The following is a 144,179-nucleotide window of genomic DNA, read 5'->3' as shown; positions in this document are numbered from 1 at the left end:
CTAAAATTTGCAAAACATTGTGAGTCTAATATACACTGAATTTTATCAGTACGTTCATATTTATTTTTGTAAAACTGGGGATAAAATTGAAAAATTAATAAATACTACATTATATTTGTAACGATTCACCTCCTTATGCCGAAAATTTGTAAATAGAGTACCGTTATCATTAGCATTACAATGCACCTATCTAAATCGATATAAATCTTTTTGCTAAAATTTAGTAATGGAATCGTATCATTATTTTTAACTCATAGGGTCTATCATTAAAAAAATTTTAATTCGCAAAATTAAATTTTATCATTTTTCGAAGAATCTCAATTCGTTCACCTATACTTTAGACATGGGGGGAACTCTGTTTTATATAACTTTAGACAAGTTTTTGCTTTAAGGTAGGTTTACTGCATCATGAATCCTCGGTAACATTTTAAACCGCACTGGAAATAACCTACATTTCACATACCCGCATTTATGTCTTTCACTTTAATTTGATTGTCATTTAGCTATTCATTAATAATTAATATTTATCTTTTTTAAAAATTGATCTTATAATTTAACCTTCTTTAAATATTAAATTCCCAGACATTGATGATTGTAGAGCCAACTTTACTTAAATAATCCATCAATATAAATTATCCTGCAGTCTACTACCGTGTTAAATATTTATAGAACAATATCCATCTACTCTTTCCTTTACAGAAACTTTCTTTTAAATAAATGTGAATATCGTATTATGTTTTCCACAAATTTCTTACAAAACCAGTGTTTCTACGGAAGTTAGAATTTTTATATTTTTACTTTTCTTACGTGATGTTCATTAATGATTTTTTTTTCGTGAAAATAAATGTACTTTGGGTAAAAAAAAAATGCAATACGAATTTTGTTTAAATCAAAAATGTTAATGTAAGAGAAATAGCTATGTAAAAGCATTTTTAAGGCGAAAATCAGTGCATTTCACTTTTTTTTTATGTAGACAGTAAAAATGGATTTTAATGTGCACGTTAACTATCCCGAGTAAACAAATTGAAGCTCCACGTCCAATATTTGATCGGTATTCCTCCATTCCTCCAACCGTGCTCAGAATTCGTACGTTTTTGGAAGTTTACGTATAATTTTTTAGTCTATAAAATGAGTCGAAGAATGTTTTTATGTTTTAAAATAACGCGGTTTTGTATATTAAATCTGATTTTCCATAATGTTATTTTTATTATAATCGACTTTATCTCAGACCAAACATTTTTCCGATCTTTGAAACGTTTACCAAAAAATCAATCGACAAATCTAATAAATCTAATAGAACAGTTTTCCGGTGACAACGGGATGGGCTTCGGTGTTGAGAAATGTAAGACTCAAGCAATCAGAAAATGTCTTCAACAACAAATACCATATATAACCTAGAAAATAACGAAATAATCGTAGCTCAAGAACGAAACAGAATTTAATGAAAGCAGTAAATACATTCTGTGTTTCACTACTAACATCATTAAATGGCCAAAAACTGATTTGGAAAATTTAAACATCTCAACAAGAAACTCATTCACACAATATAGAAGACATCATCTACAGTCATCAATTCAGAGATTTTCATTACCAACACAAAACGGAGGAAGGGGATCACAAAACTTATACAAGATACAAGTTTCAGAATTGAAGAAATTTTTCTGAGATTCCGCGCCATAGCAAAGGCAGACTTGAAACACACACCCTTAAAACTGTCCAATATCGAATAAATCCTCACACCCTACAAAATAGACAACATAATAAGTGGGCTGAAACTAAAACAACTGTATAGAAAATTCTTCAAAGTGCTAGACGAAACCCACATCAATAAGAAAATGCCATTGATTTGGCTGAAAAAATCAATATGCCGAAACAAGGGTTTTTGTTGGTTATTCAAGACCAAGTAATTAATACGAAGAGTTACAGTTATAATTTACAATCAATGATTCAAATGTAAGAAACGATTGTTGTCGACTTTGTAAAGAAAAACTCGAAACGATTCAGCACATAACGTCATGCTGTAGCATCCAGGCACAAACTGACTATAAAGTTAGATACGACAACGCAGCCAAAATCTTTCACAAAGACTTAGCAACAAATCTAAACTTAATCCAAATCAGGACACCCTATTACATATTTACATTCCATCCCCATTCCTTGAAAACAGCGAATACAAGCTATTTTATACTGAGATCGCACAAACTTACAGATAGAAATATTACAGCCAACGGACCAGATATTATACATATAAAGAAACACACCAATGAAGCCATTCTCATTGACATTGCTGTTTCTAACACGCACAACATAATACAAATAAACCACACCAAAATTTCAAAATATCTACGATTATCAATAGAAACGAAGGCAGTGCTAAATCTTGAGAAAATTTCAATTCTACCTTTAGTTATCTCCAATGTAGGTGTAGTACCAAATAGTTTAGTTGAGAATATGAAATACCCACACTTGAATGATTCAATGATTTTCAAAATGCAAAAAGCTGTTTTGTTAGGAGCATATCATATTGTTCGTAAGTTTCTCGAACAGTCTGATCACGTCAATCAGAATAGGTTAGCACCAGTAGGTCAGAGTAATGTAGATGATTTTTCAAGTTCTACGCGGATTGGTAGTTACGCTAGGCTTTTGGAAATGGGGTGAGGTTAAAGAATGATGGCAGACGAATTTGTACGCTAAAATTCTAGGATCTCAAAAGTTTTTTATTAATCTAATCCATGCATAGCATTACCTGATCTTAATACCCGGAATGATATCAATTTTGCCTGACTGACGGTCAGTGGTAGGTCTTAAATTAATAATAATAATAATCATAATTATTGCATTTTAGAAAATCTTTAATGAATACATTTTGTTATAAAAGGTTTGCTTCGAGATCGAAAGATAATAAAAGTATTTCACCTTTGTTTTATATTTGGCAGGACTTGGAGTACAAAAACGCATATTTCCCGTTACCGTTATTTTTTCTGCTTCTTAGCAGTTGCATTGGACACATAACTGAAACTATGAAAGTGCTGAAATGATTACTATAAAATTTTAGGAATGTCTGTATAATTGCTCACATAATTGCCTAAAATTGTTACAAAACTCAGTGCTACATCCAGCAATACCTGTGTCTTAGTAATTGAAGCTTCTTTTTAATCTATGCGATTGTTGTAAAAATGAACTTTATCCATCAAATTTTGATTGCATTAGTGTTTATAATTATTTCCATGAGTTACACTTACCTTTATATATTTACTTTTTTATTTAAAACGTCAAAGAATGTATAACTGGTTTATCCCAAATTTTACTAACATCCCTTTATCAGGTTAACTTGGGCGAAACAAAAAATTACTGCGCCTTCAACGTAGAACTGACAAAATTAAGAGTTGCATCCTAAGATACTCGTACTTCATTTGTTGACCATCTGAAGTCGGTCCTAACATTACGTATTAATTTAACATTGATGAATAACTGATAACATGATAACTCTTCTTAAAATTTAATAAGATCTTTGTTCAACACTTAATTCGTTCTTAATTGGCGGTTGAAAAAAAGATTGGAGGAGTTTTTCTCATTTTTAGTACTCCATATTTTTCCCAAAGTTGCAAGTATGTAATTTATAATAATTATTTTTTAAAAACACTTCTTGTAATAGATATTTTATATACATAATTTGATGGTTGTCGCCGAGAACTTCGTGCAGCGGGTCTATATTTTCGATGACGTTTCATAATATTACCTGTCAGTTCGGCACTGGGGTAAAATTACAAAGAAGTTGGAACGTGTTTCAGTCTATATTTAATAGATAAACCTGCTATCAATCTCAACGTCTTGACACCTTTCTGCCTCACCGGAAACGAATCTTTATAATTTGTCAATAAAGTTGTCGCATCATCATATTTATTTAACCGACATATTATGTTAGAAAAATCAATGAAATAATTTTATAAAATGTGTTTTGTTTAGGAAGTACTCGGAGAGGTAGATTGTGAAATTAGCGTAAGGATAATATACCCAGTTGTTTTGTTTAGGAAGTACTCGGAGAGGTAGATTGTGAAATTAGCGTAAGGATAATATACCCACTGCAAGTAAATTTACTTAGGCTAATTTAGTTATACAGATCACAGTGATAATTGTATATCATCGAGTAATCAGACGAACCGGTGCACGTCAGCTGTATTGTCAAACAGGATCATCTCTAATTTGTTATTGTAAATTTAACCACAAAAACAAACACATTTTTTGATAATTTAGCACCTCGCACAAAACTATTGTCTACGCATACATCTTGTAGATCGCATTGAAAACAAGATAAAAAAATTTGTCGACTTTTATTTCGACAGAACTTCCCTCACCGCTGAAGTACCGAGTATTCAGAAATTAGTGAGTTTAGTGGCAATCCTGGAATTTTGATTGAAAATGATTTCTTGATATTTTCTATAAGTTTCGTTTGTCACCTGTTTAGACTGACAGATTGTTGTTGTTGTAAATTAGTCGTATGTCGCCAATGACATATCCGAATTACTTCCTCCATACCAACATCAACGCAAGAAAAATTCACTTCTTTTATTTAAAAAGTACTACCAACACAATGGGTCATTTCTGATTACACGGTAAAATAAAACATGTAGCTTTCTCAAATAATTATAAAATTTAATTTTGAGAATTTTATTTATTTATTTTGGGAACCACCACATAAGTTAAAATACAGCCACCTGTGTTATGTTTAAGTAAATATAAAGAAGCGTGCTACGCGTATGTTTCAAATGATAATATAACGTCATTTCCAACTGTTACAACAGTAAGTGTTATTTAAATTTTATAAAATAACTTTTTCATCCACTTGTAATTTATGAATCCGTGTTGAGTTTCTACCTAGGCATTCAGATTTTTGCAAAAACATCAAGATTGTACGTATAACAACTTTTTATCAGAAACATTGTAAATCGTTAATTAAAATTGATCCGTTTACGTTACGTTGATTTATCATTCCATTATTGATCAAATTAGAAACTGCAAAACCGAATGAAATTTTGAAATTTCGCACACGTTTTAAAGTTACCGTAATCATGGTAAACCGGTGATCAAAATTCATTGATTGATATTTTTTATAATTACTTACAGAAGCTGACTAAAAAAAAGTAATAAATGGAAGAAAGGCACACACCAATTCTAAAAACTTTTGTGAACACAGTATAGTTATTATTGCACTGTACAACTGTACCTATTCAAATTAATATACATGTCCTTGCTAAAACGTTGATAATATCACAAAATTCTGTAATAAAACTTACTTGAAACAAACGCATAGTAGGTATGCTTTTAAAGCTACAACGTGTTTTAGAAAAGAAATCATTCAATGATTGTGTTGTTTTACTGCTTTCTGTATTATTAGTTTTAGCAGGTATATTTCAAACTTTTTAGAAACCTTTACAAAAATTTTCCGTTATGGAACAATGTCTTTATTATTGATTGCTGACACGTTTCTAAACAAGGTTCCTGTACAAATTTTGGACGAATGAAGTCTTTAGACGTTTGTAATCAAGTCCTTACCTGTATGCATGACATTGATGATGACGTTTTTATTATTCATCAATGTTGGTTCATTTTTAAATTCGCATTTTAAAAATCTGTTAAATAATTAACAACAAATTCTTAAATTACTTGAAACGCCCAGAAAAACAGCATTATGAACACATTACAGATATTTCCTCTCATCAAACATGTGTTTCAGAACGTAATTGTTGAAAATAGTCTGTTGTTTGAAACTCCACCACCTTCGACCACTAAAAAAAAATCGTTTCTACACAGGTGTTGTTTCGCAACTACATTCATGGGTACACTGCATCTACTTCACTGATTCTGATCATCTTGTATTATTAATTAATTTTTACAATATTTACACATTGTTCTTTTAATGAAAACAGCTGTTCCGGAATAAATAAGTAGGAGTATAAAATATCATTGGACCATCAAATCATTTGCGTCACTTGTCCATTTTTTAACCCATGGTTTTATTATGTTTAATTTATTACTCCTATTTAATTAATTGCATTTTAAAATTCATAATTCAGGTTTCCTATTATCTAGAAAAACATTGCGAATCCGGTAGCGAAAAAATAAGTGATTGCTATTGAACTGGTAATGGTTCTTCTTAAAATATTGGTCACCCAGCTGGAAACCGGTTCTCAACATCCTTCATATTAACACCAAATTTTTAGAGAACAGTTTACGCCTACCTCCGTTTCACATTTTTTTTTTTTTAGTGTCAATTTTATAATGTGACATAAATAACGCTCTTTAAAATGCGACATTTATGAGAGGTAAATATAATTAATGTGGGTGTTTGAGAACCTCTCATACAATGCTGCGTTATCTAAATTGTACAGTTAATAGCAAAAAGGATAGAAAACTTTTTGACAAAACTATGTTCAGTTAAAAAAAACTTATAGTACAAGAAGTAACAAAAAGCATATGTGACCAACTGCAAAGATAAAAATTATTGAATTTATTAGGGTTTAAATTCAAAGTTAAAATTCGTAACTATCAAGTATTCTTCTAAGCGTACGTTTCTCTTGTTTGGTAGAATTGGATGTCTATTGATTAATACAAAAAAAAAGATTTTTTTATCCACTATTACATGCTTTAACTTAGCGCAGATGACTGATAAGTAGACAGCGGATTTCTGTCGGGCTACGTCACGATATAGGTGGGGACGCGCTGCATCGCCGGGACTCAGTAGCGGGTGATGGGTAATCACTGAATTTAATTGTCACTTGATTCCATAAATACAATTAACGATTTATTAATCAAACGGCTAAGTAAATGAGAACTGGAATTAACAGCAGAGTGCAACGAAGCAGCGTTATTCTAATCTCAAATAAACGAAGTGCAGCCGGTAACTGCAATAAATTCCCATCCCGTACGAGTCGTACCGAGTTTGGCCTTGTCTAGCCCGACAGAAATCCGCTCTCTACTGATAAACCAACTTGAGCAACTATAGTCACATCAAAACTCTTATTGATCATACTTATGCACATCCGAGTTTTGTTAATGATGTTTTGGTCAAGTTAAATACAATTTCCGACCACAAAACTACAGTTCTTCGTGTTACTGCCGATTTTCATAAAGACCCTGTGCAATGTTTTTCTTATTTTAGACATTTTCCTAATACTTCAATTGTCACTTTTGCTGAAAGGTTATAATCTAAATCATGGGAGCTTATACATATATATATATATATAAATGAACAGATGTTAAACTGTTTGAATTTTTCCTTAATGTGTTTATGCACCACCTTCACACATTGTTCCCAATCCAGAAAGTTTGGAGAGATGATTGTCTTAATAAATCATGGATAACAAAAGAAGTTCGTGTGTCCAGTGATAGATTAAAATTACTTTGTGAATTGTGTCTACAAAATCCCGAATGGAAACTTATATACAACATGGAAAAAAGTAACCATTACAATCTCATTAATGTCACTAAAAAACCAAATTAATTAATGTAATTAATAATTATAGTATGGATTCATCAAAAATGGTATGGAAAATTATTGGGCAAATCACAAAAACCACTAAAACTAAAGACAAATCTATCTAAATTTTTAGCAATAACGAGTTTTTGAAGAATCCATCTCTGATAGCAAATCGTTTTAATGATTTTTTTATTGATAGAGTTACAACCTCCATAAATAATATTCAGAAACCAAAAAATTTTAAGCCTACAATTAGAAATATATGCTCCAATATGGTGTTCATACCAATAACTAAAGAGGAGATGCTTATCATTATTATTAATACAAAATCAAAAAATAAAACTAGCTGTGGTCTTGATCATGTTCCACTATCTGTCTTTAAAAGTGTAGCATCATCGATTAATACCCGTCTATAAAAAGGGAGAAAAAAATGTACACAATTGCAGACTTATTGCTTTAACATCTGTTTTCTCAAAAATTATGGAATATTGGATATTAGATAGATTAAATAAATATTTCAATACCGTCGACATATTTAAGTACTTCTCAACTTTTCAACAAGTGCTGCATTAAATGTATACTACTTACAGTAAAATAGCTTCATACCTTAATAATGTCAAATGCGCTACTGGGATCTTTTGCGATTTTAGCAGACCAGTTGATTGCGTAAATCGTACCATTCGATTGTCTAAATTAGAATCATACGGAATTCATGGAAATGTACTTACGTAGTTTGATTCGTATCTTACCAATAGTTATCAATCCGTGGAAATCTCGAAATGTATTAATAAGGGAAATCATAAATACGTTTCATCCAAAAAGCCAGTGGTTCGTGAGTACCTCAAGGGTCAATCCTGGGGCCGATGTTATTCAGTCTTTTCATCAACGACCTTTAGTGGCCGATAATACTGGCTGCACTTTATTTTTATATGCGGATGACACTTCCATTTTAATGCCCAATGATAACATGTAGAATAACAGCTTTTTAGAAAATGTATGAAAATGGTTTGCCTTTAATGATTTTTTATTAAATGATAAAACTAAATGTATGTATTTCAACACAGCTCAAAAAAGAAAGCTCTTAGCATAGGTATCCAGCACTTAGAACCTATTGAATAATAGCGCAACAATTTTAGAAATATAGTATATTGAAGAAGCTTTGAAATGACATATGCAATGTACACAAGTTATCAAATAAGAACGTTAAAATCCATTGCCGAATTACACGTATTACTACAATTTTATTATGCGCATGTATACTCGTGCCTTTGTTGTGGAATTTTACTATGAGGTTCTTCACCAGCGGCTAATGGAGTTTTCAAAGCGCAAACACGTATTATAAAAACGTTCATGAACACAGTACTGGAAACACTCGAATTTATGTACTTAAACTTAATTTAAAAATATACAAAAACACTCTTCCAACTATCTTGGTCCTAAGCTTTTTAACGCTTTACCGGAGGATGTTAAGTCTGCACATAATGTGAAGAAGTTTTGTAGGATTGTAAAAACTTTATTACTTGAAAAAGCATCTTACAACGTACATGATTTTCTAATGTAAATATTATTGTAACTGCCATGATGATGTCCATGTATGTATATATTTATACAGACTGTTTTTGAAAAGTATGTCAAAAAAGAAACGGGAAATTGGGCTTGAGAAGCACATGTCATAAACTCAAAATCACCTTAATAAAAGTTTTTTCGTTTTTGAAATAAAATTCACAAAAATTGATTGAAATTTGTTGTACGTTACTGATTTTCAGCTATGTTTTTGGTCGTTAAGTAACATTTGTGGTGTGCTAATATTACTTTGGAGGTTTATGACAATCGTTGCTCAGCAATAGAAAGTTTCACGTGAAAATTTTTTGATGTTTTTCTACAAAGTGTTTTCAAAGAGGTTTTCCTAAAAAACGCGAGGTTATACAAATGCTGAAATGGTGTTAGTATACGGCAGAGCCTTTGGAAATGATCTTGAAGCTCGGCGTCTCTACGATGATGCTTTCCCCGATCGGAATTTACCAAGTCATAGAACTTTCAATGGCTTTGTTCAGCATCTCCGAGAAAATGGAGGATTTCGTCCACGCACATTGGACTGGGGTCGCCAAAAAACCAACCAAACACTAAATGGGTAACCCGGAATTTTAAATGCCGTAGAAGAAAATCCAAGCACAAGCGTGCGAAGATTGACGTACATACCGAGTAGGGGTTTCTCCATTTACAGTTTGGGGGACCTTAAATGGACAAGGTCTGCACCCGTATCATGTGCAACGCGTACAATACTTAAAGCCCGAAGATTTGCCAAAAAGGATTGGGTTCTGTCAATAATTGCCCCAAACAAAAAAATGGCGCAGAAAAAGTGTGGACGGGGGTACATTTTTATTGTGAGATTTATACAATGAAAAATGTTTTATATGGTTTTCCGAGATGGTCAGATTTATTAGCTTTTTTTTGCATACCTTTTAAAAACACGGTGTATAGTAGAGTGCAACCCTTACCTCACAGAGATTACGATTTAGTTACTCTCAAATTTTGGAAACATTAGTTGAAGATATCCAAGAAATCCGAACTCAGTAAATGAGAACATATTGACTAGAATAAATGAGAACTGCCAAAAAAGAGCACAAGTTTGCTTACATGCATAAAGCAAGAACATCTTCTCCAGTGGTTATGTTTTCATAGAATTTTATTTTTCGTGTTTTTCTTTTGTGTTTTATGATTATCTTATCAACTATTTTATTTTTATTTATTTTTTAATGAAATAACAGTTTGTTTTGTTAATAATAATAATTAATGACTACTGGTTTTTATGAATGTTATGATTATTGTCCTAACAAAAATAAAAAACATGGATTTCAGTTACAATCGTTATAAGAAAGTAGAACGTAAGCCGAAAATATTCATGCATTAGGTACTTGCAATGTTGCAAAATTTACTATTAAAAAAGTACGTTTTTTTTTCGTAATCTAGATCATAGAGAATTTGTTTATAATTAGTTGAATCTTCCGAAACCCCTGTATATAACGTACTTAAGAGTTAATCCAGACACCCACTGTGTATTACGAAGTTGATGAAGTGATAGGGATGTGGGAACAGCAGCTAGAAGAATTTTACTATAAATTTTGGGCACCTCGATATGGAAAAACGTGTTGTGCAACTTGTCCGAGAGTAATCATTTGAATAATTCACTTTTGTGCTTAAAAGAACAAATAACACAGGCCTGCGATTATCAAATTGTCTGGAACCTATCTAGTGGTTTTAATAGAGTTATGGTGTTCAAAAAGGAAGAAATATTTTTAAAAAATCCACGTAAGGTTTTTTTAAAATTTGTATTTTTTTATTCTATTGTATGTGTTAGCCATTGATCCCTTATAGTAGTAAAGAATATTTGTTTTTTCAACTGTTATTTCAATTAACAACCATATTTTTTTTTGTTATGATGATGCAAGAAGTTGATGCAATCGATTCTGAACAAACTATTTACTTCTTTACAACTGCGGTGTGAGTTTGAGCAATTAATTTTGTGACAATTTCATTCATTCAATTTAGTCATTTTAGTATTTTACTGTGTGTTTTCATTAGATTTAATCATATGTTAGAGTAATTTAGTTTTTCAGTCACCTGTAAATAATGTATTTATTGATTGAAGCAAAAATCTCAAGCCTTTTTGTGAAAAATCCTTATGTGAAGAAGAAAAATGAATTGGATTCAACACTTAAAAATAAACAAGAATCAGCTAAGTATCAAACAATTTTTCAGAATTTAAAAAATGCAGGCCTGTGTTATTAATTACTAGATTCTATTGTATTGTCTTGTGTTTATAAAAAAAAAAAACAATTACTTGTGCTGTAAACAACTTCATGGAAATTTTACCCCAAAAATGGGAGGCAATTGACTCTCTTTATGTGGTAATTTTATTTCAAAGCTATTTTTAGAAAGTAATGTAAAATTACATTTTACCATTCCGGTGTAAATTTACTTATTAACAAGGTAAAATTACAGATTTCCTTTTACCTTATGGGGTAAACTTATGACCTGTGCATGATGTAGCATTACTTTACTGATGGGAAATTTAATTTTGGTTGGGTAATTTTAGTAATTCAGGAAAAATTAGGTAAAATATAATTCTTTATGTTTAAAAATAAAATACTACATAGTAGAGGTGAATACATTTGTTTTTAGCATAAAAAAACAAAGCTTACATAAGATAAAGTAGGATCACTTTTAATTTTGGTCTGCAGTAAAAATATGACAGTTCAAAATTTTTGATAAGAGACAAAACTTCATTTTACAAATTACACAATAGTTACAATTACACACAATTATAGATTTTTTAAAGGAGAGTCGAATATTATTGCCCAAAAACATAAGTATTATTTTCCTTTATTCTTTCTTACCTTCATATTAACTTAACTGCAAATTTCCATCTATGATTTTCAAACATCAGTTTATTTATTCCTCTAACTCATAATAAATTTTTGGTATTTAAACAGATACCTACCTGCCTCTTGTTTAAAAAGAACCTTTAAAATGTGTTACATAATGGAACACGGAGAGTAAGTACTTCACATGAGTATAAAAAATTGATATACGTGAGAAATGAATACTCCATGTACTGAGTTGTTTACTATACTTTTCTTAGAATTCTTTACGAAGTTTTGCTGTAGCTGTGTACCTATTTCGGTACAGTCGCACCTATTTAAATAAAATGTGGGCAACATAACGTAAAACAAACACAATATCCCCAAACGCATGAAGTAACAAATGCAATGTGACATCCTACAATTACCAACATAAATAATGCCATGAACATTCAGGCAAATATGTAGACATTTCTGCAATTTGAAGACTTACCTCCAAATAATCCGTCACACCATCGTTAACACCATTAACAAAACTTTTACGCAGCGTCTCTGTAGCGCGTGGAATGGCTATCTAATCTTGGTACTCTTGGTCACGTATACATGGAATAACACCAAAATATAAGGTATATTTATCCAGATTTGAGTAATTTTGAAACACATAGTAGTAAATTTCCAAGAAATCAGATTCAATATGGCGTTAAAGTGTAAGATATCTCTAAACATAAGTTATAAATACATAGAGGTTGAAAAATACAAAAAGTAAATTTACACATAATAAAGGAGTGAAATTTGTTTTACTTCAAAATTAAAGTAAAATCACTTCTTTAATATGGGTAATTATTACATTTAAGTACGGTAAAATTATATTTATTTACAGTATGTGTGTTTGTCTAACTCGAACGAAGAATACAGGCGTACATACATTTTTATTTAAAACTTGGAAGCCGCATCCGTTCACCCAACGAACAAAATTCGTTCCGGCCGTTAGTCTCTATAAAACTGGCAGTTTTCAGGTAATATCAATAATTCGAGTGCGGTTCAGGAGTAGTGCATGACGCCCGGGCCTCAGTCTGCAAATCGATAGAAGGGACACGGATCTCTCTCTATGCTCTGCTACGTGCTAATTGGAAACACGAGGAACCACAAAATAACCATTGTCTGGTTCCATTCGTTCTTATTTATAGCTAAAATCCAATTTTTTTTTTATATTTTCAATAAAAAAGGGCGCCATACGTTGTAGTTGAATACAAAATAAATATTTAATCTCAGCCCATGGTTATATTAAGTGCACCGCACCGCAAATTGATAGTACGTTGTGTTTACCAAATTATTTTTTTCTAACAATAAGCAAAATTTTAGGAAATTTAATGTTCAGTATCTACTCCGAGTGATCGGTATAATATCTGGTAGTATACAAGAAATATACCTAATAAAATTAAAACTAATATTTAAGCATAAACTTAAAATAAAAATAAAATAAACAAAACAAATTATAGGAGCATATTTGAAACATTTTTCAAGAAATACGTTGAGTAAATATTTAACATTTCTTATGTGAACAGTGTACGAGATTTCTAGGATTTGTTGGCCAGAAAGCCGAAGATTTAAAAGAAGCAGCTATGTTTTCATTGTCACTACATAACTATTACACAAAAGCAGAGCAGCGTTTACGCAAAATATTAAGATTTTGAAACTTTTGGTACAATGATTAATAGCATAATAACGTATGTAATTGTGATGAATTTTAAAACGTTATAGTAAGCTGCTATCGTCAGTGGAAAAAAATGGTCAAAGGTTATTTCTAGAGAACTTCCCTCGTTCCTGAAATAACAGGTTTATATTTGAAAAATCACTCGGAATAGGCGTTGGAATTTCATTTGCCACAAGAGGCATGTATAGGCCTTTTCAGGAAAAATGTTTAGTGGCGCATGCGCGATTTTTGACAGCTACAGGCTCCAAACACAACAAACAAGTATGACAGCGGTCACTTTGTCTGATGTTATTTAACTCGACCCAGTGTTTTCACCTATTTCAATAAACATTATAAAATGACAGAAGGAACAATAGGAGTGAATTTATTACCAAAGGTGCAACAAAAACGTGTTTTTGGTGACTATAGAACGAACAGTCCTTACTGAAAATTGGTGTTATCAACGACATAACTTTTTAATCCAAAGCCTGCCTAGATTAGAAATTTAGAGAATCGCACGATAACAATTGTGATTGATAAACACTAGGCGGAAAAATTTCTTACGGATGCAATTCCCCAGTTGAAGCAAGGTGTGTTTTACGGCGAGTAGCGGGGACGCTTTGATCTGGTCCACAAGGTCGTAGCCAGTGCGTCGCTAGGAGTGTTTACAGCTTGTTAAAAAACTACTTCTATATTACTATTGTTACGAAATACACCCTTACGCCGCCCCAGTACGACGCCTATGGCGGTCGAGAGCCTTCTGGACGTACGCACGGCGCTGATGGGTGAATCATCGCTGTTGACGGCCGAGAGGCGGGCGCATAAAGACAGGTCTGGAGCGTCTCGAAGCGGCGTCCAGGGGAGTCTCGAAGCGGAGTCGCGATGGATGTTCGTGAAGGATCTCGATCAGAGACTATGGGTTTAAATGGAGGCGACCGTAGGTAATGGATTCATTCATCCAGTGAAGACAGTCGAGAGCGCCGGAATAATTTCTGTACATATTCGTCGCAATAGATAGTGTTGTAATTCGACCTGAAGAAATAAATTTTTTTTTGAGTTTTACCAACACCCGATTTATTATTCGTCCGTCAATCGTAACACTGGTGTCAGAAGTGGGATTAATTGTGAAATAAATCGGGATTCGAATTTGGTTGGTGCTACTAGGGGAGACCGGAACAAAGTGAACTTTCGAGAAAATTCTCTCCCGCGGTAAGAGTGGAATAACGGAATTAGACTTTCATCACCTGACATTGGCTTCGAGAATTGACATCTGTCAAGGCTCTAGAAGTTTCTAGAAGAAAATTTTATGCCGACTACCACAAGAGCGCAAACAGCCAACATGGAGGAACAACTGACAAAAATGATGAAAATGTTGAGCGAAAATCAAAGAATAATGGAAGAAAGTAGAAAAGAAGATCGAAGAATAATGGAAGAAAATAGAAAAGAAGATCGCAGAATAATGGAAGAAAATCAAAGAATAATGGAAGAAAATTTAAAAGCTATGCAAACTACACTTTTGAACAGCCGAAGCGAAATCCTCCAAGTCGTGCGAAATGAAGTGGACGAGGTGAGAAATGAAATGGAAAACAAGATCAAGGAGCTCGAAGAAAGGTTGCAAACACCACGACCTACAATTGCGACCCCTGCAGAATTCAGTCCGGTGAGAGTTCAACCCCCTATTTTCGATGGGCAGACGTCGTGGACTACTTATAAGAAGCAATTTGAAGCTGCGGCCTTGTCGAATAGCTGGAATGACCAACAGAAAGCGACCGTTTTGGTAGTAGCACTACGAGGTGCGGCCCTGGAGATTCTACAGACATTATCAGAAGAGAACCAGAAGGACTATACCGCTTTGACGACCGCCCTCGAACTCAGATTTGGAGATGAACACCTCCGGCAAGTTTTCGTAGCGCAGCTTAAATCTAGGATTCAGAAGAGTAGTGAATCTCTTCAGGAGTTTGCGGCTGATGTTAAACGTTTGGTACACCTCGCCTATCCTGAAGCTCCGCAAGACTTCCAAGACAGACTGGCAGCAGAAACCTTCGTAAACGGCGTAAGAGATAGTGAGGTAAGAAGAGTCCTGCAAATCTCCGGGTTCAAGAAACCATCCGAGGCGCTGATTCGAGCGTTAGAAGTGGACGCCGCATACAACAGCTCACCTCGTTCCAACGTTAAGATACGAGGCATTGGGGTTGAGGGCGAAGTAAACCCTATTCAAGAGAGTCTCGACAAAATGAGCGAGAACTTTGAGAAACTCGCCCGCGAAATAATTGCCGAAATCAAGACGGGCAGTTCTAGACAACATGGAGGGCGCCTAGAATGTTACAGGTGTGGGCGTCAAGGGCATGTTAGGAGGGATTGCCGTGTTAGATCGCCAGGGCCGATGAGGAGATCGCAGCCGCGACCTCGTCTATATCAGGAGCAGGAAAACTAAAGGCAGTCGGTATCTCGGGGCGCGTACTGGCTGCTAAAAGAGAAGCCCCAACAACTGTAATGGTTAGAAGTATCGCGGGGAGCGTCGACAGTCCGACAATCAGCGGAAAAATCAATGGACGGGAATCGAAGATCATCATCGACACAGGAGCCGAAGTGTCCCTTGCACGCAGATCCAGGTTACAAAATTGCCAAATTAAATCAGTACGTACCGCCACGAATGTGAAGACGGTCACTGGAGAAACAACACCGGTTCTGGGTACAGCGGTGGTGAATGTAGGGCTCGGTCGACTCCGAATAAAGCATGAAATTCTGGTGGCGGAAATCGCTGACGATTTCATTCTGGGTATGGACCTAATCAGCCGGTATGGTTTAATGATCGACCCAGAACAGAAAATTCTGCGTTTCGGAGCCGAAGAATTTGTGTTGGGACGTCCGAATGTGGAAGCTGCAACAGTCAGACTAGTGGTCTGTCAGACAACGAAGGTAGATGGTAATGCAGAAGTCATCGTCCCCGCCAGAGTAGAGACGAACCCCGGATACAGTTTGGGGATGGTGCAGCCGGCACATGACTCGACCCACAAGCTCCTGATCGCGAGCACCCTAGTCAAAACCGATCGTGACATACCCTTACGTGTGGCAAACGTGTTTCCCAATGCAGTCAATATTAGAAAAGGGGAGATTATCGGAATGTGTGAGCCAGTCGCCCGAGTATTGAACTGCGAGGAAGAAGACGTTGAGAATGAGTCTAAGGAAGGGGATACCAAAGGCTTGGAGGTCAACTGGGACCAGCTGTCTGCTCGTGAGAGAAAACTGGCCAAAGGACTCATTCGTAGGCACCGTAATGTCTTCGCCTCAGAGGAGGAACCATTCGGGAAGACCAACATCGTAGAACACCGAATAAACACTGGTGACACGCAACCGATCCGTCAGGCTCCTCGAAGACTACCCCTAGCCAAACAAGAAGAAGCTACAAGACTCGTGGACAACATGTTGAGAGATGGGGTAATTGAAGAATCCAACAGCGCGTGGTCATCTCCAGTAGTCTTGGTTACCAAGAAGGACGGGACTACCCGATTTTGCGTCGATTACAGGAAACTGAACGACGTCACGAAGAAAGACAGTTACCCCCTTCCTCGAATAGACGATACCTTGACGACCTTATCCGGCTCGGCGTGGTTTTCGACCTTGGACTTGAAGAGTGGCTACTGGCAAGTAGGCTTGCACCCGGACGACAAAGAAAAGACTGCGTTCTCCACCGGAAGTGGCCTCTATCACTTCACCGTTATGCCCTTCGGGTTATGTAATGCGCCAGCAACATTCGAGCGGCTGATGGAGATGGTGCTAAAAGGACTGACATGGAAGACCTGTCTGGTATACCTCGACGACGTCATGATTATGGGCAAAACGTTTGACGACCATCTGAAGAATCTCGAGGAGGTGCTAGAACGAATGGAAAAGGCTCGTTTGAAACTAAATCCCAAGAAATGCTCGCTCTTCCAGAAAAGAGTCGAATTCCTGGGCCATATCGTGTCGGAGAAAGGAATAGAAACCAACCCGACGAAAGTTCTTGCTATCCGGGATTGGCCCATACCAAGAGACAAGCATGAACTACGAAGCTTCTTGGGACTCTGCACATATTACCGACGATTTGTAGAAGGGTATGCCGACATCGCAGCACCGTTACACCAACTGACGGAGCAGAAGGCGACTTTCAAGTGGAGCAGTACATGTGAGATGGCCTTTAAGAGACTGAAGACGGCTTTGTGCACCAGCCCCATTTTGGCTTACCCCAGGGACAAAGGAAGGTTCGTCCTCGATACCGATGCGAGTAACTCGGGAGTTGGGGCCGTATTGTCGCAGATACAAGATGGGGAGGAAAGGGTTATCGAATATTTTAGTAAATTACATTCCAAACCAGAGAGAAATTACTGTGCCACAAGGAAGGAACTGCTAGCCATTGTCAAAGCCGTCAACCACTTCCACAAGTATCTATACGGACAGGAGTTTCTGATCAGGACCGACCACGCTGCCCTCTCGTGGCTACTACGGATAAAGAATCCCGAGGGCCAAGTAGCGCGTTGGCTGGAAAGACTACAGCAGTACCACTTTAGGATCAAACACCGAGCGGGTCGACTTCACAACAACGCTGACGCTTTGTCAAGACGTCCGTGTGGAGAGTGCAAGCACTGCGACAGGATCGACGCGGAAGAAGGGAACCTGCCCGTTCGTCGGACGATTTTTGAGCAAGATGAAGAATGGACAACGGCGCGGTTAAAGCGTGAGCAAGAAGCAGACGACATAATCGGACCAATACTAAAGTGGAAGGAGGAAGGAGTCAAACGACCCGGCTGGGCAGAATTGTCCGACCAATCCCCCAGTTTGAAGGCGTTATGGGCCCAATGGGATTCCCTGGTCATGGAAAATGGGCTCTTGAAGCGAAAGTGGGAGAGTCCTGATGGGCGTACCTCTAAGACGATGCTGGTACTCCCCAAGGTAAAGGTTTCCAAGGTCTTAGAGGAAGTTCATGCCGGAACATCTGGAGCCCACTTCGGAGTGAACAAAACTTTGTCGAAAATCCGGGAGAGGTTTTATTGGGTAGGTTATCGTGACGATGTCGAAAGTTGGTGTCGCAAGTGTACGACGTGTGCGGCCAGCCAAGGTCCTCATACCAGGGCGAGGGGAAAGATGAAGAAATATAATGTTGGGGCACCTTTCGAAAGAATCGCCATCGATGTGGCCGGTCCGTTCCCTGTAACAAACGACGGCAACAAGTTTATCCTGGTGGCTAGCGACTACTTCAGCAAGTGGCCAGATGCCTATGCCATTCCAAATCAGGAAGCCGTCACGGTCGCGAAAGTACTGGTTGACAATTGGATCAGTAGGTTTGGCGTCCCCTTGGAACTTCACTCAGACCAGGGACGCAATTTCGAATCCAACGTCTTCCAAAGAGTGATGCAGCTACTGGGAATACGTAAGACAAGGACAACGCCACTACACCCACAGTCCGACGGCATGGTGGAAAGGTTCAATCGGACTATGGAGCAACACCTTTCGAAAGTGGTAGAAGAGCACCAAAGGGATTGGGACCAGCACCTTCCACTATTCCTGCTGGCCTACCGCGCAGCTATCCACGACACCACGGGCCAAACACCTGCTCACGTTGTATTTGGGAAGGAACTGCGGCTGCCCTGTGACCTAGTCTTTGGATTGCCATCCGAAGAACCAATGGAAGTACGTGACTACGTGGACGAACTGAAAGAGAAGTTGGTCAACGTGCATGAACTAGTGAGGGGCCGGATCAAGATTGCCAGTGACCGAATGAAGACCCGTTATGATGTGAAGGCCAACTGTGGCGGATTCCAGGAAGATGACTTAGTGTGGCTGTATAACCCCCGACGGAAGAAGGGACGTTGCCCAAAACTGGCTCCTGACTGGGAAGGTCCATACACTATCGTCACTAGAATAAATGACGTAGTTTATCGGATCCAACGTGGACCAAAGACGAAGATGAAGATCGTTCATCTCGATCGACTAAAACGGTACGAAGGAAACAACGAAGACGCTTCCGATCGGGACGATCGGATTTGAAGAGGGGGGCAGTGTTACGAAATACACCCTTACGCCGCCCCAGTACGACGCCTATGGCGGTCGAGAGCCTTCTGGACGTACGCACGGCGCTGATGGGTGAATCATCGCTGTTGACGGCCGAGAGGCGGGCGCATAAAGACAGGTCTGGAGCGTCTCGAAGCGGCGTCCAGGGGAGTCTCGAAGCGGAGTCGCGATGGATGTTCGTGAAGGATCTCGATCAGAGACTATGGGTTTAAATGGAGGCGACCGTAGGTAATGGATTCATTCATCCAGTGAAGACAGTCGAGAGCGCCGGAATAATTTCTGTACATATTCGTCGCAATAGATAGTGTTGTAATTCGACCTGAAGAAATAAATTTTTTTTTTGAGTTTTACCAACACCCGATTTATTATTCGTCCGTCAATCGTAACACTATATTACTTCAAATAAAAATACTCGATGCCCTTTTTAATTTTTCAAACACATGACCACAGATTTCTGATCCTGAAATGTTATATTATGTTGATATAGTCCAAAAGAAAAATATATTTGTAATCAAACTATCGCCGCGACAGCACTGAATCGAGCGTATGAAACACAATTCCGCGCGTTGTTGATAAAGAATCGTTTAGCTTAATTTGTACAACACAAGTACCCACCATTCAGTCAATTCTACTTTTTTCCCTTTAACTGGGAGGCCCAGACATGCAAGCACCTTTTCAATTGTGTAACACTATAGGCCTGAATTACTTTATTTTTTTACAAACTGCTCTCCGGGAACATCAATTTCAATTAAAACAATTCACATGCGTTTCCCTGAAGACGCCATCTCCGTTCTGTTATGGACTGTAGTCATGTCAACAAATGGTCTGCGCAAGCGTACAATGTTCGTGAGAAGGTCTTGGCAGAAACATAACCTTACATTTTTTAAAGCAGTGAGTGCCACATATCCGACCATAGGTATGGTCGACGGAAACTGCGTGTATAACTTTTAGATTTTAAAACAAAGTACTGCATTGGTTGGATATGTGACAGAAACTGTTTGTTTAAAATGAAAGGTTATGTTTCTGCCATGGATGGTAAAAGAATAAACATGCCGTTTGTGCCAAATGAAATACCTACTCTGAGTGATTTTTCATATGAAGAATACCCGTACAATAAAAAACATAACCAACTTTTTCGAAAAATTATAAAATTTGATTTTGCGAATTTTATTAATTTTTTTTTTTGAGAGCCCCTACAAGTTAATATAAAATATGTATGTAATGATAAAAGTAAATGTTCGAATGAGTTTTCCTTTTACACAATTTTGTAATGACGTCATCAACATTTTTTTCAAGGACACGTATATCAAGTTGGATAAGTGCAGTGTAACACTAATGATAAGAGTATTATGAGTCACCTGTATGTACCTACCTATAAACAATTCAAAAACTTTCAATGCAGTGATAAATCATTATATTTTGCACATTTTAGATAGGATTTATTTGTCAAAATTTTGAGATGACGTCATCAATTTTTCTTGGGGGAGGGGACATATATATTTTCATTAAAAATTTACCATGCTTACGATAACTTTAAAACATCTGCAATATTTCAAAGAATTTGGATTTGCAATTTCAATTGCAAAAAATTAAATTGCAAAATGTTGTTAAACAATTTTCACGGACTCATAAACTATACGTGTAAGGAGTACATTATTTTATAAAATTTAAAATCCATTTACTATGTATAATTTTGAGGTGACATCATCACATTGTTGGTGGGATGACTTATGACTAGACAAAGTTTGGTTAGCGTTGGAGGGAAGGACGGACATGAACAGTTAAGTTTTCATTAATTATTTACTATGCTTTTGATAAGCTTAAGTTAGGTTAAATTATAAAATGTTATCAAAAATTTTATTTTTTTTCCAAAAATTTGCATGTCTAATTGTCTATGGTAAAAATTCAACACGGATTCATAAACCTCAAGTGCAGGAGGATACTGTTTTTTGTAAAATTTGTAGATGACGTTATCCCATTATTATCGCATTGTTAGTGGAGATGACTAGACACATTTTGACACATTTTGGTTAGTTCATCTAAGGATATCTCTCTATATATAAAATTTGACACGACAGTAGACAAGTAGTTTCAAAGATTATCTATCTATTAAACATCAACACAAACGACAAACGACAAAATATATAGCTTGTTCCATTAAAAAAAAAGGGGTTGCATGATGCGCCTGAAAAACAGAATACTCGATATGGTTGAAAAAATAATTTTAATTCATGCTGTTCAAAGAGGCGATAACTTGTAGCTTTGGTTATCTTTCTGTCCGTATAATTAATGAGATATGCAGGAAGGTCCGCTTAGTGGCTCACCCTGTATATTTTCTTCATGTGTATAGTACATTGTAAGGACAATATGTAAGTAAAATTAGTAATTACACAGATATTCTCTTATAAGAGCGTTATTCAGAAGTGTTTATAATTTATTTAATATTTAAGCTCTATATGTAAGTATATAGTTTTCAAATCCGACACAATGCGACGATCCCACGTTTGCGCCACTACTGTTTGTAAGTCTACATTTAAAGCTAAGGCTGAATTTGCATCAAACCGACAAAATGGAAACAAACTAGCAGTTTAAGTCTACGCTGTCAGAAAACAGAAATTCGCACATGTGTGTTTCGGTTTAAATCTTATTCGCAATTTACAAGGAAAACAATTTTTTAGAAGCAATTTCAACGTGCATTTTTCTCCTTGTAAAAAAATAGTTCTGCAAGTCAAACGTGTTTAATGTGTCTTAGTTTTGGTTAATTGTTTGTCATTTTTTGAGATTCTAGTAGGTATTAAGATCAATAAATACCATTATTCATCTTTTCCTGCCATTATAGGTACTATTGTTAACTACAAGTTTAATTGATCGAAGTGAATAGTAAATAAATTATCACAATAGATTTTATTTAGTATTATGAAAAAACCGGAAATATTAAAACCGATACACTTACCTTACAATAAGAGGAGTCGCATTAAATCAATCTAATCTATTTATAACTTATAGTTTATCGACTTACTCCTTGAACGACTAAACTGTGTGAACACTAGGTATCACTAAAATGTGAATATAAACAAACATGTTTGTTAAGCTAAACTAATCGTACCTAGTTACACGAAACTAAATTATTAAAATCTTACTTTATGACAAAAGTAGCGAATTAGGCACAGCATTTATAGATTTATTTTATAAAATAAACCACTAAAAGTTTTTGCTAAATTTTTTATTCGTTAAGGTTGATTTATAAAATATATTACACAAGTTATCTACACTGTACAGGAAATTTTATCTTACTAAAAAATCAATAAATAAGTCGACACACAAAGGAATAAAAACTATATAGCACCAGTCGGGACTACGAATGTACACAAGGTATTTTAATTTACATATAAATACAAACGTAACCCTAATATCGAGGGTTTCGAGAGAGAGTGAAACTAGTGAAACTAACAACAACAGCAAATTAAAACATCGTATTAATGAAGAGAAAAGAAACATCAAAAATGCTTATTACTACTTTCATCACAGACCTGTCGCGGCGTAATTCAATTGTCCCATTCGGCATTCACTGCCGCTACGTTATATTTCCAGCAAAGCGATTTTCCAAGATCGGAAAACTATTGCATTTGAAACATGTCGCTTTACTAATATTACATCAATAGAAAAACAGAGAAATCACCCACAAAACGATGATATTTATGACCTGGCCGAACGGACTAGCAAACACATGACTCAATTGTCAATAAATTAATGTCAATAAATAACTACAACAGTCGTTGCTATCACCACGTATCTTCTTAGGAAATGTAAAAAAAGAGTCAGTCGATTGGTCACTAATTTAAATTACTAAGTCAGTGGTAGAACCAAATCAGCGAAGCACAAATCACTAACACAGTTTGCAATGTATTGTAACTACCGGAGTTCACTCTACTTAATCCTAGAGACTCTTCAGCGCTTGGGCTGCTGCTACTACGTGACACTTTGCTACGAACAATCCCTTCAATATGGTTACCTTCTAATTCCATGATTGGTGTTCCCCCTGGCCACCCCTCCGTACTATATCTTTTGTAATTGTTACACTGGTCTACGTTGCTTCGAATGTACGCTGCTGTTACGTTTGGATAATGCAGCTCCTTGTCAGTGCCCTGGAAAAGATTAGAGATGTTTAAGAAAAATGTGCTATGTTACTAACTACGTTTACAGTACTAAGGTTGTAATGAATTGATCTAAGGCATTGTTCTTCTTGGTTTGTGTCTATTTAACGGTGTGATTAACAAAAACAGTATTAACATCATAAGTATAAAAAAGTGCTAATAGCCTGGGTCTCTTTTTTCATTCTTGTATTGTACAAGCCAAAAATTGATAATGAACATGAATAGTTTGTATATAGAGGTATAGCTTGCCCAGAGGTATTTCGTTTTTATGATTCTGACGTTCGCATGGGTAGCCGTAAATATAAATAAGATTAAATAGTAAAATAGGTTTAGATAATAAAATAACGAGGACGGTCCTGTACTATTGACGGTAGGTAAACAGATTTTAAGTAACGGGGGGTTGTTTGGGATGGGATAACCTAAATACTAATAAAGCAATAAACACAAAATATAGTTGGTTGTTTTCACTACCTATGTACCCATTTTAAACCAAACGGCATTGCCTCTGATCCTTCGTTGTGGACCGACCGTTCCCGATGCAGTACGGAAAGGCCTCTTGCGTGGAGCTCTTTTACGGACGTTTCTTTATCATTGGTTCAACGAGGCATGCTCCCTCCTTTCATTCTACTTCCATGGTTTGTACATGTATGTGTGATAGAAACAAATGAGCATTGTGCTCCCTTTCCATATACATATATACTGAGTGACAAAAGTAAAAGAACACCATGAATGAATGATAATTTTGTAATGAAATTTTATATATAGGCTAAAGGTAATTAAAATAAGATTAGAATTTGAATGGCATCGGTTCAACAGTTTAATTTTCTTTTTTCTTGTGTGCTGAAGACAAACTTATCATGGTAGTTATGTATGGCTTATTTGATCATTTCCGGCACATCATTGTGTTTGACGTGTTTGTCACAAGGCCTAGAGTGAGTCGCCGTCTAAATTTTAACCAAGTCTGAGACACTGAGAGAGTTCGAATAGTGGGTCTTTGTGAAGAGGAACTATCGTTTCGCTAAATTGTAGTCCGATTAAATAGAACCTTATCTTCTGTGGCAAAGTGTTACCAGGTTTGATTCCAAGAACGCGCAGTACAACGAGCAAGACATCCAGGGCGTCTCCCATAAGCAAGAGCACGTCAGGAGTGTCATCTAAGACTAGTAACTGTGGGGGGCCATTTTTCGACTACATGTTCGATTATAGACAAATGGTTTGCAGAAGAAGGAATACTGGTAACAACCACGACCATCAACATCCATATAAAGTCTTTCGGACCCATGCCGTACCTGCTACAATTTGGTGTGACCACTCACCGCTACTCACAAACGCCAACACTGAGCGATGTCGGGAAAGGTTAAGCTGTAATGAAGACTGGCTCAGGTCGTCTTTACTGACACATACTGATTTAGTTTGAGCATGAGCGATGGTCGGATAAGAGTAAGGCGAAGGCGTGGAAAACGACGACATCCACAGTTTTTCATGGAGCAGCATGTGCAACGAAATGTTAGGGTTATGGTGCGGAGGACGATTGGATAAGGCAGTCAAGCTAGGAATGTACTCGCGCTGCCTTACTTAGTAATCACTGAACGACTCAAATTGAATTATTTTATCTAATATGACGATTATTGTACGTCAATTTAAACGGAACAAATGCACAAACTTCACAAAATATTTTATTAGGTTATGTTGCTGGTGCTGGTCGAGTCTTTATTACTCAATTATCATTAAAATGCCTGTTCTACTGCGATTAGATGAAAAAGCGAGGGCCCGCTTTTCTTATAAGATTTACCATCAAAACAGCAGGCGCTTTTGAAGAAACCTTTTAATTTAACCATTACAAATAACAAAACTGAACAATTGTTGATGAATGAAGTAATGAAATATTGTACAAATCTGGAGAAGTATTATACTATTTTCAAGAATTGCTCAAAAAGACTGTTCTCAGCAGCTGTACAGTAAGTAAGCCGATCTTCAAAACTCCTACGCGTGTTGATTAGCATTTGAGTTGAAGTCTGAAGACAATATTGCTGGATTGCTTGTTTCAGCGCGTCTCGGTTTGTATAGCTGGTATTGTTCGAATACAGATGGTCGTGAAGAAATCTCAAGAGAAAAAATTCCCAGGGGTTTAGATCCGGCGAATGCACAGGCCAGTACAGGAGCGGTGCAAACTTTCCATTACAACATTGCGGGAAAATACTGATTCAAATACACAACATTTATGCGAGCTGTATGGCTAGAGATTTGGTCCTGCATGTAAAAGACCTGCTGCAGATGCCGCACCCTTCGAGTCCCAGGAAGTATTTGCTGAGCTAGCATATTGTCCTACTTCTGAGCATTCAATCCAGATTCGATGAAAAAGGTGCAATGACATGATGTCCTAGAAGCCCCAGTCACACACTGACAGTTGCACGCCATTGATAACGATGGTCATGGACCACGTGAGGGTTATGTATTGCCCAAATTTGATCCTTCTGACGATTATAACTTCCCTTAAGACCAAATGTACATTCGTCAGTAAAACAAATGTTCCTCAAAAACTCTCCATCAGCCTAGATTCTCTCAAGCGTTCCTTCGTAAAACTCCATACGTGTGAAGTAGTCCTCAGGTTTAAATTTTTTGTCAAGTTGCTTTTTGAAACTCTTCTATCCCATCTGTTTAAGATCCCTAGAAAACGTCGTGCCCACCTGATTTTATTTATTTTTTATCATCTTTGAAAATAAATGTAACTTTGTATTGTGAAATATTATTTTTATTTTTGCTGTTGTTAACACAATAAACAAATAAAGCAGTAATACAAAAGTTTCTGAATCTCAAAACACATTCGTAATAGAGAAAAATATTTTAAAATGTTGATGAGTTCGACATTTCTCTCTCAAAAATTTCTTGTAACGAACATGCTTCCAGGCGGCAAAAATTCCATCCTTGCTTAACGCATGTAAAATCAATTGACTTCCAATCTTTAGTGATTCGCTTTTTCATCTAATCGCAGTTGAACATAGTATAACCTAATAAAATATTTTGTGCAGTTTGTGCATTTATTCAGTATAAATTGACCTACAATTATTGTCATATTGGATAAAATAATTCAATATGAGTCGTTCAGGGATTACTGAGTGAGGCAGCGCGAGTACATTCCTAGCTTGATGGGCTCCCAGGACATGTCACAATGCTGCCGATGGGGTTTTGAGGAAGACCAGCTGCTCAAAGTCTTCATCTCGGGTCGCGCACTATGACGAATGAATGGATCAATTTGTGCATATATTCCGTTTAATTTGTCCTACAGTAATCATCACACTGGACAAAATAATTCAGTTTGAGCTGTTCGTTGATTTCTGAGAATAATTTCTAATTTCACTTTCAAAGACGCGATCGCCGAACTTCGACAGTGCGACGGAACATTTCGCGACAAATCGGATCGGGCGCGAATTTCAAAATACGATTTTTAAAACCTTTTTACAGTAAATGAGCGCGATACAACGATTTGAAAATAATACTGGCCGATAGCCCTCTTCAACCTCCACAAAGGTAGCACTAAATAATAGCTTTAAAGTGATCTGGGGAGATATTATAAAATAAAAACCAATTTGCCATGTTAATTCCCTATGTCCAGACTTGGATGCGGCACCCTGTATGCGTAATTCTTTTTAGAAATCTATTTTTATTAAATGTACACACATAGTTACCTAGTAATTATTGTTGACTTTTGTAATAATTCTATTGTCAATTTTGAGCTTGGAGAAACTTCTAGTCTTTGCGATACGATTTTCACTAATGATGAAAAAGGTTGATATGATCTTAATTTTTGGAAATGCGGAAAAAATGTTGCAGCAGCAAAACGCTGCAAGATATCCCGCTAGGCAACATCCATCCGGCCGAATCTGCAGATGTTTAAAGAAAATTTTAAGACAAAATTGCCTTAAAGAAACAAGAAATAAGATGACGCACCGCTACTGGTGTAGAAAATAAAATTCGCGTAATTGAAACCGTAGAGAATGACCCGCATGAAAGCCAAAGATTTGTCGCACAAGTAGAAATATGCTAATAATTTGCACCCTTACTACGTGACATTAGTTCAAAATCTGAAAGAAGATTTTCACAGAAAAATACAATTTTGTAATTTTATACAACATCAGCTACAGTTGGACAACAATTTTTTATTCAAAGTTTTGTTCAGCGATGGAGCAAGATTTGGCAGTAACAGAGTTAATTGTCATAACTGTCACTATTACTCGCAAAATAACCCCCATTGGATAAATACAGCTCATTTTCAATAGTAATACCATGAGTAGGATGAATATCTGTGATAATTCAGACGATTTATTAGCTAAACGAATTTTGTGTTGCGATGGAAATATCACGAGTTGCGCAGCAACGAGTGGTATTTCCTGAGCGCACCACAAAATGAGTTTGCTAATAAAAGTCTGAATTATAAAAATATTCATCCTACGAATTGTATTTTACAAGACTATTCCATGCAGCTAGTACTAAAGCACAATAATTATAAACAATTTTCTTCTGTATTTTTAATTCACTTTCTACGAAAGAATTATTGGCAAATGAAGCCATTTTTTAATAATGTCAAAAAATTAATTTGTTTACATCATCGTAACTATGGTTTGCTAGGTTGAAAACACCGTTTTTTGACCCAATGGGGATGCCGAGCTACGGTGGGTTGCCGCGAAAAGCCCACGCTACATACCAATCAGATTGGTTCTTAACCGATATGCATGGAATAGTCATGTTTATTCTGTAAACGTGTGGGCTGATAATATTGGAGAATACGTAATTTTTTGAAGAGAACTGAACACATGTATCAACATTTTTTGGAAAATAATAATTTGCCGGGTTATTAGAAAATGTTCCTTTCAATGTCCGATAACAGCTGTGGTTTCAGTGAGACGGAGCACCACCTCACTATCACAGATTCGTTAAAGACTATTTAAAAGCTCGTTTACACTATTCGATTTTCTTATTCGACTTGCAATTCGACCTCATTCGACTCCAAATTTGTCTGTTTACACTTCTCGATTCTGCATTCGACTAGATTCGACACAGCGACGTTCGATCTTTCGTTCGATTTCGCATTCGATATTTCGCAGATAGAACGGTGTCTATTTTCGTTCGATTTTCCTTTCGAGATTTTTGGAGCGGATGCGCAAGTAATGCTCAATCCATCACCGATCAGCTGACCAAACGTCATGAATTATTATATCTAGGCATGCTTATTTATTAATGTCTCCACATGCACAAACCCACTAACCAGAAAAATGCAACAAATTGAGGCAACAATCTAATAATATATACCTACATAACCTCAATGTAAGCAGAATGACAACATTTTGACAGATTTCTAATTTTTGACAGAACCATCGAACTTAAAAATCTAATGCTATGTAAAGACAGAACGATTTTGAATTCGAGATCTCATTCGATGGTCTAGAATGAAAAAATCGACTCAAAAAGTCGAATACGAAAATCGAATAGTGTAAACCAGCTTTTAGTGAGACACGCTTGCAGATAAATGGATTGGCAGTGGCAGTGTGAATGCATGGCCTCCGCGTAGTCCCGATTTAACACCTTTAGATTTCTTCTTGTGTGGGGTAGTAAAAGAACAAGTTTACAAAAGTCCGATCCGTAATTGTGAAGATTTAAAAACTGGAATTAGAAATGCATGTACTGCAATAACTCCTGAGATACTTGCCCGCGTCCGGTTGTCTTGCTTAAATCGCATCGAAATGTGTATTGTGCAAGAAGGAAACCATTTTGAACAGTACTTCCATTAGTTAATTTTACTTAATTGTTGAATTAATTCATGATATGTCTTTAAATTAATATCTTAGTGTTTTTTTAATATGTCACTTGTGTGAAATAGTGACAAATCGTAAGCGGGAATACCTGCGTAGATCCTAAAAACATATTTGCTTATTTTGGACTCTAGCAATAACTGATACATGGTTGTTACAACAATATGATTTTTTTTGTGAAAATTTTGATTCCTTGAGTAACAACTCAGTGCGAATTCATAAACCACAAGTATAATAGAACTATCGCTATTTTGAAGTGACTTCACTGCGGATAAGAATTTTGTTAGCGCTTAGTATGGGTTAAGTTTTAGTTCCTTTAGAGCCGTTTGACACGGGACTAATTGTCGTACTAAATTGTATGCGAGAAATTGGAACCAGTTCTAAATTCTTGTATACAAATAAGCAAGCGCATTCTATCGCATACACTGTAGTACGAAAATTAGTCCCGTGTCAAACGGACTTTAGTCTTGATGGATACATTTACAGCAGGGACTAAAGAATAAATCATCCTAAGCGCTAAGAAAACTTTTATCCGCAGTGAAGTCACTTCCAACTAGCGGTAATTTTACTATACAAGTATGTAACTGTATAAAATTTTAATGACGATTTCTAAAAAAAAAAAATTGAGGGGATGTCATTAAATCTTCCGGGCCAATTTCAAGTTGGTTTGCAATTAATTGCAAGCTGCGTTGCTATGGTAACCTCGCAAAAATATAATGGTTTGTATTAAGAGTTCTACCAACTTGAAATTGGCCCGTTCGTGGGGATGATTAGCCAAATTTTGGTTACCGTTTTACCATGTACATGATATTCCAAACATACGTACAAAATTTGACAAGAATCGGTACAGTAGTTTCAGAGATTATCTGTCTAATACATTTTGAGACAGACAGACAGACGGAAACAGGAGACCATTTCTGTCGTACTCTAGGCGTCATGAAACGTTCAGAAAATATGAAAGTGGCAATTCGCCCGATGGACTCGATTACTATATTTTCTTAGCATCCGCTCGGGAAGTCAAAAAACTCTCCTCGCTGTTGAAGTATACCAGTAGCCAGTGGCGTAAACGACATCGCGCAGCCCCTGTGTCGCGGGGGCGCAGATAGCAAGGGAGCATGGTCCGCACACAATATACAATATATTTAAAGCAGATAACCAGTGTGAAAAGGTGTAATGTTATCAGTGTGCAGTGTACAGTGCTTAATTTCGATTGTTTATGTTTGTGCATCGAACAAATGTCACGATTAGCATGAATGAGTAGAAATTTGTTTAATTAGACTAGTACAATCTAACAAATCCAGATTTTTCGAAAAATTATAAGGTTTAATTTTGCGAATATTATTATAAATACACAGCCCAAACAGAGATATGGATGTAATGCTAAAGTAAATATAAAGAAGCGCTTCAAATGTACAAGATTTCAAAGCATTCGGTTTTGCAGTGTTCCTGATTTACTCAAAATAAATTGACTCATTCAATATTTTTTTCGTCACCGGGTATAAGCAATTCTAAAAAAAAAGAATCTAATAAATCACAGATTAGACTTATCATATTTTGCACATTTTCGATTTGATTTACTCGGCAAACTTTTGAGATAGACGTCATTATTTGGGGGGGGGGGAAGATATATTTTGAATAAAGATTTACCATGCTTACGATAACTGAAAATCTGGATATCTCGGATAAAAACTCATAACGTATTCATAAACTACAAGTATAGGAAGAGTACGTCATTTGTATATGTACCATTTACATGATACTCCTAGTACACCTACAAAATAATTTGTCAGCAGAGATATAGACAGAAAGAAACGAAAGACCGATGTTTTTGTACTGTTGCGATCATGACACGTCGAGAAAAAATAAAAGTAGCCAGTCACTCGATGGACTTGAATACTATACATTCTTAGCTTACGCTCGAGAAGTAAGAACCCAACCCTTGTTTGGATCACCTATTTATGTTCTAGGAATCGAGATACAACTAAATAATATTACTATAAGACGCCGAGAACAAAATACCACAACAAACATTTTGTTTTCTTATGGTTACTCAAAGGATGTTGCGTATAACTTAATCTGAAGATTCAGTTTACTCATTTAGAAATTTATATTCTATGATTTTTACTTCCCGAGCGTAAGCTAAGGAAATATATATACTGTAATCGAATTCGTCGTGTAACTGGCTTCTAAACTACCGGACCGATTGCTATAATTTTCTACGTGTATTCGGAATATCGTGTAGATGGTAAAACGCAAACCAAAATTTGTCTGATCATCCCCACCAACGATAATATAACGTCATCTCCAACTTTTACAATAGTAAGTGTTATTTAAATTTTATAAAATAGCATACTCCTCCACTTGTGAATCCGTGTTGAGTTCATACTCTAGATATTACCATTTTTGTAAGAAAATCAAAATTGTATAACAACTTTTTACAATTTAACATTGAAATTGCAAAACCGTATGCTCTGAAACCTTGCGAACGTTTTAAGGTTATCGGAAACACGGGAAATCGTCAATCTAAATTACGACCCCCCCCTAAAAAAAAGATGCCAAATAAATCCTATCTAAAATATGCACGCTATGAGTCTATACTTGTGATTTATCACTACATTCACATTTTTTTTAAAGTGCTTATACAGGGTGACCCCAAAAAATTAATGACTTAATCAATATATTTTATTGACTAAATCACAAACGGTTCACTCCATTTTTCCGAGAATTTGGGAATACAGTACTGTTATTAATATGTATTACGTCCAAATTTTGTTCACTCTTGCTGTTTTTTTTTTGTTAAGTATAGAGGTTATCACAAATTAACTGTAGCAAAACCAAGTTGAATAGTTTTTCGAAGCAGAGAAGCTCTGTGGAAATAACCTTCGGCCAATTTTTGTGTTATATTTTTGGCTGTTCGAGTTTCCAGGTATATATCTGAGCCTGAGGTTTAAAAGCAGGCGTTATAACCGTTCGAGTACTCAAACGGTCAAATATTCTAAAACCTTATAGCGAAATGCACAACAGCAACTGTAATATGAAGATTTTAATATACCAGACGTCCGAGATAAAACCATCTTTAGAACGAATAGATATTGAAATTCTGGAAACGCCATTATTTTTAGCTTGACGGGATAAGCTTATTTGCAAGTATGTTGCCTACAATATGTCGGCGTCCCGACGATAATTTATTAAACAAATGATCTCCGAAACTACCCGACCGATCGTTGTAAAATTTTACCTGTATATTAGGAATATCATGTATATGGTCAAACCCTAACCAAAATTTGGCAAATCATCCCCACGACAATTTGATGAGACCGCCTCAACTTTTTTTTTTTTTGTTTAGTAAGCGCCAGTTAAATTTTATAAAATAATATACTTCTAAGATATGCTTGTAGTTTATGAATACGTCTTGATATTTACTTTCCATGGGTAAGCTAAGGAAACATTTTAATGGGGTCCATCGGACGAATGGCTATTTTCATATTTTCTCGACATTTCATGATCCTTAAAGTACAAAAAAGAGGGTGTCGCGTTTCCGTGTGTCGGTGTTGATTTTTATTAGACAGATAGTCTCAAACTACTGGAGCGACTGTTGTCAAAATTTATACCTAAGTATGTTAAGACTGTTATGTAGACATGATAGATGACATCATCTCCAAAATCGACAATAGTAAATTTGCTGCTCAATTTGGGGTAATTTTTATGATTCCGTCATAATGGGGGCAGTAATCCTCTTGTCGTCTGGCCACGTACCTTCTAATATAGGAATAATAAATAAAAATGATTTCAATACGGCAAGTGCTGTGTTAACGTGCAATTTTTTTTTATTGAATTTTATGAGGGATTCGCTGTAAAATGCTTATGAAGTCACAGTCGTAAACGTACAGTATCTTTAGCCAAATTTAAATGTTATTTAAATTTTATAAAATATGGTGCTTCTGCACTGGTTTATGAACCCGTGTTGAGTTTTACCGTAACACATGCAGATTTAAAAAAAAAATGTGTAACAACATTTTGCAATTTAACTCTGAAACTGCAAAACCGAATGCTCCGAAAACTTGTTGTAAATGGTAAATCGTTAATAAAATTTGTGTTATATATGCAGAATGTCAAGAGGTTATACTTGTGGTTTATCAAAACATTAATATTTTTTAGAATTGCTTATATAAGGTGTATCAAAAAAAATATTGAATGGAGCGACATGTTTTACTGGTCATCTCATTTTCCCGAAAATTTAGGGATACAGCAACAACATTTTATTTATACTATTATTAATTAAATGTTGATAACGTTATGAAAATTGTTTTATTTGGAACAATCACTAGAAACGTATGCATACGATACTACTCTATCTGTACTTTAATAACCCACACATATATTAATTTTAGTTCAGAGTGAATCATAAAAAGATTCTCAATTTTTTTACACTGATTTGCGATAAGTACTTTTTGTCGATTGTTTTTGTTGTTAACACTGTGTACAGTAAAACCGACCAAGTGTCTATTACTACCGGGTGATGACTGAAGCAAATGTTTGGGTTGGCATTTCCAATTATTGGCAGCAATGTTAACATGTCAGTTCACAGTTGTCAATTCTGACATGAGCGCTTCTAAAAGCCATTAAGAAGACAGCAACTACGGAGTTGGTGCCCAAAATTTAAATCTGACATCAGGTGTGGCATCACAAAATCTTAAATATGTTGCCAACCTGACAAAAAAATCACAAACATTAATAAATCACTCGGTATTTATTTTATTATATGTGCCAAAAATGACGGATTTTTACCGGCATTTTTGGTTCACGTGTATTAAAGTGTTCTCGATATACAGCTTTGTGCGCTGTAACTTGCTTGTTTTCTGCTATACTCGCTGTATCTCTTAAAATATATCCACTTTTCTTTTTAGCTTTTAGCGGGAGAGGTCACTCAATTGAAATAAAACATGACATAAAACCACGTCCTTGACCGTGACATACCTAGGGCATAGAACGAAAAGTCGAAAGTTAAAGTATTTAAGCAATTTTTGCGTAGTAAGGTTTTATCCACAAATTAAAACGCTAACAAGACGGAGACATAAATAACAAGGAATATTTGCTTGTCATCTGTTGGGAAGGCTAAATTGATCATGTTACGATTAAATGTGATAGTTTTTCATATTTTCCAAAAGTATTTAATTCTTAGGTAGTCATGTGGTCTTGTCGATGGGATTTGTAAACTTATAATGCGAAAAGTAAGAAATCGAATATACCTTTAAAAAGAACGGATAGATTTCTGATAAACCGAATATAAAAGTAGTTTTTCGAATTTTCGCCACTTACGGGATTTTCGTTCTATACCCTCGATATCACGTGTTATTGTTGAGCGAAAATACAATGAAATCTTGTATTTCCGTTTTTCTTCTCAAAGTGGCTATAATTTCATAATTCATAAACAGCAAAATCTATCCCAACACCATAAGTATGAAAGTTTTACGTATTAAAAATAGACGTTTAATACAGATGTTTACAAAACGATAATTTAAAACAGGAAATTAATTAACAAAACAAGGATAATTGCAAACTTACTGGGAAGCCCAAGGAAAATAGGAATTACATTGTAACAAATTTAGGCTACAGAGGTGCCGCTGATGGAAACCCTAAACGCCGTAATAAGAATGTGGAAGAAAATGGACGCATGACACGAAAAACTACATCTAAAAAATTACTCGAAGGTTATTTCGACAGAACGTCCCTCGTCCTCCGATAAATCCAGCTTCTTTAAAAAAAATATAATACAATGATTTTGCGATATTTGTTTTGTGATCTCTATAAAGTAAAAACTAGCAGCCTAAATAACACCCCCGCAGCCCTTGCGTAGTGGGAGCGCAAATTCTTGGAAGTACGGAGAATCTAAAATATATCTAAAACACATTACCAACGGGAAAATGTCCCCACGGCACTAAATAATGGCAATCTGAAGTTCAAGTATTTATTTATGTTTATGTACATTGAAAGAATTTCACCTAGAAATTAGTTTGATTATTATCAGTTTTCCTTCTCAAGACAGAAGGACTAAAATTATTAATTAAGGCACAATCGAACAAAATGTTCTCATTTTATCATCTATACTTCTATACTTATATAATAAAGCTGAAGCTGTTGTTTATTTGAACACGCTAATCTCAGAAACTACTTGTTCAAATTCAAAAAATCTTTTTGTGTTGGATAGTCCATGTATCATATCTACATATAGGCTATATAAAATCACGCTACGATCATTAGGAGCGAAGTAGCAATGAAAAATTCGGAAAAACGGGAAAATTATTCCTCCTTTGACAGCTTCTCTTGCTTACGCTGCTTAAACGGTTAAAGTTACGTAAAAATCATGTATGACGAAATTGTTCCCCTCTAAAAGTTCTAAAGAAAAGTCCGCGACAGCATATGTCTATCTTTTAAGGTCGAGTCAGTATAGCCTTTTTTATGGTAATGAAATTTGTTCTAAAATAATAATGCATTATGTATAAAATTCTCGCGTCACAATGTTTGTAACCGAACTTCTCCGAAATGAGTACACCGATTTGTATGAAATTTTTTATGTCTATTCGGTAGGTCTGACAATAGGTTGTAAACTATTTTTTAAACCCCTAAGTGATAAGGGTGGCCCACACTAAAAACTTTTTGTCTATTTTTTTGACAATTTTTTTTATTTTTATATTTCTAAGATTTGGCATCAAAAAATACACATAACCCTAAATTTTCACCTTTCTACCACCAACCCCCATTTATTAGTCATCTATAAAATAAAAATCAATTGCTGTTCCTATTAGTCTCGCTAAGACTCAAAAACGGCTTGACCGATTTGAAGAAATTTTTATATTACGGGGATTGTTTATAAATTTAAAAAATAGGGGAAACTTAAAAGAACAGCTAAAAAATCAAAAAATCCTAAAAATTTTGTATGGGAATCGCCACTTCAAATTAATTTCAATGGTTGTCGTCTAACTGAAGTGTCATACAAAACTAATTCTATCGTGCGATTGTGAAAAGTATATTGCATTTCAAATCGTTCTTTGTTTTTTCGTAAAAAAACGGATATGGAAGTTGATCAGCGTTGTGCTCATAATCAACATAATAGTCAAACATTGAAGCGAGACATTGGGTGGTATGAATAAAACTGAGTAGATACTTATATTCGAAGTACGAAGTACCTACTTCATTATTACTCTTATATACCTGAACATCTACTCTATGTACTGAGTACCTACTGGGAAACATTGTATCTCCCCGGCCACAAACTGAACATCTACGCGTTTTGTGAGCATTTAATCTAGAAATGAGCATCGGCGTGGCAAATAACTGAGCTTAGAAACTGAGTAGCTTAGAAAACCAGTAGGATCGTTGTAAGAGTGAATTTTAACTAAACATGGTGACTTTCATGAATGTGGAACGTCGTCAAAAGGTGCATTCAGTTTGAAAAACACATTAGGAGCAGGAATATCGAAAACTTTTCATGTAATTAACTTTTATTTATGCATAAATTGTGCAGTGCGTTTTTTCTAACACTGGCCATAGAGATTCCCATCTCAAGGTGTCTACCCCATACTAACTTATATTTTGGTGACTCGATTTTTGCCTTGATGGTTGAACACTGTCATTGTTGTCCTTTTTTGTTGTATCGAGATGCTACTTGAGCATCAACTGTTACTTACTGAAGTATTAGTATCATCTAGAAAAACTAGAAATATTTTGATTTGATATTCGAGTAGATACTTCGTATTTCGAGTATGAGCATCTACTGAGTTTTATTTATATCAACCATTGTCAAAAAATTGATCGAACGTTGTTTCGACAGAACTTCCTTCGCACCAAAAGTATAATGAAACATATTCAGCATTTTCGAGTTGAGTCTTTTCTTCACACAATTTTGTGATGACCTAATCAACATTTACTATCAACACGTAGGTATACCACCTTGGATTGGTGCAGTGTAATACTAAAAATAACTGTATTGTATTCCCAAAATTATCTGCGAAAATCGAGTGAGCCATTCCATCAATTTTTTGGGGGGAATAAATAAATATTCTTAACAATTTACCATGCCTACAATAACTTTAAAACGTCTGCAAGATCTCAAAGTATTCATTTTTGCAACTCTTGAGTTATTCACTAAAATAAATTGACTGATCCATATATTTTTTTGAGTCACTGTAAAAGCAAATCTAAAAAATATGAATGCAGTGATAAATTACGAAAATATACTGATGATATTTTCCACATTTTAGATAGGATTTATTCGGCAAAATCTTGAGATGACGTCTTCAAGTTTTTGGGCTTGATAAACAGATATATTTTGATTGAAAACCTACCATGTCAAACAGTAACTTCAAAACGTCTGCAATATTTCAAAATTCAGTTTTGCAATTCTTGATTCAATCAATAAAATAAATTGACTCAGTGATTAATTTTTTTGAGACACCCCCTATAAGCAAAACTAAAAAATATGAATGGAATGATAAATCACAAGCATAGTCTCATCCTACTTTGGACATTTTAGATATGATTCATTTGGCAAAAGTTTGGGTTGACGCCATCAATTTTGTGGAGGGGATAAGTAAATATATTTTGAATAAAAATTTATTATGCTTATCATATGTTTAAAACATCTGCAAGATTTCAAAGCATTCGATTTTGCAGATTCAAAATTAAATTGTAGGTGAAACGGAGTTCACGGGGTCAGCTAGTTATTATATAAAGACGTGCGTATTTTCACATTTTCGAGAAAATATGCTGATTTGTTCTTAATGTAACTAATAAAAAATTTGTGATGATGTCATCAACATAAATAATACTAGCCATAGCACAAAAGAAAAATACTCATAGCATATTACCAATGTAAGAAGAAAAAACGGAAAAGGCCAAGTTCAGCATCGAACTGCAGCTTATTACACTTTGCAAATGTTTTTGCGAAAATTTAAACGTTTAGTGAAAATACTGAAAGCGGATTCGTACAGTACAACTATAGCAGTATATTGTTGTATATCATTCCAAACATTTTAAAATGCAATTCATTTGAATGACGTCATCAAATTGTTGGTGGGGATGATTAGCTAAATTTTGGTTAGCTTTAACCATATATATGATATTTCTGATAAATACACAACAATCAGTCCAGCAGTTTCGGAGATTACGTGTCTAATAAAAATGGATACAAACGTCAGGCAGACAGACAGACAGGCAGACAGACGGACATAAATGGGAGACTACTTTTTTCGTACTGTAGGGGTCATGAAACGTTGACAAAATATAAAAGTGGCCATTCGTCGCTTGGAAAGTAAAAACAGTGTTATCTAGCAGGGATTGTGGTAATAACAAATCGAATGAATAGTGGAAAGTTTTAGTGTATATTTTAAACTATAATATCGACGCACATACTTTTCACTAAATCGCTTCACACGCTTTGGATAAGTTACTTAACATGGAAAAAACAACTTTCAACAAGATTTCCAAATAGTGACCAAGCCAATTATTATTTACTCAGAAATACGAAAGCGAAGAGTTCTAGAGTATTAAATTAAACAAACTAGGTATGTCACATACTCACAGAAATATAAACGCAACATTTGAAGACAAAATCAGAAATTATTATATTGTAATATCATGCTCGACCATTTTTTTTACATGTGCCGTGTCATTTAAAGTGGTAGTTTAAAGTGTAAGAAGTTTAATTAACGGGTTCACTTTTCTTAAGGGGGAGCTGAAGTAAAATATTTTGCCGATGCGGATTATCAGCACCCAAAATCTCTACTTGGATGGGCGACTGTACTAATCCCTTATCGGAATAAATTACCTGTGGACGGTCCTCCGTCCTCTGGTTGTTGCAGGTCGAGTATGTTCATTTTCTATTTTGCAGGTAAATTTTACAATTACCTAATTAATCTTCACGATTTTTTTTTGTACTAAGATTACCCTTAAAAGGCCGTGTGACACGATGCTAAATTTATGACAAATTTTTGTACGAAATTTAGTTCGAAAAAATGTAACTAAATTTACAACTAAACAATATATCTCCTGTATGCCACCTTACTAAATTCTCTTGTAAATTTACCATTCGCGCATGCGTAGTGAGTGAAAATTTTCGGGAATTTAAGAAATAGTGTTGGTAATGGTGATTGGTAAGGTGCGTTTTTCAACATAACCTCTGTGACATAACCTACAATTTGTTTGTTTATTATTTACTTATTAATCATTTATAATGAATTGTGAGGAAATACTTGTTTATACAACTATTGCTGCTTCGAGTATTGTTCTAAGCTGCTATGCCAATAAAACAAATCGGAAAATTCAAAGAAGAAAACGACGTTCACTATGGAGCAGACCTTGGTTAACAAGGCGACAAGAAGGACGAGATATTTTAAACATGTTAAATACCGAGTTGTTGCCAGAAGATCCAACTGCATATCAAAATTTTTTGAGATTAACGGGTGCTCAATTTGTGGGCAAAAGAACTGTTTGGTTATGTTGATTTCATCATGGCGTCGTACCGGTTGCGCCTTATCGTACTGCGCAGTTTTCGTAACAAATTTAGTCAGTATTTAGAACGTGTCCTAAATAATTTCTCACCAAAATTTGCACACAAATTTAGCATGTAAATTGTGTATGACACGGTACAATTTTTTGCACAAAATTTATCTCGCTAAAATTTGTCATAAATTTAGCATCGTGTCACACGGCCTTTAGAGGTAACAGATTTATTATATTAAATATTTTCAAAACGAGCAAATAGTTTATACATAAATAGTATGTAATAGGAATATAATTTATGGTAATAAAAAAATAAAAAAATCATGGTAGAATGACGGGGAGACATACGTTCGAAATTGGACAGACACACATAGATAGGCAGATAAAAAGATTATAAAAAAATTGCTCGAAGCTGATTTCGACCAAACTTTCCGAAAAACAGAGAATGATAATTTAAAAAGATGTCAAATTTATAAAATTAGTAAGGACGAATTAATACAATAAAAAGATAAACATCAGTTTTAATAAACTTACAATTAAACTTGTTTTTTAAATTTTAGTGAGTTTTTTTCTCTTTGTGCTTTTAAAATATAATCAGGATTTCGAATAGATAATAGTAAAATTTTTTGCATAGGTATGTATTTTTAATTTTTTAAGTTCGATTTTCTAAATATTTTCAACATGTACATCGCTACATAAAAATTGTATGTTGATTGTCTTTTGTTTTAATTATATTGTCATTGACATGTTTTTAAATAGCAACTTATTTGTTTATTTATTTATTTTTTGAAGAGTGAAAATTTTTTAAAGGTTTTCTACAGCTATATGTGAACATACATTTTTTATTATGTTAGATTTTTTATCAAATAATGTATTTTAAAATATAATACGAGTGTGGCGATTAAAATTAAACAAGTTTTTTCCACCAACAATGGACTTCCTGTTGAAGAAAATGACAATGACAATGACAACTTTCAAACAAGAAATAATTTTAAAATTTTTATCTAAAAATTTGTATTTCCAAAATGCAAAATCTATTTCTATTTTACGTGAAAGATGTAACGTGTGAGTCATAAAATCTTTCCCCTAGGTTAGCAATAAACATAAAAGATTTGATTAATCTATACTATTTATAGAAAAAAATCTTGTTACAACTTTTTATGATTTTTAAGTTTCTATTGTATAGGTATTTAACTTGTGAAATACATACAAACGTACATACCTGCTTATATAACGCAGTATTCTAATGAACAGACAAATTTTCAGATTGATAAAATCAGCACAAACTGTAACCACTTGTATATTGCTACAAATACAGCAACTAAACTAAATGTAAAATTTTCAGTTGCCGACTTATATTAGGATCCTATGACCAATCACTGTGTAGTCCAAAGGTAAATAAAATCTGAATTTCTGTGAAAATTAGCTAAACAATTTCTAGTAAAAGCATCTTTTGAATTATAGCAATTGGCCTTTTCACTGTAATCCTTTTATTTATGAGTGATGGCGTTAAGCTCTTTAGGCCTATACCTGCTCTCATCCCCAATAAACCAGAAAATTACTCAGCTTGAAAAATATTTCCGAATCTATTTTTTCGGCATGTGTTTTAGAGTTTATTTATTATCCGATTTTGATTTTTCAAAATTTGGAAATTTTCCTTACAAGTCATAAATAATAAAAACACTCAAAATTTCAGGAATTGTAAAGCTTAAAAAGTATGTTCAAATATAGTTTTTTCAAAAAACTAAAAAGCAGATCTATAGAATTTTTTCCGTAGATTATGTATACGAAAAATTGTTGTGATTGGACCAAGGGTTTTCCGTAAAATACGTGCCCCGTTTTACATTATTTCCCCTATGCCGAAATCTACTTCAGCTCCCCCTTAAGCATTGAACATGCTATTTTTTCGTGTACTCAGTTTTTAAAAGTTTAAAATAGAATTTCAAAAATAATTTTTGATTTACGCGATAATCCCGTTTGTGTAAAATTTCACAATTTACTATACAAACATACCTATTCATAACATCCAAGTAAACACGATAAAAAAAATGCAAAAATGGATAACTGTAAATAATACCTTAGCATTTTTTGGCGATGCTATAGAAGGAATTGCAAATTTAGTAGATGTGAAATTGAAACACAATTATAAAAAGTGTTACAAATACTTCGATGAATGAAAGACAAAAAATTTTAAAATGAATAGGATGAAACGGTGAGACTTATTGGTTGCTAACTAGAAAAGTGGCACTTATCTTTATCATTTTCTATAAAACAAAGACGCACTTTTCTATTGAATACACCAAAAATATTTTTTTTATATATATGTATTAAAAAGAACTACAGAAACAAATACTTCCTTTTTTGCTTGTGTTAATAGGATACAAAATTTGCATTAGAATATGTCGACACTACTTACGTTGCAGTAGTAAGGAAGGAAACTGCATCCCTCCATTAACTCGGAAATGACTGGCATTTAGGCAATACTTCTATCATTACGGATACTAAGACCAAGTAATGATATGCATTGATTATATTAATAAAATATATATTATTATTATTATTAAAGCGAAGACTTTGTCAAAAAATGCAGGCATTTCTGTGGTTGTTTTTGTTGGCTTGAAAAAATATAACTATGTGTATTTATATTCCACATGAAACGTAGCGGATATATCTAATCGACAAACAAAATAATAAAAGACTTACTGGTAAAATGGTTGACTGCGCAGTCCAACATAACGGCTTGAACGATCCTTTCATCGTCGCTTCTTGGAAGCTGTGAAACTGATTGTCCCAGTCGTACGAAACTAACCTTGATTCCAACGTCATACCAGCTAGCTCAGGAGGGGCGGATATTCTCACTGGATTCGAGCCTCTGTAATAAGAAATAGATAAAAAAGCATTGTTAGCAACATCGTACATCGTACAATGCAAAATAAATATTCATAAACATTTTAGGCTTTCACATGTTTTGTAAAATATTGCAGATAACTCCGCGGCGTTATATCTTCACTTAACGTATTTTTTTTTGTTTTCTCGAGATAACCACGAAAAATATTATTACAGGGTCATTTTTACAATTTTCTAACCTCAAGTCTTTTGGTTTATTAAACAGTTTCGATTCATGAACCAACTGTTTCGAAATTTTGAGTGTACTTTAATTAATTATCCGTTTTTTGTATGAGCTATTCATAAGGACTCGAATGAACAAATAAAAATCTTATTTACTGTAGTTAAAAACACAACTAAACGAGTCATTTTTTTTATTTACTTTCTCTTTACAATTATTCGTGATTTTTAAAAATATTACAGGTGAGGTAGATGGTTTTAAGAGGTAAGTTAGAACGATTTGTTTCACTTTTGCAGAAAATATCGTTACGAATCATTTCAATCTATTATGAACGTCTTGCCAAATGTTGCATTTCGGAAATATATTAATGCCCAATTAAACAACAGTGAACGTGCAGAAAATAACGAGCAACGTAGATACAAAGATTATTTCCGAAAAAATATAGAAGTATATTTAGTAATAAAATTTAAAATTAAACGCTTCATTTTTTCAAGCTACATTGAACATGTTAGTTTTTGGTCTTTATTGGTGTACGCAAAATCTACAAAAACATCACAATCAAATGAATAGTTTGTCTGTGAATTATTAACTTGTACGCACATCGCAAGAAAAGTAAAGTATGCAATTATTACATATCCAACAATAACGTAATTGCAATACCAGTGTCTTGATATAAAAAATTCGATGTGATTAACGTAACTACGTGAACAACCATAAAACAAACACTTACGGACTCAATTCTTGTATTCCGAGCGAATGTAGCACGGTTGGTAGACTTGGTAAACTGTGACATGCGGCCAAATGTCTTTGTCTCGGGTAATAAAGACCCATAACCAAACAAGTTTCTTCACGATTTGTCAGGCCACCCAAAGTAATTGCTGTTCTTCCAGAACTGTTGTAAGTGCATTCGGTAATTAAATGGTCACCGGGTAAAATTTTTACTGGCACACCAAGTTTGCGATATTCTTGATAATCCGAGTCAAGATTGTCGTCAGCCGCAATGGGAGGTTGTTCTACACTACCTCTAATGTGTTTCAGAGCTACTTGTCGTCCAATTCGATGAGTTTTCATAACAACAGCGAACATGTTTATTCCATTATGAGGGAAAGCTTGTTTGGTGCACTCCGACACGCAGTGTCCTGAAGAGACAACTCTTTGTTGTCCTGGTGGTATTATATGTCTCCAGTTCGGATCCATCCCTATTGATATAACACCGGCATCGTGTCTCCGCAATTCAGGGGTATAATATAATCTCAAACCCGACCCGTCAAGAGATCCTAAACTGCCATCTGTGGGACTGATATAGTGAGTTTCCAACAGATAGTAACGGGAAGTGGTGGGTTCTAGGGGATAACCAGCTTCTGGTGGGAAACTAAAACCTTCAGAGCCCCTGGCCCAACTTGCAACTACAGTATTGCAAGACAACGGTTGAACATTGGGTTCGTAACACTGACGTCCAGGAGTGTCGGCCAGTTTCGATATTTGAGAACCGTCTTGACATTCATAGAGAACCACATGTTGTAGTCCGTTCCATGCTTTAACCCCTTGCAGTGGTTCATACTGGAAGCAAGAATTAACAGATAAAAAAATTGCAAATTCTTGTTAACCGATTGATTACTGGAAGAAACCGGGTTAATATTTAAAGTTTTTCAGGCACTTCCAATATTAACACTCAGTTACCTTCGTGTCTAAAACACAACCAACATGATGAATGTAGTCGTTTTGTTACATCAAGATCAGATAATACTTATAACGTTAGATGAGCCGCTTCTGAGATAATGCATAAAATAACATGTTTCATATGCACTAAACTTTTTTATGCATCAGTTACAAGCAGTGTCAAACAATAGTGAAAGAGTATTTATTACCAAATAATCCGACTACCAAGGTACTTTCAGTCATAATATAACAAGTGATATGATTATTATCGATAATATTTCGAGTGAAACCGACCTGCAAATGTGCTGCTTCGGTTTCACGAGCCATATCTTCGATTATTAATCATATCACGAGTTATATTCAACATGAGAATATAATAAATGAACATATTTTTTGATAATAGAATTGATTTCGTCGTTTTGAGCTAGCCCCCAACGTTGGCAAGCCATAATAGACAAAAAAATTTATGAAATTCTAAAATTTGTCAAATTTGACAGTTTTTAAATTTAGGTATCAACAGACCACAATAAGGCAATAAAATTATTATCGCTGTGATAGACATGTAACTAAGGGCATGGACCAATTCTATTGGAAGAAATGGGGTCATGTGATCCATGAATTATATTCTCTATTAAATATTTATGTCATATAAGCTATAAGTATTTTGTAAAAGTTCAGAAAATAAAAAACCATATCAGCAGATTTGTATTTCATCGCAATAAATTTTGTTTTGTTATTTGAACTGATGTCGAAGAAGAAAGCTTACTGTGCATGTGTCGTGATTAAGAGGGTCGTTGCGTGTAACTTATGGGATTTTCATTACGTTTTCAGAATTTATTATCTCCGTTATTGTCTCATATTTTGAATATAACCTGTCCTCAATTTTATCTATACATAAAATGCACCGGTAGCTTTTTTAAAGTAGTTTATCATCATCATCTTCTTTTTAAAATTTTTGCGAAATTTTTCATCCTGTATCTTTAAAAATCAATATTTCAATAAATATTTATGGAAATTTCCGAATCCTGTTTTCACCACTATTTTCCGCTTACAAAAACTGTAAATGCTAAGAAAAACATTGAGGATAACATTTTTTGTCGAAAATGAGATACAAGCAGGTTGGTCCAACAAGTTAATTTTTAATGTCATTCATTTAGGTACGACCAAAAAGTCGCTCCCTACGGTCGCTCGGATTTAAATTGCTACTTCTCTTTTTAAATTGCCTATAAAATAGTAGTTGTCTCAATAGCTATATTTTTTTAATAGAGTTTGGAATTTATTCAATGCTTTTTATATTCAGTTGCTGCTTAAAAAATATTCCTCATGTTTAGAAATGAATATTAACTGAGCCGACACTGTAGCTGAAAAAAAAATTGTCAAATATTATTTCGAGAGAACTTCCCTCGCCCATAAAGTACAGTACATCAAATCCAGCTGTTCCAAAAAATTATAAGATTTGATTTTGCGAATTTTATTTTTTATGGTAACCCTTCCAAGTTAAAATAAAGATATGGGGTATGTATTTAATGTTTAAGTAAAGATAAAGAAGTGTACTACGTGTTTGTTTCAAGTGATAAATTTTATTAAATTTATTTTATCTAACGAAAACAAAGCCCCGCCGCCCGCCAGTTTCAATCGCTCGACCTTCGATCTGCTGGTACATATACTCTACGCACTGAGTCACGCTAGCTGTAAGATTGCTGCTACCTTAAAGAAGAAGACGAATGAAACAGTAAACAGATATAATAAGAATAAACAAAATCGAGGCAGGTTTGTAAACCACAAGTACAGGAGTATATTATTTCATATAGTTTTGGTAATGTTAATTATGGAATATAATTATCTGACGTTATCACTCATTATTGGGGATGATTAGTGTTTTAGCGTCCACATCATATTCCTAATATGCACACAAAATTTGACAATAATTAGCTCAATAGTTTCGGAGATTATCTGTCTGATAAAAATTGACACAGACGACGGACGTACGGACGGGCGGATATACAGATGAAAAATTGAGACCCCTTTTTCGTAGTCTAGAGGTCATTATTTTAAAATTTTTAAATAATTATAATTACTGTAAACAGGGAATGAAACAATGCAGAATGCCATCTTTAGAATTTCGAAGGTTATAATGTGTGCAAGCTGTCTCCACATCAATAGTCTGTTTTCAGACATAATTGAGTTTCAATTCTTCAAGATTCCAGGTTTAGGGTTGACCATAACTTAAAAATAATTGTTACTCAGTTGAAATAAATTTGAGTCAGATTTCTAGAAATTTAAATTTAGTACCTACTTATTTTGCACGGATTTAATTTATTTTATTTAAATGTCCTTGCTAATTTGCTATTTATTTCATTTGAAATCAAAGAGTAAATATTTAATTATTGTCATAGGGGTACTCCAATCTAAACATCGAACACCGGTTCAATTTATATAAGCAGCTGTTAACATTTTGAAAAGACATTTCACCAGTAGCCATAGATTATATTATAACAAAGCTAAAAGGTGACAAAATGTGAAACTTAAGAGTTAGTTCGGTCATAAAATGTCAATTATACATATTATCAAAATTATTATTATTTATAAACATTTTTTTACGTCTTAAAGCCCGCTTGTCTTTGCATATCCTTTTCTTACATTACTTCTTACATCATACGACCTCATAATTAGATATCCTAGATATATTTTATTTCACCTATACTTCAGTGAAATCTATACCGGCATGGGTTTCCTTTGTTGATCAGTCATTTTCAAGGCAAAGTAACCAGTAACGCAGCAAAATTGCTTTCAGTTAGATAGATACATTTTTAGAGATATTAGCGCTTATACGGCGTAATTGCCCAAAATGAGTTACATGTGCATTACTATCCTAGAAGATACCAACATATTTAGCTTTCAAAATGGATCGGGAATTCCTTATTTTTGCAGGTGTGTTAGATAATGTTTGACAGGATACAATTGTGATACAATTAATGTTTTAATCTGGGTATATCTTTAACATAGTGTAGTGGCGTTGTAAACTGTGTATTACGGGTATACGAAACATTCGTGAAACGCTTTTGATTCTTTTAACATAAAAACGCGGTTTCTCCTTAAATTAATCCAAGTGTAACCATTAACTGATAGGTACGTTAATAAACTGACGCGCTGATTATTTCGCCATGACTGATGATTTCTCTGTTGCCTTAAAGCAATGTTTGAAATAAACAAGAATAAATATTTGAGGAAACGACATAAAATGGGGTTGCTACTTACTTTTATGTCAGTTTAACAGGATCAATATTTGTATATCAGTAAAGCCCTTCATATCTTTGAACTAGCACCCCACTTATAATTGAACAAACGCAGGCAATTGGAACACATCAAAGAAAATGCAATTTTAAGTAATTTGAAATTTAAATAACAAAGAATTGTGAAATTTCATATGAATTCGAACGTTACCGAAGACGCTCCCCCTCTACTGGAGACGTACGCGTAATACTATTTGCAAATCCGTGAAGCGAGTTCAAAACTAAGCAATTTGCATGTCATATCTGGGAGATTTGAACATGAGCGACACGTGAAAACGTCTCGGCGCTTTTTTCTCTGTGGGGATTTACAAATAGGATAAAGGTGTCTTCATATGGATGGGATTGTTTCAATAACGGTCCGATACCGAGCACTTTCAAAGTTACAGCCGAGGAAACTTTTATCTCCGGTCTTCAAATCGAAAAATTATGCCGACAATGTCAACTGCACCGTTAAAAAGGAAATCGACTTTATTTGAGATTGCATTTAAATTTTGCAACACCTTTAGCGAAAAAACTAAAATAGAAACAGAACATATAACAAAATACATTACAACATTGTGTTTTCTTTCAGACTAGTTTTTTTGTGTTAACATATGGGATAAATTTTTGTCAGTTGTATAGTCAGTGAGTGTAAAGACTATTCCAATTACGAATTTTGCAAATACTTATTAAATTAATCAAATGTAGGAATCTCCTTTACTTACACATAAACAGCATTAGTTTAAGGCAAAATAGATAATTTAATACAAGATAATCATTTAGAGCTTAATGTACTGCTTGCCCTGGAAGTGAACTATCTACTCATAAAATATGGTATGTCTTATTTCGAAACAAATATAATAGGAGTAATAAATTTTAAATTACTATTTCCTTAAAAAAAAATTAATACAATCAAAGCGTTTATATTTAGCGATGATTTTGCCCTAGTGCAAACTATCCGCTTGTGCAAATCAAATTGTCTCCTAATACTTATTGTTTCGTGCAGATTCGCGCACTCGAGAAAACTAAAATTGTCGACAATTTGACATGCACTCCGCATATTACCATTAAAAGTAGTGTTGTCAAATTACGTAAAATACTAAAAGAGACTTTTTTTGACAAGAGCTCATGATTTATACATCGTTTTCGTAATTTTAGCTCATCAAATCATAGTAAGTATATCATACATACCGTGGTGGAAAGTGTTTCGTTACTTTCGAGAGAAAAGATAGTTTACTGAGGGGTGCAGCCCCGAGGTGAACTATTTCGGGAGAAACAAATGAAATTTTCCCCGGCGTATATACATCTACTATTTTACTCACAGTTGCTTCAAATAGCTTTTAAAAGTAATGCAAAAATTTAAGATCATAATTTTACAAGTATCACAATTTTTTACGTTTGATGGTGAAAAGTTATACATAAATGGCATATGTCACTTTCCACCCTTGAAATGGAAGTGAAGTATGGAGTAGCTCACTTCCAAACTTTTAAAGAGTTTGAAAGTGTCAGATTACTGACCGAATACTATTAAAATATATAGTTATAGTTATATTAATGAAGTGTATGGTGCTACAATTCATGACGATGTGTACAACACCAAAAATGTGACAATTATATCAGTTGATATCCAAGGGCCAGCAATTATTCAACATGACTGCAGTAACTATTATTCTTTAAATTAATAAATGCTTGTCATAATTACTTAAATTATTACTTTATAAACGGAAGTTACATTATAAACTTACACGAATTAAATGATGTTTCTTAGTAATGACAGGAATTCTAAAAATACGGCACCAGTACAGATTTTCTCCAGGAGCTGGTGGTTCAACTGGAGGATTACGAAGTTCCCATATTCTGGTTGTTTCTTCAGGTCCAGGGGCGTCTTGATCAGCTCTTTGAACCAAATATAATGACTGCGTCCCTCTAGATCCTAGGCTATGTTGTGGCAATGATTTCGGTCCAACAGATCCTCCTGTAGGCTCTTCCGAATGAAAAGCCCACACAACTCTCATGGTATCATTCTGAAAATATAACACTTCATAAATAAACTAACTTTCAGTAAGCTCATCATCAAAAAGCTATATGTTACACGTTGGCAAACTGTTGTAACTCTTACGTGAGTCTTAATGGTGTTTTAAAAAGTTTCACAAGTCGCACAGTAGATTGCTATCGCTTTGTGCAGTTACTACATGGCAGACGTATTTATTTACCATGGTCTCAAAACTATAATAATAATCGTAACTCTGCTACATCAGGTTGACCATACAAGAGGGGGGAGAGAAGCATATCAGAAAAAGTAGGAATACAAAGAGTACGACAACAAAGATGCTGAAAACCGAAGAAAATGGATACGTTTCCTATAAGCACAAGATATTAACAGAAAATTTAATAGCAATTTAGGCAGACAGTTTAAACGTAGCGTATAGGCCAACATAATACCTATTTAGTTAATGTGATACACAAAAATCAAATAAAAAACCTCCTCATGGGGATTCATATGGTACATGAGATAAAACGTAAAAACTGCGATTAAATCTACGTATTAAACAGTATCTTAAAAATAGAGCATAGAAAAGGAAACAACAATAACCCTATAGGCATTAGAGAATAATCTTGAAAATCCAGGCACATAATTTCATTATATGTAGTAATTATTGCAAGTGCATAATTTTAAACCAGAACTAGCAACATAAAAGAATCAGAGGTGGAAAACTACTGCATTTTTTAGTCATGTTGGACGTTTCGTGATGTTATTTACATTGTCCTAACCAGAACTTGATAGCAATCCAACCGGCACTTAACTATTTTCACATATAAATAGTTGGTAAATGAAATGATGACAAAATGTAGTTCTAACTATTCACCAATTATTAGGTTTTATTGCAGATATTTAGCACAAAAATCAAGCAGTAATTTAGTACTCAATTTATATATCCAAGGTGGCCCAAATACAACGAAACAGACGGGACCGTAACGTCATCATACATTTTTGCAAGGACACGTATATCAGTTTGGATAGTAGTGTAATACTAAAGATAAAAGTACTGTATTCCCAAATTTTCGGGAAAATGAATTGGGTCGTCTTGAATATTGATTTATAATTCATAAAATAACGAAACAGTTTACTCACATATGCCGCGTGTATTAGCAGAGGCCACTCAAAATCATTTATTTATAAGCGGTAACACTTGTTGAGATTGTACACGTGAGAGTCAAACAGAGAAACTGCAAACAATACCGATGGTCTTCCAGACTTTTTTATTACTTCGACTTCCGCTTATTATGTAAAACATTGGATTTCATTTTAATTTTTGATGGTGTAATTCACAATTGGTTGATTATAACTTGTCTATACCACATCCACGGAACCTAGTCAGCGCAACAAAACAAAAGCACGTCTGTAATGTTAAAGTAAATGTAAATAAGCGTGCTACGCCTGTTTTTACTTTACAAAATGTTGCAATGTAATACTAATAATAACAGTGTGGTATCTCTAAATTTTCGAGAAAATGGGGTGAACTATTCCTGATTTAATCAATAAAATAAATTGACATTCATTAATTCTTTTGAGCGACCTGTGAAGCAAATCTAAAAAACATGAATGGAATGATAAATCACAAGTACAGACTCATCATATTTTGTACATTTTAGATAGGACATATTCAGCAAAATTTTGGGGTGACGTCATCAATTTTTTAGGGGGGATGAGCAAATATATTTTGATTAAAAATTTACTATGTTTATGATAACTGTAAAACATCTCCAAGATTTCAAAGCATTCGGTTTTGTAGTTCCTGATTAAATCAATTAAATAAATCCACCCACTCATCAATTTTCTTAAGTCTGCCTGTATATGCAAATCCAAAAAAATATGAATGGAATGATAAATCACAAGTACAGACTTATCATATTTTGTATATTTTAGGTAGGATTTTTATTAGGCAAACTTTTGAGGCGACGTCATCAATTTTTTGGAGGGGACAAGTAAATATATTTTGAATAAAAGATTATCATGCTTATCATACCTGTAAACCATCTGCAAGATTTCACAGCATTCGGTTTTGCAGAGTCAAAATTAAATTGCAAAATGTTGTTTTATAATTTTGATTTTTTTCTAAAAATCTGAACGTTTCGGGTAAAAACTCAATTCCGAGTCATAAACTACATGTGTAGGACTATGTTATTTTATACAATTAAAACCCACTTACTATGTACAATTTTGAAGTGACGTCATCATTTGGTGGGGATGATTAGGCAAATTTTGGTTAGGGTTTTACCATCTACATGATATTCCTAATATAAATACAAAATTTCACAACAATCGGTCCAGTATTTTCTAAGTTTGTATGGGAACTATATTTCTACTATAAATTTAAATTTTTACGTGAAACTTGGTATTAGATAATTAGCGAAACCACGTTCCGTAGAACGTACAGCACGCAAAGCGTAGAAAAAACTGTTATATCTATGGAAACATAGAAAATGAAATGCAGTGTCCCTATTCCCCCCCCCCCAGTTCTGGAGACGTGCATTGTTCAATTTCGATCACGTTCTGTTCTGCAGACACTATTGAGAAAATTCGTGAAATGCTGCTGTCATCAAAAATTTTCAAATGTCAAACGACAACAATAGTGTCACTTCACCAGCCACTACTATGATGTAAATTTTTGTGAACTTAAACATTTTTCGTCAAAAATTGAAGGTTCATTTTTTCAATTTATTGTCTTTTACAGTTTCTGCTCTGCTTCATGCCTGCTACTGAAAAAAAATAGTATATTAACCACGGTTGTAAAGCCACTTTTAGACCCCGCGCTTTAGAGCCCTCGACGCTGCGCGTCTCGGGTTCTAATTTGCGCTCTGTCGAGAATGCTTGGCTTTGCAACCTTGGCTAATAATAAATGTACTATTATAATTTTGTATTAATGCCTTCAACACATTTTTCACTTGAAACTTGTAATAATGCTCTTCAGGGTAACGAATTGTCTACGACAGCGAAACCGCGGCCAGAAGCTAGTTGGATATAAAATGATAACTACATATCTTACTTAAATATATGTACTAAAAGATTTCGGATAAAAATTGTTAGTTTGGAAATGAAATATGGGTCCTTGATGTCCAAAAATTGTTATCTGTATGATATAATCTGCGTTTAGTTTAGTTTACGCTAATTAGCGTCACCAAAGTAGTGCACAGTAGACCACATTAGCATTGCAAATATCAAACAGTGCATCTGTAAGTAGTACTACTGTTATTGCTTCTATGTATATGCCAAATGTTTTTCCCCATTTTCGTTTTCCTCGTCGGTAAATGCAAGGAATACAGTGCCCATTAAAATAGGCTTTTTATTATACTGTATGACAATGAAATAACAATATATTCAAAAATCTTTTTAGTTTCACTATAAATACAAAAAACTCGTCCAAAATTATTTCACCAGAACTTACGTCGCCTTAGAGGTACAGTCCAATAAATCCTGCTTCTTGAAAAAATTAAAAATTTTATTTCGTAAATTTTTTACGATAACGTCTGTAAAAGTAAAAGACACTTATCGATTTATTTCTACTGAACACTCTGCACCATTGAAGTATAGTTCAAGAAATCCCGCTGTTTTGAAAAATTATTAAACCTCATTTGCAATTTTTGTTTTGTGATAACTTCTATAAAGTAAAAACCAGTGGCGTATATAACACTCGCGCAGCCCTTGCTCCACGGATTCGCAAATTCCAAGGAAGCGCGATAAAATATACATATTTGAAGCAGATAACCAACAGAAAAAAAATATATTCTCAATTTCTCAGTTATTTTAACTTAACTTTGACTGGATATGTTTATACTACGATAGAATTCGACTAAAAACACGTTTAGATTACAAGTATCAGCGACTACATTGGTGTTAAAAGAAAATGAAATTTGATTGATTTTGTCTCCTCAGCGTACATGAAAGGACTACTTAGTTTTTTCTTCCGAAAAACTGGACCCCTAGCGTAATCACTCATAAATTTGAAGAACGTTAAATCAACAAAATTATACGGTGACGATAATGTTTTTATGCAGGGGCATAAACAGACACATCTTCATTAACGATTTACTATGCTTACGATAACCTTAAAAAAAGTTAAAAAATGAAGACGGATTTATAAATCAGAAATACAAGAATGTTATTTTATAAAACATTTTCTACCGTAAAATTTAAGAATGACGTCATCATATTGTTGGCAGCACGGTGATAGAAGTAAGGTGTGGAAACCTCCTTTATAAATTTCCCCAAAATCATTGGTAGAAAACACAAATCGCGTGGTTTTGGATTATAGGTATGTCATTATGAGCTGTCCAAACCGCAGCGCCGTCAAGAGAGATCAGTTGAAATTAAGTAATAGAAACCTGTATTAACTTATTTATTTATTACTCAATCACAAATGTCGAATCATCCACCAATCACACAATTCACACGAAAAACGAACCACAAACCGTAGTGCTGTGATTTATTCTCCCTCCAACGAATCTGTCATTTACATTCATAAATAAAGTGATAAGTTGACATGTTAATACATACTGTGTTGGATACTATTTCGTAGTAAATAAGCCTACTGAGATGAGTGTTTTGTTCAGCACATTGGAGCGGCTTGCATCCACACCTTACTTCTACCACCGTGGTTGGCCGTGATATCAAAAAAGTTTTGGTACGCGTTTTAATAATAATAATAATAAGTTTATTGTCCAACAGTTCAAGCGAACCAATTACAGAGCAATGATCTAGAATGAATATAACCTAATATTATGGTAGAGAGTAACAAAAAACCAGAAAACGAAAATGAATTACAATACATTGTAACATACTAACTACTACTAAGCCTGGTAGTTTCAAACTAGTATTTGTCTAATAAAAATTGTCACAGACGGGTGACATACGGACGGGCAGACAGACAGACAGACAGACGGTAACGAGGATCTACTTTTTCGTACTCTACGGGTCATGAAACATCGGGAAAACATGAAAGTTAGCCATTCGTCGGATCGACCGTATTAGAATACTTTCTTAGCTTACTCTTGCGAATAAAAATTACTCCTATGTAGTTTTTTGTGTGGTTAAATGCAACTAAAAACTGCGACATTTTTACTCCCCGAACGTAAGCTAAGGAAGTATAGTAAAGTAGTCCTTTGGGCAGTTTGCCACTTTCAGATTTTTTTCAACGTGTCATAACCTCTCCTCTATCTAGGTGAAGAAAAGGTAAAGATAATTTATGCAAAATTGTGTGAGTGGATTGATGTTAATAAGTTATGTATAAAATGAAATTAAAACATCTCTTAACACCTTTTTTAATGGAAAATCCAAGTTTAACGATGACGTATTGTTAAATAATCAAAATATTAAACTTTCACAGATTGTAAAATTACTAGGATTGACAATGGACAGTCAAATGAAGTGAAGGTACTATCTAGAAAATCTATGCAAGAGACTAGCAACTGTTTGTTATGCTTTGCGTAACTTAGTGCGACAAAGCAGTTTGTAGACGGTTAAAATATTCTATTTCGAGTGCTTTCAAAGTATTTTCCAATACGGAATCGTGCACTGGGATCTTTCTTCCAAAGCCCAAATGATCTTTGTTATTCAAAAATGGGCTATTAGAAATATAACTGGTTTGAAAAGAAGGGAGTCTTGCAGGAAAGCCTTCAAAGAACTTTTAACATCACCAGGTCTGTATAAATATTTGTTGCTTGGCATGCCTTCCAAAACGTACACGTTTTACAAGGCAGTAGAAACTCATGCAACTATAATACTCGACACAGGGACTTGGTACCTAGACAACGTAAAGTTTGTCCAGAATTATAAGAATTTTATGAACTCCCAACGTTAATTCGTTTTACAGCCCAGGCGTCAATTCTATTGTACAGGTAAACAGCTTTTCAGGGGAAAGCCGATGTTTTCTGTACCTGAGTTCGCCCCGCTCTTCAGCTGTACAACAAAAATTGACAACAGGGCTGTAAAACGAATTAACTTTGGGAGTCCATAAAATTCTTATAATTCTAGACAAACTTTAATACGACATATTTCCAGAAAGGTCTTCAATATATAGTTTTGGAAATTTCATTCTACCCTATAAGATTTTATTGGCAATAGCGAGACGGACAATACAATAGTAAGAGATATTTACAACTTAAATTTGTCGCGTGTCGGTAATCCCCAGATGTTAGAAAGCAGAATACTCCAGGTCCGGACAGAGACCATCGTTAATGATGAACGAAAATGACCATAATTTTATGAGTACAACTACGTGCTAAATGTTCTCCTACAAATTCGGGTGACTGGTATGAGCGGTAAATATTTCTTACCATTGTAGGTACTACTGTCTGTCTCGTTATTGTCAATAAAATTTTATAGGGTAGAATTAAATTTCCAGAACTATAACTCTTGTAGAATATTTAATAAATTACCGACTGAGATAAAAAAGGTAAATAATATTATAAAGTTTAAAGCTAAAGTTAAATCATACCTGGTGGGATTAAATTATTATTGTATACGCGAATAGTAAAGCTTTCTTGTTCATTTGTGTTTGTTTTTACTACTCTCTTTGGTACTATTCTGTCACCATTGACGTAACTGTAAGTCATTTACATAACAATGTATGTACATGATATATTAAAATGGAAATAAATTATTATTATTATTATTATTAATAATAATATTACTATTGTCTTCCGTCTGCATTCATTTTTATTAGGCACGTAATCTCCGAAACTACCGGACCGGTTGTTGTCAAATTTTGTAGGTGTATTAGGAATATCGTGTATAGTTTTTGCAAACTGCTACCGGACAGTAGAGATCATAAAAATTAAGCAACAACGACGACCCTAATCGGATTACAACGTACCGAAAATTATAACCCCACTTCTTTTAGCCGGTCACCGGGCGGTTTACCTAGAAAACTTTTGAAACGATACTCAGGACAGGACTTGTTATTACCTTTTCTACATTTCTACTTAGCTAAATACGTGAATGTAAAGTAAATATTAATTTTTTTATACTCGTATGTTATAATGTTATTATAATTATTATTAGCGCTAAAACTATAAAACCAGTTTAAATGTTTTTATCATTAGTTCAATAAAACTTGATGAATGTGGACCTGGCGAAACCCCGATATTTGCGGTGTACGACTGTGCTTTCAATTTTGTCTCTAAACGCTCAAATTTTCGCAAAGCTCTGCAAGGTATAAGAACAGCATTGCAATAGCAACACGATATGATGATAGATATACGGATTTGTGGCGCAGTGTGTTTTTAGGAGTACCTACGCCGGTCTGTGGTCACACGTTCCATGCCGCACTTGGCCATTCCTTTTTTTACTTGCATTGGTATTGCGTTGTGACTAGTTTTCTTTTGTGCTATGACGAGTATTATCCATATTGCCACATTTTTACTTAAGCGAAGGAAGAATGGTAATCGAATCCATCGGACGAATGGCCACTTTTACGACGTTTCATGACCCTTACAATAGGAAAAAACAGTCTCCCGTTTCCATCTGTCTGTCTGTCTGTCTGTCTGGTGTCTGTATCCATTTTTATTAGACACGTAATCTCCGAAACTGCTGAACCGATTGTTGTCAAATTTTGTATATACATTAATAAATATCATATATCCCCACCAATAATTTGATGACGTTATTTCAATGAATGGTATTTTAAGACTTTTTTAATGTTACACCAAAATATACTCATATACTTGTAGTGTACGAATCCACTTTCAGTTTTTTCGCTAAACGTTAAAATTTTAGCAAAACATTTGCAAGGTATAATAACGTTGCTGGGATTGTTGGTTCGATGCCGAACTTAGCTCTTTCCTTTTTTTTTTCTTGCATTGGTATAACGCTGTGACTACTTTTCTTTTGTGCTGTGCCTAGAATTATCCATGTTGATGACGTCATCACAAACTTCTTATTGGTAAAATTAAGAATCTCGAAAATGTGAAGAATACTCTTTATATAATAATGACAAAATAAGAATTATAATATCAGAACATTTTGTTTGATTATGGTTTAATTAATAATTTTAGTCCTGTTTGGAAAAGACAATCTCATTGAAATCAAACTAATTTCTAGGTGACATTCTTTCGATGTATATACATAAATAAACACTTGAGCTTCAGATTGCTCTTACCTAGTGCCGAAGGAGTGCCGAAGGACAAGGGGTGTTATTTATGCCTCTGGTTTTTACTTTACAGCGGTTATCACAAAACTAACATCGTAATATCAAATTTTATGATTTTTTTTTTAAAGAGCTGGATTTATTGGATTGTACTTATAGCCTTCGACCAATTTTTTATTTAAGAACCTCATTTTCTAGAAAATGTGAGAATACCCACGTCTTTATTTAATTATGATCAAATAATAATATTAATAATAATAATAATAATATTCAAAACATTTTGTTCCATTGTGGTTTAATTAATAGTTTTAGTCTTCTGTTTTGAGGACACAACCCATTCAAATTAAACAAATTTCTACATGATATTCTTTCGATGTATAAACAATCGAAGTTAAGCATGTACACTGATAATAATACACACTTTTCCGTTGGTTATTTGCTTTGAATACATTTTATGTTGTCTGAATAACTGCGGACGGCACCTCCTTGTCAATGATGAAGTAATTAAATAAAATTTCTAACTAAATGTAGCATTAGTTAATTCGAAAATAATAATAATCAACACTCAGTAATCAGTGCCTTAGGTAAAATGCCAATTACCATAAGGAAATGAGCAAGAATTAGTTTTTTCCGAGAACTGTTTATATTATATAGCTCTTTTGTTTAAAAATTCTAGAAAATAGAATAACTGCGTGCAGTGTGGTAGGCACAACCACCGAAACACGGATAGATTTCTAACAGCTTTGAGTAGTTGGAATACTGAAAAAAGGTTCTAATTTCGATGCGGCCATGTCATTTATAACATATTAACAATAATGATGTGTTATGTGGAAAAAATATACAACGAACACTGCATATGATTAATAAATATGCAATATGCGTAATTAGTAAAAATGTACTCCTAATAGAATAGTTAGTGCCGAAAAAGTTGTAAAACGGAACCGATCTACTAAATTGATAAAATAAAGGAGTAATACAAAAAACGCATAATTTTTCATTTGTATTTTGAAAATACTCCATCATATAACCTCATCTGATACAAAAAATGTGTTGTATGAAACAATTTACTTCGCTCCGGTTTTGATAGTTAAAATAAAATATCAACAAAAAAACATGAACGAACAGGTATTTGACCATTTGACCTCAGGTATTTGTCAGATGCTATAACAGATCACTGTATTTATTAATCACATTGAAATTTCTCACTACGTAGTTTCACTAGTAGGTGTAATTAAATTATATATATTCCAACTTCACACTCGAATAAAATATTGCTCCATATGTCTGTTACTACTGTTAAGTTTGGCATATGTTTCAAAGTTAAATCCTCCCCGATCGGAAGATCAACCCTTGGGTTTACCCAATTACTTTGTTTGCCCAGTTCACGACGATCGGTTTTAGGCGAGAATTATGCCTCCGGCTGGTTTCAGTGCTCTGCAAATATTTAAGGAATTTCTTACGGACATACAAGGCGATTATAATACTTGCTTCCAATGTGGGATTAAATCTATGTGAGATATAAACATAACAGCAGCATAATTTTAAAAAAACATTAAATAAATTATGATATATTTTCTATAAGTGGGCCAAAAAATCTGAATGACATGTATTATTTTAAGACTTTTGCACAATCAAAAATTAATACCTCGCTGTACCTTTGGTATAACAATATATCCCTAAATTTAGTTATGTATATTATTATTATCATCATCGTAAACAATATCCCTGAAATTGTACTGTTTATCTCAACGATGATTATACCAAATGTCGGGGAAATGGCAGATTAACTCTTCAGCATAGTTTTGGAAATTTCATTCTACCCTATAAAATTTTATTAGCAATAACGAGACGGACAGTAGTACAATAGCAAAAGATATTTACAACTTGAAGTTGTCGCGTGTCTAGATAATCCCCAGATGTTAGAAAGCAGAATAATCCAGGTTAAGACAGGGACTCAAGAACGAAAATGACTATTATTTTCTTCCTGCTAAATATTCTCCGACAAATTCGGGTGAACTGGTCTGAGCCATAAATATTTTTTACTATTGCACTACTGTCCGTCTCGTTATTGTCAATAAAATTTAGGGTAGAATGAAATTTCCAAAACTATACGTTATGTACGAGGGTTTCCGGAGTTTCAAAAAAACAATAAAAAATTCTTCAAGATGTAGACTAGAAAAAATATATTCATAAATGTAATTTTGGCGATACTGCACTGTACCCAATGCGTTAGACATTTGACTTACTTTCTGATTTCTTAGTAACGATTGGGACTGGAATCCACCTTTCTTATTTTTTAGGACAATAACCATAACAACTAGTAATCATTAATTATTGTGCATTAGTATTAATAAAGAAAGTTGTTATTTTCCGATAATAAATAATCAATGCATATTATTACTTGGTCTTAGTACCCGTAATGATAGAAGTCTTGCCTGAACGCCGGTCATTTCCGGGTCAGTGGTGGGTCTTAACAAAATAAATAAAAAAGATTTAATAAGACCATCATAAACTATAAATGAAAACAAAACCAGCAAAAAGAAAAATCCATGAAACCATAACCAAGTATACACTAGAGAAGATGTTCAAAATTCCTGCCTTGCATTTAAGCAAGCTTGTACTCTTCTGGGACAATTCAATTCTCATTTAATCTAGCCAATATATTTCCATTTAATGAGTTCGGTATTTCTTAGATACACTTCAACTAATGTTTCCAAATTTTGATAATTTTTTGTAAAAATTCCTGATCAGTCCACAAAATTGTACGTAAATCATAACCTCCTTGATGTAAAGGTTGTACCCTAATGTAATCATATGGAGGAAGCCTCTCGCTTTTGTGCTTGGATACACTATTTGCCAACATCCTGAACATTTCATTTTGGATCGTCAGCCAAAAGATGTAAGACCTCCTCTTCTAACTGTGGAGTACGTGTGGTCCTAGGACGACCTCGATCATAGAACTGGATTCCAATAGGAAACAAGTTGCCTGTTTATCGAAATCTTGCGTCCAGTCGCCTATCACATTTTACCGTGGGATGCCTTTTTATCCGATCGCTCACTATAAACTCGTGCAGCAGCAGTGGCATTCCCGTCACATTCGTCAAAAACCAGATACATATCAGCAAATCAGTAGGTATACCATTAACTGTGAACATTTTAAAAGGTATGGTTTCGCAAATTTTTACAATTTTTAGGGCCAGTTTGTACAATATTTTTACCGAAATTAAGTTAAATGAAGCGTTTAGCGACGTGGCATAGAGGCGGTCAAGTGGTAATTTAACGACGTGTTAAAAATTTAATACAATAAAATATTAAATGACTTTTCTGTAAACCGGGTCTTAATATGACACACATTTTTAACTGCTTACTTGAATTTCACTGATATGTACCTTCGCTTTGCACCTGGTAAACATTATTCTCAAATGAATTTTTATGAAATTATTACAAAAACAATACAATTATATCTTCGTACATTCGAAATGAAACGGTAATTAAGCATTATCATGGGCAAGGGAAATATTAATAAAAATATTATTAGTAGTTATTGTGATAATGAATGTGTCACGTAGTTGTTAAACGTAGCAAAAGAATTCATTGTAACTCCACCAAAATGTGGGAAAGTTTTTTTTACTATTTTTTCCAGACTCACCAATTGACTGTTAAGTGCCTGGCGGAGAGTTCATCCGTCATTTTCCAAACACCCTGTATAACGGATTATTTTGCAATTTTGTTATGATTCTAAACCAGATTTTGGTATCTAATAGTATATTCTTTAACGAGCATATAATAAAGGCTATTATTACACGAGGATGAAGAGTTCCCAGCACGAGCGAAGCGAGTGTTGCAATTCATCCGAGTGTAATAATTTACTTTTTATTTTCCAAAATTGACTGTGAGGTTCCAGTTAGTGATAGTGATGCAAATGGAAGATTATTAACATTACTATAGTAGGAATCTTTTGCAAACAGCACGTTGAGTCATCGAAAGCTGCGCGGAGAAAATCGACCAGTGGCGTCGCGACAATGAAAAATATTGTTGTGGACGTAAATGGTGAAAATTGTAAAAAAAATATTCCAGTAATTATATACTTCACCTGAAAAGGATTGACTTTATAGACCGGAAAAATAGAATAATAATAAAACACGGTACACGGACGAAATCGAAAACAGCACCGGCAGCTATACCACTGAAAAACAGCTGACTGTGACAGCCGAAAGCACCCCTCAAATTTAAAAGTGGACTTGCCCGAACCAGAATTGGTTGTCTGCGCAACTTTAATGGTGTGCTGTTTTCAAAAGATTTCGACTCTATTCACTTTTAAATTTGAAACATTCGATATTTCGGCTTCGGAAATGGGTCTTGATTCTTCCGATCGCGTTTTACCTGAAGAACAATCTGGTTCTAATTGGTGTAGAATATTTGTGGTGCCATTTATTTTATTTGTTAATGAACTTTTAACACAGGCTTCAGCCCCGGCGCTGGATCTCCATCCCCATCCCATGCATTTTTAAATCCATGATATTTGCTCCTCCATGGGTAAATATTGTAGCTGAAGATCTTCGCACGCAATGGCCCGTATATTTTTCAGGATTTGGTAAATTTAAATAAGTGACTATTTGTTTGTGCAAATTTATTAATTCCAATTATTATTTGTACGATGCATTTGTGTTTTTGGAAATTTAAAAGAAAATTAATTTGTAGCTACTTTTGACAGCCTTAACGAAATGCACTTTTTAAGACAATACCATGAAATGAACTAATAATTGAAAACTGGCGTGTTACTTTACTTTTTGTTTATGGAATATCAATAAGAAATTCTGTTCGATTGTCATGAACATAATCTGTTTTCATTGGATCAAGTTCAATGGAACGACAATCACCCATAAACGCCCATATTAGGACAATCTTCAAAATGAAAAATGTTATTAGCTAATTATTAATTTTTAAAGTTGCTACCTTAGTGCCCAGGCATAAGGAGCTTTGTCAATGAGTTTTCGTATTTCTTCCGCTGTGAAGACTACAGTTTTCTACGATTTGTAACCATTTGATGTTTTTTTAGAAAGGAATCGAGCGTTTTATAATTTTCTACGTTTACGTCCTGATGGATATTTAATGTTGCCCTTAACATTGAGCGCGTATTCCACAGCGAAGAAGAACTGTATATTTTTAACAAATCAATAAAATACGCCAATATATTATTTTACGAAAAGGCATTGTTGTTTTTTGAGTTCTCCAGTCCATAAATCTATTGTAAGCGGCTCCATAGTTTTTCTTGCATTTTTCAGGCAACAAATTTAAAGTATCAGCTCAATCGCTTCCCTAATTTCAGATGGGCTACATATCATCCACTTATCGTACCAGTGACCGGTTTACCGGTATCCCAAAAATAATTAACAAAATAATTAATCACTGTCGTTTTCCATTTTCACAAAAACACAGGAAAAAGAAAACAATTAAAATACCACTTCAAATAACCTTATTTCTGTTTGAAATTTTTATTTGGTTACCGTGTCTAAGTAAAACGTATGCAAGATTTAAAGCATTCGCTTTTGCAGTTTCAACATTAAATTGCAAAATGTATTATGATTTTTTTCGAAAGATCTGTGTGTATAGGGTAAAAATTCAAAACGGGTTCATAAAGCCCACATGCAGGGGTATGTTATTTGATAAAAGTACATTTATGCGGCAGAATTGTAAGATGATTAAATTATTATAAAGCGTTGTTATACAATTTTGATTTTTTCTTCCATAAATCTGGATGGGTTAAAAACTAGAAGCATACGCTCAGGAATTAAAAATATGAATTGTAGTGATAAATCACAAGCATAGGATGATAAATATTTTCCATAATTCCAAGAGGATTTATTCGACAAGATTTTGAGATGTCATGAATTTTTTGGGAACGAACAAATGAATACATTTTGATTAACGACTCACCATGATTACGATAACCTTAAAACGTTTAGAAGATTTCAAAGTATGTGGTTTTGCAGTTCCTGATTTATTGAATAAAATACGTTTACCCATTCATTCATTTTTTTGAGTCATCCTGCATAAGCAACTCAACAAATTATGAATGCAATGATAAATCACAAGTGTAGACTTATCATATTTTGCACATTTTAGATAGGATTTATTGGGGAAAATTTTGAGGTGACGTCATAAATTTTTTTGAGTGGGGGGATAAGCAAATATATTTTAATTAAAAAAAAATTACCATGCTTATGATAACTTTAAAATATCTGCAAGATTTTAAAGTATTTGATTTTACAGTTTCTGATTTAATCAATAAAATACATTAAGTCATTTATTAATTTTTTTGAGTCATCTGTATAGTAAATTTAAAAAATATGAATACAATGATAAATCACAATCACCGACTCATAATATTTTGTATATCTTAGATAAGATTTAATCGGCAAAATTTTGTGGTGACGTAATTTTTTTGGGGAGGATAAGCACATACATTTTAATTAAAAATTTACCTTGCTTATGATTACTTCAAAACATCTGCGAGATTTCAAAGCATCCGGTTTTGGAGATTCAAAAATAAATTGCAAAATGTTATTAAATAATTTTGATTTTTTTTACAAAAATCTGGAAGTTTTGAGGTGATATCATCACAATGTTGGTAGGGATGATTAGAAAAAGTTTCGTTAGTCTTTTACCGTCTACATGATATTCATAATGGCATATAAAATTTGACAAGAATCGGTGCGGTAGTTTCGGAGATTATTATCTGTCTAATAATACTTGACCCAAACGACGGACAGCCAGCCAGACAGACAGTCAGATGGGCGGAAACGGGAGGCCGATTTTTTTGTACTCTAGGGGTCATGACACATCGAGAAATATAACAGTAACCAGTCGTCCTATGGACTCGATTGCAATAATTCCTAGCTTACGCCGGGGAAGTAAAAAATCTATAAATACGAATTCTTAAGCATGTTTTCCTGCGTGCATACTTCGTTTTCGCATTTAAAATTAAAAAATACAGTTACATTAGAATCTCATTTCGTAATATCCTTATTTGCGTTAATGGGTAGACGAAACAATGTGTATGCTTCAAGCAATACATCATGCTGCCATTAGAAAGTTCGAGTCATTGTTGAAGTTTTATTTCGGGAAGTTAGTAGAGGTGTCACCTTAACTAATGCAATGATACAGTGGATTAAAACAACTTTGTTGAATAGGCGCGAAGGTTCTCTTGTCAGCGTTCAATTATGTGACTTTAAATTTTAGTCTCCTGGCGATAGGAATTTTGAATAACTGCCTAAAATATTGTTCAATTTTCGGATGAAACGAATCTTTCGTTAAAACATTCATTTCCAGAATTCAACACAATTCAGTAACACTTGTTACCTAATGTACAGTCAACTCATAAACTGTTCCTATTAACGTGCTAGTTTTATTTTATTCATATTTTACTTTAGATGTTAAAAATAGGTGCTGCCTTTCTGTCCATAAACTGTAAAAGCCTTAATTGAATTTCCAACAAATGAAAAAGTCTGCACAACGAAATGTGGTGATGAGAAAAATAAGGATAGCAATTTGAGAGGAATAAATTTCGTGAAGATTAAGATGGATTTACCGTAATAGGAATGTCATGATGGTCGCAAGTATCAAGCTTCCTTCTAAATCGCAACACAGTGTGTGTGTTGTTTTCATAACCCAGAAGAAGTTGATAATCCTGGCTCGGATCCACTTCCGGTTCTCTATCCAGTGAACTTCCGGTAGAATCCTTAACATGGCGGTCCTGTAACAATAAGAAGATATTAGAAAGAAAAATTGATAACTGGGATCTAGAAAACTCTATGCTGCGGAAACGCAAAGAAAATCGGAAAAAGTAATAAAGGCTCTCCTTCATTACTGGTGCGATCCGACTATTTTGTTTTTCTTTTCCATTCTGTTCAACGACTAAAACTGCAAATTGGCTACCACCAGCTATTTTATGGCGCGTATCCAATAGTTCTGATGTTAAGTTTTTGCAACGTCAATTCGACAAGGGGTATTTAACATTCTATGCGTCAACTTGACTATAGAGGAGCAAGTTCATTTATTTTCAAATGATTATCGGAACTTAAAATACTGTCCCCAGTTTGAGAAGATTTTCTTATTACAATATTTCAATTCCAATTCACATTCGATTTTTCTTAAATTTTAATTGCATATTTGTATGTTTAAATGCGAAAGTACGTCCTAATTACGTTTTCACCAAATTATGAGATTTCATTTTGGATGAGAAAAGGGCGTTGTTTATGAGAACGAAGGGTAATAAAAGCCGACAGCTTAAATACTTGTTACTGTGAAGTGTGCCAACTGCGGCTAGCAAAAACCCTAATCATTCTGCACCATATGGAGAACGTTACAAAGCGCTAATTAATTCTACGAGTAAAGATGAACAACCCACGTTCAAACACTAAGATTAAAAACGCATTATCTTCTGACAAGATGTTTGACAACTAAAATGCTTTCTTTTCGACCTCTGACATCTATATTAAATGCTTACCATAACCTGGAATTTTGTCATCCAAATATTTTTATACTTCAAATCACGTAAAAAACATGCAAAGGGTCAGCAATTTGTTATGGCTAGTATATATACCTAATGGAATTCAATATATGTAGTATGCACACACAAAATACTAGAAATAAATATGGGCATAGTTCGTGATGAATTGTTATTTCTGCAACTGGATTTTTTTAAACAATAAATTTTGCATTGTAGCAAAATACCCACTAGAAATTAAAAAGGGACCTACGAAGTAAGTAGTACATATATATTTTTCCACCAAAGGTGATATGACTAAGTTTCAAATGTTATCACCACCTCGAGAACAAAGTGGAAATATGAAGGTATATACTTCAGCTAACTACAGTTTTGAAGTTCTCCATCGTAATCACGTGAAGTATTGTCACAGGATTCATTTGACGAAATTCTAATTTCACGTCTATAGTTCATACTTCTTTGACGGCGAAAAAATAGTTTTGCCGTTTTGCTGTTGGCGATTTTATAAGGCAAAAATTTGTCAAAGTAAATCGCACTTAATGCATGCAAAATAATATACTTATAAAATCAAAAACGGCTTGTGTAATTCTTCCAAAATTTTAGGAGCACAGAACTGTTGTCCTTAGTGTTACATGGATAAGCATCGATTTGTCCTCATTAGAGAGATATTCCCCGAGAAAACATGAAGATGGCAAGTTGCCCGATGGACTCGATTACAGTATTTCCTTGGCTTAAGCTCGGGAATAAAACTCAAATTTTTGACACAGACTTTCAACAGAAATAAAAATGAACAGAACCCGTTATTAAGTTTCTACTAATTTACTTCCTATAGTAAATTAAAATATGTGCAAAATATTAATATATATACGTGTAATGGAGGCAAGTTCGTCACCGTGCAGACTAGGTTTGGATGGAAAAGTGAATATTTTCTTAAAAGTCAACAAAGCAGATAACAATTTGTACTGGATGTTTCACGGATTTATCATCTATTAATATCGTAAACATAACAGATGGAATCAACAACTGATTATATTTTGTTCATAAAAGTTCCAGAATTTTTTAAGATTAGGTAATTAAAGTTATAATAGTCATATTCCACTAGTTTTTCACTTGAGCATTTGAATAATTTACTACACACCAGATTGGATACACAATTTGTACAAACCGCATCTAAATTTTTGTACAATTGATTTGCGGCATCATTTTCGATCTAATATCCTTAAAAAAATTTAAATCGAGATATAACAGTGAAATAGTGAAATAAATTGAAATCAATAGGTATAACATAACTTAATCTGCTTTTCTTAAAAATTGTAACAAGTGATTAGAGTTGGTCATGACCAGGTTATACATTACTTTTTACAGTTTAATCAAAGACATGACAAATATTTCCATGGCCAACTCTAATCTGAAATATAGTCAGAATAAAATGATCTCTGATCTACCAATCTCATTCTCGAAAATGAACAATTAAATTCCAAAGACGGATGATAAGAGTCACATTAGTAATACATATGTAGTAGAGACTATGAAATGACTTTAAGCGATGAGTAGTTGGCAAGTTGTAAACGGAAAATATGTTGAAGGTCAGAAAGTGCTCTATGGTACATACGCCTAACATCGTTTCAAATCCCAAGTCGCATGATTAACAGATAGTTTGACAGACTATGAGAAATTTCACACAGTATAGTTTATTTAAACAACATACCCAATTTCTCGCTTTTACAGTGATCTACTTTCTGTGTCTCAGTACACGAAGGGTAAGTCGGTTTCGTGAAAGAACTCTGGCTGGCAAAATGATGAAAACTACAACAATTATAAGCACCTTCTACACATGGCAGTAGTCTCGAACAATTATTATCAAATGACTACTATTTATCATTTTATCGTAGGAAGCATTATCAACCTATACTAGCACTTGAAACCTTGAATAATAAGTACTTATAAGTTTTTTCTCTATTTGCAGAATCCTTCAATTACTAATGTCGTCATTAATGTTAAAACTATCGACAGTTCAACTTTGCCTTTTTATAGTAATTTATAAAAGTTTTTACAAGTTTTATTAATTGGCAAAAAAAATCTTGAGCAATAAATTCAGTTTAAAAAATTAGTACGTTATTATTTATAAGAGTTACTGTTAAAGATTGTTCTAGTTGTTACCCACTTTATTACTTCTTTCTACGCATAGGGTTCTACATAGTTTTTGCCGGTAATTGTCAATAAGGTTGCCACACAGCTGAAACTTCTTACATAATTGAACACTGAAATATGACCACAGACCTCCCACAAGAAGTTTCCTTTGAAACAATGATCTCGAGCGTGCAGCGTAGCGGTTTCACGTAAAATCGTTTGACCGTGTGCCCTTGCTTGTTTTTCACAAAAACAATTTCCCCTTGACTAAACTACGTTTACCAATTTAGCAGGTTTAATAACGAATTCTCAGATACATTCTTTACATCACGAATATCTGTTTAAAAATATTTGAAATTTAAAAAATGTGACTGACATCAAAGATTCTCAACGCAAAACATGGGATAAATGTCTCTAAAATTATACTGATTCATCCACTGGCGAAGAAGGGTGTAAAACCATGTAACATCACTCTCAATTTTAGAACTCGTCGATAAAAGAGCCATGAGTGCAAATAAGAAAGCAAAGCCTCGTCTCGCTCACGCTTTATAGAAACGAACAAGAACCATTTAATTACTACATCTCACAAACTCTTGCAATCAGGTCGGATCTCTAAAAACGTAGGGTCACAACAAATTACAGGAACAGCGAAAACGGGTAAGAAATGTAGCATGTTTATCTTTGTCTGATTTAAATCTTTAAAGAACAATATCTTTTCCGGAAATTTAATTATTTCAGGATTTTATTCTAGACTAGATTTAACAGCCTTATAAATTCTTTATTTGCTGCATATACGTAGAGAGAAAATGTACTTTGGCGATACGCTTTAAGCCTTTAAGTTATTGCATGAAAAATGTCATTTTTCAGCGTGATTAAGCAAAAGAGCCGTGCAACATCTGTTAGGGGATTAAGAAGCATCTCTTTACATACTGTTATGTCACAAGCAGACAAGCAGTCATAAGTTATAATAAAGAACATTTTTAATAATAACACATAATTTTAATTTAGTATTTGTACACAGGGATGATCTCGATAAGCTATATTGCTATAGTAACAGAAAAAATTGGTCGAAAATTATTTCCACAGAAGTTTCCTCGCCCCTGAAGTACAATACAACAAATCCAGCTTGTTCGAAAAATTATAAAATTTGATTACGAGACGTTTATTCTTTTTATGAGAACCCTTATAAGTACCTATGTAATGCTATAGTAAATGTAAAGAAGCGTATGTTTGAAATGAGTTTTTGAGTCCGGTGATACACTAAAAGCATCGAGTTGTAATATTTTTCATATTTCAGAAGATTCGGCAAAATTTTGAGACGATATACCTATGTAAATTTTTTGGAAGGGTATAAACGAATACATTTATTATCGATTTACCATGATTACGATAACCGTAAAGCGAAATTTTAGAACACCTGGTTTTGCGGTTTCAAAGTTAAATTGCAAATTGTTGTTATACAATTTAGATTTTTTTCCAAAAATTTGGATGTCTAGGGTGAAATCTCGACAAAGTAGATCTGTCTGCTGTCTGTCCGGATTTTTATTGGACAGATAATCTCCAAAACTACTGGACCAATTGTTGTCAAATTTTGTTAATACATATTAACATGTAGATGATAAAACGCTAACTAAAATTCCTCTAATCGTCCCCACTAACAATTTGATGACGTCATCTCCCAAATTTGTGATTGTAAATTTGTTTTTATTTTTGTAAAATCAGATACTCCTGCACTTGTGGTATATGATGGATCCGTGTTGAGTTTTAACCCTAAACATTCATATGTTTGGAAAAAAAAAATGAAAACTGTATAACATTTTGCAATTTAACTTTGAAAGCGCAAAACTCACTGCTTTGAAAACTTGCAAACGTCTTAGGGTTATTGTAATCATGGTGAATCATTAATCAAAATTTAATCGTTTACTCCCTACCAAAAAATTAATGACGTCATCTCAAAATTTTGGCGATAAATCCTCTCTGAAATATGCAAAATATTATAACTCTATACTTGTGGTTTAACAATGCACTCATAGTTTTTAGAATTATTTATACAGGGTGATTACAAAAGATTATGAGGCAATTTATTGAATTGATTAAATCAAGAACGACTTATTCCATTTTCCCTATAATTTGGGAATATAGTACTGTTATTATTAGTATTATACTGCATCTATCCAAATTAATATACATATCCTTTCAAAAATGGTCATGGCGTCACCACAAAATTTTTTAAAATTTTTATAAGGGTTGTTATAAAAAATAAAACTCGCAAAATGAAATCTTCCAATTTTTCGAAACAGCTTGATTTGATGTACTCTATTTTATGGGCGAGGAAGTGCTATCGAAATAATCTTTGAACATTTTTTTGCACATATAACTTGGGTTTAATTATTATTGAATTTAAGTTGGAATATTTTAAACATGCCTAGATTATGTATTCGTATCTATGCAAGATCTCTTAGCGTGTGGGGTCCATGACCATCCAACCTCTCAGTCCTTCATTTACTGTCTCCTTGGCACCGGCTTTGTTCACAGAAAGTTGCAGAGAAATAATTGACACTGGAGTTTACGGCCACCTAGAATGTTCGACTCAAATGAGTTGATTAGGACGACTTGTCTCGATTACCACCGGGCTAGAAAACTGTTGTTAGAATTTTAGAACTGTTATCGAGATCTATCCATCTCTGTGGGAAGATTACGACCGTTTTTTCATCGGATGGAATTACATACACCTGAATAATTAACACATCGTCGATGTAAAATTTCTGTCTAGAATATCATTTTTTTGCGATGAAGACATATCCTAAATATAGCTACATCGAAACTTATAAAAACTGAATTCAAGCTTACTAAATAATCAAATAAGGCGCGAAGTTACTTTTGAAATATCTGACAGAGTTGGCATTACGTTGTCCTGTACTCGGTAAAGTAAGTAAAAATTAACATTTATAATTTCGTAATGGAGTCTTCAGCCTTTATTAAATATACTTTATTTCAAATACTTAGTTTAAGTATTTTGTAGATTGATGATTTGTCTAAACACTCAAAAAATTGTAAATTTATTTAGCCCGGATTTAGAAATGAAATTTGTAAATAATAAATTACATTCTTAATAATAAATGCAAAATCACATTCACACAAGACGGTTTGTCTTCTTCAGTGCATAATACCAACTTTAAGCTGCTACAGTATTATCGGTGCCATAACGGCTTAACGTTATCTTGCGTATAACCATCCGACTAAAACGCTTAGTTACAAATTATATGCGAATATATTTACTTCTAGTAGCAAATGGTTCAACAATTTCAATACTAATATCTCAGTTGTTAAAATGATTTAAACGAAAAATGTTTTTTCAATGCCTCTTATTTCGTTTTTCAAACATTATTTAGCTTCTTTTTTAGAATTACTTTTGTTTATAATTTACGCAATTTTCTATGCATGGTGATATACACAGCGCGGCTGAAAATATACCTTTCTAGTAGTAAGTTGGTGTTGGACAGCGTTTAAGGCTGCAATGCACACTAACTTGTTTTCTTTACAAATTCGATTTATTGTGTTCACAACATTTAATTTTTCGTAATTATTACTTTTCTAAGTTTAAACAAACTCACTGGACTATTGCGTTTTACACAGATACTGGCCGACTGCATCATATTCATTTCATTTGTATCCTAATAGTTTCATGACAGCAATAGGTTGGTTGACTCGTTGCAACCGTCATTAGAGAAGAATACGGCTGTATTTTCATAACTGACGGTGGTTGTGCGCTTCGGTCCCGTGTAGGTAAAAACGCAGGGACGTATTATTTCGAATTGAGTGAAATTTCAAGCAGTAAACCGTTAAAGATAACGAAATGACTTTATTAACAATAAACACGTCGTTACAGTTTTAAAGAAAAATACAATTAATTAAACATAAAATAATTATAAAAACGCCCAGTAATATTTATAATATATACGTTATGACATTCTGCAAATAGACACCTAATTTACTTTAATCAATTTTATTAAAATACATTAATTTCTGCTCAGATAAGCGTGCTTTATTAACTATATAGGTATTATTACAAAGTACTTGTTCTTATCAACATACAAAAAATAAAAATCTGCACTGATGAATAATATTTTTTGTCGTCGACTAGCATTACAATTCAGTAACCGTAGATGTCAAAATCGTTCATAAGTAAGCCGATTCCGGCAGACCGTGTCACAATGTTGGAAATCGTCCCGTAATGCTGTACATACTATAAAGGCGTCATGACAACTTAAGTAAACACCCGTCTATGCAATATTTATTCTGTATTACTGGTTAAATGAAAAGTACAATTTGTATTTCCAGGAACTGTTTTTTCAGGGGATGAAGTTGTTTTAGCAGCAGTAGCAGCAGACTCAGTAATAGAAATACAAATTGGTCGATTTATACATTTGATAGTATTAATAACTAGAAGCCCCTGGTACTAGTGGAGGTGGAGGCAAAATACCGCTGGTAGCACAGTTAGCACCAGTTGTAGTGGATCTAAAAGCACGGGCAATTTTTATTTTGTTCTCTATCGAATCTGCCTCACAAACTGCATCGCTTTTCGGGAGAGTCCGAATTGCGCACATGACCTGAAAAAGATAAGGAGTTGCGCCCTTTTATCGTTCGGAAAATATCCGAATTGTGCTCACTACTTGAATGCAGCTTTGTCGCATTCTTAGACCCTATTAACACAGGTAAAAATTACTCTCTACTGGAAAATCCAGGGTTATGTGACTTCAGTATGAGATATTTATATTACGTAGATATAAATGAGCATAGAAATGACAACAAAAAAATATATGAATGCGTAGTTTTATTGAGGTGGCATTCTTAAAGTGATATGTATAACTCTATACCTACCTAAAATATACATCTAAAATGTACGTGTAGAACATATTCAGTTCCATTAAGTAGTAGGTAAATTGTGTTAACCTGCTATGTCTTATAGACTCAAATTTTCCTCAATCTGATTGTAAATTCTCGCATCTATTTAGCTATCTATCTACACACCAGCGATGCTAATGGGCTGTTCAAATATAATTAATTAATGATTCATTTAGTTCTTATCATCCTAATATTTTTACTTTCTCGAAGTATTAAAGGAATTTATTTTTTTTTATAAAAATTTGGTTTTCTTTAATGAAGAAAAACACCCATACTTAGAAATGATGAAAAAACCCCTCCAACAAAATTTTACGTACTTCATCGGGGTAGGTATGATAAAATTTCAGGCAGCGGGCGCAACTCGGAACATTCACTTACAGCAAAAAGTGCGCAATTCGGACTTTTTGAGTTCGAAAACTCAGATGGCGGGCGCAGCTCGGATACGTCCCGCATTTCCAGTCCCCGTGTCTTTTAAAATATTAAGCAATTTTTTTAGGCATATTACCAAAAGTATTTATTCCTGTTGGATTACCTGTTCATCTCGCATAACTGTAGTACAAAAAAGTCTTTCATTTTGGACCAATTTCGGTGTCAAATTTTTGTATTTTTTGATTAAATCAATATAGTTCATATCCTCATTTAGAATAGTAAATGCTCTAGGTTTATTAAATTTGATACCTGCTATTTAAAAAAAAACAATTTGGACTTGTATTTACAAAACAAATGTTATTGGAAATTTGAATAATATTTCAAAGGATAGTGTTCAAATACTTTTACTTGTGTACCAAATTTTAATCAGTTGTGATAAACCGTTCTCGCAATATTCAACTGCTTCCATACTTATTAGCTAGTAGCTACCCTGTATGCAATTTTATTAGTGCATTTTTGATTACTCAAATAAAACTTTTAAATTCATTGCCCAATGGTAAATGGGACGATATACCAGAAAGCAGAGACTAATTTTTAGTGTTTACTTTGATTTGAAAGTCAAGTTTGTTCGTTTTCTGGAATATATGTATGTACGTCGAGTCTTACGTGCGAGATTGGCGGTTTAGCCAACACATTGTAAGTCCTACGGGAAATGTTCAAAGCAAAGTAGTTTACAAAGTCGGTACAGTGGAGCCAACCACTGAAGAAAAAGTACGGCAGCCCAAGTCCATCCATAATGAAACTTTCATTATTGCTTATTAACGCTGTTCCTCGTTAGTTCTGCTCTGGAGTGGTTTTAAATAATGAAAACCTCCAACGGCAAGTGAACCAATAGAATTTTACGACTTGATTAGAATTTATTAAGTTTGATGAGCGCACTTATTTAAATGATATTTCAACACCGAATTCGTTTTGTCACTGCATTAAATTATAACAATTTATCTGTGGTAATAATTTAAATAATTATATTGCGTTTCGACGCAAATGATAATAATTTAAGCGCTATCTTTCTGTGGGAATCTTTGCCACCGACCACAATTTTTAACAAAAACCCGCCAGGTAGTTAAGGCAGGTTACAACCAAACAGGTTTTTCTAATTGATTATTTTTCCACTAAAAAACTTTAATTAAATTCCGTATAAATGCCTATTAGATGTTTACCAGTCGCCAAATAACAGGTAGCTTAGGAAATGATATAAATTATACCGTTATCGACGCCTCATATCTTTCCACTCATAGTTTCACTCACTAAATGCACGAGGTGCCAATGGCTTCTTTATTCAAATTTGGGGCTTTGGCATAGGCGAACGAGTCATTGCAAGGCCCAAACGAACTCATTAGCGTTCACTAACAAAATTTTATATCCGATTAACGAATATTTTACGCCACCACTTGATTCTTAATTAGCCTATTTTGAAATTCAAGAACATCGGTTTTATTGCTTTGTTAATACGCGCAATAAATGTAGACATGTTTATTGTCAAGTGTCATTAACTTGGTACACTCAGAAAATGAGATAAAATATGCGATGAGCAATGCACGCTCACCTACATAATTCCGTGTTAATAATAACCTTACGGCATTGCCCTGCAGCAACAATTAATCAAACCAAAGACGAGGACTCTTGTACGTACGTACATCATTAATTATAACTTCTTTTTACAATTTACTGTTAATTCATTAAATCAGATCAGACAATCTTTACGCATTCTAACTACATACTTCTATATTAGGTAAAATTTAATTTAAAAAGAATTCTAGTGTTTCGATGCAAATCGGTATTACAAAAAAATAAATTGATGCGTGGTAATGAAGGAAATTTATTTTTTTCATAAATGACCTTTAATACAGTAAAAAGTTTAATACTCATACTAAAGCTGTCAGGACTAGTCGCATATAACTGTCACCACTACTTTCGAAACTTGACAGTGAGGAAAATGCAATTATTCTTAACATTGAAAAATACCAACAATCTTTTTGCTAATTTATATTTACAAATAACCAACTGTTAACAATATACACTGTACAAAATTCTTTCGAAAAGTCCAATGTTTAGAAGGTCTATTTCGACAGTGTAATCAAAATCACAAGCAAAAAAAGTAGTAAGTACTGTGTTTTAAAGAGACAGCAATTGATTAATTTCCATTGCGCATTGATTTATAAACACAGATACTTAGAACAAAATTGTTCGAGAAAGATTATGAAACCTTTTTGCCTTGTACCTGGCAAAAAAGGATTGCGCAAAGAATGTATACATAAATAAGTATATACCGGAGAAGCAAAATATTTAAACAAAGCGCAGAGAAAAATTAAAGCACACAACTAAACAGTGACAGGCGGTAAATGCTGAACACTGACATTTGAGAGTTTGAGGTTAGAAGCAAAGTTGAAATTTTTTCATTAAAAGAAGCCTCAAAAAAGATGAAATTATGCTATAGGTATTCTTCAATTCATTGATGGATGATTTAAAGAATTATGAAATTAAAAAAAACAAAACGTCAGCGCCCTTTGTTATAAATATGTAGAAGACACCAATTGCTCTTATAGATATAAGTAGAGCCATGCAAATTAGTTGGGGCGCTCGAAAAGTTCTCCCACTCCTCATTATCATTGCAAGTCCAGCGTCATGCAGCGATTACCATGACGGAAAATGCAGCAATAAACGAAGCGAACAATATTGCGCGCTACTGGAGTAAAGTGCTGGGAATATCATCGACTAAAAATGCATGGCTCTGGTTTAAGAAACGAAACACATACGTCGAGAAGCGCTACTATGGGGTATGTTAATAAAGTAGTATATACTTATGCAGAGTGTCTGTCAATGATTCATATACCCAGTACTCGTTGGAAAAAATCATTTTAGATTAAAGAATTTTGTCGCTTGTAAAAATGATGTTCTTAAATACAATAAAAATTTTAATTAGTCACAAAAAATATTGAAAGTGACTTAGTGATTTGCCTTTATTCACACTTCCATTTCCTGTAAATCAATCAACCAACCACGTCTCTGATGTGCTGAATTAATTCCTGTTCAGTAACATTTTCATTTGCAAATTTTACCAAGTACTCGTTTTTACAGGCACTAACTGAATATGCCCACGCTCGATCTTGAACCGTACCATTTCGATAGTAGGACATAATGATGAAGGTGTTTTGCTCCTAAGAGTAGATACATAATTGTTGTCAATAATTTGTCCAAATGAATGAATATATTTTTTTATTGTTAAAACTGGTTCATGCAATAGCTGCAGTTACCTTTTCAGCTCTAAATTAATCAACAGATGCCTATCAATAGAACTTCGATAACTAAAACCAGAAGAAAACATAAAAATAAACCATCGGTAATTTCTACAATACACTTTGTCCGTAAAATACTTCACTAAACAAATTGCTCTTCAAAGAGACTGTTTTATAAATACATGTTGAGCAATGCAGAAATGGAGTTAACAAAAATGTGCAAAGGGCAGAAGAGGACATGACAGAATACGGCTACACGACTATAAAAGTGAGAATTAAAAAAACTGCAGTTGTTAAAAATCTGTCACTTCTGTTAATCGTGATTAATTTCAAAGAGAGGGGAAAATTTCGTTTTTTTACAGAAGTATGGCAATTTCTGAATCATTTACAGATACTTTATATATGTACTGTACTTATTAATAAAATTCAAGGATATGCTAATGCAACTCGTACTTACTTTTCAGTATAAGCAATTACTTATTGTAAATACAAAAACACTAGTACCATTGAAGTATGTCCTTAGGAGTATATTAATAAAAGTAAGCATATATTTATAGCAATCAGTATATATGTACTTCCAAATTTATCAGTCTACTGTTGGTCATGCTAATCAAACATTCTAAGGTATTAACAACTGCAAATCATCATAAAAACATGTCTGTTGGGAATTCGAGTACCCAAAGAATATAAACCGAAAAGGGAAAATCGATCCGATCGTGAATTATACAAATGTATCAATTAATACATATTAATAAAACTAATTATAATATTAAGTAGGTTCTTACAAGTATAAGCATCTACTTTTTATCATTAGAACATGCCAGAAGTACATACATTACAATCGGCATTAATAACCAAATGCTAATACTTATAAGTAGATGCTTTAAGAGTAACACTAGCATGTACAGTTCTTAGATAAACTAATGTGCATCGGTTCAGTTTGATAGGGGTGTGGAGGGATTTACAACATGCGTACAAAATTTACGTCTTGTTAAAGTTTAGTTTCTGCAGTCGTAGATTCATACGTCAGCATTAAAAAAGATGTCGGAATTGGAGAGCAATGCTTTTGACTTGGATGTTACAATTAAAGATACCGAATTAGAATGTACACTCAATTTTGTGAAACAACATATGGATATTATATATAACCTTTTCGCAAGCTTCCTTCTATCTGCAGTCCAAAAAAAAATCTCCATTAACGTACTAAAACAAAATTCTGAGGATACGTACTCGAATTATAAAAATATGAACACAACAACGAGCACTTTTCGATCCAGAACAGTATAAAATGCCCAACTGCACTTTGTGTTTAAATATACCTTAAAAAAAAGTTCATTCTGGTCACTGAACGTAATGTGTCACCAAGAGTTTCACCATTGTCCTCTAGAAAATGTTCCTCTAACCATTCCATATTTGGTGCGGCAAATCAATATATTTGTATAAATTCTTGATCGGATGGATTTTCGCGTCTCAGTTTATACAGGTATTCTTGGCGCTCGAACTCCAACGAACATGTTTTAATGATGTTTTGCAGTTGTTGGTATTATAGAACCTTTGATTAGCATGACCAAGAGTAGACTGAACGCTATAAGTAAATGCTTACTTTTATTAATATACTCCTAAAAACTTACTGCAAATGTTACTGTTTTTGTAGTTGCAATGAGTAAATGCTTATATTTATTTAGTAGTATTTATTTATAAATCAACAGCATAAGCATATACTACTCTTTATTAATATGACTCATCGATTTATGGCACCAAATGTGGTATGGTAAGCGGTAAGAAGAATAAACTTTTCCCCGGAATACTTTATTTCAACGTAATAACAGATTTTCTTCAAAATTTTCAACTACCTCACGTGAAATAATAGATTTAAAGTTAAAAGTTACAACAAGCAATAAATTTTTGACATAAAACGGAATCTGAATCCTTCAATAAACGTAAATACAAAATTTGAAAAAAATCGGCCGAAATATAAATGAGAGATAAGCACTCAAAGCCTTAGGTGAAACGGGCGGTATATAGTTCTCCTATCCATATTAGAGAGTAAGGCCATTCACTCTTTGCTTGACTGATTCCATTTCGGTAATAAATGTGGATAATAAAAATTGTATTTATGTTCTGTTTCAAGCATTTATTTTATTATACTAATAATGTAATGTATAACGGACTTCAATGAAGAACAACAGTACTACCACCATAATTTTCGTAAAAATTAAATCCATAGATCACTAGAGCAAGTTTTCTTTTTGAATTGTATTTATTGTTCCAACTTCTTCAACGCGTTATACAAATTTAAATGTTGCACAAAACGTTAAGACGCTCTATACGATAATAATACAATGACATTTTTATTATTATATGTCCTGTAGATAAAATTACAACTGAACATACCAAATGAAATTCAAGTCAGCGATATCTTACGAAAATTAATCTAAAAAGTAGTGAGTTTGTCCAACGAAGCAAATTTTTTCGACAATTTTCTGCTTCTTTAAAATGCTTGTTAGTTATTTCTCAAAAAATACATTAACTTTCTCGGTCTCTATTAGATAGTTCCGGATAGCACAAGACCCAGCAGCAGCTGCCTTAATTATGTTTATTGTTTTATTTTCCAATTAAGTAGAAGGCAGTGGGTAAAAATGTTGTCTAATAAGATGCTTAACATCAAATTTCATGTAAACCTTCTTAATTGTTAGGACTGGAATCTCTGGAATGCCACAGAATTATTTATATATATTTTTAAAACAATTGTTCTGCGAATAGTTTCTTTGACAACAGCTTTTAATTTATCATTCTTTGCTTTATTAATTAAACCTGTATAAAGCGTAGCAAGTTTTTTATTGATATAATGTTGTTTGTCCTGCACTATGAACAAATGCGCAAATTTAAGTTTTGGGTTTTGTGCAATGCAAATTAAGAAGTCAAGTGTACGCGAAACTGACAAAATCTAGATTTTTCATTATCTGGTGTTGGAGCTGTTGGAAAGGAGGCGTTAACTAGAATCATTCATTCTGGGAAGATCCTTATAAATTATCGATCGTTCTGCGCTCTACTTCCCTTTTCCTTGATATCGTGCGCCGTATTTGATATCTATCAAAGCAAACAACAAAAGCTATAAATCGAGAAGAAAAATTAAAGAACAAAATTCTCGTAAATTAAACGGAAACCGCAGCGCAATTCAAAAAAAATCTGGCAGGCCTTCCTAAAAATACGGCCTTTTAGCCGAAATATTTCTGCAGGGATAATAATGGCGCTATTGGTGGTGGTGCGTCGAAGGAAGTCGTCGGCAACCCCTGGAGATAAACCTTACACGCGGTGTGATGAATCACTCGTTAGGCACAAGTCGATGCTCAGCACAACGAGGAAGTTTAACTCCAGCTTTCAGCCTCGTTGAACGAGATCTGGGTTAATATACAGGTTCTTATTTGCTATCATGTGGAAAGTGAATTATCGGATATTTATTTTATCACAAATACATTAAAACTGTCTGTACGCGGCAAAAAAGTGTTTTCCGAAAACCACCAGTTATGACCGTTACATGAAAACAAAAAATAATTCAAGATTTGTGATAAAAAGAACTAGCCATGCCAGGAAAATTAGGAAAATGGCACTTTAATACTGAAGAGGAGCTATGTTCAAATATGACGCACTTTCTGCAGTATTTTAAAGCTCCGAGTGAAATATAGACATTTTACTGACGTGTTTTTTATTAATGTTTTCGAAAATCGTTAAAGATCGAGGTTTTAAAATTTTTTTTAACTGCAAAAGTCAATTTGCTGCAATTTAGTTGATTTGTAATAATTGTTGATTGCAAATAGATAAATTAGTGACGGAAGAGGACAAAAACAATTAATATCTATCGCCCAAATCGCGAAAGCGATATGAAAAGGCATTCAAAATCTTTAAAAATTGGTGTACTCTTAAAAAGTATTCTGCATTTAGTTCTGAATAAATACTTTTATTTATATATACATTAAGTCATGAATTCAGAGTCAGGTAAAAGTGTCTTGTAAAGTCTGCACCTAAATACGCAGGGAAGTTTTATTTCCATGACGGTTTGCGAAAAAATAATTAATTTGACATTTTGGCTATTTAGTTTAACTTGATTATTCTGATTTTGAGTTCAAAACAAGTTTTAAAAGATGCTTAATTTGCAACTACAACCATTACAGTAACTTAGATTAAATGTTCAAACACAAGAACAACTTCAATTTTTTCTACATTAGCACCAGGATTATTCCGTTGGCACCTACAGAATTTGCTTGGAGTACAACCTGGCATTTTAAACTGTTGTATGACTTTTTCAATTGTTGATGGTCCTGGAATTTGTCGGTTTGGGTAAATTACTGCGAAATTTTCCGGACTAACTACCCTGCGTAGTACCATTTTACCCAATTCACTTTGAAAGAACAAAAGGCCTAAAATTCAGCAATTAGTGACAAATCAATGAACTGTCAATGAGTTATCACATTTCATAGCTAATTCCTACTATTTTATCACAAATTCGGAATTCTTTTTTTCTTTTTATTTCAATACCATAAGGTGTTACAAAATAAATAAAAAAGGATTTAGATACAGTTTATTATTCTCTACAATTTTTGAATATTTGGCTCTAAAATAATTAGGGGAGCTAATATTTTCTGGTTTCTCTTTTTACATGTATAATTCGTAGGTTCCAAAAACGATTCTACCCCCGGTATAAACACTGCAATACTATAACATATACGAGTAGTCGCAGAATATACAAGAAATTTCACTTCAAACCAATCAATAAGAACCGAAATGACGAGACAATAGTTTCAAACTGTAATTTCTCAAATTAAGCCTCTCCATTACAAATATCCTTTACTTTAAAACACATAGCTTAGTAAATTTTGAAAAACAAATAGACAACTGGAGTGGCAGATTTCCTGAAGATTAACAAAGTTTTCATTTAAAACTTCCATTGAAATTCTTAGTTTTGATTTAGTTTATGAGACCAGAGCACGTTAACATACACAGTGGTAAAATGGTACCTAATCAAAATAAGTTAGTTCATTGCCACCAAAAAAATGAAGTCAAATCAAAATATTGTTAAGACTGACTGTATACCGTGTCCATACTGCTGCCGTTTGTTTTAAATATACATGTATATTGTATATAATTACATTGGTCAACAACCAAAATACTCCTTCAATAAAAATGTGTGCACTTAATGCAGTTTTTTATGTAGATTTCAAATCTGCTCTCCAAATTTTTCCATCACGTCACATTTTTGTGCTACACGTAATTTTATATCGTAAAATTGCCATTTTTCACATAAAACGTACATCTGTACTGCCCTTATTACACGAGTTGAAAAAATCAGATTCGATGATTTAGTCAAGTAGGCATGTGCCACAATTTAAATGATATTTAGAAGTTACGTCAAAATTCTCGTTGTGTGTAATTTTCCAAAATGAGTGTAATACTAAAAAAAGATAGCACTTACAATTGGTTTCTCAAAAAACGGGACAAGATGAGTAAATCAGGTGCTCATAGATCGAAAAGCAATGGGAATATGACGTTTATATGACTTTCATTTGTCCCGTTTTTTTTTTAAACCAATTGTACATGTGTAAGAACAACCCTAATGTATTTTGTTACATCTACGGTCAATATGCTATAAAATGTCAACGTCTGCATATATCGCATATTATTAAATTGATATATCACCAATATCTCGGTTTCGAAGTAAGGGATCAGGATAAACAATGGGAGACTATTGTTGGTTCCTGCAAAGGGAGTGTTGATCGAATTGTTACAGTCGTCAAGCAAAAAGAAAACGATTTTAAGCATCTAAAATTAATTAAAACTATTTATTCAAATCCTTATAAATAAAATTTGCTTATTATTTCATAAAAATTATTATTATTGGGCAAGGTATTATTTTTTTGAAAAATGTTAAAATCGTGTTTTTTCGTATTTTGGACTCCAATAAAAATTAAACTAGACGTGCACAAACGGCAAAAATCATTTTTATAGAAATTTTAGGATACAAGGAAGTCATTTATGCCCAAAAGACAAAAAGCGTATGACTGCGATTTTTTTTTGTAGACCTGTGTTATATACAGAGATAAAAAAATAAGTTTGGAACAAAATCGGTTAAAAAGTTATAGGAATGATTCTAAAAAATTAAAGAAACCACTTAATATTTAAACCATTATTATTAAGTGTATTTCACTTTATAAAAACATGTAAAAATAACGTCTCTTGCCCTCGATGTGCAGAGACACATGAAGTTAAGCTCTACGCTGCTGGGAACTACTTGAAATGGGTTAATGGTCTTAGCATCCAAAACAAAGAAAACCTATCTGATCATGATATTTCCCATGCATGCTGGGATTAGAACAACTGTATATTTGATAAGAAGCTATTAATGAAACGTAAGTCTGATGTATTTGGTATATCACATTCGTAGCAACAACTGTTACGTCAAATTCAGTTATTTAAATTTCTTCTAGGCAAGGCTTCAGTACTATTCTATGTTAAATATTATAAAAATGTTAGGGGTTTCAATACAACGCTTAAAGATTTAATTCTATCATCAGCTTCTAATGACTTCTAGGAACCGACTACTTACTGAAACTTGGCTTAAAGAGGATATTTTAAATGGAGAATTGTTTGATTTGAATTTATATCATATATTTCGATCAGATCGGGACTTTCCTTCTTCTAAAACTGTAAGAGGTGTAAGAGTATTATTAGCAGTTAGAAGTTATGTCAGAGTTAGACATACACAATATTTATGAAGACTTTCGTGATATTTCATGCATTGACATCTTCTTTGTAAAAGTAAGTCATAATTTTGGTTCAACGTATGTGTTGTGTATATACCGCCCTCATGGACAAAATAGAACAATGGTGCCTGAAAAATGGCCTTTCCTCGCCCCTAAAGTACATTAAAACATATTCAGCATTTTCGATTTGATGTTGTGAATTTAATTTTTTTATGAGAAAGTTAAGCTGAAATAAAGATATGTAGGTATATAATCTTTAAGTAAATAGCGTGCTACGCGTATGTTTCAAATAAGTTTTTGATTTTAACTTTGCAACGACATATATCAACTTGGGCAGTGTAATACTAAAAAGAACATATTGTATTCCTAAAATTTTTTGGGAAAATGTAGTGAGCCGTTCCTAATTTAATCAATAAAATAAATTGACTCATTCATTAATTTTGCACTCATATTTTGCACATTTTGGGTACAATTTATTAGCCAAAATTTTGAGACGTCATGAACTTTGTGGGGGGGAATAAACAGATATATTTTGATTAACAATTTACGATGCGTACTTTAAAACGTCTATAAGATTTCAAAATATTCAGATTTGTAATTATTCTTGATTGATTTAATAACATAAATGGACCGATTCATTAATATTTTTGAGTCACCATGTATAAGCCAAATCTAAAAGATATTAACGCAATAATAAATTACAAGTATAGAGTCATCAATTTTTTAGGGGGGATGAGCAAATACATTTTGATCAAAAATTTACCATGCTTATGATAACTTTAAAACATCTCCAAGATTTCAAAGCATTCGGTTTTGCATTTCCTGATTAAATCAATAAAATAAATTCACGCATTCATCAATTTTTATGAGTCAGGGTGTATAAGCAATTCGAAAAAATATGAATGGAATGATAAATCATAAGTATGGATTCATCATATTTTGGACATTCTAGATACGATTTATTTATATTTATAAGCAAATATATTTTGATTAAAAATTTATCATGGTTATCATAACTTTAAAACACTTGCAAGATTTCAAAGCATTCGGTTTTGTAGATTCAACATTAAATTGCAAAATGTTGTTTCATATATTAATATGTAGTCATAAACTACATGTGCAGGACTATGTTATTTTATACAATTTAAAACCCATTTACCATGTAGACGTCATCACATTATTGGTGAAGATGGTTGGACAAATTTTGGTTAGCGTGTTACCATCTACATGATGAGTACAAAATTTGAGAACAATCGGTCCAGTACTTTCGAATATTATCCGTCTAATAAAAATCAGGGACGGCAGACAGACGGACAGATGTACAAATAGAACGATAGATGAACAGACAGACAGACGGAAACGGAAACTCTAGGGGTCATGAAAAGTCGAGAAAATGCAAAAGTAGAAGAGTCGGCCGACCGACTCGATTACAATACTGCCTTCGCTTACGCTCGGGAAGTAAAAATGTATAGTGTGTCATTAAAAAATAAGTGATATGTGGAGAGAAAAAAAAATCTGATGCAAATTTAAAATCATAAATATAAACAGCGGATTTTCTGACAGTAAAAGATGGAGAAATAACAGCCATCACTCATTTCATCTTTTGGGTTATTTCGAATACCTAATCATGTAGACTATTGGATTTTTAACCAAGCGTAGGTCAAGGAGAGGATAATAGTGGAGTCAATAAAGGCTTTTTTTACCTCATAATTCTCGGTAGCAGATGCGATTTTGATGAAACTTTTTTTAAAATGTTTAATTTAATATATTTGTTAACTTTTGCGCGCACAAATGTGTTCGACTGCTTTGAGAATACCGAATCGTCAAAATCAGTGGCAAATAAGTAAGTTTCGTGTGCACCACTTATTCGACTCACATCGAGAATCGACCCACAGTAATTTCACACATTATCTGTCTAACATAATTGCCAACAGACTACACACGGAAACGGAAGATCTACTTTCTCTTTGCTGGGTTATTTAACGCAGATAAAATATGAAATTAGTCATTCGTCAAATCGATCCTATTGCATACAATACTTCCACACCTTACGTTCCGAAAGTAAAATACGTCTGAACATACAAAAATCTCTAAATACTAACCGCTCTTACTAATCTTCAACAGTTAAACATGTCAGCATTTCAATAATCGATAACTCACTCTTGTTGAGCCAAGTGTCCTTTGAGCTTGGTGTGAAAGGTTTCTTCATCTGTCGAAAAACATTTTAACTTACTGAGCAAAAGCTAAGAAAGTAGTGTAATCAAGTCCATCGGACGACTGACACTTTCATATTTTCTGGATGTGTCATGACACCTAGAATACTAAAACGTAGGTCTCTCCGTTTCTGTCTATCTATCTGCAGGTCCACCTATCCGTCCTCTGTCTGTGTGTCTGCCTGCCTGTCTGTCTGTCGGCCGTCTGTGTCGATTGATCATGTAGATGGTATTTAAACCGCTAACCAAACTTTATCTAATCATCCCCAGCAAAAATATGATGATGTCACCTCAAAATTGTACATAGTAAATGTGTTTTAAATTGTATAAAATAACATATTCCTCCACATGTAGTTTATATATTCGTTTAGAATATTTACCTGAGACATCCAGATTCTTGGAAAAAAAAATCAAAATTGTACAACAACATTTTACAAATTAATTTTGAATCTGCAAAACCGAGTGCTTTGAAATCTTGCAGACGTCTTAAAGTTAACGTAAACATGGTAAAAATTGATGTTAAATCATTGTATTCATATTTTTACTTCCTCAGTGTAAGCTAAAGAAGTATTGTAATAGAGTCCTCTGGATGACTGGCTACTTTCATGTTTTCTCGACGTTTCATGACCCCTATTGTACGAAAAACTAGGCGCCCGTTTGAGTCTGTTTGTCTGACGTCTGTCTGGATTTTTATTTGACAAATAACGATTGAACCGATTGCTTTCAAATTCTACATGTGCATTAGGAATCCCGTGTAGATGATAAAACGCTAAACAAAATTTGGATGATCATCCCCACCAACAATAGGATGGCGTCATCTCCAACATTTACATTAGTAAATATATATTATTTAAAATTTATACAACAAGATACTCCTGTACATGTGGTTTATAAATCCCTGTTGGATTTGTACCCTAGAGATAGAAAACCGTTACCATGCGTGTACTGTTGAATATTTTATTTCTCATCAGTATTTTTCGATAATATTGATATTATCTGGGTTTGAGTAATCTAATTTTTTAACTTCCAAATTAATTCCCGCTAGTGTAGCGTCATTCGCAAATAAAATAAAGTTCGTACTGATACCGATGTTAAAGTTCAAATTTTTTTAACAAAATCGAAAGCTTTAGTTACGTCAAGGCATATCGAATAAGCATATTCTTTCTTTAGTAGACATGTTTAACACAATTTCAATTACTTTATTCACTGCCATTGTAGTAGAATGTTTGTTTCTACAACCGTATTGATGGTCATTTACCAGTTATCACTACATAACACTCATTTTCTTCAAAATACTTAGTTACATATCTGATATTTGAGAATCGCTTTGAATATTCTACCAACTGAAATTTATGAGACGATACCATAATTTTTCCGATCATCATCAGCGCGTTTTTTGAAAAAGGAGATAATTTTTGATGGTTTAAAAAATTCCGAAAATAATTTTTTTTTGAAACATAAATTTAAAAGCTTTGTTAATGGAATTAAATGATCTAAACCTTTTATTTTTGCATTCGTGTCATTGGCGCCTTTACGGTTGTTGTTTTCAATTAAATAATTAAAGCTTGTCTTATAAAAGAATTGTTATTAAACTTAAATTGTACTGTATTAACATCTGACATATAATTACATAGATTTACATCGGATTGAAGTGCTTAAGTTGTTTACAATGTTTTCAGGAGCATTATTAATACAGAGCTTCTATAAATGATTATAGGGTCGTACTAGGTCATGAAAACATACCGCCTCTTAGTTTTAAGCTTTACTAAATGACTACACGCATCTGTATAATTGGTTGCCTAAATGCTTGATATCTTATTAAAAAATAAAACTAGTTCATTACAATAACAAGAAACAAATTTATTGTGGTTAAACATCACGGTAAATGTTGAAAATGTTCACCATTTTCTTCTAAGCACATGTTCACTCCATTTTTAATTTCAAAAATGTTCTGTAATCCTCACCTGTCAATACCCTTTGTACAATTTCATGTTACAACAGGAACTCCTGACTGCTCAGGAAATCTTGTCATGTTTGCGGATTCTGCTCAAGTCGTCTCAAATCATCAACAACTTTCTCAAAGACTGAAGGTCTTTCAGATTTCCCTTTGTTGACACTGTCAGTTCGAAGAAATCTCTTGATTACATCTGTAATGTGAGGCTCTAACGATGTTTCTTGAATTATTAAATCACGGTATTTGGCTATATTCTTGCTTACAAACGGTTACAGTATACACCCACTCTTTGTTTAAGAATGTCCCATTGCGATAACAAGACATAACAATGAAAGTGTCTTGTTCAACAGAATAAACCATTTTGTCGGTCTTCGCTTTCTAGCACAAAAACAAAATTTTCGTACGCAAGCACCAAGAGTTTTGAAAAAAACTGCTTTGTTGTTTTGAGGTTGGATCAACGAGAATTACTGTAATACACACTTGAAAAACGCTTAAAAAATAAAAACGATAACTTTAAATGAAAGGTTACAAATGACATTAATGACAAGTGAGAAATATCATAATGAGGCATAATTAGAATCATTTATAAAAACCCTGTACAATGAATAAATTAATATCAAGTAAACTTATCGACGAATAACAAATATAAACGATCTCCTTAAGTCAACTAGATTACGAATTTATTTCCGAGACTACGCATATAATGAATTAATGAGTCGAATCTAGATGCCCGTTGGAAAGGGATTTTCTTGCTTGACATAGAGATGTAATTCTCCACACGTTCGACTGAAACAACATAACTTTGTTGGCGCAACATGGATTGCAAGATTTGCCGCTCGTTTCTCTTAAATGAATATTTCTATTTTAAATACAGATTGTGTTAAAAATATGGCCAGGCAGTATTAAAAATAATTTCATGGAAATGTAAAATCTGAGCCTATATTTGAAATAATAAGCACCCAAAATACTTTCATCTAAATAACACAATTGAATGGTTTTTGTTTCTAAAAAGTTATTTTGTGCCAAAAATGTCTTTATCGGAAGGTTTCCGTTATAAAACGATAATAAAAAGCATAAGGATTATATTCGGCTGCGAACGAAGATTTACATAGCAACCATGTTACAATTTACTATGTTATCTTCGATTTTACTTTTTAAAAGGAGCATCCTGTTGTACTTGATAACTACTGTTAATTTGATAGACCCGTTCCTCAGTAGGATGTGACTTCTTAAACAAATTTGGTATATCAAAATGAGAACATTAATAAATAGTATATTTCGTAACAAGTGTCGAAAGTGACAAATATCAAGCGAGTGTTTATAATAGGTTTTATTCAATTTTGACATGTAAACAAACGTTTATTTTGCCGTCAGTAGGCCACTAAAGCTTTGGTTTATCCGGTAGCACCATAAAATTTTTAAACCGCTAGCGAAATAAAATTTTTATTTTGCTGTTTTGAAACCATGGTTACCATTTCTGTAATTTCTCCAATGCCTTGCTGCTCTTTCCATCTAAGGAACTTTTGATACACTTTCTGATTTGCTCTTTTTTGGGAGCAAGTTTTGCCGTTGGAATCTTGCATGATTTTGCAATTCTTCGATAATTTTAGTTTGTTTAAAATAAACAAACACCGTCGCCAGAGTCACATACTACACACACACACCTGATATTGTAACCTAAATTCTACGCATATAAAACTTTTATTTGGTCGCTGTCAATTCTGACGTTTCTCAAATGTGAACTTTGAATCACCAATTTTTTCACAATTTGGGACTTGGGGTTGTCAAAATTGAATAAAAGTTTGTATTACACTCGCGGTTAAAATGAATGTGTAACTCGCGGTCTTAAGGCGCTCGCGGCATACGCCGCTCTCGCCTTAAACTGACCGCTCATTAAACATTCGCTTTAACCGCTTGTATAATAAATAACTATTAATTTTTTTTCTAACTAGACCTTTTTTAACTAACTAGTTTACAAATCTCACATGACAAAAACAGCGTGGAAGATTTGGAAAATAAAATAAAGCTACCCCATAGAATCTATCTCAGTCCATATTTTAAGGTGGGTGAAAAAGTCATGTTGGGGTAGGGTTGGAGCATGTGAAAAAAAGATATGGTGGGAAGTATTTTGAGTAGTTGTTACATTAATTAAATACCATTTTGATGTTTTTGATCAATAAATACATCTAAAAATTCTCTGGAAACATATTCTGGGTTATTTTCAAATTCTCCTGGGGTCACTATTACTCGTGACTTATTCTTATAGGTAGTACACAAAAAAGAAAAAAACAAAATTTGCATTTTATGCAAATGAAATTTAAATAACCTGACTCAGATTAATTAATACAAATATTATAAACATACAGATATCTATAAACAAAACTTCATTCTGATCAAAAAATAAATTAGTTTGTGAAAACTAAGGCAGTAAAAAATTGTTGGCATAAGAAATGCAGTAACACATCTTAATTGTTACATTCATTAAAAAGTCAAAATTTCATATAATATATACATGGTGTCTATAGTAATTTATTATTCAAATAAAACATTAATTAATATTGTTATAATTAGCAGCAATTTTATAATCGCAAATAAAGTTTCTAATATAAAATTTGTTAAATAAAGTTGACTTGGAAAAGGAATGTGTATCTTGCTGGAGTAGAACACGGATTTGTGTACGAGTCTCCGGTCACAAAGTGGCAGCGACAAGATTCCGATCTAAATGTTTCACATTATCATACAGCCGCTCTAAAATACGGACTCAGTTGGTTTAGTCGGATGAGACACATACAACGAACATTAAAGGCGTCAGTCCTTCATGAACTCCTTCATCGATAATTACAAGGCAGAAACTTTCTGAATTCTTTTTAACTCAATATACAGCAGCTTTAGTCGTTAAAAGGATACTAAACTATATCTCGATCTGCGAAAAAAAATTACTGTGTGACCGCACGGTTGAGCGAGCACTGATATTAATCAATTATGCTGACACTAATAATTGAATTATAATTTAAAAGAAGTCATTTTAGAATAGACACAGAATGTCGTATCCGCCGAATGCCGTATTGTCTTGATCGAACGTGGCTCCTAAATAATTCTTTTCTGATGAATAAAATAAATGACGTGGCATTCGATTGACGATGGTAATTACTCTAGCATTCAGACCATGTCGATACACACTGGGTCTTTGATCCACCCCAACCATGTACGTTCATCTTAATTTAATGATATGTGAATGAAAAAGAAAAAAAAGTTTTCTTTGTAGCTAACCTAAATAAGTTAAACGGTGCGATCTATATAATACACCTATTTCTTCAATGGAATTTTATTGACCAAGTGGTGATGGTATCTAAGCCGCCCACGACTGTTATAGAGCAGCTGGTTAGAAACCCCCAGGCCTACACTTACATTAAAATATTATGTAAACTTCTTTGAGAACTCGACGGGAAAACTTGAAATGTTGACGTTGTAGTGTTGGTGTTCTCCCATGGATTTGAGAAGAATGCTGCGCCCGTGTTACGCAGCAACCCCATTATATTACGATAGTATGGTCATTTATAACTGGTGATACACACAGCGATAGTTTAAACAAAGGTGCATTTGCAATGGAATGGAAATATTAGCATACAGTTTTAGATGACAGTCGGATGATATAGCGAAGTGAAACTCGTTATGTTAATATGCGGCTGTTGCTGTGTTCAGACCAGGTATACGGTTATGACCGCCGGTCCTGGGAGGCACTGTTTACGGTTATTTATGCGATATTCGGATAGAGATTATCTGTTATTACCATCTCGCAGGACATACACTGGATAAGAGGGACACATACACCCACAGAGAATTTAAAAAACTGGCCGAAGGTTATTTCACCAGAACTTCCCTGGCGCCTGAAGACAATAAAATAAATCCAGCTTTTTCGAAATATTATAAAGTTTGATTATGCGAAATTTATTTTTTTATGAGAATCCCCATAAATTAAAGTAAAGACATGTGTGTAATGTTAAAGTAAATGTAAAGAAGCGTTTCCCGTATGTTTCAAATGAGCTTTCCTTTAACACAATTTTCTGATGAGGTCATTAATACTTTTGCAAGGACCCGTATATCTATTAATTTGGATAGGTGCAGTGTAATAAGTGTAATACCAATGATAACAGTATGGTATTTGCAAATTTTCGGGAAAATGGAGTGGGCGGAAGAGAGGATAAAAGCTACATTTTGATTAAAAATTTACCATCCTTACGATAACTTCAAATAACCGCAAGACTTCAAAGCATTTGGTTCTGCAGTTCATGATTGAATCAATCAAATAAATTTACTCATTTATTATTTTTTTTAATTACCCTGCATAAGTAATTCTAAAAACTATGAGTAAACTACAAATATAGATTCATATTCTGAATGTTTCAAATAGGATTTTTACTTTCCTAGCGTAACCGAAGTTATGTAATCGAGTCCGTCGGCCGACTTTAATTTTAAGTTTTCCCGACCTTTCATGATCCCTAGAGTACGAAGAAATAGGTTTCCCGTTTTCGTCTGCTCGTCTGGCTGGCTGTCTGTCTGTCTATCTATCTGTCTGTCTGTCTGTCTGTCTGTCTGTCTGTCTGTCTGTCTGTCTGTCTGTCTGTCCGCCTGTCTGCCGTCTGTCCGGATTTTTATTAGATAGATTATCTCCAAAAGTACTGGGCTGATTGTTGCCAAATTTTGTATGTATATTAGGTTCTAGCTGACCCCGTGAACTTCGTTTCACCTACAATTTAATTTTGAGTCTGCAAAATCGAATGCTTTGAAATCTTGCAGATGTTTTAAACATATGATAAGCATAATAAATTTTTATTCAAAATATATTTACTTATCCCCTCCAAAAAATTGATGACGCCAGCCCAAAATTTTGCCAAATGAATCCTATCTAAAATGTCCAAAATAGAATGAGACTCTACTTGTGATTTATCATTCCATTAATATTTTTTAGTTTTGCTTATAGGGGGTATCACTGAGTCAGTTTATTTTATTGATTGAATCAAGAATTGCAAAACTGAATTTTGAAATATTGCAGAGGTTTTGAAGTTACTGTTTGACATGGTAGGTTTTCAATCAAAATATATCTGTTTATCAAGCCCAAAAACTTGAAGACGTCATCTCAAGATTTTGCCGAATAAATCCTATCTAAAATGTGGTATATTTTCGTAATTTATCATTGCATTCATATTTTTTAGGTTTGCTTTTACAGTGACTCAAAAAAATATATGGATCAGTCAATTTATTTTAGTGAATAACTCAAGAGTTGCAAAAATGAATACTTTGAGATCTTGCAGACGTTTTAAAGTTATTGTAAGCATGGTAAATTGTTAAGAATATTTATTTATTGCCCCCAAAAAATTGGTGGAACGGCTCACTCGATTTTCGCAGATAATTTTGGGAATACAATACAGTTATTTTTAGTATTACACTGCACCAATCCAAGGTGGTATACGTGTTAATCGTAAATGTTGATTAGGTCATCACAAAATTGTGTGAAGAAAAGACTCAACTCGAAAATGCTGAATATGTTTCATTATACTTTTGGTGCGAAGGAAGTTCTGTCGAAACAACGTTCGAACAATTTTTTGACAATGGTTGATATAAATAAAACTCAGTAGATGCTCATACTCGAAATACGAAGTATCTACTCGAATATCCAATCAAAATATTTCTAGTTTTTCTAGTTGATATTAATACTTCAGTAGGTAACAGTTGATGCTCAAGTAGCATCTCGATACAACAAAAAAGGACAGCAGTGACAGTGTTCAACCATCAAAGCAAAAATCGAGTCACCAAAATATAAGTTAGTATGGGGTAGACACCTTGAGATGGGAATCTCTATGGGCAGTGTTATAAAAAATGTACTCTACAATTTATGCATAAGTAAAAGTTAATTACCTGAAAAGTTTTCGATATTCCTGCTCCTAATGTGTTTTTCAAACTGAATTCACCTTTTGACGACGTTCCACGTTCATGAAAGTCGCCATATTTAGTCAAAATTCACTCTTACAACGATCCTACTCGTGTTGTAAGCTGATTTACAGACGGCTCAGTCATTTGCCACCACCGATGCTCATTTTTAGATTCAATGCTCACAAAACGCGTAGGTAGGTGTTCAATTTGTGTCCGGGGAGATACAACAATGTTTCCAAGTAGGTACTCAGTACATAGAGTAGATGCTCAGGTATATAAAAGTAATAATGAAGTAGGTACTTCGTACTTTGAATATTAGTTTCTACTCAGTTTTATTCATACCACCCAATGTCTCGCTTCAATGTTTGATTATGTTGATTATGAGCACAACGCTGATCAACTTCCATATCCGAATTACCCATGAAATAAATCATTGCGGTTTGCACCTGAGGTAGTTCGTCGTACATTTTATTGACTTCGTGGACCTATGTGAGGTTGTCGTCTTCTCGGCATTTTAATGAACTTCATAAAACGACACAGAATTATTTTCACAGTCAGTCAAATCTGTACATTTTGTCTTCAGAATTTTAAAATATTGAAAACTTCAAATTAAATCCTCGAATAACGGTAAAGTTTGAGGTTTTGTCGAAACCAACAAAGTGAATATAGGTAAATAGAATGGCAGATCAAAATTAATAAGAAACTTTCGCAATGTGTAATTAAATTCACTTTAACCAAGACTTTTCTTAAAATAAACGTTTTTTTTTACGAAAAAACAAAGAACGATTTGAAATGCAACATACTTTTCACAATTGCACGGAAGAATTAGTTTTGTATGACACGTCAGTTAGACGACAGGTCCGTCAGAAACACAAACTATTGAAATTAATTCGAAGTGGCGATTCCCATACAAAATTTTTAGATTTTTTTTATTTTTTAACTGTTCTTTTAAGTTTTCCTTATTTTTTTTATTTATAAACCATCCCCGTAATATAAAAAATTCTTCAAATCGATCAAGCCGTTTTTGAGTCTTAGCGAGACTAACAGGAACAGCAATTGATTTTTATTATATAGACGATTAAAAAATGGAGGTTGGTGGTAGAAAGGTGAAAATTTAGGGTGATGTGTATTTTTTGATGCTAATTCTTAAAAAAATAAAAATAAAAAATTTTGTCCAAAAAATAGACAAAAACTTTTTAGGGTGGACCATCCTTATCACTTAGGGGTTTAAAAAATAGTTTACAACCTATTCTCAGACCTACCGAATATACATAAAAAATTTCATACAAATCGGTCAACCCATTTCGGAGAAGTTCGGTTACAAACACTGTGACGCGAGAATTTTATACATAATGCATTATTATTTTAGAACAAATTTCATTATCATAAAAAAGGTTATACTGACTCGACCTTAAAAGATGGACATATGCTGTCGCGGACTTTTCTTTAGAACTTTTAGAGGGGAACAATTTCGTCATACATGATTTTTACGTAACTTTAACCGTTTAAGCAGCGTCAGCAACGGAAGCTGTCAAAGGAGGAATAATTTTCCCGTTTTTCCGAATTTTTCATTGCTACTTCGCTCCTAATGATCGTAGCGTGATAGGCTATATGTAGATATGGTACATAGACTATCCAACACAAAAAGATTTTTTGAATTTGAACCAGTAGTTTCTGAGATTAACGTGTTCAAATAAACAAAAGCTTCAGCTTTATTATATAAGTATAGATAACGCTAACAAAAATTTATCTAATCATGCCCACCAACAACGTGATGACATTCCCGCAAAATTTATTTTATTATACACCCACACTAGTGTTTTGTGATTCCACCCTACTTTTGTTTATTATTATTATTATAATTATTATTACTCAACATCACTGTTCTTTTACCACATTATACGTCGCTTAATAAACGTAGAAAATGTCTCAGCTCTACGGGAGTCTGCTTTCCAAACGGACGGCCCGGGTATGATTCCCGGCGTTTCCAACATTTTTTTCCCTCCAAATCAGAAACAGCACATTTTAATTTCACAATGTGAAAAAATAATGATAGAATAGATAACTGTTATTCTTACACTGTAGTTATCCATGTGCTTTTCAAAGAATTCTTTTCATTATTCTTAGTACGATACATCAAGCAATGCACTGGATGTAATAAACAAAACTAAAGTATGATTCATTAATGAATGCATAAAAAAGGATCTCCAGGAAGCTCTACAGCAATAACATATTCTGCGTCATTTGCTTATCGGCGGAGTGACCGTCGCGCCCAGACTATAAACAATTCGTCCAAATAGAAACAAGCATCAATGGTGGAACATGGGTTAAGGTAACATTTTAAAAGAAGCTTGAATATCGTTGAGCAAAACAAAGGTGGATGTTGTAGCCTAAGCAAAGTGTAATACATCACTGAATGTTGAACAAAAATGTGGTCTAAAGTTCCTTACACACAACTTTCCTCACCCTGGAATACAGTCGAACAAATACAGAGTTTAGCTTTATCGAAATAATGCCAACGTGGTTAACGAAACTGGTCGACAAATATTTTGTGTCTTTTCGGTGTTGTAGTAAATACAAAATGTTCGAAAAATTATAGAATTTAATTTGCAAATTTTCTTTTTACTTCTTGAGCGTAAGCAAAAAAATATTGTAAACGAGTCTATCAGGGGGGAGAATGGCTACTTTTATGTTCTCTCGACATTTCCGCAAACGTAATTCCATAAAATAAAAAAATAAAATTTCATGATTCACAGAGTATGAAAAATTAGGTCTCCTGGTTCTGTCTATCTCCCGTCTGTCCAGATTTTTATTAGGCAGATAATCTCCAAAACTACCGAACCGATTGTTGTCCAATTTTATATATATATATGTTAGGAATATCCTGTACATGGTAAAACGCTAACAAAACTTTGCCGAATCTCCCTACCAATGGCGTGACATCTCAAAATTTTTCATAGTAGGTAAGATGTAAATTTTATAAAATAGCATACTCCTGTATTTGTTTTATTGTTCAAATCTCTAAAGCGATACACCTTAGTGTTATTTTTAGTATTACACTGGATGTGTCCGAATTGATGTATGTGTTCTTGCTGAAATAATGTTGGGCGAAACATTTTTAAATGGGAAATTCACCAATACATACAAATATAGTCTTGCCATTTTTCAATGCATTCCAATTTTTGGAACAATTGTTAATCCAGTTCCTATCATGGGTTGACGACCAGGTCACTCCAGAGTTGCCGACCAAATATAAACAAATGTGTTTTCGTAACATAATGTGATGGAATGTTAGACAGTGGAAAGTAGCGGCGTATGGGTGATTAAAGTATGTCAGATTAATGAATTGAAAAAAAATAAGTTCTGCAAGATCTCTAAAGAAATGTATAGTGTGTCATTAAAAAATAAATGAATTGTGGTAGAGAAACAAAAAAAATATAGCGTATCAAAACCAATTTATATGATGTAATTTACTTTCCTAGGCGGTTCCTGGTATTACTTATCTATATCTATTTTAATGTATAAGGATTATCACGAATACAAATTCGCAAAATCATTTTTTTTCATTTTTCAAAGAAGAAGGATTTGTTGTACTGCACTTCGGGGACGAAGGAAGTCCTGTCGAAATAACTTTCGATCAACTTTTTAGGAGGGTAAACAAATATATTTTTATTAAAAATTTGCCATGCTTACGATAACTTTAAAACGTGTGCAAGATTTCAAAGCATTCGGTTTTACAGATTGAAAAGTAATATGCAAAATGTTATACAATTTAGATTTTTTCCAAAAATTTGGATCACTCGGATTCTTAAACCACAGGTGCAGGACTATATTATTTTATACAATTTAAAACCCACTTGCTCTGTACAATTTTGAGGTGATGTCAAAAATTGTTGGTGGGGATGTTTAGGGAAAGTTTGGTTAGCGTTTTAGCATCTACATGATATACATAATCCACTTATAAAATTTGACAAGTCTGTCCGGTAGTTTCGGAGATTATCTGACAAACAGACAGACAGACAGACATACGGAAACAGAAGATATATGTTTTTGTACTCTAGGGGTTATTTCACATTGACAAAGTGTTAAAGTAGCCAGTCGCCCGATGGACTCATTAACTATACTTTTACGCTTGGGAAGTAACAAAAAACGCAAAATATAATTTTATGATTTCTAAAAGAAGCGGAATTTGTTGGCCCATACTTCAAGAGTGAAGGAGTGCTGTTGAAATAAGCTCCGACCAATTTTTGTGAACATCATTCTGTCAATTCTATTAACTGTATTCCACGAATGTAAGTGCAGATAAAAAGACCTGCAACACTCACCTTAAGAATAAAGTGCTTATTCCAAAAATCAGATCACAGTTGGTGTGTGTGAGATTGTAAAGGTTGTTTTCTCAATTCAAGGGGCCAAAAAAATCTCTTTTACATTACCGCTAATTTTGATTTGTAACGTGGTTTATTAATAGTTATTTATGTAACAAGTGTTGAAAACGGTCCATTGCATTACGAACGGGAATACGGCGCGAGACGCAGTCGAGCGCTGTATGTAAGTGAGTAATGCAATGGAGTTTTCACACGAGTATCATACAATATTTTTTGCGCTGCCTTTTTGAAAAAATAACATTTTTCAATCGCTAAAAGAATAAATATTACTGAACCGAAATTATGTTGGTATTGAATTTATCACCAAATACGTCAAATACCAATCTGTCAATTTGTCCGGGCTAGATTTTGAATTTCAAAGTTGAAATGGAAAAAATCGTGCACGTATTCAGAGAACTGCAGATAAAGCAACTGCAAATTTGTTGCCTGCAAAATCCGCAGGTCCATATGAAGCCGAATATCAAAAATTCATCAAGTGGTGCGAGGAAAATAAAATCCGCGAATTTTCTGAAACGACGCTCTTGGTTTATTTCCAAATTAAGTCGGAAATTATGAAAGCATCCACACTGTGGACAATATATTCAGTTCTGAAAAGTACTCTTGGCATCAAACATAACATAAATCATTGGAAATTTTATAAATTAACAGCGTTTTTAAAGCGGCAGAATGACACAAGCCCAAGAAGTCTGAAATACTTACCAGTGGAAACATTTTTGTATACGGCTCCAGATCAGAGAGAATCTTGTGATTATGATTCAGCGTGAGGTTGCGAATAACGTCAACTTTAAACGGTTTTTTTAATTAACAAGAACTACTAACAAACAGTAATAACATAATAGTTGTCAACAACATAAACCAAACCACCGATAGTGTCAACTGTCAAATTACTACAAATCTGAATTTTGATCAACAAATTCCCCTATTTAAGATTACAACGTAAATTGCACTTTTTTTAAATTTCGAGCCACTTTTTGTTACAATAACTTTAGATACATGATTATCAGTTAGTAGTAATTACTTTGTGATAATCAATTTATTTTTTCAAAGCTTAAATTCCTCGTTTGTATTTTGCAACACTAGATCCTTTTTCATTGCCATTTCGACACGCCACGTGTCAACGTAAAATGTCAATTACAACTATGGCAGCGCAAAAAAGTAATATCTGCGCTTACCTGGAAGTAAACTTGTCCTTTATCTACCCATCCAATCACCATATCGGCTCCAGTCATTCGTCCATCTTTTGAAAATCCGAATCCAACGTACCCTAGTGTCCGCACTTGTAATTCAAATGTTATATCTTGTGGTCCAGGCCCTAACGACCACAGAAGTCGATAATCAGGACTAAGCATAGCCGTATGCGACCAACGCGCAGTTTTACCGTATTGCACTACACACAACACACTGAACACTTGAAATAACTTGGAACCCATAGTACTAGTTACCCCAGACCATCATCTGAAACAGAAAAACACCTATTCATTTCACTAGTTTGATTACTGATTTATTTGTATATATGTATAAATGTATACACAAATTAAGTTCATGTTGTACAAAGAAATAATGTAAGTTACAATCTTTGTCTTCTATGAAATAATGAAATCTTAATGCCTTAATTTAGCTTACAGTGATAACCTTTATTATGTCTCTATTGTTGCTTTTATTGTAGATGAATGATTTCGATTACTACAAGCTATTACTTTTATTTTATGACGAAGTGGTTTTTCTTCGTGAAGCCATGAAACCAAAGTTCAACGAGTACACCATATATTTAAATACGTAAATAGAACATGAGAAAATTCAATTGTTCATTTCAACAAAAGCTAAGAACGAAGTACTTGGTTTTTATTATTATTAAAGAGGCCGTGATTATTAAAAGGTTTTGCTAATATTGCAGACTAAGTGAAACAGCAGTTTTCAGACTTATCCATTATACTGATAGAATGATTTACCGGTTTATAACGAATTAATAACAGTGGGGTTTTTGTAGGGCCTACAATTTTTCCGACACACTATCAATTAGTTCCATGTTATTGGTTGGTCACAATACAATGTAACGAACTAATGGGTAAAAAAATCTTTGTCATGCAGTTTATTAAGTACGTCGAATTGTGTTACGTCAGTAATTAGAAAATTTCTTCTCTTACAAGAAAAATTGTAAGGAAAATATATCCTTAGCAAAAACTGTATACATCATACATCAATTTTTAAAATTAAACAAACTTTATTGAAAATCCACACGGTAAAAAGTAATAAATTGTTATAGATACTATAAACTGTCCTTATAAGTAAAATTATTCACCAGTGTTAAATGAGAATATTAATAATACATCCATTTTTACTGCAGGTGAAAATCATCAAAAATAAAATTTACGACAATAATGTATTTCGTATTATATGTAGAAGAAAACACTTCAAATTGTATTTTGAAAAATCACATATGAAAATAATAATAAAAAAGATGTTTGGACAGAACTTCCCTCGCACCTGAAGCACAATTAAAACACATCCAGCATTTTCGCAAAACTATAAAATTTGATGTTGCGAGTTTTATTTAATTTTTATGAGAATCCCTATAAGTTGAAATAAACATGTGTATGTAATGTTGAACTAAATGCAAAGAAGCGTGCTACGCGTATGTTTCAAATGAGTTTATACTTTACAAAATTTCGTGATGACGTCAACAACATTTTTGTAACATGTATATAAACTTAGTAACACTGATGCAGTATAATACTAATAATAACAGTAGTATGTTCTTTCTGGGAAAATGGAGTGAGCCGTTCCTGATTTAATCAATAAAAAAAATTAATCATTCATTATTTTTTTAAGTCACCTGTATAAAAAAATTCCAAAAAATATTAATGCAACCATAATTCGCAAGTAAAACTCATCATATTTTGTACATGTTAGGTAGAAATTATTCGGCAAAATCTTGAGAGGACGTCATCAATTTTTGTGGGGATTAAACGGATATATTTATTGATTTATTCAATAAAATTAATTGACATACGAATTGATATAGAGAAATTTATAAAGGAAACCTCAGACGACACAAATTTTGTAACAAAGGTGTGTTAAATAAGTTACAGATTTTTAGTTTTACCATGTTTTTATTTTAGGTTGCATTAATTATAGGATATTGTGGAGTTTGCTGGTGTGAAAAGCATACCAATATGTCTGTAGATAACATTGATTCTAAGATCTTCCTAAAACTAAAGCAAATACACCAAAATTATTGGCTATTACTGATGAGGTTCGGATAAATCTTTTAAAGAAGTATGCTAAACTTCTAGCAAACCACGCAAGCTGCCAACGGTTTTTTACTTCCCGAGCGTAAGCAAAGGAAGTATTGTAATCGAGTCCGTCGGCCGACTCTCTACTTTTACGTTTTCTCGATCTTTCATGACCCCTAGTTTCTTATTAGCACGATGGATTGGTACACATATTGGGATTGATAAAATGGGTCAAATGCCGAAGATGAATTTTCTAAACCTTCCTATCCTGAACTGTTTTATGGACATTGTTTCAGGCGCCCTTCTACGTCACATTTTACCAATCGAACCGGTGATATATTAACTATTAAACGTCATGGGGGTTGGAAATTGTCAACTGTAGCAGAGAGCTACGTGGAGGCTTCTTTAAATAAGAAAACTGAAGTTACTCGAAGGGTTTCGACTCAATCAGAGGGTTCTTCTTCAAAGCAATGTGAAAGCATAAAACTATTTGCTGAAGTACTGGAATCACTACAAACTGATACTAGTAGCTGTAGGGGCATACCGTAATTGAAAAAAATATTCCGTTGTCAAGTCATGAAAATTTACCTTCGTTTAAAATCACAGCTGCAAAAACTGTGTTATGAACATAAATATTTATAAATAATTGCTAGTTTGGTAAAGAAAATAAAGAAACTTAGAATGCTCACAGATTACCTTTTTTTTCAAATAACCACATTACAAAAGAAAAACAATGATGCGTGGCAAATAGTAACTTTTATGAAATAGAAATGTATCTCTGTCCTTCTTGTTTTTGACGGCAGGTATTTTTTACTTCCAGTATGGCGATCCTGTTACTGTCTTCTTGCTGTCGTAAGCTCAAATCGTAAACAGTAAACTTTTTTTGGCAGTTCCTACATTTGGTAACGAAAATTATTAGTCTCGCGCTATCTTTGATAGGTTAGGTTCCACTCTGTCGAACTCCGGGCACAGGCAATTTGCTGTATTTTCTAAAAGTAATAATAGATCTAGTGACTTTAGAAAACAGTGCTTTTTAATAAAATTCCAAAAACCCCGGATTAAAAAAAATTAATTTGACACATTTTCAAAGTATGGAATGATTTCTGTTATCTAGAATCTCTTGGATTTATTTTGTTAGAAGCGCATTAGAATCCGAATAAAGAAATTAAATTTATATAACTTTGTGATTATCAGTTTCCATCGAAGATTGTATGAATAGGTATAAAATTTGTAAACCATAACAGAAATGTCAAATGATTCTATACATAGCATTATCTAATGGCTGAGAAAGACGCTTTCAACATAGATCTAAAGACAGAGAAAGCACATGAGACGGGCTGTCAGTCTTTAATTCCAAGAAAATTGAAGGGAAGATACGAAACGGTGTATGAAAGCTTAAAAAAATGGTTGTGTGAGAAGAAAGTGGTGATGACTGAAACAACTTTCGTGTTTTTTTTTTGTTCAGAGAAGGTTAAGACTGGAAGCTTTTGGGCACAGTATGCTATGCTTCATGGTACCATAACATTAAATTAATATTGATATATCACAATTCAAGAAACTAGGGGCATTTCTAAAGAAGAAAAATATTGCACCTTCAAAAAAAGGTGTTTACCAGAGAAGAGATAAATTTCTGTTAGAAGCTCGTGATAAAATATACTGTGTTGAAAGTTGTTATGATAATGGGTGTTACTGGAGCCTTAGGGCCGAATTCTGTAAAGTATAAAGGCACTTTGGTAAAAGGATTGTCCTTTACATAAAGATATTCCTATTCTCTAAAACGTAAAGGATCCTTATATATCCGTTGCATAAAGGTGAAGTCCTTTATAGTTTCTCTTGTGCAACGTATGGTCATATGTGTCACTTTATGCAAATTATCTGTCAGTTTCATTAGTTTTATATAGTGACCGTTTCTAAATAAAAGGGAAGAAATGGAGAATCTGTGATTATTTATCCTAGATAAAAGGCAATATTCAGACTGACCTATCAACGCCCAGACCAAACCGCTAATGCTAAAAAGTTGAAATTTGGAGAAAATGTTCATTTTATACTGGAGGCATCGTTTAAGGAGGGATTTCTCGAAATGCATCCCCTAAGGGGGTGAAAAGGGGTGATAAAAATTGTACATGATCAATAGGTATGTCTACTGTAAAATTTACATCGTTACGTGAAACCTGGTACATTTTACTCCTCTTCAATACAAATAAGAAAATACGTATTTAAGCATTTTCGGAGATTCGACCGCTAAGGAGGTGAAAAGTGGTGTCTAAGTTTGGGCGGCTAAGTTTGTATAGGAACCATATTTCTATTATAAATTGAAATTTTTACGTGAAACTTGGTGTTAATGTTCTTCAACACAAATAATAAAACCCGTCTTTAAGCATTTTCTAAAATTCGACCCATAAGAGGGTGAAAGGTGGAGGTTAAGTTTGTATGGGAAAATATTTCTATTGTATATTTAAATTTTTACGTGAAACTTTGTATTAATGCTCTTCGACACAAATAATGAAACACGTATTTAAACATTTTCCGAGATTCAACCCCTAAGGGGATAAAACAGGGTGTAGCTAAGTTTGTATGAGAAAAATATTTTTATGGTGATGTTTACTTAAAACTTGGTATTAATGCTCTTCAGCACAAATAATAAAACGTATTTAAGCATTTTTCAAGAATCAACCCCTAAAGGGGTGAAATATAGTGGCTAGATTTGTGTAGGAATATTTCTATTATAAATTTAAATTTTTACGTGAAACTTGGTATTAATTGTCTCCAACACAAATAATGAAACCCGTATTTAAGCATTTTCTAAAATTCAACCCCAAAGGGGGTGAAATGTGGAGCGTAAGTTTGTATGGTAAAATATTTCTGTTGTATATAAATTTACATGTTTACATGAAAGTTGATATTAATGCTCTTCAACACAAATAATGAAATACGTAATTGAGCATTTTCCGAGATTCAACCCCTAAGGGGGTGAAAAGTGGTGGCTAAGTTTATATGGGAAAATTATTGCTATTGTAAATTTTTGACGTGGAAATTAGTATTAATGCCCTTCAACACATTTTCTACTTGAAGGTTGGTAATAATGCTCTTCAACACAACGAATCGTCTACGCGAACGAAGCCGCGGGCGAAAAGCTAGTTGCTGTATATTCGACTTACTTACAAATTTTGGCAGCAATCACAGTAAATGCATATTATAATAAAATCAACGCGCAAAAATATATTAACAACTGCTTTTTATCTTTCGTTTAGAAACTACGTATTATTATTTATTTTTTTATCACAGTTTTCTTACCGATTGTGTCAGCAATTACCTAAATATGTTAATTAGGCCATAATAATTTGTATATGACCTCTTCTTATACACTGGTCTTGTAGTTTTTTTGCAGAAGTACACGAAAGATGTAGAACGGAGGGACTGTCATTATTTGGTATTCAACTGATATTTCCCGACCATTTATAGCTCAGGTAATATAATATTACGCCCTCACCTTTTTAGCACAGCATAAATACTTTCTTCGAAATAAGGTAAAGTATGTTTAAACAGAACATCAAAAAATACGACAATAATTATGCTCCCGTCAATTTAACATAGTTTCAGAAGTTCGTCCCTAGTTAGTTATTCGCGGTTATATCATCGAAGTATTTGACGTTATTAGAACTTAGAACTTATAATAATAATTTCACAACTTTCTGATTTACTCAAATCATGAATTTTGTCTTTACAAACTTCATATTCTCATTAAAATAATTCTTGTAGTTGACATCCTTTAAGATACCATTTAAATAAAATTACATATCAATTGACTTTTGCTGTCCAAATGTCACTCCTAACGGAAAACTGGCTATAAATTCCATAGGCCGATCTTCTGATTTTAAAATAATGAACACTAACTTGCCAAACAAATCTTATGGGGTTTATTTACATAGCGAAGATTATAACAATAAATATTATATGGTAGTCATGAAGGTATCCTAACTTGGGAACTTTCACAGAAATCTTAAATTAGGTATATCTCATTAGCGCTGTACCACACCAAATTAAATAAGTAGACCGAAGTGAAAAATCAGATGACTGTCAAAGAGTCGACACTGACACATAACGGATGTACCTCTAGATTTGAACACGAACTTAACTTATTCCCGCACGACGAAAATGCGATCGTTCAAGCAAATTTAAAGGATGTGTACTTCTAAAAATAATTCCTCTATACATACATACATACATATATATACCATGAGAAATTAGAATTCGCCAGGCGAGCAAAATTTTGAAAGAGGATTTTGAGAATTCTGAAATAAGTTTAAAGCAAATGTAACCAGGGGTTTAAAATTCGCGAGATTCAATCCGTTGACAGAAATTTTCAAACAGAATTTTATTAATTGAAAGTTTTATATTATACAACTACCTGACTCAGCCACGCGTTGTTATGGCTCAGTAGTTACGCCCTCTATCGGATGTCTACACAACCTATTAGTAATTCATAGAACGAACGAATAAATACACACTATTGTCGTATACATACATACGTATAATCTGTACCCTTTTCTACCCATTTGGTGTCGAGGGGAGAGACACACAGAGACGCTCAGATAGGTATGGTGATCTGATCTTGGCCACCCATCCACAAAGCGACTGAAGCATTGCTTCGTTCGCATTATCGCTGTGTCGTGTTAGGGGCTATCCAAGCCGTACTGCTCCCTACTAGGGCCAAGTTCGGCATTGAACCCACGACAGAATGTCGCCGGTTTGCCGAGAAAGGCGGTGAGCTACTGAGCCAGGAGCTCATAAATCTCGTGGTGGTAATACAAGATTATTATACCGTGTAATTGTTTTTGCGAAAATTTGAATGTTTAGTGAAAAAACTGAAAGTGGGTACTACACCTAACATTCAACTCATTTTAAAATACGGTTCATTGAGATGACGTCATCAAATTGTTGGTGGGGATGATTAGCAAAATTTTGGTTAGCATTTAACCATCTAGAGTGGAATCACTCTTAGAACAACATCGTAAAACTGCGCGATCAAACGCATTTCCGTCGCGCGGGACTGTGTTGAGTCCATGTTCAAATCAAGGGGTACGTCGTGTGTCAGTGTCGACGCGTCAGCTAATTACCACGTGATTACCACTTCGCTTCACTTCTTTGTTGTTGTCGGTCGTTTGATGTGTTCAACTCTGACAAGAACCTTTTCCAAAACTATATGTTACGCCATTGGCCGAAAACAGAGTGTTTCTAGTTGTCAGATCCGGATGACTCACTGTGTTGTTCTAAAACTAATCGAGCTCTACTTATTTCTAATATACATACAAAATTTGACAATAAATAATCGGTCCAGCAGTTTCGGAAATTACGTGTCTAATAAAAATGGATATAGACACCAGACAGACAGACAGGCAGACGGAAACGGGAGACTACTTTTTTAGTACACGTCGAGAAAACAAAAGTGGCAATTCATCCGATGGACTCGATTACTATACTTCCTTTGCTTATGCTCGAAAAGTAATAATTATATATAAGTAATTAACTACTTTATCTGCATACCTAAATATAGAGCGTACTTACACAGATATGACTAATAAAATATATATTTAATCATATGATTGGTTACTTTTAACCGTAAATATTTACAGAATCTTTCCATACGTGATGTTATACCTAAGTACCCATACTTTGACGAATATCTCAATATCTGTGTATTTGATTTCAAACACTAATGCAGTAGCGGCTCGTGGTCTTTTCGTTAGGTGAGGCAACAATTTCGTTTCAAAATCAGCAGGTATTAATTAACATGTTGGCAATTACTTTTGTTAAAAGACAGATTGTTTATTCGTTTTGATGAAAACAATACAAATAGCTTTGAGTCAGTAACATATCTCTATTCTATATGTGTACACTTCTCGAATAAAAAACATTTAATTGCTTCACACAAACCAACGAGAAGGTTTAAAGACTACAGAATTTGCTTTCTTAGCATTAAATATTAATTCATATGATCTAGGACTAATTTAAATATATTAATAAATTAATTAATAAAGTTCTCCTCAAATCTGGATGAGAGGTTCTAAATCTTTGACATACAATTGTTCGTCGTAAGAAAACGGTGCTTAAATATTTAAACTTTATAAGAAATTCTGGAGATTATAGATTCTTATGCTGCTATCAGCATTGCAAAACTGACATTCTCATTGTCCTACTCTGTTTAAGTTAACTTAAAAGTTTTAATACATAACCTTGGCAATGCACATGCAGTCAGTACCTTTCCTCGCGTCTAATTAATGCACAACTAACTAAATGCATTCAGCATCCCTGTTCAGCATTGTGCAGTTTCACCGTGAGATTAAAAAATTCGATCTGATTGGCTTAAGGACGGTAGGCGTTGGTGCCTCCGCTGGCGCTTTGATAAAGCACTGATGACTATTGTCTTACTCAAAAACATATTAACACCACTGACTAATCATACTGAAGATATCCGTCTATCTGAGGCATGCCTCTGTCTGAAGTTGGCCTACACGGCGGTGATCAGCGCTTATTCCTGTCGAAAGCGCGTACTTCAAAATATGTTACCAAGACGCGTTTTAATAAATCACAGTGTTCCATAATAGTTATTTATGTATTAAGGGCATAATCAGGGAGATTGTGGCACGAGGGAATGTTTAAAGCCCGACGAAGGAGGGCTTTTAATTTCCCGAGTGCCACAATCGACAATTATGCACGTGGTACATACAACGTTTTATTCTATTTTAGTTTCTAAACTATTTTTAACGAAATATTGAGTATTTTCGGCAAGAATGTGTGAATTGTGCCGATGCGAATTTTAATACATAGCTGGCTATTATTTTGATGTTGTTATGGATACCACGTTGATTATTTGATAATTCGTTTTTCAAAATGTAAATTAAAGAAGTGGAAAACCTTTATTCAAACGAAAGTTTAGAAGAATTTGAAGTCGGTCAGGTAATGATTTGATAAAATATTATTTTTCTAACTTAAGAAAAACGTTGAATATCGAAGCGTGTTTGAATAATTAATTGATTAGTGTAAATGAACAATCAATTGTTGCTTAGCAATTTTTGACAGATTTGTGCTAAAAAGGCCAATTTAAGCCCGCATTTGGGTGCTTGTAAATAAGATTATGGTTCTAAAATAGAATAAAAGTTATTTGCTATATCTTTAAAATATATTTGAAGTTAACAGATATTAAAACAAAACTAATAGTAAATTTTTCCAGGGGAGGCACTGCCTCCCCTGCCTCCCCTGACGAGCCGCCACTGCACTAATGGTATATCCACAGGCAACGGACTTGTATCAAACAGTTAATAATAACTTGTAACCGAGAAGCAAATATTATCAGCTACGTGTATGCAGTTTGTTCATAACGAGGTGATATCGGAGTTATGCTTTCGATTCTACTTGAATATGATAATTAATAGTGTGTAACGATAACGTTTACCATTTTATCTATAAAGCCAAAATTTAAAGACAAATGAGTAGACGTACAACTCATTTCATATATCTCATCTCATTTAAGTGTATAAATTGGTCGAAGATTATTCCGATAAAACTTTCCTCATCTATGAAGTACAGTATATCAAATCCAGCTATTCCGAAAAATTTTAAGATTTGATTTTGCGAATTTTATTTTTTTATGATAACCATTACTCCCCTATAAGTTAAAATAAAGATACATATGTAATATTCAAGTGAAGGTACAGATGCGTAATACGCGTTTGTTTCAAGTGAATTTTTCCTTTATAAAATTTTGTGATGACATCATCAACATTTTTGCAAGGACACGTATAGACGTATATCAATTTGGATAGATGCAGTGTAATGCTAATAGTAACAGTACTATATTCCTAAATTTTCGGAAAAATGGGGTGAGTCGTTTTTGAATGTTGATTTAATCAATAAAATAACGAACACAATTTAATAAAAGCATTTATAAGTAGTCATAATTTAAGACAAGTAGCGATAACGCTTTTCGAGACTGTACACATGAGTGAAACAGAGAAACTAAACTAAACGACATTTTCTATGAACTGTAATAACCAGATCACAATACGATGGTCTTCTGCTGTTAAATTAAACATTATATTTTATTTTAATTTTCGATGCTGTAATTCGTTCACATTTGTTTAATTATAACTTGTCTAGGGCGGGGGCGGCAAAAATTTTTGTAGGAGAGGTTCAGCTTCCTCTAGCCTCTCTATTTGCGGCTTTGTTTAGGGATCAAGAAACGTCGAGAAAATGTGAAAGTACCAAATTGCCTGATGGATTCAATGACTATACCTCCTTAGGTTACCCCCAATAGGTAGAATGGCCTCCCAGCAATAATTTAAAATCTTTATGTTCATACATCGGAAGAATGCCACGTAGAAATTAGATCTAAATGAGTTTGTCGCCTCAAAAGAGAAGGTTATAATTATTAATTAAGTAAGCCATCGAACAAAATGTTCTGAATAGGTATTATTATAATTCTTATTGCTAAATAAAGATTTCTCACATTTTCGAGAAAATGGGGTGACTCGTTCTAAATTTCATCAATCAAAATTAGAGACTGAATATATTTTTTTTAATTTATTTTATCTAATGACATGGTAGGACAGTTAGATACATTTGTAATACAAATTTAATTCAAAGCATTCGATTTTACAGTTCCCGATTTAATCGATAAAATAAACTGACTCATTCATTATCTTTTTTGAGTCACACTTTATATGGAATTCTAAAAATATGAAGGCAATGGTAAATGACGAGTATAGACTCATCATGTTTTGCAGTTTTTCGATAAGATTTAGTACGCAAAATTTTGAGATGACATCATCAATTTTTTGGGGGGATAAACAGATATATTTTGATTTAAAATGTACCGTACTTGCGATCACTTTGAAATGTCTGTAACATTTGGAAACATTCGATTTTGTAGTTACTGATTTTATCCATAAAGTAAATGGGCGTTCATTAATTTTTTTGAGTCCCCTGCACAAGCAGATCTAAAAATATGAAGACAATCATCAATCGTAAGTATATACAAACTCATTATATTTTGTACATTTTCGATACGATTTATTCGGTAATATTTTGGGATGACGTCATCAATTCTTTGGGGACGGGGATAAACAGATGTTTTTTAATTAAAAATTTACCCTGGTTAAGATAGGTTTAAAACGCCTCGTCTGCAAAATTTCGGAACATTCGGTTTTACAGTTTCTGATTTTAGAAAGGATTTATTCGGCAAATGTTTGACGTCATTAATTTTTGAGGGAGGACAAGCAAATATATTTTGATCAAAAATTTACCATTCTTATGATAATTTTAAAACATTGTGAGATTTCAAAGCATTCCGTTTTGCATATTCAAAATTAAATTGCAATATGATGTTATTTAATTCTGACTTTTTTTTTTAATCTGCACGTCTCGGTCAAACTCAACACGAATTTATAAACTACACGTGTAGGACCATGGTATTTTAGACTATTTAAAACCTATTTACTATGTACAGTTTTGAGGTGACGTCATCACATTATTTGTGGCAAAGTTTGATTAGCATTTTATTATTTACATAATATTCATAATACACATAAAATTTGACAGCAATCGGTCCAATAGTTTCGGAAATCATCTGTCTAACAAAACTCGTTACGGATGACGGATGACGGACGGACGGACTGACAAACCGACAAACATACAGACGGACGGACGAATGGACTGACAGGTAGACAGACAGACAGACAGACAAGCGGAAACGCGAGATCCATTTTTTCGTACTCTAGAGATCATGACCCATCGAGAAAATATGAAACCAACCAGTCGAAAAGAATTAACCAATTAACAAAATTCGATACAAAAGAAGTATTTAATTAACGAAATGGAAAGAATATAATAGAAATATGTAATGACATAATTCCCTACAATCAAGAAAACGAATTACTACTGTAAGAGGTGAAAATGTAACATCAATTAATTAAATTTAGAGAAGAGTTTCTTTGTTCGAAATTAGAGAACAGTTCAGCGGGTTGAGGATATGTGTGGGCTCGTGCTGCTGCTGTCACCGGTCTTTATAACAATAGTCACTTGAAAGTGGTAACGTCTGAGACATTACAGAAAGAGGATTATTTCGAGTTTAGACACAGTTATGTTCTCCACTCCTTATCCACTCGACACCAGCCGACGCACCGTTTGTGTAACACCAAATTAAATTTATTATTAAGCAAGCCTATTATGTTGAAGTTTGCCCGATTATACAGTTAGCTTAAGAAATTCTTGACGTACGGGAATGACTTTGAATAATCACAGAGAGAGAAGTGTCAAATTACCTAAATTATACGTTACACCACCTACTCTTCTTTTGCAATAAAAACCACAGAACATTTCTGGGAAACAAAGGAATACTGGGTAGCCCTTCATTAATTTCACTTTAGTATTTATACATAATTATAAACTTGGATACTGAGCGTCAATGTACTATGAAATACAAATTTTCAGATTTGCACAAGTTTCGATTCACTAAATAATCTACGAGAAAAATGCAAACACACATGAAAAGTCATTTCTGCTATTAGGTACTTCTTTTAGTCTTTGTTTAAAAGTAACTCTTCTGCAAAAGAAAAATCCACGCAGCTACACTATTATATCTCCTCAGCTTTGGATTTATAATAAGGCACAGTAGGCACTGGCCTAGGGCATCAAAGCTGGAGGGGCCCCAAAACCTTTGGAAATGTATATTTAAAATTAAAAATTGCAACATTTTATTATTATCTTAGTACTCATTGACAAATTTTTAATTGTTCGAGTAATTCTTTGTGGTAGATCACCGCTGCTGACACAAGAAATCACATGTGCAGAGGCGGCCAGTTTGCGAACAAATCAGTACGGAATACTGAACCTTATAGAACCCGTATCCCTATGCTAACAAAGGTTGGTTTGCCGTACAAACCGTGTACAAGACCATAAAGTAGTTTCCGAAATTTCTGAAAATTTAAATAGGAGATTTTCTAAACAGGTCTTTTAAGAAAAAATATATTTCAGCATCGTACAGTAGCAGATTTAGTAGCTTTCGGCGCTTGGCAATTTGTGCAGTAGCATTACAATTTGATTTTTATTTTAGTACCTTTGTACTGTAAATGTTATTGTTGTCAGTCATATCTTGAAAAGGTAAGTGTTCAGTTCTTGTAATTTTCATAAAAGTGAACGCCATTTCATTTTTTATTCAAGAATGTTTTATGTTTAAAATAAAATTAAAATTCGTAAATTATTAATAAATTTAAAAAGGCCCTTTGACATTGCCACAAATTAAAAAAAATGTCAAATTGCTGTTAATTTTTTTTCTGTTATACAAACAGTGTATAATTTTTTTCGTCTTCGACAGGCGGGTAGAATCTTACGAAATCTACTATTCAAAATGACAACATTTTGAAGAGACTTTCGGGCACCCGTTGGGAGACTCATGCTGTGCAACTTCAACAATCTTGGAATCATTTAATAAGATAATAAATACTTTAGACTATATATTTACAAGTATAAATTGTACATGAAGGTAGATTCTTGTTCAATAAAATTAATAAAAGTGTTATGCAAACACTCCTTTATTCCTGGGGAGGGTTGGGGGCACCACCAGTCTTTGGTGCCTAGGGCATTAGAATAGTTAAATCCGGCCCTGTATCTCCTTCATTCTTTCAAAACTGTCCAAACAGAATTCCTTAAGATCCTTTCCAACCATATATTCGTTTGAATTTGTCGATTCTACACATCTAGGTTATTTAGACAGAACTTCTCGCTCCCCTGAAGTACTGTTAAACAAATTCGGTTTCTTCAATAAGTTACAAAATTTGGTTTTGCTAATTTTATATTCTTTGTGATAATAAAATTCCGGACAGACGCAGGATTTTTATTAGTCAGATAATCTCCGAAACCACTGGACCGATTAGGCAATATATGAAATATTACGAATATAATTGTCCATTACATGGAAAATTTGGGTCTACAATTCTGTTATTATTAGTAATATACACTTCACCTATCAAAACTAATATCCATTTTCCCATAAAAAAACGAAATTCACAAAATCAAATGTTATAATTTTTCAAAAAAGCTAAATATGTTTTATTGTACTTCAGGAGCGAGAGAAGTTCTGTCGAAATGACTTTCGACCTTTTTTTATTCTAAACATTTAGATGTCTAGAATAAACGACAAGTTTGTTGTTCACGCACTGATCACGCTCATTCGCTACTGCATCTTTTTGCTATATTAATTAGTGTAATCGCTAATCACATACATTAGAAACAACGAAAATTTTCAGAAGCGGGGAATATATTTTTGTTTTGCTTTTATATGACAACGTAGTCGTCTGCACATAAATAACAGGTGGTATTATTTGAATTAAGGACTATTTTAATATATTTTCGGCATCATGTTTTGCTCTACATTCCTCTATCTACTCTACTCAATCAAAAGTTGTGAAAATTTCTATTCCGTGATTAGAAAAAAATAGGTAATGGATGTTTATGACTGAGATTTAACAGAAAACTTTTACATTATTTAGGACGTTTTCGTCAACGCTTAATTGTGAACTGATATAGTACTTATATTGTTTTATAAGGAGCAAAAATGAGACTTTTCGTGGCGAATCTATAGGTTTGACGGACGAACGCGAGAGGCCGGCAATTACAGGTGAGCCACGAAAAGTCATTTTTCTCCGTATAAAACATGCTATTTTTTCTTCAAACGTAAAACTGTATCCAATTTATTGGACATGAAAATGTTGAAATCTAAGAAATCGTGACAAAAATCACTTAGAACTGATTCTTAAAGCACTAATACGATAACCAACTTGTATTCTAAGGTCTAAAAAATTCAGACAGTTGATCATAATCACCAAACAGGTAGGTATCTACCCCTCACTTTTTCTGTCGCTGATGACCGGCAGAAAAAATGCGAAAACAGCCTAGGCAGAAAAATTAGAGTCACTATACTCTATAACCTTGTGATTTATACTTCCCGAGCGTAATCAAAGGAAGTATTGTAATCGAGTCCGTCGGCCGACTCTCTACTTTTACGTTTTCTCGATCTTTCATGACCCCTAGAAAACGAAGAAATAGGTCTGTCCGTCTGTCCATCTGTCCGTCTGTCCGTCTGTCTGCCATTCCGGATTTTTATTAGGCAGATAATCTCCGAAAATACTGGACCGATTGTAGTGAAATTTTCTACTTATATTAGGAATATCATGTAGATGGTAAAACGCTAACCAAAATTTGTCTAATCATCCCCACCACTAATGCGACTTCAAAATTGTACATAGTAAATGGATCTTAAATTGTATAAAATAACATAGTCCTACACATGTCGTTTACGACTCCGAATTGAGTTTTTACCCGAAACGTCCAGATTTTTGGGAAAAAAATCAAAATTATAAAATAACATTTTGCAATTTAATTTTGATTCTGCTAACCCGAATGTTTTGAAATGTTGCACATGTTTTAAGGCTATAAAGAGCATCATAAATCTTTAGTCAAAACATATTTGGTTATCCCCTCCAAAAACTTGATGACGTCAGCTCAGAAGTTTGAAGAATAAATCCTATCTAAACTGTACAAAATATGAGTCTGTACTTGTGATTTATCACTCCATTCATATTTTTTGGATTTGCATATACAGGGTGACTCAAAAAAATGAATGATTGCGTAAATTTATTTTATTGATTTACTCAGGAACTACAAAACCGAATGCTTTGAAATCTTGAAGATGTTTTAAAGTTATCATAAGCATGGTAAGTTTTTGATCAAAATGTATTTACTCAGCCCCTCTAAAAAATTTATGACGTCACCACAAAATTTTGCTGAATAAATCCTATCTAAAATGTACAAAATATGATGAGTCTCTTCTTGTGATTTATCATTCCATTCATATTTTTTGAATTTGCATATACAGGGTGACTCAAAAAAATTTATGAATGCGTAAATGTATTTTATTGATTTAATCAGGAACTACAGAACCGAATGTTTTGAAATCTTGCAGATGTTATTAAAAGCATAATACATTTTTAGTCAAAATATATTTGGTTCTCCAAAAAACTGATGACGTCAGCTCAAAAGTTTGCCGAATAAATCCTATCTAGAATATACAAAATATGATGAGTCTGTATTTGTAATTTATCATTCCATTTATATTTTTTGAATTTGCATATACCGGGTGACTAAAAAAAAAATGAATGCGTGAATTTATTTTATTGAGTTAATCAGGAACTACAAAACCGAATGCTTTGAAATCTACTGCCAAGAAAAAACATAATAGGCATGCAGTAGTCGCGTTTCCGACAGCGAGGGAAGGACTGTCTAAATTCTTTAGACCAATTTTTTTCTTTCAATATCGATATAGTTTTTCACTTTTACACGAATTTACTCATCGAAAGGCCTTTTCCTCTTGTTTAATATTCCAATTCCAGCTATTTAAAACCTTCACCTAAATATGTCACCTTTAAAATCTGTAGAGGACAAGGTTCTATCAATCAAAATCCCTTTGATTCCGTCACGTACTTCTACAAATACTATCATTTTACAGTGTTTTAAAGGCTTGTAATTAAATGATAAGTATAAAATGCAATTTTTTTAGGTAACTTAAGTAGTTTGTTACGTACATTAATAAGTTTGTTTAGTAGAAATTATAAGTATTAAAATAAAACGTGACCAGTACAATCTGCAAGTACTTATTTAATTGTGCTGTGTTTAGTAAAAATAATAGATGTTCAGTAGAAATGCTAGAGTGTCTGGTTGACCTAACTGGCGATGGCATGTTTTAATGAATACTAATATTTGGTAAAAAATAGTAATCTATAAGTACATACGAGTAATTGCAACAATAGGAAGGAAACAATATTTTTAACAAATATTTTTATTGGAAAAATAACAAAGTCCTATACATTGTTCTTTATAAAAATTAACATAAAATTCTAAGAAAAAAAATAAATCACATTTAAATATAGCATACACTTTCATGTATAAAAAAAATAACAATAAACAGTAAAATGATAATAATAAAGTCTTCATTGTTTCAATAATAACAAATAAATGATTCTATATAATAAAGATTAACATGCGTATTCTAAAAAAATAATGAGGTTTTGTATCATGTGTGGGTGTTAACTATAAAGAACACCATAATTTTCCAACGAACTTGTTCAATTTCTACTGAACGTCTATGATTTCTACTGTACATCCAGCATTATTAACTAAGCTTTCGTTATTTTTACAGGACAATAGTTTTATTTACTGAAAAAAATTAATAATATACATAACTTCCGTGACAGAAACATATCGTTAAAATTAGTTACTGCAACAAAAGATTTGTTATATGACATTTATATTTTCAAATGAACAATTGTATAATATATCGGCAAAGGTAACTTGTCGAAAAAATATTATACTGAGCAGAATATTTTTACCGTATTTTAAATGTTGTTACTTCTTATAACCTCACTTTTTTCACGATATTTTCTAATGATGTCTTGAGCAAAAAAAACATGATTGTAATTAATTATAAAATGTTAATCATAGCAAAACTTTCAATGATTTCAGCAAATTATAAATTTTCTTATTTATTATTTTCATATTATTATAAGACTCGTCGTCTTCGTTGATTCACTATTAAAGTCTCTCCAATCCCTTAAATGTGACATGTGAGGGCGTATACGTCGGGAGGGAAAGGAATCTGTAATGTCGGCTAAATATCTGTCATGGTCTGACTTTTTGACACAATTTGACATCATGTATTTCGGTTTTTACTTGAAAAAGAGGCAAAATTTCGGTACCGGTGCCAAAGTCACAACGCCATAGGCGTGGATGGTCTTCAAAGGGATATGCAATAGGAAAATTTTTTTTTGAGGTGTTTACATTGTTATCGGAATGTGTCTCAGGAATTATGAAGCTGCATTCTGGATTACGTTTAGTGTTTGCTTGGTAGCTTGAAGAAGTAGGAACAGGTAGCGGTGACTTGGATCCATGGAGGAACAAAGTAGGAACAGAGCCGGGTTTAAGTCTTTTATTTGAATAATAACAACTTCTCACAAAAGTGTTTACCACAAATGTATAAATTATTGGCAATATTATCACCTGAAATGGTTTTAATGGCTATACATTCCCTTAGGTAAAAGATTCATGTTGGGGTACCTACTTGTAGCATTAAAAACCTTTTTGCACCACAACCTTTTGTTCACAGTGTTTGAAGGGAATCTGTGCATTATTTTGTGGTCTCTAGGATCCTTGATTACTACACAAGCAGGCACAGAGCAATATTTTTTGGACATTTTGATAATATCAATTCAAGCACAAACTGTTTTGGCGCGTAACAAAACGGATTAATTACAGGTTCCTGTAACTCCCGAAGGGGGTGACATCTTTTGATATTTTCCCTTTTGACAAGTCGGACGATTGTAACCAATTGGAGAGACTTTAATAGTGAATCAACGAAGACGACGATAAGACTATTCTTGATCTTGCATAATGATTGGTTAATTTAGGTGACAGTTATAATTCGACTTCTGACCAACTGAATTGTGACAAATGACATATGACAGTTGTCTGTGATTGACATTGGCAGCACAAAACACTAGTAACAGTGAGAACATCAACATCAACACATAAGACGGCTAGGCTTAAACTTCATTGGTTGATTTAGCGGCAGTGAAGTGGGATTTTGTATTTATCAATTGAGGTATGCAATGACCCGTATTTCTGAGGTTTAAAGAAAAAAATATTTGTTGCTACCGCTTGTGAAATTGCAAACATTGCGACTACTTCTATTGTGCCTAACGATGAATCACTGAAATATGATAACAGAAACTGACTTACATCATGTCAACTTCAGATATGTTTATTTGTTAGCTCCTTACTTTTCACTGACCGTTAAATGTCACCCTTATTGCTTTATAATGTCTTATCATCTGCTAAGCTAATGACATCAGTTGAAATACAAGTATGTATGTATGTTGATGATCGTCAAGTCTAAATAAAGTGTTTCGAAGTGCTTAGTAATTAGTAAATAATATGGGCGTTGACAAAAAGATTTTAATTCCCGTGTTTCTCTTTTGTCATAATATATTCAGTATAAGAAAGAACATAAAAGGCAAAGTGTAAACACCCACAAACCCTTAACGTTGCAGCGAGAAAAAGTTTTCCATAATAACAACAGCATTGCTAGTCACTTGTTTGTGTCCTTAAATTTTTAACATGTTTTTAGAACAAATAACAACTTCCAACAATTACTTGAATACAAATAGACTCACACATCGCCTAAGGTCCACAAACTGTCGTATAAAATCGAATATTTGCTTACATGGTTCGTTTGCAAAATGAAAATGCGCTATGTAGATATAGACTCTGCCATTTCCGTTGAAACACCACTTGTTGATTGTTAATTTGGGAACATTCATATTCGGACAATTTTCTTACTAAAAGCCATTATTAATCAACCGAGAACTGCTACCAATTACTAAATTGCAAAAGCAACAGGTGCTGTTTCAATAGAAATGACGAATACTATATCTATATAAAAAAAATTGGTTCAAAATTTGTTTCGACAGAACTTCCCTCACGCCTGAAGTGGAATGAAACATACCCAGCATTTTCGAGTTGAGTTTTTTCTTCAAACAATTTTGTGATGACGTCATAACATTTTTACAAGGACACACAACTTGGATTGGTGCAGTGTAATACTAAAAATAACAGTATTGTATTCCCAAAAATTTCTAGGAAAATGGAGTGATGTTCCTTAATAAATAAAATAAATTGACTCGTTAATTTTTTTGAGCCACCTGTTTATGCAAATCTAAAAAAACATGAATGGAATGATAAATCACAAATGAAAACTCATCATATTTTGCAAATATTAGATAGGATTTATTCGGCAAAATTGTTTTTACGGTTGATAAACGTATTCATTTTGATTAAAAATTTGCCATGCTTACAAGTTCAAAACGTGTGCAAGATTTCAAAATATTCAAATCAAATCAAATACCTTTATTGATGTGACAACCGCAGTTTTACATAAGTCAAAATTACAAATTAAATACATAATGCGGGCTTAAAGTTACATAACATTATTAAAATTAAAATTACATAGAAAGTAATCCTCAAATGAATAAAAACAATTTCTAATGACAAAAGACCGTACTTGTTTTTTAAATTTGGGCAGTGGCAAAATACGGACATTTGGTGGCAACATATGAAAAATTTAACTCCGTAGTATCTTGTACAGTTTTGAGTGCATGTTAATCTATCGTGTTTCGATATTAAGTTGTTTCTATGTCTAGTATAATACTTATGGGTATCAGCGTGGCAATAATAGTCTTGAAAATTTTGTTTAACGTACATTAAGCTTGAAAAGATATATAACGAAGGAAAAGTCATAATCTCTAAATTAATAAAACTCTGTCTACAATCTGCCCTATAGTTTAATCCAGACATCACCCTTATTACCCTTCTCTGTAACTTAAAAATTAAATATCTAATGTGAGAATGTCCCCAAACCAAAATACCATATAGCAACGTGGACTGAAATAAAGCAAAATAGGCAATTTTTAATAGTGTCAAGGACACCTTGTCTTTTAGCCTTAACAGAAACGTAACTGACGATAATTTGTGAGAAACAGCAATTCCCTGTGTATTTCAATTTAATTTATGATCAATATTAATGCCTAAAAATAAAGTATGGTCAGAAAACATATTACTGAATTTAACAGTAGAGGTTTTCAGTGAAAAAAGCATTCTGCCGGTTTTATCTTGATTTACTGAAAGTAAATTATTGATAAACCATTCAGTAGCTCTCGTCTGCGTGTCCCTATCCTGCATTAATACGTCGTTATACTCATTGTTACTATTTAGAAGTGAGGTATCATCTGCAAATAGTACATTTCGTATCTTGTAAATGTAGCGGTAAATCATTAATATAAATTAGAAAAAGTAAAGGGCCCAGGACGGATCCTTGGGGAACCCCTTTTCTAATGGTTGCGAATTCCGATAGCTCCCCATTGTAAATTACTCTTTGCAACCTATTTCCTAGAAAGGACGATATTAATCTACAACTCTCAGGAAGTAAATAGTAGCAATAGAGTTTCCGAATCAATACAGAGTGGGACACGCAGTCGAAAGCTTTCCTCAGATCTAAAAAAGTCGCAGAAGCAATTTTACCTTGGTGTAAACAATCATTTATTCCATCTACAAAATCAATGATGGCATTTGAACTACTTTTTCCAGTTCGAAAACCAAATTGGTTTCGACAAATCAGATTATTCTGTTCTAAATATGAATTTAATTGTAGATATAAATTTTTTTCCAATATTTTAGAGAATATCGGCAAAAGGGAAATTGGCCGGTATTCAGTTCTGCAGTTCTTGATTTAATCAATAAAGTAAATCGACTCAGTCATTAATTTTTTTGAGACACCCAGTATAAGCAAATCTAAGAAATATTAATGCAGTGATAAATCACAAGTATAGACTCATCATAGTTTGCACATTCAAGATAGGCTGTAATCAGCAAAATTTCCAGGTGATGTCATCAATTTTTAGGAGGGATCAGCAAATACATTTTGATCAAAAATTTGCCATGCTTATGATAACCAGAGAGCGGCGAAGCCGTTTTAATCCATAGGCGTGCAGAAACGTTTCGCAGACTGTTCAAGGTCTAGCGTTGGATACACAACAAGCGTTCGCTTGAGATTTTCCTCTGTAAAACGTGTTTTTAGGGGTTAATAAGTCTTTCAATCTAGAAAACAAACGCTCCACGTCATAACTGGTGTGCGTAATTAAAAAATGGAAGATAAATTTCATATTTTGTTCTAATGTATGGCTCGTTATGTCATCCCAAATTGATACAAAAGATTTAAATCGGGATTTCTAGTAACAACAGATTCTACTTTCCTTTTTAATTTTTTCCCAAATTCACCTGGAAGGTTTTTTCAATTGAGTCACAGTACTTTGAAGTTTTACCAAAGCGTCATACAACTTTAAAATTTCAGATTGTAAATAAACTATACTTAGTTTTCGATAAATTTTAACATTTTTGCTCAATGAAGCTGAAATCTTTGCACTCAATAATACTTTGCGCATCGTCTGGTATGTGTTTGTGGGTGTATTTTTCAAGAAAGTGTTTCAATTTTGGGTTATTAATTTTTGCGAAAGGGATGGTTACTGCCACAAATATTTCGCACAGTTCCTCGTTAAAAGCAGTGGCGGCTCGTGGTGATTTTTGATGGGTGGGCAAAGCATTATAGGTAGGTTATAACATGTATGAAAAAAAATATATATACATATATATAATTAATCATTTTTGTGAGAACGTGTTTTTGTTTTGGAGCTGCATGTCAATCAATATAATATTACAAATATTTTATGTATATTACATATATATTATTTTATAAATGTTACTTATTACAATGTCGGTCAGCAAGAACCAACGAGAACGTCGAAGACTCTTGCTAGGAGAGGAAAGAGGAGCAAAAAAAAAAGGTTCAGCACATAAATAGATTTGTTAGGAGTTTATTGAACTATAAACTCAAATAATGATCCCAACATGTAAAGATTTTGAAATAACATGACGAGAAAACATTAAATTTTAAATCTTTGAGATAAGCTACACTTAGAAAAAGCAGCAATTTGGAAAATTATTGTAAAAGCAAAATTAAAAATGGCAAATCAAACAAAACATAAATTTTCAAAATACTAACAAAGTTAACAATAACAAATAAAATAAAAATAATTCCAAAATACTCGTTCTGAAGACCACTAATTACCAAAGACTCCTCCAAAAAACTTTTTTGTGTGGCCAAGAAAATTATCATATCGAATAAACGCCGAATTTAAGAGAATTTTCTATAGTTTCACTTCCTTTTCCAAGTAATTTTCGTTTATTCAGGTTGGTCATGTTTTTGTAAAGCAGTAGCGATATATTTTATATCGCTCTTCTTGTGGAATTCTAAAGTATTCGTAATTTAATTTTATGTTAAATAGCAGATAATTCCAACAGTCTTGTTTGTTGTTTCACTACCGATCAACCAATAGGTACCTAATATTTATTGTCCGAACTTTGATTAAAGCCTTTATCACTGCCACGAGAGTTTGTGATGACCAATTGTTTCATTTCGGGACATGATCTTAATTTATAAACAAATAATTCATAAATATCAAGTTCCATACTACTGAATTTATTTATTAAAAACAAAAACTCAATGTCTTTAATGCCTTCTTTACCCTTTACCACCTCTCTAATACTATTTGCACAGCTTACAGTAGGATTTGCCATTAAAAAAAATTGCTAGAAAGTACCTACTTTGGTACCCGCCTAACTATTTGGTAATTTGAATAAGCTACATTTTATAATTAAATGCACTATCCAGACTGCAGTTTCTGATCTGACTGAATTCAATTGAGTCGTGTCTCCGACGAGGACGAACCATGCCGAGTGCTTCCGATTTTCAGGGTGGATTTGCCCACCCATGCTAGAGCGAACGCGTAACAAACCTGTGCGGATAGTCTGAATTAAATAATAAATTAAGCGTATATTTAACTTTCGTTGACTCTGCTACAGCTACATTTATGAAACAAAAATGCATATGTAATAATAAAAAAATTGGTCTAAAGAGTTTAGACAGTACTTCCCTCGCTGTCGGAAACTTGACGACTGCATGGCTATTGTGTTTTTTTCTCATTACATTTTTGTAGTGGGAATTTAAAAAAAATTGCGATGACGTCATCAACATTTTTGCAAGGACACGTATATCAGTTGGGATAGATGTAGTGTAATACTAAGAATAAAATTATTGTATTCCCAAATTTTCGGGAAAATGAATTGGGTCGTTTTGAATATTGATTTTTTATAATCAATAAAATAACGAAACAATTTACTCGCGTATACGGCAACTGAAAATCGTTTATGTATTAACATTCTTAATTTAAGATGACAAGCGTAACAGCATACGTGAAAGTCAAACAGAGAAACTGTAAACAAAACGACCATCGGTTTTATTGCTTCGACTTCCGCTTATTATATAAAACATTGGGTTTTATTTTAATTCTTGACGGTGAAATTCACAATTGGTTGATTATAAACATGTCTATTTCACATTCGCGGAACCAAGTGATCGCATAAAACAAATGCAGGTCTGTAATGTTAAAGTCGATGTAAATAAGCGATGCTACCCTTATGTTTCAACCTAGTTTTTCCTTTAACAAATTTTGTGTCTACCAAATTGGGTTGGTTGGGGTGTAATACTAATAATAAGTGTTGCCTTTAATTTAATCAATAAAATAAATTGACTTCATTAATTTTTTTGAACCACCTCTTAAGAAAATCTAAAAAATATGAATGGAATGATAAATCACAAGTACAAACTCATCATATTTTTTGCATTTTAGATAGGATTTATTCAGCAAAATTTAAGGGTGACGTCATCAATTTTTTTAGGAGGGATGAACAAATACATTTTGAACAAAAGTTTACCATGCTTATAATAACATTAAAATATTCCCAAGATTTCAAAGCATTCGGTTTTGTAATTCCTGATTAAATCGATAAAATAAATTCACGCCTTCATTAATTTTTTTGAGTCACCCTGCATATGCAAATCCAAAAATATGAATGGAATGATAAATCACAAGTACAAACTCATCATATTTTGTACATTTTAGATACGATTTATTCGGCAAACTTTTGAGCTGACGTCATCAGTTTTTTGTAGAAGATAACCAAATATATTTTGACTAAAAATTTATTATGCTCTTTATAACCTTAAAACATCTGCAAGATTTCAAAGCATTCGGTTGTGTAGTTCCTGATTAAATCAATAAAATTAATTTACGCATTCATTAATTTTTTTGAGTCACCCTGTATATGCAAATCGAAAAAATTTGAATGGAATGATAAATCACAAGAAGAGACTCACCATATTTTGTACATTTTAGATAGGATTTATTCAGCAAAATTTTGTGGTGACGTCATAAATTTTTTAGGGGGGACGACCAAATACATTTTGATCAAAAATTTACCATGCTTATACTAATTTTAAAATATCTTCAAGATTTCGAAGCATTCGGTTTTGTAGTTCCTGAGTAAATCAGTAAAATAAATTTACGCTTTCATTTATTTTCTTAAATCACCCTGTATATGCAAATCCAAAAAATATGAATGGAGTGATAGATCACAAGTACAGACTGATCATATTTTGTACATTTTAGATATGATTTATTCGGCAAATTTTCGAGCTGACGTCATCAAGTTTTTGGAGGGGATAAGCAAATATATTTTGACTAAACATTGGTTATGCTCTTTATAACCTTCAAACATCTGCAAGATGTCAGAGCATTCCGTTTTGTAGTTCCTGATTAAATCAATAAAATATATTTACGCATTCATTAATTTTTTTGAGTCACTCTGTATATGCAAATCCAAAAAATATGAGTGTAGTGATAAATGACAAGTACAGGCTCATCATATTTTGTACATTTTAGATATGATTTATTCGGCAAACTTTCGAGCTGACGTCATCAAGTTTTTGGAGGGGATAAGCAAATATATTTTGACTAAACATTTATTATGCTCTTTATGACCTTAAAACATCTGCAAGATTTCAGAGCATTCGGTTTTGTAGTTCCTGATTAAATCAATAAAATATATTTACGCATTCATTAATTTTTTTGAGTCACCCTGTATATGTAAATCCAAAAAATATGAATGGAGTGATAGATCACAAGTACAGACTCATCATATTTTGTACATTTTAGATATGATTTATTCCACAAACTTTTGAGCTGACGTCATCAAGTTTTTGGAGGGGGTAAGCAAATATTTTTTGACCAAAGATTTATGATGCTCTTTATAGCCTTAAAACATCTGCAACATTTCAAAGCATTCTGGTTAGCAGATTAAAAATTAAATTTCAAAATGTTGTTTTATAATTTTGATTTTTTTTCCAAAAATCTGGACGTTTCGGGTGAAAAGTCGATTCGGAGTTGTAAACTACATGTGTAGGACTATGTTATTTTATACAATTGAAAACCCATTTACTATGTACAATTTTGAAGTGACGTCATCGCATTAGTGGTGGGGATGATTAGACAAATTTTGGTTAGCGTTTTACCATCTACATGATATTCTTAATATAAGTACAAAATTTCACAACAATCGGTCGAGTACTTTCGGAGATTATCTGTCTAATAAAAATCCGGGGGCAGACGGACAGACGGACAGACGGACGGACAGACGGACGGACGGACAGACGGACGGACGGACAGACGGACAGACAGACGGAAATGGGAGACCTATTTCTTCGTCTTCTAGGGGTCATGAAAGATCGAGGAAACGTAAAAGTAGAGAGTCGGCCGACGGACTCGATTACAATACTTCCTTTGCTTACGCTCGGGAAGTAAAAATACACATGTCAGATACGTACTGCAATAATAAATGTATTACTTATTCTCATCATTGGTTATTCGGATTTTTAAATTTATAATTCATTATAAAGTTTACACGGTGTCATAATACAAGAATATGGTTATTACAAATTTTCATTTGATATGAAAAAGTATTTATTAATTATTATGGTGTTGCTCTTTTCTATAACAATAATATTCAAGAATTTTCGCATAACATTATTTTCCTTACTACCTTACCCATATTTCAATAGAGTAATAAAAATAATTACCTCTATACTTTTACAATACAGAAGAAGTAAAAAAATCGAAATTAATTTATTGAATCCTTGAATCGAATATCGAGAGATCCGATTCTGCAGCGTTTGAGATATACGTTGAGGCCAGGGCGTCCTGCCCCGCTTGAAGCAAGAAAACACGGATATGCAAAGACGCGCGTTTCGAATTCTTTACTCTCAATTACGTACATAGAAAACCGAACGTATGCCGTTGCTTACAATCAAGAGGGTGGACCAGGGTGGACTAGCCCATCCTCACATGAACCGTATAACGCCGAGATCTGACGCACTTTTTTACAACTGCAATTTCTCAGTTGCGGAAACTGCGGGATGTAATGAAGAAAATCCGTTGGCTTAAACGATGTGTACGACAATAATAATTATTTGTGTATACATATAAAATATTTTAAAAAAGAAAAAAATTCAATATTTTACTTCGTATCATAAACAATCAAATAGGGTGGGCATTGCCCACCCTGCCCACCCCGAGGAGCCGCCACTGGTTAAAAGTGTCTACCATAAAGGAAGAAGGTGGATTACTCTTATTTGTATGCGATTGAGACTCTAAATCTCTTTTAATTTCATATTTTTGAAGCGATGCTAATGTTTGTGATTGAACACTTGATGTTCAATGAGTACACGACGCCAATGTCTAGGCGCCTATTGTACCTGAAAAACAAACGACAAAACTGCGACCCAAATGCAATGTAGTTGGCCAACGAATTGATCGACACCGTGCCGCACTGGTCATGTGCATGCATGTGGTGGTCTGCACAGTTCTTAAAGCCAAGGCCGCCGCCCTTTGATGATAACTTTAAAACATCTGCACAATTTCAAAACATTCGGTTTTGCAGTTCCTAATACATCAATAAAATATATTCACGCATTAATTAATTTTTTTGAGTCACCCTGTATAAGCAAATTAAAAAAATACGTCACATTTTGTACATTTTATATAGTATTTCTTCGGCAAAATTTTGAGCTGACGTTACAAATTTTTGGAGGGGATAAGTAAATATACTTTGATTAAAAATTTATCATGCTTATCATAACTTTAAAACATCTGCAAGGTTTCAAAATATTCGGTTTTGCAGATTCAAAACTAAGTTAAAAAATGTTGTTTTATAATTTTGATTTTTTTCCCAAAAATCTGGAACATTTGGGTAAAAACTCAACACGGAGCCATAAACTACATGTATAGGACTATGTTATTTTATATTATTTAAAACATATTTACTATCTACAATTTTGAACTGACGTCATCACATTATTGGTAGGGACGATTAGGCAAATTTTGGTTACATCTACATGAAATTCCTAACATAAGTACAAAATTTCACAAAATCGGCCCAGTACTTTCGGAGATTGTCTGCCTAATAAAAATCCGGGACGGCAGACAGACAGACGGACCGACGGAAACGGGAGATCTATTTCTTCATACTCTAGGGACATGAAATGTCGAGAACACTTAAAAGTAGACAGTCGGCCGACGGACTTCAAAAACACAATTTCAATGAAATTACTTTTTATTTTCTTCATTTTTGTTTAAATTCCATTATTCTGTCTTTTCTAAAAATTTCAATAACGATATTTAATGATTAAATTAAAATTATGCTGTCAAATATGATAACTTAAAATGATAAGTCAAAATCCCCTATGATGTACCAAAATTTCATAAACAAAACAATTTTTATTTTTTAAAGCACGAACTAACAATTTACTGCAAAATGTGGTGATGGAAATTGAAGTAGAAAAATATAGTACATTATGGAACTAGTGGATGAAGTTGAATTTCAACGGCGAGAGTGATTTTTTCACACGAGCGAGTGCAACGAGCGAGTGCGAAAAAGAAACTCGAGCCGTTGAAATTTCTTCATCCGCGAGTTGCATATACTATTTTTTCTAAGAAATTAGGAAATAAATGTTTGTTTATGGTAGGTATTTTATTTTTGAAATACATTAACTGTAATAGAACAATTTGTGCAATTATCACCAATAATATTTACACTTTTATCGTAAGTATTATTTGAACTTGTATCTTTGTTTAAACTTAGTTGGCTGCTTCCTGTATCAATAACTGCACTTGTATCAGATTCGAAAATGCCGCATTGGCAGCATTCAAAATTTCTTCAGAAACTTCGTCAGTCTCACTCATGTTCATTGTTTTCACTTGTGTAAACTAGCAGTATTAAACGTCAAACACTAACGGGTCGTCCAGCCTAGGCGTCATGATTTTCGAAGCGCGCGAAGCGGACGGTGCGGTCGGTGCAGGCGATACGCGACACGTTTCGCTAGCTGCGAAACGCTCAGGCTGGACGACCCGTTAAAATCGTAGACGGCCGAGTATTTTTCCACTAGAGGGTGAAATGAAATTTCATCCACTGCCAGCGATGGGAAAATGACAAACTTCAACCTTAATGAGTAGAAAAAAGCTATTTTCATCGCTAAAATCATCTGAATTTTCACCCTAACAAAAGTTAAACATGAGGTCTAAAATTTAACATAGGAATCCCTATGGGCACTTTTTCAAAAAGATGCACTGTATACATGACGGCCGACTTAGCGCGAGACATTTTGACGCAAAGCCAACTTGTCGCAGGGACAGTTTGGCGCAGATCAACTCGCCCCAAGAAAAATATATATAAATTGCAGCCGTTGCGAACATAATCTAACTTTCTATAGTGACCAACGCGTGGAGGGGTAATGTCGACTTTTTAATGGACACACGGACGCTTCGCGCCCTGCACCCCATTACAAACATACTCCCAAACGTGGAACTTCTTGCTCCGTGGATCATTTAGTTATCAGAATTTGTGCGAATGAAATTCCGTGTGTACTTGGTTGTCTACACTTGGCGTAACTAATAGAGTGCCAACCACAGTACGAACAATAAATATTTTTTACATTATACACCCACCTACTCGCGCCAAAATGGCTTGCGCCAAAGTGTCTCTGCGCCAAGTTGGCTTTGCGCCAAAATGTCTCGCGCCAGGTCGGCCGCGCTAAATAGTCCCATTCCGGTATACGTACATGAACATAAAGTGCGTTCTGAACATTCCACCTATCCCATTTTAATGGTTCCACTGTACCTACTGTTTCGTCTTTAAGAGATACTTACATAGTGCATTAAGGTCAAAAAGTGAATATAAGGTACGAAGAACACTTCGATTTTTTTATTAGTGTAAAGGCGCTATATCACGCATCTGAAATCAGAAAATGGGGTTTAATGCCCAGGTGAATTGTTTGTGTAGGTAACAATCAAGGTTCAGACGCTAATACTTTTAACGAAACAGTGTTTATAATATAGTTTGTGGGTGAGCACGCAATATTGCAGTTAATTACACACCATGTCGTGTATATGCAGTCTTCTTATTTCCTTCTAATTGCATGTCGATTTGAAAGATATTCAGTGAAAATGTCTAAAGGTGAATGGCAGTTGTGCGTTATTCATAGAAATAAAACGACAATAAATTGCATTATTTAATTATATTTGAGATAAACTTTGAGCACGAAATATGGCTAAATATAAAACAGGTAAGATACAAAAAACTCTTTGCTAAAATTAGAGCAGCACTTTCTAAGTCTTTTGTACTTAATACTTTCTTTTGTAAATGTTCAACATGTCTTTGGTAACCATATGTGTTATTGCGCGAAATAGTTATAAAGAAAAAGTAAATTAAAACTAACAGTAAGTAGCTTATGATCGAGAAATAAAAGTCGTCTAGCAACGACCAAAAAATATGCAAGGAACACCGACGTGTTTCTTGTTTGGTATGACAGCTAAGATCTTTCACTGTTAAATAAAGGGTAACCAAATAGCTGCAATACCAACTTGATTATTTTAAAAATAGACTTAAGGATCTACTGGAAGACTTTTTTCAGTCATATGGTATACACGTGTATATTATACAGGTATCTCTGTTAAAACTTCGGGGACTTACATCTTAAGAACGTATAAAGAAATTAAAATTCTCTGAACACCATTGTTTTTAGCTTGACCGGGAACTTTAATTTAATACCGCGTGATCAAAACTGACTGGGTCTGTTGGCAGTACTTTTTAAACATAAATGTAAACTTTCCTTACATTTATGTTGGCATAACGGAAGTAATTGTGTGACAGATATGTCATAGAAATTAGACAAAATATCATGATACCAATTTCAACTAAAAGTCCAGGATTGCAAACAGACTCAGTCATTTCTGATCACGCTATGCATTGCAGATATGACGTCGGCGTCGCAACGTATACCTATATTTTTACTTCCTGAGCTTAAGCTAATGAAGTATTGTAATCAAGTCCATTGGACGACTGGCTACTTTTATGTTTTCTTGACGTTTCATGAGAGTACGAAAAAATAGTATAGTTTTGGAAATTTCATTCTACCCTATAAAATTTTATTGGCAATAACGAGACGGACAGTAGTACAATAGTAAGAGATACACTGCCCCGCAAAATTTTAAAATTCTATTTTTTTTGACAGACAAACAAGCAGACGACAGACAGACGGAAGCGGGGGACTTTTTTTGTACTCAGAAAGCCTGAAAGCAGCGATTCATCGGATGGACCCTATTACAATATACTCCTATAAAATAACATGTATTTACCTTGACTTTATAATAGTCAAACTTGTGAATAACATTTTCGAGCAACAAGATAGTTCACATCGACTTTCCCCACCGCAGTTAATTATAGTATCAAAGATGAATAAACAGAATCATCATATTTTAGACGACTTAAGAAACACTTTACATTTATTGCACATTCTGATTTTGATGAACACAAAATTTCCTATGATGATTTGTGGCAGTTGAAAAGGTCTTAAAGAAGTAAACACTCCATCAACCATTTTTATTAAACGATTTCGATGTAAAATGTAGAAACTAAAAACAAAAAAGGCGGCGAGAAGAGAAATTGAACAAATGAAACAGAAATTTCTAGGTTAGATTATTTTTATTGACACCATAGAAGCGAGCGATGTTACCGTTTGTAAACTGACAGCATACGTATCACTAACACGTCCTTTCGAAAATAAATTAGCGTATACACCGTCTCAATGAAGTGGCCAAATTTCATCGGAGTCCAAAGCCCATTTGATGAACGAGAATTTATGTGCAACCAGTATGTCTACAACGTGCTTGTCTTTGGAAATAAACACCAGGATAAATTCAAGAAGAACTCAGACTTGCAGCGCTGTAACACATGGAATCAAAATAAATTCATAACGCCTGAATTTCGCCTCGCTAAAACTTGTAATTCCGTTAATTGTATTACATCTAAATTTTATAATGTTCTACCAACCAAAGTCATGCTGCCGAATTTAAAAAATTGGTTCAAGATTATTTAGACGGAACTCCCGTCGCCCCTGAAGTACAATAAAACGTTCAGCTTTTTCGAAAAATTATGAAATTTGATTTTGCGAAGTTTATTTATTTTTGAATGAAAACTCCTATAAGTTAATATGAAGATATTTACTATGTAATGTTGAAGTAAACGTAAAGAAGGCGATTGGTTCAAATGAGTTTTACCTTGACAAAATTTTCTTATAATGTCATCAACATTTTGCAAGGACACGTATATCAATTTGGATAAGTGTAGTGTAATACTAATAACAACAATGCATTTCCAAATTTTCGGGAAAATGGACTTGATTTAATCAGTAAAATAAACTGACAAGAAGTTTTAAATAATGTGAATGCAACAATAAATCACAAGTATCGACTCATCATATTTTGCACATTTGAGGTAGGATTTATTCGGCAAAATTTTGAAAAGACGTCATCATGTGGGGTATAAACGGATATATTTTGATTAAGAGTTCACCATGCTTACCATAACTTTAAAACATCTACCTACAAGATTTCAAAGTGTTTGGTTCTGCAGTTCCTGATTTAATCAATAAAATAAGTTAACCCATTAGGTACATATACATATATTTTTTAATTTCGTATACCTATCTTTTCGTAGTCTAGTCCGGAGGTGAAGTTTCCTACAAACCTTCATAATGTCTAAAGACGGTTCATTTGCAGGAGAAACGAGTCTTCAACTTTTATTATGGCTCTTAATAACTTTACGCAACAAGATTAACGATTGTTACCTTAAAGCAATTTAAACTAGCCCAAAATCAATTATTTTCATATAATGATCTATGGACCAGACGGTGCTCATATTAAAAATGAGCTTTTAAACAAATTACGTTAACGATGTGATTAATATTTCTTTCCATTTTGCAAGACGCTATATTTTGATGGTTCCTGAAAATTACTGAATACATTACCACCGACTCATAGATGGCATGCATCCATATTTGGATCCAGGTGCAGAGTTCATATTTGACATGGGTTCGTCTTTAAGTAATAGCCTTAATGTGTACGGTGACTAAGCCAACCTCTTGGAGTATCATTTTGATGGCCCCGCAAAAGGTTGATGAAAGCAGTTGATGGTTCTTTAGAATTTGTTCGGTAAAAAGAAAGTGTAAAAATCAATTGATACAAACCCGACGTTAATGCTCACAGCTGATGAACGTTTCGAATATTAAGTCTGACGTTTCTCACGATTGATGGACGTTCGCTTTTGATAATGTGGAGAGTTTGCAATTATTACGAAGCCTCGATTTGAAAAAAGTTAATTGTCAATCAACTCTAACTCCTTAGTTAAAACGTATTGTTAATAGTGCACGATGTTTCAAGCCGTATCTTTTAATAGATAATCGATTCCATCACTTCAATTAGATCAATTAAGGTCTATTAATTTGAGACAGCACTATTATAAAATACACCAGTCTACAAAAAAGGCGTTCGTTTCTGTAACTTTATGGAAAATTACTCAGAATTCATTAACAACTTACGAGTCGTAGCATTCGGAACTCAGAATGACCTCCAAAACAAAGAGCAACTAATGTATAGTTTTCTTACCAACAACACGAGTATGAAACGCAAAATTTCTCGTAATGCACAACGAGACGTCGACACAATCCCTCACTCTGCAGTCTACATAAACTCGTTTAATTGATGCTTATTAATGACGCTAAAAATTTAAAATTATTTAGACAGAACTTCCCTCGCTTTTGAAGTACAGGCGAGCAAATACAAACTCTTCGAAAAATGATAACATTAAATTTTTCGAATTTTATTTTTCTTATGATAATCCTTATAAATTAAACTAAAGAGATGTGTGGAAGGCATGCTATGCGTATGTTTTAGGTGAGTTTCCCGATGATAAATTTTTATGATGGCGTCATCAACGCTTTACCAAGAGCGCATAATAGGTATATCAATTTGAATAGATGCAGTGTAATACTAATAACAATAGTACTGTATACTCAAATTTTCGAGACAATTCTTACTGTGATCAATAAAATGAATTTCCCCGTTCATTAATTATACTGTATAAGTAATTCTAAAAACTATAAATAAATTGGTAAACCACAAGTATAAATTCATAATATTTTGTATATTTTAGACACGATTTATTCGGCAACATTTGTGATGATGGATAAACCTGAACATTTTTACTAATGATTTATCATGCTTAGGATAACCTTTTAAAACATTTGCAAGATTACAAAACATTCGGTTTTACAGTACAGGTTTCAAAGTTAAACCGCAAAATGTTATACAATTTTGATTTTTTTCCACAAATATAGATGTCTAGGGTAAAAATTCAACACGGATTCATAAACCACAAGTGCAGGAGTATCTTATCTATAAAATTTAAATAAGATTCACTATTGTAAATGTTGTCGATGTCATCCCGTTATTAGTGGGAATGATTGGGTAAATGTTGGTTACCGTTTTGCTATCTACACGGTATTCCTCAAACACGTATAGTATATAGCAACAATCGATTAGGTAGTTTCGGAGATTATCTGTCTAATAAAAATCGACACAAACGACAGACAGACGAAAACACGACAGACAAACGGAAAAGGGAGACCACTTTGTTCGTACTCTAGGGGTGATGAAACGTTGTAAAATATAATAACATAATAAGATAATAACCATTCTCGTCCGATCGACCCTATTACAATAAATATTTCCTTAGCTTACGATGGGGAAACAATAAAAATGGTAAAACATAGGCCCATTTCTTCTGTAAGATTACAAATAACATAGAACCTATTGGTCATAAAACCCTACTCGTCTATTTCGCTTTTTCTATTTTGCAAAAAATTAAATTTAGTTGTAAATAGGCAAAATTTATAAACTTATGAATTATATTATAATCGGAATAATAATTATTCGCGCTATTTATTTCACAATGAATTTTTTATTTTTCTATTAATTAAATACCAAAAGGAATAATTTTCAAGCATCGCATCGGTTCGCTACCAACTGTTCTGAAATGTTACAATACAGTCGTCGAAATTATTGTTTTAATAAACCACACCATTCTAAATAAATAAAAAATACTAACACTACAGTCGCGCTTGATTTAAAACAAAAAACTCAATAAAATGACTCGCTGACAGAAGAAACGTTGTAATTAAAATCAAACCGTAAAATTTCGACGAGTCTGTTCTATTCCAGTGGCGGCTGAGTTTTTTAGCCTATAATTAAGTCATTACTTAAACCCGTAACACAACATTTGTCCCCTAAATTATCAGTCATCCTTAAAAGAGGAAAATAATTTAATTCAGATCTTATTTATGGAGGTTTCAGTATACTGATGAAATTCCTAACATAATTATTATTTGAGGCAAAACAAAAGTTCAGAACCTTGGAAGCGAAAAACGTTCCTTTCAATATGAATAACAGCCGTGAAATGAGTAAGTTTTTTTATGTTGCTCTGAGGGACTATTGTGTCCCACCATTCTGGGATGCCAACAATAATAGGTGGGATGCTTTCAATATTAGACAGCACCGTGGTTTGAACGCCCGTTTGATAGATTAATTTTTAATTCACAGAAAGAACTACTCTTGTGTACTCAAAAGCATAACAAATATTTTAGGAAATTAGGAACAACTAAATAAATCTCAGGTTCAACAAAACTGATTCTTACAATTCGACATTACCTAATTATTTAAGGAAGAGATAGATCTATGATTAGGTTATGAAACAGGTTTCTTGTTCATTTTGTCGAGAATGAATGCCGTTGAAATATCGTCGATTCCTTCGAGTGACTTTTAGTTTCGAAGCAATCCCACCGATTTAACTTTGCGTTAAAGTATCCCCCGACTAATTCAGCTCCGTCTGACTTATTGGATTGGAATCGCGTACTTTTGAAATAGCGACGGATTCGAGCGTGTCGTTTTGTCTCAAACCATTGCTTTTAAATTGCCCATATACCAGTTAAATTATAACGCGGTGGTATAACAAGGGATACAGTTCATAAAGTGCATTATCCGTGAGTTTTGGTGCGAAGTTTTCAGAATGTTATTATTTTCAGAGTCCTTTGAAACTTAATGGCCCGTTACATATCGGTTTCAGAGGAGAGAAGGTGTACACATTAACCCTTACCAAATAATTCTAAAAATCTGAAAATTTTTTAAACGTAGTAAATTTCTTTAAATAAAATTTTCAAATTAAGCAAATAATTTCTAGAAACGTTGCTTTGAAGAGACTTCGAGGGGTCTTGGCTCAAAAGCGCCGTTTCCTCTCTTCCAGCCACTTCTGTTCTGTAGCAGTGCACTTGACTTGGCCATAAATATCATAGACACACGGACTCGGTGGACCCAGCTTTCACCGGAATACTGCCAACTTCAATTGCAATTTTCGTTTTCTCTCTAGCTCGAAAAATACATATGTTCTGCGAACCCATTCCATCGGACATGTTTTAGATATCTGTAGGTACCAAAATAAATAACTTTCCAACAATGTTTATTTTCCATTCTATAGAATAAGGAAAACTTATATAGCTTGTTGAAACTTCTTTGGTTGGCAAAAGTATGGTAAGTGAAGTAAATTATCAGTAATCATCCTAATAAACCTAGATGGTCAAAGTGTTATGCTATACCTGCGGACATACGTATATTAAAATTTTAATTAGGTACTGCATTACAATTTCATTGCATTTCTGAAGATTTGGCAAAAATCGGGAAATCGGAAAAACTGCATCGTATTTTGCAAGTGTTAATACACCCCGGAAATATGAGGAAACTCACCACTAAGAATTGTTTTACAACACGTTTCCTATTTTTCCCAAACTACACAAATTAGTAATTACAGAACAATAACCTTAAAGACAAATTGGACCTTTTTACAGTTGCCTTTATTAAGGTACTTTACATTATTTTATTATTAAATTAAAACCACCAACCATACATGCTCCGTGTTAAAAGTTACTTCTGCATAAAAGGGAAAGCATCGATGCACGGAAATTTCCTAACTCAATATAGTAGTGGTAAGTGTTTCAATCAACTTGTAAATAAATAAAATCGGAGAAATACCCAATGTAATTGCAAAGTAGCTGGGAAAAGAAGAATGTAGTAAATACACTGCTCATCGTTTTTGAAGAAGAAGTGTTGCCACACCTCTGACCAATGCAGGAAGCGACGATGATTACTATTTTAAACGCGACAAGGAAAGAAAATGTACCAACGGAAGCCTACATTGAAAATACCACACAACAAAACTGACATTTAGAACAAAAGTTTTGAGTGCGAACTTATAAATATAGCAATCAATATTGGTAATTACGGTACTAGTAATTTTTCCATTAATGTATATGTTAATAAATAGTTAAATAAATATAATAATAAAATAGTGCGTCACGAAACCAGTAACTGGGGTTATGTGAATACGAGTGAATTTATCGGACCAAGCCGACAGTTGAGACCTGCGCATAGCGAGTATTCGCAAAAATATATTCTGGGCGAGTATCAATTTTAAATGAATAAAATTATTAGTAAAGTAAATTGTTTTTGACAGTACACAATCATGTAACTGAAAATACATAAATAATGCTGCATAGCCTAATGGTAATAGAATTCGACCGATATGCGAGAATCACGAGTTCGAACGCCGTTTAACGCTGAATATTTTTTATTATTTACTTTATTTACTCCTATAACAAGATATTTTAACAGTTACCTTGAGCTGAATACTATAGCTCAAAACTTAAAAAACTTTGCTTTCCTGTAAAAATATGCATCAGCAACAACCGGTATCATCAAGCAATATCAATAACTACGAAAAAGAATCTGTAGGTTAAATTGTTTGGTTTCTGGTCATCTGAGACGTATCGAAAACGAGTGATGCCGGTCGGAGGTATAAAAATAGTATATTATACGCCAAGGAGTGAAGACAATCATTCACTATAGACCGAACGTAGATTATACCCGAGACGCGATGCGTCGAGTGTTATACGCGTGAGGTCTATAATGGCGTATGTACAATTTTTTTCACTAGTAGCGCACTGCTAAACACAAATTTTAAAAATTCTCAAATTACACTAGTTTACAAGGTTTTATATCCAAAGACAAAAATAGTTGATTCGAAAGGATTTGGGTTCGGGAAATTCAAATCTGAAAGCAGAAAAACTCCATCACGTCAGGTTTTTGAGATATTTATATAAACATACCCCGTATTTATTTTCTTTTATACAACTCTTGTAACTTTTTTATTTTTAAATATATATGAACATATAGTTCTTTGAACAAATTTGTATCATTTTAAAACATCATTTATGCAAATAAATAACATGAGTGTCAATTTTTCAAGCTAGTAGATTGTAATCAATGTTTTATTTAAAATTTTTCAAGTATTGATTTTAGAATAATTGCTTGCTTTTGATTTTTCTACGGGAGGTGATAATAAGTGAGCAATCTAACTGAGGTTCGCCTCACAAAGATCTTTTAAAATGATACAAATTTCCTGAAAGAAATACAAGTTTATTTTTAAGAATAAAGAAGTTACAGGGGTGGTATCAAATAAAAGCACCACCTAGTATATGTTATTAACATTATGACTGAAAATTAAAAATGATTAACACTAGCGTTTCTTTTATTGACAATATTGTCAGTTTCCCTTATAATAGACCAACAGTAACATATTTTCGTCCCAAAAATCTTGATACCTTCTTGTTAAGCATATTTGAACAGGTCTTCCCGCTTTAGATACTATAATTTTACCACAAACGTAACAAAACTGATTTGCACTTACTTTGCAGGATCTCGAAGACATTTTTTATGCGAAAATGGTGCATTAATATGAATCACTTTAACACTAAACTGAAGGTAAAAGCAAACTTCATTATTTTGGATTTATGAAAAAACCTGACGTGATAAGGATTATCCGCTTTTGGATTTGTTATCAGTAAGTAATTTAGAAGTCAAAAATATTTTTTTTATTTTTGGATATAAAAAAAGTTTAAATTTGTAAACTAGTGTTATTAAAAGTAAAATTACATCACTGACATCACCTAATTGGGCTTTGATGTTTGCTGTCCTTATTTTTCAACGTTTGCAAAGTTGGCTAGTAATGAGGTTTGTAATTTGAAATTTTCAATTAACTTAATTATTTTTTAGGAAATATGTCACAACAGTGAACTATCTATATACCCCTCCTGAGATACTATTATGGCAGTTAGTATTTGTATATCCCCCGTGAAAATAATTGCCAAAAATCTGGTAATTACCAGTTTTCGTTTGTCAAGCATAACCTCAATCTTTTTTATAGACCTTGGTGAGTAATGATCAACTTCACTTCCATTATTAAACTTTGATGAAATTTCTTTATCATTCTTGACTTTGGTAAAGAAAAACGAATTCACAACTCACACACAAGCATGATAATGGTACATTTATACGCTACTGGTGAAAAAATATAAGTATGTATTTTTAAGTAAGGTGCAAATGATACACTTTGTGTATCTTTGGTGATATGTAAGTACAGATATGCTACAGACGTTTTGTGAACGAACTAACCACACACAAAACTTTGTACCTACTATAGAACTGAACTGTCTTGATTTATTTAATAATGACCACTGTATTTTTGCAGTTTTTCGTTTCTGTTTTTTTAAATAAAGCATTGTTTAATAAATTGCTCCACTGTATACTTATAATTTCTCCTCAAAAGAACTTGACATTAGATACGAAAAAACGTAAACAATTTCTTTAGGTATGGCTTTCAAATAACCTAATGTAGTGTCAATATATTATTATGTAGAAAGAACTTAATGAATAAAATTAATAAACTGTTTTCAGCGACAAGATTTGTTTTGGAACAAATAGGTATACATACCTACATATATACACAGTCTTAGTTATCACGATTTTTTTTCTTTTACATGTATAAATTTGAATAAAAATATTATTTACGCTCAATATAAATCTGAATAATATTAACAATTTAAAATCCTATTAAAATGTCCTCAGCATATAATTAAATAACTGAAGTAGTTATTTCATGTGGCATGCAACATGGTAAGAACGTACTTGGAATTTCAACAAGCCGTCGGTGACCGCCAATTCCAGTTTTCGATTGTTGTTTTCTTAAAATCTTAATAGAATGTTTGACACTTAGAAAAAGACTTAAAAACTGGAGCAAATGAATACGCATTAGTTCGGTAAAATTAGAAATCGTAATTTGAGGGTTTTGTGTGCTAAAAGATCCAGTCCAAAAGTAGAATCCATGTGAATAATATGCACATAAGATGCCAAAAAACTGCTGCAAATTTTTGGTGACAAGTTAAATGCAAAAATAAAATATATAAGTTGTATTTTTTGTTTATTTCAATAAGTAACAGAGTAATCTAAACGCTAATAAACTTAAAATGTCAAAGTTTCCATTTGTTATTGATTGATCTAACTCGACACTCATTTTAAACATTAAATAGTCTTTGCCATTAAAGCGTAAAACTGTTTTGAAATATAACAATAGGCGTCACGAAAGCTTTCAGTAAATTCATCACATCAAATCGGCCCGAAAGAACATACGATTACCTACAAAATATTTCTACTTAATACAATGAGTAACATACACATTTGTGCTATATAACTGTGGAACCGAAAAATTTGAACGAACTGTGTAAATGGAATTTTATTGTTATGAACCAAGTCAAAATAGTGTATTTAGATTTATTCCTAAATTTGGCTAATTTGGAAAAACTCACCCAGCAGAAATCACCAAAAGTAATCCAAACTGTAGTCCTAAAAATCACAAAGAATGTTTTCAGAACACAAAGCCGTCACGATTTCCATACGACCCGGAAAACACAAACAAATCGAACGCTAGAACCCGACGAAAACTAAGAAACTTTCCTAATCAAACAATCAACATTTGTTATTCACTCATCACGTGTCTTCATTAACTGCCCGTCTCATTCTTCACTTAAACATAAATATAATGATGTATAGCATCCGGAATTGACGACCCGTCCTGGAGCACAACACACACTCCTTCCAACGCGGCTAGTAGCAGACTAAGAGAACTGAATTCCGGTGAAGCGGATGCGTTCGTTTTCCCCACCACATCAACATGTCCTTTACCTGTACAGCCCCAGACTTGATTCCTATTGGTTGCAATCAAAGGGGCGCGCAATAATTATTCTTGAAGACCGGAAACCACCAAAAACTGTCAAAGACCCTCATAACTTCAAGATTATTGCCCAGAAGCTTCGATCAAGTGACAAACAAGTACCACCAGGTGTAAAAGTTCAAGACTGAACGCAGCAACAGATTTTTTTTTTTCAGGAATGTACAAATATAGAAATATTTCAGCTCGACTAAAAAGAATAAGTGATGTGTTTGCGTTATCTGTAGACTAGTCTGCTAGGAATATTTGTATTTTTGTCATAAAATCATCATATACCTCTACTCATAGGTAGGGGAACTAGGGGCTTGTTGTAACAGGGGTAAGTTGTAACACTAAATTTTTACCCACAATTTAAACTCTTTAACGTCAGGTATTTTACTGAATTTAATTCTTACACCATAAGACATCATGTCATCACAACCACTGTTCCTTGAGCCAGCACAGTGAGTGGATGTGTGCACGTGTTTCGTTTTGGCCAAGTAATGTAAAATATTGGTTTAGTAAAATTTGGTTTTTCGTATCTGTTATTAATTAATTTAAAACTTTTAGTTTTGCATGTAGCTCAAAAATTACTCAGCTTTGATATTCCTTACACATTTTGACGCTAAGCCACATAATTTCGTCGAAATGTAATTAAATGTAGAAAATTGTACTACGGGGCATGTTGTAACAATACACTTGGGGCAAGTTGTAACATGTTACAACTTAGTAGTAAATTTTTAAGTTAAAACAGAATTCGTAATACAAGGTGTTATGGAATTAAATGCAACAAATTTAACCGGTTATAGAACTCATCATTGGCCTAAACATTTTTATAGAACATTTTGTTTAAAACTCAATTGTTCAAGAATTAAAATTGAAAAAAACATGAACTGTAAAAAAATGTAATTTTGCCATACCGATATTAAAGAAGTGGTTTAATCTTAATTTTGAGGTAAAAAATTACTACTTTCTATGTGTAAATTTACATTTTGTTGAAATATTTTTCAACTTTTCTGTATTTATGCCCTATTTTTAAAGGCATCTTTAGGCGCGGATCCAGGGGGGATCCCCTGACACACGACTGAAGTACTTTATTTTGACCAATTTCAACATTTTGAAATCGCATTTAATTTTGTAAATACACTATATACGTGTAACGAAAACAACCAAATGTCACTTTACCCATGCTAAGTGAAAAAGAGTATACAGCTAAAATTTTATATATTTTTTTTTGTTTAGAACGAATTTCTCAGGGATAGGTATCGCACAAAAACTGCCCCCCCCCCTAAACAAAATCCTGTATCTGCGCCTGGGTATTTTACACTTTAACGCCACTTGATTCCGTGTAAATATGCTACGATGAGTTTCAAAATTACAGAAATCTAGGTAATTACACCGTATATTTTGGTATTATTGCATGTATACATGACCAAGAATTACCAAGATTAGGTACAGAAACGCCATTCACTGGCGCTGCGTAAAAGTTTTGGTGACGGATTATTTGGAGGTAAGTGTTCAATTTGTAGAAATGTGGTTTGGACAGTGTTTGTTTTAAGTTATGTTGCACACATTTTATTTAATTAGATACGACTGTACCGAAATAGGTACACAGCTACAGCAAAGCTTTGTGAACTATTCTAAGAAAAGTAGAGCATACCTATAGCTCAGTACATGGAGTACATGGGTATATACCTACTCGTATTTCCCACTTGCATGAACTTTTTCCAACTCATGTGAAGTAAGTGCTCTTGGTGCTCTATTGTATAACACATTTTTAAGGGTTCTTTTCAAGGATCTGTTTAAATACCAAAAATTGATGTTTTCGATATTATAAGTTAGAGGAATGAATAAACTGATGTCTGAAAATAATAGTGGAAATTTGCAGTTAATATGAACCCTGCAACAAATTCTTCAAGGTAAGAATAAAGAAAATTAATATTTGTTTTTGGGTAATAATATTCGAGTCTCTTTTTAAAAATGTATTCTTGCGCAATTTGTATTGTCTCTTATTCAAAAACTACGCTACAGAGTTTAATGATCTCATTAATGGTAAGTAATAGATAAATGCATGGACATGAGTTAAGAATGTTGTATATGTTAATTTTTTTATTGTTTCAGATGACTCTGATGAATCAGAATGGTCCTCTAAACCCTAATTTAACATGCGGAAGGGCATCATATTATAAGACAGATATTTTGGGTATGGAAATGTGTAGCTAGTTTTCTACAATTATTACAGTATTTTACTAGTGAAATTTCTTAAGATTTAAATAAGTTACTGCATGTATTATTTACGTCTTTTTATTTATATTTGACAGAATTACCTACTTATAAACACAGACAACACACACAGTTACTGGAAATACATGTGCTGAAACAATCATACTCGTGTAGCTATCACTGGCCACCATTATTACTGTTAACTGTTCTATAATTTGGTCATAAGTCAAACCGTAAGTATTCTTCTTGTCGTATTACACAAAAAGAATGCTAAAAGTGTTAAAATTAAGGAAAAAATCACATTGCACAATATACACTGATATTTTACAGGAACTGGATTTTGAACTGTCATATTTTTACTGTGCATGGCCCAAAAGTAACTGACCCTATTTTGTCTCACGTAAGTTTTATTTTTTTATAGTAAAACCAAAATGTATTCACCTCTACTATGTGGTATGTTATTTTTAATCAATAAAAAATTTTATTTTATGTCATTTTCCTTCAATTATTAAAATCACCCAATCAAAATTAAATTTCCTATTGGTTAAAGTAAAACTACATCATGTACAGGTAATAAATTTACCCTATACGGTATAACCGAATGTGTAATTTTAGTTTGTTACGTAAATTTATACTCGGAATGGTTCTTTTAATTTTTGCCTAAACTGTAATTTTACATTACTTTGTAAAGATATCTTTTAATTAAAATTAATATCTATCTTGCTCAATACAACAAAAACCACCCTTGCTTCACAAAAACGCACTGTTTACCTCAGGTAATAAGGTCGTCGTTCACATATGTTCATGAAAAAAGCTATAATAAATACAAGAAAACCAAATTCATTCTCCAAAAACTCATTTATTAACAACAAAATAAATACACGTTGATCACTGTAGTACCTACCATGCGTTGGCACAATAAAAACATAAAATATCG

General features: G+C 33.5%; 1 protein-coding gene across 1 annotated transcript; it reads right to left on the bottom strand.

The window, feature by feature from the left end:
* Positions 1–22,809: 22,809 nt before the first annotated feature.
* On the bottom strand, positions 22,810–140,911 carry LOC135121166 (MOXD1 homolog 2). The gene is made up of 7 exons (XM_064045476.1): positions 140,619–140,911; positions 99,806–100,088; positions 65,775–65,939; positions 49,784–50,062; positions 43,838–44,667; positions 42,744–42,912; positions 22,810–23,724 (listed from the first exon to the last, which is right to left on the bottom strand). The coding sequence occupies exons 2-7, from the start codon at positions 100,061–100,063 to the stop codon at positions 23,431–23,433; spliced, it is 1,995 nt and encodes a 664-aa protein (XP_063901546.1). The 5' UTR covers positions 100,064–100,088; positions 140,619–140,911; the 3' UTR covers positions 22,810–23,430.
* Positions 140,912–144,179: the final 3,268 nt, after the last annotated feature.

Source organism: Zophobas morio, unplaced genomic scaffold, assembly GCF_036711695.1.
Source record: "Zophobas morio isolate AGI-343-1 ecotype UQ-CSIRO unplaced genomic scaffold, CSIRO_AGI_Zmor_V1 ptg000005l, whole genome shotgun sequence".
Classification (NCBI taxonomy): domain Eukaryota; kingdom Metazoa; phylum Arthropoda; class Insecta; order Coleoptera; family Tenebrionidae; genus Zophobas; species Zophobas morio.
The sequence above is the reverse complement of the archived record's forward strand: the minus strand, read 5'-3'. Positions and strand labels throughout refer to the sequence as shown.

Coding starts and splice junctions, on each gene's coding strand:
- LOC135121166 (XM_064045476.1), bottom strand. CDS start 100,063: ATGGGTTCCAAGTTATTTCAAGTGTTCAGTGTGTTGTGTGTAGTGCAA. Junction 44,668..49,783: donor AGAAACATCATTTAATTCGT/GTAAGTTTATAA, acceptor TCTTGCTTCCAG/TATGAACCACTGCAAGGGGT. Junction 42,913..43,837: donor GGAATACAAGAATTGAGTCC/GTAAGTGTTTGT, acceptor TTCTTATTACAG/AGGCTCGAATCCAGTGAGAA.